Source organism: Phodopus roborovskii, unplaced genomic scaffold, assembly GCF_943737965.1.
Source record: "Phodopus roborovskii unplaced genomic scaffold, PHOROB, whole genome shotgun sequence".
NCBI lineage: Eukaryota > Metazoa > Chordata > Mammalia > Rodentia > Cricetidae > Phodopus > Phodopus roborovskii.
Genome location: NW_026126748.1, coordinates 138,540 through 282,718, shown reverse-complemented (window position 1 = coordinate 282,718; position 144,179 = coordinate 138,540). Strand labels below are relative to the sequence as shown.

The 144,179-nt window shown below is 39.0% G+C and overlaps 1 protein-coding gene and 2 non-coding genes across 3 annotated transcripts; 1 reads left to right on the top strand and 2 right to left on the bottom strand.

The window, feature by feature from the left end:
- Window positions 1–30,781: 30,781 nt before the first annotated feature.
- On the bottom strand, window positions 30,782–113,435 carry LOC127214547 (melanoma inhibitory activity protein 2-like; the record flags this gene model as incomplete). Its single annotated transcript, XM_051174930.1, is given in 22 exon segments — window positions 30,782–31,022; window positions 31,907–31,965; window positions 41,230–41,446; window positions 62,710–62,769; window positions 71,000–71,035; window positions 71,510–71,570; window positions 72,977–73,078; window positions 85,108–85,246; window positions 88,043–88,133; window positions 88,888–88,934; window positions 89,480–89,549; window positions 89,755–89,814; window positions 89,816–89,866; window positions 97,279–97,401; window positions 101,674–101,778; window positions 103,089–103,160; window positions 104,356–104,460; window positions 105,650–105,721; window positions 107,264–107,348; window positions 107,444–107,469; window positions 108,810–108,941; window positions 113,349–113,435. Coding segments are annotated over 22 exon segments (1,972 nt in total), but the record flags the coding sequence as incomplete, so codon positions are not given.
- LOC127214548 (small nucleolar RNA SNORA61) lies at window positions 86,670–86,798 on the top strand. The gene has a single exon (XR_007833858.1). It is a non-coding gene; the product is annotated as a small nucleolar RNA SNORA61 (small nucleolar RNA).
- On the bottom strand, window positions 110,203–110,324 carry LOC127214549 (small nucleolar RNA SNORA26). The gene has a single exon (XR_007833859.1). It is a non-coding gene; the product is annotated as a small nucleolar RNA SNORA26 (small nucleolar RNA).
- Window positions 113,436–144,179: the final 30,744 nt, after the last annotated feature.

Below are 144,179 nucleotides of genomic sequence, written 5' to 3'. Positions count from 1 at the left end.
TGAAACCTAGAAACTCCTTGTGGATCCACGGGTAGATTCAATTTCAACAACTTACCACGGGGTCGTGTTTGGTGGCACTCTTCCCGGACTCCAATGTTGAGTACACTGGCTCACCCAGAAGTTAAACCAGGAAAATTCATGAGTTCTCCCTTTATTTTCAGGAGGTTTCCCAATCCAAATACCACTGACATGTCCCATTCCCCTTGTCGGGATAGAATACAGGGGCGACAGGAATACAATAGCAATGCTCATCACGGTGACAAAAGCAGCCTCAGACTTGGGAGAATTTCCATAGAACACATATGGTTTTGAAGTGTGCTGGTGACATGTACAGCTGGCTCTTAGGCAATCTTGCTTACTTATTAGCCTTAAAGAACAACTAGAGATTCAGCATTCACATCCTGTCTGCATGGTATGCCAACCTTTCCTTCAGGACTGGACGGGCACTGTTATGGTCGAGAACCCTTACAAGTGACTCAACAAACATATAATGAAAAGTTCAATTTCTTAATATTATGTTTTGTTTATGTCCATTGCATTTATAACTACAACAGAAACACACCTTTCCTGATTCAGTGTATAATGAGTGACAGTAGCAGGCAACCTGACAGGTTAAATCTACTAAATATAAATGATGGAATGAGATAATTTATTAAGAACAAGAAAACAAATTATTTTACAGGTAGTCGTTTAAATATCCACTGGCGTCGGCCGGCTTCATATCGTTGTAGGAAACAGGATGGATGTAAATGGACTGTAATCTATGAGATGATACCCATGGAACTCAGGAGAGTTGGTATTATGGCCAGATAATGGAATGCATTACTATGGCATCAAAACTAACCTTACACATACACACACACATTAGCTGACACACCTATATCGTTCACAGCATGAATGGTGTGGTCAAATGGCTCCAGTGGTCAAGGGAACAGTCCACTCTTCCTTAGGACCCGAGCTTGGTTCACAGAAACTACACAGCAGCTGACAGCCATCTGTATCTGCAATTCCAGTTTCTCTGAAGGCTTCTTATGTCCTTCACATGTGTCACACATGAGCGTGATACACAGAAATAAGATGGAAGCATTGCCACAATCATGGGATAGCTGCCAAGGAGGGCTGTTAACAGGGCGTACTTACAGCCCAAAAGAGAAAAGTGCCTTGCACCGAAGCTCTATGTAGATGCTGGGACCAAAGCCCAAGTCCTCAGTTCTGCTGGAGGAGCCAGTATTAACCAGTCACCTACCATTTTTTTCCAGCCACAGACCCTGCCCTCTGGAAGCACAGAATAAAACGTACTCATTATGGAACCATGTTGATGGGACACTGCCAAATAAGACTTTACTTCAATTAAATTTTGATGGGCTATACCTGCAGGTACCTATACGTTTGTCTGGAACCACATGTTTCTACACATTCCTGCACTAATGAAATCGATAATAGTTGTTAAGATATCCCCAATACTGAGAATGCAGGCATAACAACAACGATTATGTTAGACATAATAATCCAATTAAAAGATACTATCCATATGGAGATCAAAGGGAAATACCTTACTCATAAAGTTAGTAATCATATCACACGTCCTTTCCAAAAACTAATCTGAAATTCTAATCGCATTAGGCTTCCAACTGAGCAACAGCAGCAGTACAGAAGGAACAGCAGTCGCCTAAACAGCCAATGAGAAGAACCGACTGCCTTGGAAAGTGACAAGTCTCCTTGTGTATCAGGAGGTGCCTGCAGGTGCATTTTGCACGTTCGGGAGCTGGTTGTTGGGAAGGGAGAAACGAGTCTGGTGGGAGCTCATATATACTTTCATGATTTGTGAATCTTTGGGGAAGTGAAGATGGAATGTGACACGGCACCCCCACGTTTCTCAGGATCCAAGAAGCTGAACCCGTTTACGTTTCACTTATGCAACCAAAGCTCCAGACCATATTTTTGATGTTCCCAACTCAACACCACAATACATGATCAAAGGAATAAATCTTGAGTGGAAATATGTACTTGTAAAGTACATAGCATTAATAAGAGATAACATAACTAACACTTTAAGGTGTATTTGTCCTATCTAAAGAGCTATATGAGATCTCAGTTCATTGGCGTCTTACTGTAATAGAGCTTTCAATGGAGTAAACTTTCAGAATTCACATTCCTATCATGAGACCAACCTGTCATCCTCAACGTGAAATTCCCTGTAATGTCAGAGAAAGGACTTGCACCCCAATAAAGGCATATCATTTACCTAGGAGTATAATAATAGAGGCCATGACAGAGAGGAGACACCTGGGAGCACTGATTGTTTCTTCTTCTTCATGTTATAGACACATGGACACATGATTCACAGCAACAAAATATTAAATGTATTTTAGATTTTAAATATGATTGGGCGGGATCAATGACTTTGGGGGAAAACTTTGAAGTAATTGACTCCGGAATTTCCAGCCAAAACATTGAGTCATTACAGGATATATTGGCCTCGGTACATTCTTATCAATGAAGACACAGAAATTTAATCTGAAAACGATTTGCAGCTGGGCATGTGTGGCCCAGGAATCTACTCCCCGCACCCAGGAATCAAAAATATGTGAATATCTATGGTGTTAGGGAGGCCTGATGAAAAGAAAATTGGGGGAAAGGCTCACCATATAGAGTGGGGAGATAAAAAAAAGAAAAACAGACAATAAAAACAGACACAACTTGGAAATTTACAATTCTTCTGGCCTGTCAGGACACAATTCATTTTCAAAATTCCATAATGTGTATTAAGGTGATGCCTAGACATCATAGACATTTGGACTGTAAACTGAGAGCCCTCATGACCCTTTCCTTATCAAGTTGGTTCTGGGAACTGTTTCTAACAGAATCAAGAAACAAACTTTAAGTTAAGCACAGATCAACATTCAAAAATACTCAGACTTTTAAAACAAAACCTACCTGGCATTGGAGGAAACGGTGGTCCCACAAAGTCCCCTGGTGGGACATACCATCCAGAACCTCCACAGACGTTTCCTTGAGGAGGAGGTGGTGGGATCTGGCCTCTTGGATCAACTATAAAGGCAGGGCCCTCAGGTCCTCTAAGCTCAGAACCAAGTGGAGGAGTCAATTCATGTCCAGCTGCATCATGTGCATCATGGCCAGAGGTGGGCAAACGTGTCTCCTGGAACAGAGTGACAATATGCTGTCAGTGAGGTAGTTTGCTTCACTATTCCTTTACCGGGATTGTCAGGCACAGAAGAAAGCATTCCATGACATTCCAGCAAGCCATGTAACAGCCCCAGTTTGCCACATGTGTACAGGTGCCGCCTACTCGCTATCCTAACTAGGGTTACTAGTTCAGCACAAATCGTTAAACATGGCAGTGACACTCTCCCTAGCTCACCCTCAAACAAACACACAGTTCATGCTGATCTAGATAGACAGACAGTTTACGAAACAGACATGCACCAGGAGGTAGTTAGAGACAATGGCCTTGAATACATGAACTCCCATTCACATATTGGTATAGTTCTGTCAGTATGTGGCCACATGGTCAATACAGTGGGATCGAAGACTGGAAGCATCTCTAATGGAAAAACCTATCTGGAATCGAAAAATAACGACGGTTTTTATCAGACACAGACAAATAGGAAAACTCTTGAGTTGAGCATATGTCCACAATGAACAAAATCAAGGCTGTGTGTTAAAAGTAAAATAGATACATATTAAGATTCCAGTAAGATTTGCAGGACAGAAGTATGAAAAAGAGCATTACAATTGAACAAATGTTGAATGTCTTCTAAAAGTGTTAAAAGTTGAGGTGGGAGATATCAGTGTTTTTTTTTTATCATTGTTTTTCTCTTGTTTTTGTTAGCATTTTTTTTTTTCATTTCACAGAAAGGGCATTTTTGACTCCATGTATGTCTGCATACTATTTTCACTCACTGTTCTTGAAGGGCAGAATAGGACATCAGATCCCTTGAAATGGAGTTAAGATGGGTGGTGAGCCACCACAGAGTTTCTGGGAATCAAAACCAGGTCCTTCAAAAGAGCAGCGAATGCTTTTAATAGTGTATGCCTTTTCAGTCCTACCAGGTTTTCAAGGCACATTCTGTCCATATAGCCCACGCAGGCTTTGAAAATGCCATGCTCCTGCCTGAATCTGCAAAATGCTGGGAACACGTGGGCCATCAATCCCTGGCCCGTGATCTGTATGATTTCACAGAAGGTTACAGGTCAACAATGAGTGGTGATGCTAGGTCTAAGTATACTTAATAAATATCACAACGCACAAGAGCTCAAGTCTTGTTCTAATGAAACCTAGAAACTCCTTGTGGATCCACGGGTAGATGTCAATTTCCACAACTTACCACGGGGTCGTGTTTGGTGGCACTCTTCCCGGACTCCAATGTTGAGTACACTGGCTCACCTAGAAGTTAAACCAGGAAAATTCATGAGTTCTCCCTTTATTTTCAGGAGGTTTCCCAATCCAAATACCACTGACATGTCCCATTCCCCTTGTCGGGATAGAATACAGGGCGACAGGAATACAATAGCAATGCTCATCACGGTGACAAAAGCAGCCTCAGACTTGGGAGAATTTCCATAGAACACATATGGTTTTGAAGTGTGCTGGTGACATGTACAGCTGGCTCTTAGGCAATCTTGCTTACTTATTAGCCTTAAAGAACAACTAGAGATTCAGCATTCACATCCTGTCTGCATGGTATGCCAACCTTTCCTTCAGGACTGGACGGGCACTGTTATGGTCGAGAACCCTTACAAGTGACTCAACAAACATATAATGAAAAGTTCAATTTCTTAATATTATGTTTTGTTTATGTCCATTGCATTTATAACTACAACAGAAACACACCTTTCCTGATTCAGTGTATAATGAGTGACAGTAGCAGGCAACCTGACAGGTTAAATCTACTAAATATAAATGATGGAATGAGATAATTTATTAAGAACAAGAAAACAAATTATTTTACAGGTAGTCGTTTAAATATCCACTGGCGTCGGCCGGCTTCATATCGTTGTAGGAAACAGGATGGATGTAAATGGACTGTAATCTATGAGATGATACCCATGGAACTCAGGAGAGTTGGTATTATGGCCAGATAATGGAATGCATTACTATGGCATCAAAACTAACCTTACACATACACACACACATTAGCTGACACACCTATATCGTTCACAGCATGAATGGTGTGGTCAAATGGCTCCAGTGGTCAAGGGAACAGTCCACTCTTCCTTAGGACCCGAGCTTGGTTCACAGAAACTACACAGCAGCTGACAGCCATCTGTATCTGCAATTCCAGTTTCTCTGAAGGCTTCTTATGTCCTTCACATGTGTCACACATGAGCGTGATACACAGAAATAAGATGGAAGCATTGCCACAATCATGGGATAGCTGCCAAGGAGGGCTGTTAACAGGGCGTACTTACAGCCCAAAAGAGAAAAGTGCCTTGCACCGAAGCTCTATGTAGATGCTGGGACCAAAGCCCAAGTCCTCAGTTCTGCTGGAGGAGCCAGTATTAACCAGTCACCTACCATTTTTTTCCAGCCACAGACCCTGCCCTCTGGAAGCACAGAATAAAACGTACTCATTATGGAACCATGTTGATGGGACACTGCCAAATAAGACTTTACTTCAATTAAATTTTGATGGGCTATACCTGCAGGTACCTATACGTTTGTCTGGAACCACATGTTTCTACACATTCCTGCACTAATGAAATCGATAATAGTTGTTAAGATATCCCCAATACTGAGAATGCAGGCATAACAACAACGATTATGTTAGACATAATAATCCAATTAAAAGATACTATCCATATGGAGATCAAAGGGAAATACCTTACTCATAAAGTTAGTAATCATATCACACGTCCTTTCCAAAAACTAATCTGAAATTCTAATCGCATTAGGCTTCCAACTGAGCAACAGCAGCAGTACAGAAGGAACAGCAGTCGCCTAAACAGCCAATGAGAAGAACCGACTGCCTTGGAAAGTGACAAGTCTCCTTGTGTATCAGGAGGTGCCTGCAGGTGCATTTTGCACGTTCGGGAGCTGGTTGTTGGGAAGGGAGAAACGAGTCTGGTGGGAGCTCATATATACTTTCATGATTTGTGAATCTTTGGGGGAAGTGAAGATGGAATGTGACACGGCACCCCCACGTTTCTCAGGATCCAAGAAGCTGAACCCGTTTACGTTTCACTTATGCAACCAAAGCTCCAGACCATATTTTTGATGTTCCCAACTCAACACCACAATACATGATCAAAGGAATAAATCTTGAGTGGAAATATGTACTTGTAAAGTACATAGCATTAATAAGAGATAACATAACTAACACTTTAAGGTGTATTTGTCCTATCTAAAGAGCTATATGAGATCTCAGTTCATTGGCGTCTTACTGTAATAGAGCTTTCAATGGAGTAAACTTTCAGAATTCACATTCCTATCATGAGACCAACCTGTCATCCTCAACGTGAAATTCCCTGTAATGTCAGAGAAAGGACTTGCACCCCAATAAAGGCATATCATTTACCTAGGAGTATAATAATAGAGGCCATGACAGAGAGGAGACACCTGGGAGCACTGATTGTTTCTTCTTCTTCATGTTATAGACACATGGACACATGATTCACAGCAACAAAATATTAAATGTATTTTAGATTTTAAATATGATTGGGCGGGATCAATGACTTTGGGGGAAAACTTTGAAGTAATTGACTCCGGAATTTCCAGCCAAAACATTGAGTCATTACAGGATATATTGGCCTCGGTACATTCTTATCAATGAAGACACAGAAATTTAATCTGAAAACGATTTGCAGCTGGGCATGTGTGGCCCAGGAATCTACTCCCCGCACCCAGGAATCAAAAATATGTGAATATCTATGGTGTTAGGGAGGCCTGATGAAAAGAAAATTGGGGGAAAGGCTCACCATATAGAGTGGGGAGATAAAAAAAGGAAAAACAGACAATAAAAACAGACACAACTTGGAAATTTACAATTCTTCTGGCCTGTCAGGACACAATTCATTTTCAAAATTCCATAATGTGTATTAAGGTGATGCCTAGACATCATAGACATTTGGACTGTAAACTGAGAGCCCTCATGACCCTTTCCTTATCAAGTTGGTTCTGGGAACTGTTTCTAACAGAATCAAGAAACAAACTTTAAGTTAAGCACAGATCAACATTCAAAAATACTCAGACTTTTAAAACAAAACCTACCTGGCATTGGAGGAAACGGTGGTCCCACAAAGTCCCCTGGTGGGACATACCATCCAGAACCTCCACAGACGTTTCCTTGAGGAGGAGGTGGTGGGATCTGGCCTCTTGGATCAACTATAAAGGCAGGGCCCTCAGGTCCTCTAAGCTCAGAACCAAGTGGAGGAGTCAATTCATGTCCAGCTGCATCATGTGCATCATGGCCAGAGGTGGGCAAACGTGTCTCCTGGAACAGAGTGACAATATGCTGTCAGTGAGGTAGTTTGCTTCACTATTCCTTTACCGGGATTGTCAGGCACAGAAGAAAGCATTCCATGACATTCCAGCAAGCCATGTAACAGCCCCAGTTTGCCACATGTGTACAGGTGCCGCCTACTCGCTATCCTAACTAGGGTTACTAGTTCAGCACAAATCGTTAAACATGGCAGTGACACTCTCCCTAGCTCACCCTCAAACAAACACACAGTTCATGCTGATCTAGATAGACAGACAGTTTACGAAACAGACATGCACCAGGAGGTAGTTAGAGACAATGGCCTTGAATACATGAACTCCCATTCACATATTGGTATAGTTCTGTCAGTATGTGGCCACATGGTCAATACAGTGGGATCGAAGACTGGAAGCATCTCTAATGGAAAAACCTATCTGGAATCGAAAAATAACGACGGTTTTTATCAGACACAGACAAATAGGAAAACTCTTGAGTTGAGCATATGTCCACAATGAACAAAATCAAGGCTGTGTGTTAAAAGTAAAATAGATACATATTAAGATTCCAGTAAGATTTGCAGGACAGAAGTATGAAAAAGAGCATTACAATTGAACAAATGTTGAATGTCTTCTAAAAGTGTTAAAAGTTGAGGTGGGAGATATCAGTGTTTTTTTTTTTATCATTGTTTTTCTCTTGTTTTTGTTAGCATTTTTTTTTTTCATTTCACAGAAAGGGCATTTTTGACTCCATGTATGTCTGCATACTATTTTCACTCACTGTTCTTGAAGGGCAGAATAGGACATCAGATCCCTTGAAATGGAGTTAAGATGGGTGGTGAGCCACCACAGAGTTTCTGGGAATCAAAACCAGGTCCTTCAAAAGAGCAGCGAATGCTTTTAATAGTGTATGCCTTTTCAGTCCTACCAGGTTTTCAAGGCACATTCTGTCCATATAGCCCACGCAGGCTTTGAAAATGCCATGCTCCTGCCTGAATCTGCAAAATGCTGGGAACACGTGGGCCATCAATCCCTGGCCCGTGATCTGTATGATTTCACAGAAGGTTACAGGTCAACAATGAGTGGTGATGCTAGGTCTAAGTATACTTAATAAATATCACAACGCACAAGAGCTCAAGTCTTGTTCTAATGAAACCTAGAAACTCCTTGTGGATCCACGGGTAGATGTCAATTTCCACAACTTACCACGGGGTCGTGTTTGGTGGCACTCTTCCCGGACTCCAATGTTGAGTACACTGGCTCACCTAGAAGTTAAACCAGGAAAATTCATGAGTTCTCCCTTTATTTTCAGGAGGTTTCCCAATCCAAATACCACTGACATGTCCCATTCCCCTTGTCGGGATAGAATACAGGGCGACAGGAATACAATAGCAATGCTCATCACGGTGACAAAAGCAGCCTCAGACTTGGGAGAATTTCCATAGAACACATATGGTTTTGAAGTGTGCTGGTGACATGTACAGCTGGCTCTTAGGCAATCTTGCTTACTTATTAGCCTTAAAGAACAACTAGAGATTCAGCATTCACATCCTGTCTGCATGGTATGCCAACCTTTCCTTCAGGACTGGACGGGCACTGTTATGGTCGAGAACCCTTACAAGTGACTCAACAAACATATAATGAAAAGTTCAATTTCTTAATATTATGTTTTGTTTATGTCCATTGCATTTATAACTACAACAGAAACACACCTTTCCTGATTCAGTGTATAATGAGTGACAGTAGCAGGCAACCTGACAGGTTAAATCTACTAAATATAAATGATGGAATGAGATAATTTATTAAGAACAAGAAAACAAATTATTTTACAGGTAGTCGTTTAAATATCCACTGGCGTCGGCCGGCTTCATATCGTTGTAGGAAACAGGATGGATGTAAATGGACTGTAATCTATGAGATGATACCCATGGAACTCAGGAGAGTTGGTATTATGGCCAGATAATGGAATGCATTACTATGGCATCAAAACTAACCTTACACATACACACACACATTAGCTGACACACCTATATCGTTCACAGCATGAATGGTGTGGTCAAATGGCTCCAGTGGTCAAGGGAACAGTCCACTCTTCCTTAGGACCCGAGCTTGGTTCACAGAAACTACACAGCAGCTGACAGCCATCTGTATCTGCAATTCCAGTTTCTCTGAAGGCTTCTTATGTCCTTCACATGTGTCACACATGAGCGTGATACACAGAAATAAGATGGAAGCATTGCCACAATCATGGGATAGCTGCCAAGGAGGGCTGTTAACAGGGCGTACTTACAGCCCAAAAGAGAAAAGTGCCTTGCACCGAAGCTCTATGTAGATGCTGGGACCAAAGCCCAAGTCCTCAGTTCTGCTGGAGGAGCCAGTATTAACCAGTCACCTACCATTTTTTTCCAGCCACAGACCCTGCCCTCTGGAAGCACAGAATAAAACGTACTCATTATGGAACCATGTTGATGGGACACTGCCAAATAAGACTTTACTTCAATTAAATTTTGATGGGCTATACCTGCAGGTACCTATACGTTTGTCTGGAACCACATGTTTCTACACATTCCTGGACTAATGAAATCGATAATAGTTGTTAAGATATCCCCAATACTGAGAATGCAGGCATAACAACAACGATTATGTTAGACATAATAATCCAATTAAAAGATACTATCCATATGGAGATCAAAGGGAAATACCTTACTCATAAAGTTAGTAATCATATCACACGTCCTTTCCAAAAACTAATCTGAAATTCTAATCGCATTAGGCTTCCAACTGAGCAACAGCAGCAGTACAGAAGGAACAGCAGTCGCCTAAACAGCCAATGAGAAGAACCGACTGCCTTGGAAAGTGACAAGTCTCCTTGTGTATCAGGAGGTGCCTGCAGGTGCATTTTGCACGTTCGGGAGCTGGTTGTTGGGAAGGGAGAAACGAGTCTGGTGGGAGCTCATATATACTTTCATGATTTGTGAATCTTTGGGGGAAGTGAAGATGGAATGTGACACGGCACCCCCACGTTTCTCAGGATCCAAGAAGCTGAACCCGTTTACGTTTCACTTATGCAACCAAAGCTCCAGACCATATTTTTGATGTTCCCAACTCAACACCACAATACATGATCAAAGGAATAAATCTTGAGTGGAAATATGTACTTGTAAAGTACATAGCATTAATAAGAGATAACATAACTAACACTTTAAGGTGTATTTGTCCTATCTAAAGAGCTATATGAGATCTCAGTTCATTGGCGTCTTACTGTAATAGAGCTTTCAATGGAGTAAACTTTCAGAATTCACATTCCTATCATGAGACCAACCTGTCATCCTCAACGTGAAATTCCCTGTAATGTCAGAGAAAGGACTTGCACCCCAATAAAGGCATATCATTTACCTAGGAGTATAATAATAGAGGCCATGACAGAGAGGAGACACCTGGGAGCACTGATTGTTTCTTCTTCTTCATGTTATAGACACATGGACACATGATTCACAGCAACAAAATATTAAATGTATTTTAGATTTTAAATATGATTGGGCGGGATCAATGACTTTGGGGGAAAACTTTGAAGTAATTGACTCCGGAATTTCCAGCCAAAACATTGAGTCATTACAGGATATATTGGCCTCGGTACATTCTTATCAATGAAGACACAGAAATTTAATCTGAAAACGATTTGCAGCTGGGCATGTGTGGCCCAGGAATCTACTCCCCGCACCCAGGAATCAAAAATATGTGAATATCTATGGTGTTAGGGAGGCCTGATGAAAAGAAAATTGGGGGAAAGGCTCACCATATAGAGTGGGGAGATAAAAAAAGGAAAACAGACAATAAAAACAGACACAACTTGGAAATTTACAATTCTTCTGGCCTGTCAGGACACAATTCATTTTCAAAATTCCATAATGTGTATTAAGGTGATGCCTAGACATCATAGACATTTGGACTGTAAACTGAGAGCCCTCATGACCCTTTCCTTATCAAGTTGGTTCTGGGAACTGTTTCTAACAGAATCAAGAAACAAACTTTAAGTTAAGCACAGATCAACATTCAAAAATACTCAGACTTTTAAAACAAAACCTACCTGGCATTGGAGGAAACGGTGGTCCCACAAAGTCCCCTGGTGGGACATACCATCCAGAACCTCCACAGACGTTTCCTTGAGGAGGAGGTGGTGGGATCTGGCCTCTTGGATCAACTATAAAGGCAGGGCCCTCAGGTCCTCTAAGCTCAGAACCAAGTGGAGGAGTCAATTCATGTCCAGCTGCATCATGTGCATCATGGCCAGAGGTGGGCAAACGTGTCTCCTGGAACAGAGTGACAATATGCTGTCAGTGAGGTAGTTTGCTTCACTATTCCTTTACCGGGATTGTCAGGCACAGAAGAAAGCATTCCATGACATTCCAGCAAGCCATGTAACAGCCCCAGTTTGCCACATGTGTACAGGTGCCGCCTACTCGCTATCCTAACTAGGGTTACTAGTTCAGCACAAATCGTTAAACATGGCAGTGACACTCTCCCTAGCTCACCCTCAAACAAACACACAGTTCATGCTGATCTAGATAGACAGACAGTTTACGAAACAGACATGCACCAGGAGGTAGTTAGAGACAATGGCCTTGAATACATGAACTCCCATTCACATATTGGTATAGTTCTGTCAGTATGTGGCCACATGGTCAATACAGTGGGATCGAAGACTGGAAGCATCTCTAATGGAAAAACCTATCTGGAATCGAAAAATAACGACGGTTTTTATCAGACACAGACAAATAGGAAAACTCTTGAGTTGAGCATATGTCCACAATGAACAAAATCAAGGCTGTGTGTTAAAAGTAAAATAGATACATATTAAGATTCCAGTAAGATTTGCAGGACAGAAGTATGAAAAAGAGCATTACAATTGAACAAATGTTGAATGTCTTCTAAAAGTGTTAAAAGTTGAGGTGGGAGATATCAGTGTTTTTTTTTTTATCATTGTTTTTCTCTTGTTTTTGTTAGCATTTTTTTTTTTCATTTCACAGAAAGGGCATTTTTGACTCCATGTATGTCTGCATACTATTTTCACTCACTGTTCTTGAAGGGCAGAATAGGACATCAGATCCCTTGAAATGGAGTTAAGATGGGTGGTGAGCCACCACAGAGTTTCTGGGAATCAAAACCAGGTCCTTCAAAAGAGCAGCGAATGCTTTTAATAGTGTATGCCTTTTCAGTCCTACCAGGTTTTCAAGGCACATTCTGTCCATATAGCCCACGCAGGCTTTGAAAATGCCATGCTCCTGCCTGAATCTGCAAAATGCTGGGAACACGTGGGCCATCAATCCCTGGCCCGTGATCTGTATGATTTCACAGAAGGTTACAGGTCAACAATGAGTGGTGATGCTAGGTCTAAGTATACTTAATAAATATCACAACGCACAAGAGCTCAAGTCTTGTTCTAATGAAACCTAGAAACTCCTTGTGGATCCACGGGTAGATGTCAATTTCCACAACTTACCACGGGGTCGTGTTTGGTGGCACTCTTCCCGGACTCCAATGTTGAGTACACTGGCTCACCTAGAAGTTAAACCAGGAAAATTCATGAGTTCTCCCTTTATTTTCAGGAGGTTTCCCAATCCAAATACCACTGACATGTCCCATTCCCCTTGTCGGGATAGAATACAGGGCGACAGGAATACAATAGCAATGCTCATCACGGTGACAAAAGCAGCCTCAGACTTGGGAGAATTTCGATAGAACACATATGGTTTTGAAGTGTGCTGGTGACATGTACAGCTGGCTCTTAGGCAATCTTGCTTACTATTAGCCTTAAAGAACAACTAGAGATTCAGCATTCACATCCTGTCTGCATGGTATGCCAACCTTTCCTTCAGGACTGGACGGGCACTGTTATGGTCGAGAACCCTTACAAGTGACTCAACAAACATATAATGAAAAGTTCAATTTCTTAATATTATGTTTTGTTTATGTCCATTGCATTTATAACTACAACAGAAACACACCTTTCCTGATTCAGTGTATAATGAGTGACAGTAGCAGGCAACCTGACAGGTTAAATCTACTAAATATAAATGATGGAATGAGATAATTTATTAAGAACAAGAAAACAAATTATTTTACAGGTAGTCGTTTAAATATCCACTGGCGTCGGCCGGCTTCATATCGTTGTAGGAAACAGGATGGATGTAAATGGACTGTAATCTATGAGATGATACCCATGGAACTCAGGAGAGTTGGTATTATGGCCAGATAATGGAATGCATTACTATGGCATCAAAACTAACCTTACACATACACACACACATTAGCTGACACACCTATATCGTTCACAGCATGAATGGTGTGGTCAAATGGCTCCAGTGGTCAAGGGAACAGTCCACTCTTCCTTAGGACCCGAGCTTGGTTCACAGAAACTACACAGCAGCTGACAGCCATCTGTATCTGCAATTCCAGTTTCTCTGAAGGCTTCTTATGTCCTTCACATGTGTCACACATGAGCGTGATACACAGAAATAAGATGGAAGCATTGCCACAATCATGGGATAGCTGCCAAGGAGGGCTGTTAACAGGGCGTACTTACAGCCCAAAAGAGAAAAGTGCCTTGCACCGAAGCTCTATGTAGATGCTGGGACCAAAGCCCAAGTCCTCAGTTCTGCTGGAGGAGCCAGTATTAACCAGTCACCTACCATTTTTTTCCAGCCACAGACCCTGCCCTCTGGAAGCACAGAATAAAACGTACTCATTATGGAACCATGTTGATGGGACACTGCCAAATAAGACTTTACTTCAATTAAATTTTGATGGGCTATACCTGCAGGTACCTATACGTTTGTCTGGAACCACATGTTTCTACACATTCCTGGACTAATGAAATCGATAATAGTTGTTAAGATATCCCCAATACTGAGAATGCAGGCATAACAACAACGATTATGTTAGACATAATAATCCAATTAAAAGATACTATCCATATGGAGATCAAAGGGAAATACCTTACTCATAAAGTTAGTAATCATATCACACGTCCTTTCCAAAAACTAATCTGAAATTCTAATCGCATTAGGCTTCCAACTGAGCAACAGCAGCAGTACAGAAGGAACAGCAGTCGCCTAAACAGCCAATGAGAAGAACCGACTGCCTTGGAAAGTGACAAGTCTCCTTGTGTATCAGGAGGTGCCTGCAGGTGCATTTTGCACGTTCGGGAGCTGGTTGTTGGGAAGGGAGAAACGAGTCTGGTGGGAGCTCATATATACTTTCATGATTTGTGAATCTTTGGGGAAGTGAAGATGGAATGTGACACGGCACCCCCACGTTTCTCAGGATCCAAGAAGCTGAACCCGTTTACGTTTCACTTATGCAACCAAAGCTCCAGACCATATTTTTGATGTTCCCAACTCAACACCACAATACATGATCAAAGGAATAAATCTTGAGTGGAAATATGTACTTGTAAAGTACATAGCATTAATAAGAGATAACATAACTAACACTTTAAGGTGTATTTGTCCTATCTAAAGAGCTATATGAGATCTCAGTTCATTGGCGTCTTACTGTAATAGAGCTTTCAATGGAGTAAACTTTCAGAATTCACATTCCTATCATGAGACCAACCTGTCATCCTCAACGTGAAATTCCCTGTAATGTCAGAGAAAGGACTTGCACCCCAATAAAGGCATATCATTTACCTAGGAGTATAATAATAGAGGCCATGACAGAGAGGAGACACCTGGGAGCACTGATTGTTTCTTCTTCTTCATGTTATAGACACATGGACACATGATTCACAGCAACAAAATATTAAATGTATTTTAGATTTTAAATATGATTGGGCGGGATCAATGACTTTGGGGGAAAACTTTGAAGTAATTGACTCCGGAATTTCCAGCCAAAACATTGAGTCATTACAGGATATATTGGCCTCGGTACATTCTTATCAATGAAGACACAGAAATTTAATCTGAAAACGATTTGCAGCTGGGCATGTGTGGCCCAGGAATCTACTCCCCGCACCCAGGAATCAAAAATATGTGAATATCTATGGTGTTAGGGAGGCCTGATGAAAAGAAAATTGGGGGAAAGGCTCACCATATAGAGTGGGGAGATAAAAAAAGGAAAACAGACAATAAAAACAGACACAACTTGGAAATTTACAATTCTTCTGGCCTGTCAGGACACAATTCATTTTCAAAATTCCATAATGTGTATTAAGGTGATGCCTAGACATCATAGACATTTGGACTGTAAACTGAGAGCCCTCATGACCCTTTCCTTATCAAGTTGGTTCTGGGAACTGTTTCTAACAGAATCAAGAAACAAACTTTAAGTTAAGCACAGATCAACATTCAAAAATACTCAGACTTTTAAAACAAAACCTACCTGGCATTGGAGGAAACGGTGGTCCCACAAAGTCCCCTGGTGGGACATACCATCCAGAACCTCCACAGACGTTTCCTTGAGGAGGAGGTGGTGGGATCTGGCCTCTTGGATCAACTATAAAGGCAGGGCCCTCAGGTCCTCTAAGCTCAGAACCAAGTGGAGGAGTCAATTCATGTCCAGCTGCATCATGTGCATCATGGCCAGAGGTGGGCAAACGTGTCTCCTGGAACAGAGTGACAATATGCTGTCAGTGAGGTAGTTTGCTTCACTATTCCTTTACCGGGATTGTCAGGCACAGAAGAAAGCATTCCATGACATTCCAGCAAGCCATGTAACAGCCCCAGTTTGCCACATGTGTACAGGTGCCGCCTACTCGCTATCCTAACTAGGGTTACTAGTTCAGCACAAATCGTTAAACATGGCAGTGACACTCTCCCTAGCTCACCCTCAAACAAACACACAGTTCATGCTGATCTAGATAGACAGACAGTTTACGAAACAGACATGCACCAGGAGGTAGTTAGAGACAATGGCCTTGAATACATGAACTCCCATTCACATATTGGTATAGTTCTGTCAGTATGTGGCCACATGGTCAATACAGTGGGATCGAAGACTGGAAGCATCTCTAATGGAAAAACCTATCTGGAATCGAAAAATAACGACGGTTTTTATCAGACACAGACAAATAGGAAAACTCTTGAGTTGAGCATATGTCCACAATGAACAAAATCAAGGCTGTGTGTTAAAAGTAAAATAGATACATATTAAGATTCCAGTAAGATTTGCAGGACAGAAGTATGAAAAAGAGCATTACAATTGAACAAATGTTGAATGTCTTCTAAAAGTGTTAAAAGTTGAGGTGGGAGATATCAGTGTTTTTTTTTTTATCATTGTTTTTCTCTTGTTTTTGTTAGCATTTTTTTTTTCATTTCACAGAAAGGGCATTTTTGACTCCATGTATGTCTGCATACTATTTTCACTCACTGTTCTTGAAGGGCAGAATAGGACATCAGATCCCTTGAAATGGAGTTAAGATGGGTGGTGAGCCACCACAGAGTTTCTGGGAATCAAAACCAGGTCCTTCAAAAGAGCAGCGAATGCTTTTAATAGTGTATGCCTTTTCAGTCCTACCAGGTTTTCAAGGCACATTCTGTCCATATAGCCCACGCAGGCTTTGAAAATGCCATGCTCCTGCCTGAATCTGCAAAATGCTGGGAACACGTGGGCCATCAATCCCTGGCCCGTGATCTGTATGATTTCACAGAAGGTTACAGGTCAACAATGAGTGGTGATGCTAGGTCTAAGTATACTTAATAAATATCACAACGCACAAGAGCTCAAGTCTTGTTCTAATGAAACCTAGAAACTCCTTGTGGATCCACGGGTAGATGTCAATTTCCACAACTTACCACGGGGTCGTGTTTGGTGGCACTCTTCCCGGACTCCAATGTTGAGTACACTGGCTCACCTAGAAGTTAAACCAGGAAAATTCATGAGTTCTCCCTTTATTTTCAGGAGGTTTCCCAATCCAAATACCACTGACATGTCCCATTCCCCTTGTCGGGATAGAATACAGGGCGACAGGAATACAATAGCAATGCTCATCACGGTGACAAAAGCAGCCTCAGACTTGGGAGAATTTCGATAGAACACATATGGTTTTGAAGTGTGCTGGTGACATGTACAGCTGGCTCTTAGGCAATCTTGCTTACTTATTAGCCTTAAAGAACAACTAGAGATTCAGCATTCACATCCTGTCTGCATGGTATGCCAACCTTTCCTTCAGGACTGGACGGGCACTGTTATGGTCGAGAACCCTTACAAGTGACTCAACAAACATATAATGAAAAGTTCAATTTCTTAATATTATGTTTTGTTTATGTCCATTGCATTTATAACTACAACAGAAACACACCTTTCCTGATTCAGTGTATAATGAGTGACAGTAGCAGGCAACCTGACAGGTTAAATCTACTAAATATAAATGATGGAATGAGATAATTTATTAAGAACAAGAAAACAAATTATTTTACAGGTAGTCGTTTAAATATCCACTGGCGTCGGCCGGCTTCATATCGTTGTAGGAAACAGGATGGATGTAAATGGACTGTAATCTATGAGATGATACCCATGGAACTCAGGAGAGTTGGTATTATGGCCAGATAATGGAATGCATTACTATGGCATCAAAACTAACCTTACACATACACACACACATTAGCTGACACACCTATATCGTTCACAGCATGAATGGTGTGGTCAAATGGCTCCAGTGGTCAAGGGAACAGTCCACTCTTCCTTAGGACCCGAGCTTGGTTCACAGAAACTACACAGCAGCTGACAGCCATCTGTATCTGCAATTCCAGTTTCTCTGAAGGCTTCTTATGTCCTTCACATGTGTCACACATGAGCGTGATACACAGAAATAAGATGGAAGCATTGCCACAATCATGGGATAGCTGCCAAGGAGGGCTGTTAACAGGGCGTACTTACAGCCCAAAAGAGAAAAGTGCCTTGCACCGAAGCTCTATGTAGATGCTGGGACCAAAGCCCAAGTCCTCAGTTCTGCTGGAGGAGCCAGTATTAACCAGTCACCTACCATTTTTTTCCAGCCACAGACCCTGCCCTCTGGAAGCACAGAATAAAACGTACTCATTATGGAACCATGTTGATGGGACACTGCCAAATAAGACTTTACTTCAATTAAATTTTGATGGGCTATACCTGCAGGTACCTATACGTTTGTCTGGAACCACATGTTTCTACACATTCCTGGACTAATGAAATCGATAATAGTTGTTAAGATATCCCCAATACTGAGAATGCAGGCATAACAACAACGATTATGTTAGACATAATAATCCAATTAAAAGATACTATCCATATGGAGATCAAAGGGAAATACCTTACTCATAAAGTTAGTAATCATATCACACGTCCTTTCCAAAAACTAATCTGAAATTCTAATCGCATTAGGCTTCCAACTGAGCAACAGCAGCAGTACAGAAGGAACAGCAGTCGCCTAAACAGCCAATGAGAAGAACCGACTGCCTTGGAAAGTGACAAGTCTCCTTGTGTATCAGGAGGTGCCTGCAGGTGCATTTTGCACGTTCGGGAGCTGGTTGTTGGGAAGGGAGAAACGAGTCTGGTGGGAGCTCATATATACTTTCATGATTTGTGAATCTTTGGGGAAGTGAAGATGGAATGTGACACGGCACCCCCACGTTTCTCAGGATCCAAGAAGCTGAACCCGTTTACGTTTCACTTATGCAACCAAAGCTCCAGACCATATTTTTGATGTTCCCAACTCAACACCACAATACATGATCAAAGGAATAAATCTTGAGTGGAAATATGTACTTGTAAAGTACATAGCATTAATAAGAGATAACATAACTAACACTTTAAGGTGTATTTGTCCTATCTAAAGAGCTATATGAGATCTCAGTTCATTGGCGTCTTACTGTAATAGAGCTTTCAATGGAGTAAACTTTCAGAATTCACATTCCTATCATGAGACCAACCTGTCATCCTCAACGTGAAATTCCCTGTAATGTCAGAGAAAGGACTTGCACCCCAATAAAGGCATATCATTTACCTAGGAGTATAATAATAGAGGCCATGACAGAGAGGAGACACCTGGGAGCACTGATTGTTTCTTCTTCTTCATGTTATAGACACATGGACACATGATTCACAGCAACAAAATATTAAATGTATTTTAGATTTTAAATATGATTGGGCGGGATCAATGACTTTGGGGGAAAACTTTGAAGTAATTGACTCCGGAATTTCCAGCCAAAACATTGAGTCATTACAGGATATATTGGCCTCGGTACATTCTTATCAATGAAGACACAGAAATTTAATCTGAAAACGATTTGCAGCTGGGCATGTGTGGCCCAGGAATCTACTCCCCGCACCCAGGAATCAAAAATATGTGAATATCTATGGTGTTAGGGAGGCCTGATGAAAAGAAAATTGGGGGAAAGGCTCACCATATAGAGTGGGGAGATAAAAAAAGGAAAAACAGACAATAAAAACAGACACAACTTGGAAATTTACAATTCTTCTGGCCTGTCAGGACACAATTCATTTTCAAAATTCCATAATGTGTATTAAGGTGATGCCTAGACATCATAGACATTTGGACTGTAAACTGAGAGCCCTCATGACCCTTTCCTTATCAAGTTGGTTCTGGGAACTGTTTCTAACAGAATCAAGAAACAAACTTTAAGTTAAGCACAGATCAACATTCAAAAATACTCAGACTTTTAAAACAAAACCTACCTGGCATTGGAGGAAACGGTGGTCCCACAAAGTCCCCTGGTGGGACATACCATCCAGAACCTCCACAGACGTTTCCTTGAGGAGGAGGTGGTGGGATCTGGCCTCTTGGATCAACTATAAAGGCAGGGCCCTCAGGTCCTCTAAGCTCAGAACCAAGTGGAGGAGTCAATTCATGTCCAGCTGCATCATGTGCATCATGGCCAGAGGTGGGCAAACGTGTCTCCTGGAACAGAGTGACAATATGCTGTCAGTGAGGTAGTTTGCTTCACTATTCCTTTACCGGGATTGTCAGGCACAGAAGAAAGCATTCCATGACATTCCAGCAAGCCATGTAACAGCCCCAGTTTGCCACATGTGTACAGGTGCCGCCTACTCGCTATCCTAACTAGGGTTACTAGTTCAGCACAAATCGTTAAACATGGCAGTGACACTCTCCCTAGCTCACCCTCAAACAAACACACAGTTCATGCTGATCTAGATAGACAGACAGTTTACGAAACAGACATGCACCAGGAGGTAGTTAGAGACAATGGCCTTGAATACATGAACTCCCATTCACATATTGGTATAGTTCTGTCAGTATGTGGCCACATGGTCAATACAGTGGGATCGAAGACTGGAAGCATCTCTAATGGAAAAACCTATCTGGAATCGAAAAATAACGACGGTTTTTATCAGACACAGACAAATAGGAAAACTCTTGAGTTGAGCATATGTCCACAATGAACAAAATCAAGGCTGTGTGTTAAAAGTAAAATAGATACATATTAAGATTCCAGTAAGATTTGCAGGACAGAAGTATGAAAAAGAGCATTACAATTGAACAAATGTTGAATGTCTTCTAAAAGTGTTAAAAGTTGAGGTGGGAGATATCAGTGTTTTTTTTTTTTATCATTGTTTTTCTCTTGTTTTTGTTAGCATTTTTTTTTTCATTTCACAGAAAGGGCATTTTTGACTCCATGTATGTCTGCATACTATTTTCACTCACTGTTCTTGAAGGGCAGAATAGGACATCAGATCCCTTGAAATGGAGTTAAGATGGGTGGTGAGCCACCACAGAGTTTCTGGGAATCAAAACCAGGTCCTTCAAAAGAGCAGCGAATGCTTTTAATAGTGTATGCCTTTTCAGTCCTACCAGGTTTTCAAGGCACATTCTGTCCATATAGCCCACGCAGGCTTTGAAAATGCCATGCTCCTGCCTGAATCTGCAAAATGCTGGGAACACGTGGGCCATCAATCCCTGGCCCGTGATCTGTATGATTTCACAGAAGGTTACAGGTCAACAATGAGTGGTGATGCTAGGTCTAAGTATACTTAATAAATATCACAACGCACAAGAGCTCAAGTCTTGTTCTAATGAAACCTAGAAACTCCTTGTGGATCCACGGGTAGATGTCAATTTCCACAACTTACCACGGGGTCGTGTTTGGTGGCACTCTTCCCGGACTCCAATGTTGAGTACACTGGCTCACCTAGAAGTTAAACCAGGAAAATTCATGAGTTCTCCCTTTATTTTCAGGAGGTTTCCCAATCCAAATACCACTGACATGTCCCATTCCCCTTGTCGGGATAGAATACAGGGCGACAGGAATACAATAGCAATGCTCATCACGGTGACAAAAGCAGCCTCAGACTTGGGAGAATTTCGATAGAACACATATGGTTTTGAAGTGTGCTGGTGACATGTACAGCTGGCTCTTAGGCAATCTTGCTTACTTATTAGCCTTAAAGAACAACTAGAGATTCAGCATTCACATCCTGTCTGCATGGTATGCCAACCTTTCCTTCAGGACTGGACGGGCACTGTTATGGTCGAGAACCCTTACAAGTGACTCAACAAACATATAATGAAAAGTTCAATTTCTTAATATTATGTTTTGTTTATGTCCATTGCATTTATAACTACAACAGAAACACACCTTTCCTGATTCAGTGTATAATGAGTGACAGTAGCAGGCAACCTGACAGGTTAAATCTACTAAATATAAATGATGGAATGAGATAATTTATTAAGAACAAGAAAACAAATTATTTTACAGGTAGTCGTTTAAATATCCACTGGCGTCGGCCGGCTTCATATCGTTGTAGGAAACAGGATGGATGTAAATGGACTGTAATCTATGAGATGATACCCATGGAACTCAGGAGAGTTGGTATTATGGCCAGATAATGGAATGCATTACTATGGCATCAAAACTAACCTTACACATACACACACACATTAGCTGACACACCTATATCGTTCACAGCATGAATGGTGTGGTCAAATGGCTCCAGTGGTCAAGGGAACAGTCCACTCTTCCTTAGGACCCGAGCTTGGTTCACAGAAACTACACAGCAGCTGACAGCCATCTGTATCTGCAATTCCAGTTTCTCTGAAGGCTTCTTATGTCCTTCACATGTGTCACACATGAGCGTGATACACAGAAATAAGATGGAAGCATTGCCACAATCATGGGATAGCTGCCAAGGAGGGCTGTTAACAGGGCGTACTTACAGCCCAAAAGAGAAAAGTGCCTTGCACCGAAGCTCTATGTAGATGCTGGGACCAAAGCCCAAGTCCTCAGTTCTGCTGGAGGAGCCAGTATTAACCAGTCACCTACCATTTTTTTCCAGCCACAGACCCTGCCCTCTGGAAGCACAGAATAAAACGTACTCATTATGGAACCATGTTGATGGGACACTGGAACCAAATAAGACTTTACTTCAATTAAATTTTGATGGGCTATACCTGCAGGTACCTATACGTTTGTCTGGAACCACATGTTTCTACACATTCCTGCACTAATGAAATCGATAATAGTTGTTAAGATATCCCCAATACTGAGAATGCAGGCATAACAACAACGATTATGTTAGACATAATAATCCAATTAAAAGATACTATCCATATGGAGATCAAAGGGAAATACCTTACTCATAAAGTTAGTAATCATATCACACGTCCTTTCCAAAAACTAATCTGAAATTCTAATCGCATTAGGCTTCCAACTGAGCAACAGCAGCAGTACAGAAGGAACAGCAGTCGCCTAAACAGCCAATGAGAAGAACCGACTGCCTTGGAAAGTGACAAGTCTCCTTGTGTATCAGGAGGTGCCTGCAGGTGCATTTTGCACGTTCGGGAGCTGGTTGTTGGGAAGGGAGAAACGAGTCTGGTGGGGGCTCATATATGCTTTCATGATTTGTGAGGGGATCTTTGGGGAAGTGAAGATGGAATGTGACACGGCACCCCCACGTTTCTCAGGATCCAAGGGGAGGAGTGAAGCTGAACCCGTTTACGTTTCACTTATGCAACCAAAAGCTCCAGACCATATTTTTGATGTTCCCAACTCAACACCACAATACATGATCAAAGGAATAAATCTTGAGTGGAAATATGTACTTGTAAAGTACATAGCATTAATAAGAGATAACATAACTAACACTTTAAGGTGTATTTGTCCTATCTAAAGAGCTATATGAGATCTCAGTTCATTGACGTCTTACTGTAATAGAGCTTTCAATGGAGTAAACTTTCAGAATTCACATTCCTATCATGAGACCAACCTGTCATCCTCAACGTGAAATTCCCTGTAATGTCAGAGAAAGGACTTGCACCCCAAAAAAGGCATATCATTTACCTAGGAGTATAATAATAGAGGCCATGACAGAGAGGAGACACCTGGGAGCACTGATTGTTTCTTCTTCTTCATGTTATAGACACATGGACACATGATTCACAGCAACAAAATATTAAATGTATTTTAGATTTTAAATATGATTGGATGGGAACAATGACTTTGGGGGAAAACTTTGAAGTAATTGACTCCGGAATTTCCAGCCAAAACATTGAGTCATTACAGGATATATTGGCCTCGGTACATTCTTATCAATGAAGACACAGAAATTTAATCTGAAAACGATTTGCAGCTGGGCATGTGTGGCCCAGGAATCTACTCCCCGCACCCAGGAATCAAAAATATGTGAATATCTATGGTGTTAGGGAGGCCTGATGAAAAGAAAATTGGGGGAAAGGCTCACCATATAGAGTGGGGAGATAAAAAAAAGGAAAACAGACAATAAAAACAGACACAACTTGGAAATTTACAATTCTTCTGGCCTGTCAGGACACAATTCATTTTCAAAATTCCATAATGTGTATTAAGGTGATGCCTAGACATCATAGACATTTGGACTGTAAACTGAGAGCCCTCATGACCCTTTCCTTATCAAGTTGGTTCTGGGAACTGTTTCTAACAGAATCAAGAAACAAACTTTAAGTTAAGCACAGATCAACATTCAAAAATACTCAGACTTTTAAAACAAAACCTACCTGGCATTGGAGGAAACGGTGGTCCCACAAAGTCCCCTGGTGGGACATACCATCCAGAACCTCCACAGACGTTTCCTTGAGGAGGAGGTGGTGGGATCTGGCCTCTTGGATCAACTATAAAGGCAGGGCCCTCAGGTCCTCTCAGCTCAGAACCAAGTGGAGGAGTCAATTCATGTCCAGCTGCATCATGTGCATCATGGCCAGAGGTGGGCAAACGTGTCTCCTGGAACAGAGTGACAATATGCTGTCAGTGAGGTAGTTTGCTTCACTATTCCTTTACCGGGATTGTCAGGCACAGAAGAAAGCATTCCATGACATTCCAGCAAGCCATGTAACAGCCCCAGTTTGCCACATGTGTACAGGTGCCGCCTACTCGCTATCCTAACTAGGGTTACTAGTTCAGCACAAATCGTTAAACATGGCAGTGACACTCTCCCTAGCTCACCCTCAAACAAACACACAGTTCATGCTGATCTAGATAGACAGACAGTTTATGAAACAGACATGCACCAGGAGGTAGTTAGAGACAATGGCCTTGAATACATGAACTCCCATTCACATATTGGTATAGTTCTGTCAGTATGTGGCCACATGGTCAATACAGTGGGATCGAAGACTGGAAGCATCTCTAATGGAAAAACCTATCTGGAATCGAAAAATAACGACGGTTTTTATCAGACACAGACAAATAGGAAAACTCTTGAGTTGAGCATATGTCCACAATGAACAAAATCAAGGCTGTGTGTTAAAAGTAAAATAGATACATATTAAGATTCCAGTAAGATTTGCAGGACAGAAGTCTGAAAAAGAGCATTACAATTGAACAAATGTTGAATGTCTTCTAAAAGTGTTAAAAGTTGAGGTGGGAGATATCAGTGTTTTTTTTTTTATCATTGTTTTTCTCTTGTTTTTGTTAGCATTTTTTTTTTTCATTTCACAGAAAGGGCATTTTTGACTCCATGTATGTCTGCATACTATTTTCACTCACTGTTCTTGAAGGGCAGAATAGGACATCAGATCCCTTGAAATGGAGTTAAGATGGGTGGTGAGCCACCACAGAGTTTCTGGGAATCAAAACCAGGTCCTTCAAAAGAGCAGCGAATGCTTTTAATAGTGTATGCCTTTTCAGTCCTACCAGGTTTTCAAGGCACATTCTGTCCATATAGCCCACGCAGGCTTTGAAAATGCCATGCTCCTGCCTGAATCTGCAAAATGCTGGGAACACGTGGGCCATCAATCCCTGGCCCGTGATCTGTATGATTTCACAGAAGGTTACAGGTCAACAATGAGTGGTGATGCTAGGTCTAAGTATACTTAATAAATATCACAACGCACAAGAGCTCAAGTCTTGTTCTAATGAAACCTAGAAACTCCTTGTGGATCCACGGGTAGATGTCAATTTCCACAACTTACCACGGGGTCGTGTTTGGTGGCACTCTTCCCGGACTCCAATGTTGAGTACACTGGCTCACCTAGAAGTTAAACCAGGAAAATTCATGAGTTCTCCCTTTATTTTCAGGAGGTTTCCCAATCCAAATACCACTGACATGTCCCATTCCCCTTGTCGGGATAGAATACAGGGCGACAGGAATACGATAGCAATGCTCATCACGGTGACAAAAGCAGCCTCAGACTTGGGAGAATTTCGATAGAACACATATGGTTTTGAAGTGTGCTGGTGACATGTACAGCTGGCTCTTAGGCAATCTTGCTTATTAGCCTTAAAGAACAACTAGAGATTCAGCATTCACATCCTGTCTGCATGGTATGCCAACCTTTCCTTCAGGACTGGACAGGCACTGTTATGGTCGAGAACCCTTACAAGTGACTCAACAAACATATAATGAAAAGTTCAATTTCTTAATATTATTTTTTGTTCATGTCCATTGCATTTATAACTACAACAGAAACACACCTTTCCTGATTCAGTGTATAATGAGTGACAGTAGCAGGCAACCTGACAGGTTAAATCTACTAAATATAAATGATGGAATAAGATAATTTATTAAGAACAAGAAAACAAATTATTTTACAGGTAGTCGTTTAAATATCCACTGGCATCGGCCGGCTTCATATCGTTGTGGGAAACAGGATGGATATAAATGGACTGTAATCTATGAGATGATACCCATGGAACTCAGGAGAGTTTGTATTATGGCCAGATAATGGAATGCATTACTATGGCATCAAAACTAACCTTACACATACACACACACATTAGCTGACACACCTATATCGTTCACAGCATGAATGGTGTGGTCAAATGGCTCCAGTGGTCAAGGGAACAGTCCACTCTTCCTTAGGACCCGTGCTTGGTTCACAGAAACTACACAGCAGCTGACAGCCATCTGTATCTGCAAATCCAGGTTCTCTGAAGGCTTCCTATGTCTTTCACATGCGTCACACATGAGCGTGATACACAGAAATAAGATGGAAGCATTGCCACAATCATGGGATAGCTGCCAAGGAGGGCTGCTAACAGGGCATACTTACAGCCCAAAAGAGAAAAGTGCCTTGCACCGAAGCTCTATGTAGATGCTGGGAACAAAGCCCAAGTCCTCAGTTCTGCTGGAGGAGCCAGTATTAACCAGTCACCTACCATTTTTTTCCAGCCACAGACCCTGCCCTCTGGAAGCACAGAATAAAACGTACTCATTATGGAACCATGTTGATGGGACACTGCCAAAAAAGACTTTACTTCAATTAAATTTTGAGGGACTATACCTGCAGGTTCCTATACGTTTGTCTGGAACCACATGTTTCTACACATTCCTGGAGTAATGAAATAGATAGTAGTGGTTAAGATATCCCCAATACTGAGAATGCAGGCATAACAACAACAGGAATCTCAATGTTGTTTTGATTTGCATTTCCCTGATAGCTAAGGATGTGGAGCACTTTCTTAAGTGTCTTTCAGCCTTTTTGATTTCCCCTATTGAGAATTCTTTCTTCAGTTATGTACCCCATTTTTTAATAGGCTCATTTTGTGTTTTGTTGACTAGTTTCTTGAGTTGTTTGCATATTTTGGAGATCAGCCCTTTGTGGGATATAGGATTTGTGAACATCTTTCCCATTCTGTGGGCTGCCATTTGGTCTTGTCCGCTGTGTCCTTTGCTTTACAGAAAGTTTGGAGAGTTCCCATTTATTAATTTTTCGTCTCAGTTTCAGTGCCCCATTCAGGAAGTGGTATCCTATACCAATTTGTTCAAGGATACCTCCTACTTTCTATTCTAAGAGGTTCAATGTGGTTGGATTGATGTTGAGGTCTTTGATCCATTTGGACTTGCATTTTGTGCATGGCAACAGACATGGTTCTATCCGTAGTCTTCTACACATCCTCATCCAATTGTGCCAGCACCATTTATTGGAGATGCTATCCTTTTCCCATTGTATAATTTTTGCTGTTTTGTCAAAAATCAGGTGTTCATAGGTATGTGGGATAATATGAGGATTTTCAATTAGATTCCATTGGTCTACCTGTCTATTTTTATGCCAATACCAGGCTGTTTTCAGAACTATAATTCTGTAGTAGAGCTTAAAGTCAGGAATGGTGATGCTTCCTGAAGTTCTTTTATTGTATAGGGTTTTTTTTTTTTTTTTGGCTATCCTGGGATTTTGTTTTTCCACATAAAGTTGATTATTATCCTTTCAAGGTCAGTGAAGAATTGTGGTGGGATTTTAATGGGAATCGCATTGAATCTGTAGGTGCCATATTTACTATGTTTATCCTACCTAAGAGCATGGGAGATCTTTTCATTTTCTGGTATCTTTAATTTCTTTGTTTTGAGCGACCAAGTTATTATATAGGTCTTTCACTTGATTGGTAAATATTACCCCAAGATACCTGATGTTGCTTGTGGCTATTGTAAAGGGTGATGTTTCTCTGATTTCTTTCTCTGTCTCTTTGTCGTCTGAAAATTGTAGGGCTACTGACTTTTTTGAGTTTATCTTGTATCCTGCTAGTTTGCTGAAGGTGTTCATCAGCTGTAGGAGTTCCGTGGTAGAGTTTATTGTGTCACTTATGTAAACTATCATATCGTCTGCAAATAGAGACCAATGAGATGATACCTAGGGAGCAAAGGACAGTTTGTACTATGGCCAAATATAGGAAACCATTACTATGTCACCACAATTACCCTTCCACACACACATTAGGTGGCACTCCTAAAATATTATCAACATGAATGGTGTGGATAAATGGGTTCAGTGTTTAAGGATACAGGCTGCTCTTCCTTAGGACCTGTGTTTAATTCCCAGCAACAATACAACAGCTCACAACCATCTGTAACAGCACTTCCAGGGGCTTTGATGCCCAGTTCTGGCCTTCTCATACATCACACATGAATGTGATACGCAGAAAGAAGATACTAGGGATGCCCCAGTCATGGTATATCTGCCAAGATATGCTGCTAACAGGGAGTACTACCATCCCAACAGAGAGTATTGCCTTGCACTATAGCTATATGTGGATGCTGGGAACAAAGGCCAAGACCTCAGTTCTTGTGGAGGAGCCAGTATTAACCAGTGATCCACCATTTATCCAGCTCAGACCCTTCCCTCTGGAACTACATAGTAAAAAGTACTCATTTATGGAACCATGTTTATGGGACACAAGCTGGTTTTAATATTAACACTGCCAAATAAGAATTTACTTCAATTAAAATTTGATTGATTGTAGCTACAGTTACTTTTACAATTGTCTACAACCAGATGTTCTACACATTCCTGGTGTAAAGAGACAGAGGTTAGAGTTTAAGGTATCCTCATCACTAAGACTGTATGCCTAACTCCCTTCATCATATAAGAGGTAATAATCAATGTAAATGTTACTATCCATAGTGAAATAAATGGAATAACTTACTCAAAGATAGTATTTAAATCATCCTTCTTTCCAAAATACTATTCTGAAATTTAATTGTATTAAGCTTCCTTCTGAACCACAACAGAGTCACAGAACGAACAGCAGTTGTCAGAGTGCAAATGACAATAAATTATTGTCATGGAAATTGCCAGGTCTCCTTGTGTTTCAGGAGGTCCTGGTGTAGGATGGAGTTTCATGTGCATGTTGGGAAAGTGGAATTGATTCTGGAGGGAGATCATTTCTACACTCAGGATGTGGGGGTTTGGGAAAATGCAGCACTTTTGTTGAGGAAATTTTGAAAGCCCATAGGTCCATGCACTTTTCTCAATTTCAGGAGATGGGTCTAGGTCATCGGAAAGTAAAACCCTATACCTTACACTTATTAAACCAATAGCTCCAGCCCTTGTGGTAATATGTCAACACTCATATAATACTTGATTTACAAACAAATCTTTACATTGAAAAATGGACTTCTTTGCTACATATGATTAATAAGTAAGAACATCGCCAATGATTTCAGTTGTATTTGTCCAATCTTGTAGCTATGCCAGATCTCAATATGCTGGAGGCCTATTTTAAAATAGATTTCAATACAGTAAAACTTTCATACTTAACAGTCCTATGATAATATCGACCTGACATTCGACAAGAGAAATTTCCTATAATGCCAGTGGAATAAATTCACTCAAAACACAAATATCGTTCTCCAAGGAGCTTAAGACTAGAGGCCATGGCAGAGATAAGTCACCAAGCACAACTGAGCTTGTTCTTTTCTAGTACTTGAAAACATGACTTACTGTGTACACACACATGATGTCAAAGGGGTAATTATGCTGTAAAAGCAACTAATTACATTTATTTTAAAATGTAAGTGTATAAAGGAATTTCATGAATTCACCAAATAATAAACTGATTTTGGATTTTAAACACGATCATGTGAAAACTATTGCTTAGAAGTCATACTGTGAAACACTTTAGTCTATAATCGTAAGTCCATATTTAATAATTATTTGAAATAATGGCCTCAATTCATTACTATCAAATGAAACACACATAGTTTTAATCCTAATACTATTTGCTTCTGGGTATATTTTAAACTTGAATTTAATCCCAGTACATGGGAAGCAGAGACAGGTGGATCTCCATTACTCACGGGAAGCCTCATCTACAGAGAATGTTCCAAGACAGGCTCCAAAGCTAGAGAAACCCTGCAATATGGAGGTAAAAACAACAACAAAAACAAGCAAATAAACAAAAAACAGCTTGTAATTTTACTGATCTTCTGGCTTATCATAACACAGTTCAAATTCAACATTCCATAAGATGGATCAAGTTGAAGCCTTGAAATCCTTTGCTGCTGAAATGTAACCCGTGATCCCATGCAATGTTTTCCTCCTTAAGTTGGTTCTGGTCTGTGTTTCTCACAGTAACAGGAATCAAACTTGAAGGAGAGAATAGATAAAAATGGACACATACAGAGACTTTTAGATAAGCCTACCTGACATTGGAGGAAACTGTGGGCCTGCAAATTTCTTTTGTGGGACATACTGTCCAGGACCTCTACAGATGTTTCCTGGAGGAGGAGGTGGTGGGATCCGGCCTCTTCGATCATATTGAGAGGCAGGGCCTCTAGGACCTCTAGAGCCTCTAGGGCCTCTAAGACTGGGAACAGGTGGAGGAGTCAAGCCATGACCAGCTGCATTGTTTTCAGGAGGTCTAGTGGTGGGCAACGTTTCCTTCTGTAACAGAATGATAATCCACATCAGTAGTCAGTGAAGTGGCTTGACACAGCTCCTTTACTGGGAGTGTCAGGCAAAGAAAAAGAAGTCCATGACATTCCAGCAAGTCTGTGAACAGTTTGAGTTTCCCACATGTGTGTAGGATCAGCTTATTTGATATCCTAATTAATTTTACTAATTAAACAGAAATCTTCAAGCATATTAGTAACAATCTACCTAGCTCACCCTAAAACAAAAACACAGTTCAGCTACATCAAAAAACGACACTTTTTAAGATATCTGAAATAGTGTATAGTACATAAAAAAAAGCTTGGAAGTTCATCTAAATGTTGTACTTCATAAAGTGGGAGATATCAGGTTTCTTTCTTTTGTTTGTTTATTTTAATACTTTTTCATCTTACTGGAATGTGTTTTTTTCTGCATGCATATCTGCATACTCTATACATTCAATATTCTGGAAGGATAGAATACAATTTCAGATGTCTTAAAATGGAGTTAAGAAGGGTGGTGAGCCCACACTCAGGTGCTAGGAATCAAATCCAGGTAATGTAGGAGAGCCACCAGTGTTCTTAAAGTGTATGCATTTCTAAAGCTTATATTTTTTTGAGGCAAATGCTAGTTCATATAGTCATATAGTCCACATTGGCTTTCAAATTACCATGCCTGGCCTCAGCCTGCCAAAATGATAGGATTACATGGGCCATCAAAACCTGCCTTGTGCTCCATACTATTTCACAGAAGGTTACAAATCAATAAAGAATGTGTTAATCTAAGTGCAAGTGCATTTTATTAATATAACAAAGTAGAAGAGCTCAAGCCTTGTTCTAATAAAACCAAGAAACTAGTTGTAGATCCACAGGTAGAATTCAATTTCCAATACTTACCCCAGTATCATGTTTGGTGGCATGCTTTCCGGATTCCAAAGTGGAAGGTACTGGCCCATCTAGACAAAAATTACACCCCCCCAAAAAAAAAGCTACATGAGTACTAATTTTATTCCCAGACCATTAACAGATGCAAATGGCCCTGATATATCCCACTCCCCTTGCAGGTACAGAGAACAATGCGACTTAAATACAATAATATACTTCATTAGGGTGCCAAAAGCAGCCTCAGACTAGGAGAAATTTAAACAGCACAGATATCCTTTTGCAGGGTGATGTTGACCTATTCAGCCCTGTCAGCCTAAGGAAACAACTCAGGATGCACCACCCAGTTCCATCCTTCTACCTGTGCCAACCTTGCCCTCAGCATATAGAATATACTATTACGTAAAAATTTCCCTAATAAATAACTCAACAAATACACAATGAAAATTTAAATTTCTGAATTTTATTCTTTCTTAATGTTAGCTAGTTTAGTACCTACTATAGACTGTAACATGTGAGCTATATAAACACTATTCTCCCGAAGATTGTTCTGGCCTATGTTTCTCACAGTAATAGTAACCAAACTTGAACAAAAGCTGATAAATATTGAGTCATACGTGGACTTTCATGTAGCCTACCTGGAAATGGATGAAAAGTTGGGTTAGCAAAATCCCATGGTGGAATGCAATGTCTTGGATCTCCATAGAGATTTTCTGGAGGATATGGTGGTGGGGGGAAGAACCCAGCTCTTATAGGAAGGTAAGGTATAAATCCCCATGGTTCGTATGCATTTCTTCCTGTTGGAAGAGATGGGTAAAGGACAATGCAAGTTGAAACCACATACTACACACTTGTTCAACCACTAAGTCAGGCCCATATCCTGATATCCACACACTAACACCAACATATTTCAACTCTCAAATAAATACTTCTCACCTAGTTAGGAAAAATAATAACTTCACCATCAGTTTCAGGTGTGTTTGTACTAATTTGGAAGGTAAGCAGACCAACACAGGCTCCAAAGTGATAGCAAATCCTTGAATTGAGGAAAACAAAACAAACAAACAAACAAAAAAACCAACCCTCTGGTAAAATTGCTGATTTTTCTGACCTATCAAAAAACAATCAAAATTCAAAATTCCCTAAGTCAAGGGAAGCCTTGACTTCCCTTGTGGCTGGGATATAACCTGTGAACCATATAAACCCTTACAACCTCAAGTTGGTTAAGGATAGTTTTAACACAGTAACTGGAAGCAAACTTGAAGAAAACACAGATAAACATTGACATACACAAGAACCATTAAAAAAGCTTACCTGCCATTGGGGGAAATGGTGGACCAGGGAAGATTCTTGTAGGAAAATAGCCACATTGATCACCATAGATGTTTTCTGGAGGATATGGGAGTGGGGGAAAGAACCCAACTCTTGGGTGAAGATAAGGTGGAAAGCACTTTGGTTCATACACATTTCTCCCTGCTCAAAGAGATGGGTAAAAGACAATGGTAGAAGAAATCCTGTACTGTACACTTATTGAAACACTAACTCCAGCCCCTACTCTGTTATCCAAACACTCACATCACAATATTCGTTCTCACATATAAAACTTGACCTTCAAAATTGGACTTCTTATCTACTTAGGAATAATAAGAACATCAACAACACTTTCGGGTTTGTTTGTCCTAACTTGGCAGATAAAAAGATCTCAATGCAATCCACACTTTCTGTAAAACAGCTTTTCCATGGAGTAAAACTTTCAAACTTAACATGCATATCAGTGATCCTGAACTGATATCCTAATAGAAACATTTCCTCTAATGCCAAGGACTAACTTAATACTTCCCAAACAAAACTCATGCCATTCCAATAGAAGTTTAAGAGCAGAGGTGAGGACAGAAAGAGAGAGAGAGAGAGAGAGAGAGAGAGAGAGAGAGAGAGAGAGAGAGAGAGAGAGAGAGAGATACCTAGGACAACTAAGCTGGTTCTTATCTATTACTTAAAAACATAATTAACTGTGTAGAAACTCATGATTCCAAAGGAGAAAGTATGATGTAAAAGCAGTACATTACATTTCTTTTAAAATGTAATGGTAGGAAAATATTTCAATGAATTCAACTAATAGCTATGGTCTCAGATTTTAAATATGATCCTGTAGGAACTACTACACAGGAGAAATGATTTAAAATATTTTAGTCAGATATCTTAAGAAAAACAACTATAATTAATTACTATAATGGCCTCAAAACATTTCTGTCAAATAAAATACAAATATTTTAAGGTGAAACTGCTTGTAGCAGGACATTTGTGCCTCAAGACTGTAAACCCAGCATTTGGGAAGCAGAGACAGGTGGATATTTGTGATTTCAAGGCTAGTCTAGTATGCACAATGATTTTCGGGAAAGTCTCCAAAGCTATAGAGAAACCCTGCCTAGAGGAATAAAACAAGGAAAATGTGCTTGTGAATTTATTGATTATCTGATCTAACACTGGACATATTAAATTCTAATTACCTAGGGTGGATTGACTTCCTTTCTTGCTGAATAGTGACCTGTGAGCCATATAAACCCTTTCCTCCTCAGGTTAGTTCCAGCCAGTGTTTCTTACACTAACAGGAAGCGAACTTGAAAGGAAGCACTGATAAACACTGATGCACATACATGGTCCTTTAAAAAAGCCTACCTGGCATAGGAGGGAATGGTGGGCCTGGGAAGTCCCTTGGTGGATCATACTGTGGAGCATCTCCATAGATGTTTCCTGGAGGCAGAACATGGCAACCTGGATCCCCTGGGAAGGCAGGGCCTCTGGGGGGTCTGACCTCAGGAACCAGTGGAACATTCAAGTCTTGTCCAGAAGCTTTGCATCCAGCATAGCCAGAATTGGGAAAAGTTGATTTCTGTAACAGAGTGGCAATCAACAGTCAGTGAAATTGTTTGATTCACAGATCCTTTACTGGATGTGAAAGGCGTAAAAGAAAGCAGTACATGGAACTCCAGAAAGCATGAGAACAGGCAGTTTTCCACAGAAGGGTAGGAGCCCCTTATTTGTTATCCTAAGTATTTTAAATAACTCAGGAGAAATCTTTAAGCATGATAGGTAGTAACACTCATCCTAAAATGCAAGTACAGTTCAAGCATATCAAAACAGACTCTCTAAAAATAGAAATGTATCATGGGGTGGTAGCACAGGTTTTAAATAACAGAACTCAGAAAGCAAAGGTAGGTGGATCTCTGCCAGTTCGAGGCCAATCTGGTGAAAAGTGTGAGTTCTGAGTTCGAGGACATGCTCCATAGATTCTGGAAAACGGTATCTCCAGGGGGGGGGGGGGGACATACAAATAAAAGATAAAAGGAAAATGGTAAAGATGTTGATTTTTAAAAATGGCCAAAATTAATGCTATATTTGAAAACAAAAATAAACTTTAAGATTCAAATAAGGTATCAAGGAAGAAATATCTGAAATAGTGTACAGCATGCAAATAAATCTTGAAATTCATCTAAACGTTGAACTTTTTAAAGTATTAGGTACCTTATTTTAGTGTTCTTTTAAATTACACATGAATTGGTATATTGCCATCATGTATGTCTGCATACTACACACATCTAGTGTTCTGGAAGGATAGACTTGGGCTTCAGATCTCTTGAAACAGGAGTTAAGTATTGGGAGCCATCACTCAGGTGCTTGGAAACAAACCCAGGTCCTCTACGAGAGTTGGCAAGCCTCTTAACCTCTAAGCCATTTCTCCAGCCTGTGTAATTTTTTGAGACAAGATCTGCTTATACAAAACAAACTAGCTTTCAAATTGCCATCCTTCTGCCTAAATGCTAGGATTACATGGACCATCAATACCTGGCCTGTGATCTGTACAATTTCCCAGGTTATAAGCCAACAATGAAAGGGTTAATGCTAAGTTCAGGTATATTTCATAAATATGGAGATATCATACAGTAGAAGAGCTCTGTCTTGTTCTAATCAAATCAAGAAACTCCTTGTGGATCCACGGGTAGATTTCAATGTCCAATACTTACCCCAGGGTTATGTTTGCTGGCACTCTTCCTGGATTCCAAAGTAGAGGATACTGGCCTATCTAGACAGGAAAATTAAACCAGGAAAACTTGATGAGTTTTATTTTATTCCTAGACCATTTTCAGATCCAAATGGCACTGACATGTTCCACTCCCCATGCCAGGGAAGAGAATAAATTGACACAAATACAATAGTGTTCCTCATTAGGATTCTCAAAGCAGAGGGAGACAGAACAGATATTCTTTTGTCATGTGCTGCTGACCTTTCCAGCTGGACCCTAAGCAATTTGAAGATTGTGTGTGGAAATGTCAGGGATGAACAAGAAATCTAGTGCAATAGAAACTCCCAGGAAACTACAAGTCTGACCACAGTTAAGGGATCCAGATCCTGTACCGGCCATTTGCTATAATCAGGTGAGGCTTCAAATTGAGGGACTGAGAGACCAACTCAGCAACAAAAGCTTAACCTTACAAGTAGTCCTGCCTACAAAAAGAGATGGAGGAAATGTGTCTCACAATCTGTGTGAGATGCCAACTGTGGTGGTTTGGGAAAAAATGGCTCCCAAAGGGAGTGGCACTATTAGGAGGTATGGCCTTATTGGTGGAAGTGCGTCATTGTGCAGAAGGAGAGTGAGAAGAATATGTTGTTTCTATGTGAAATGAAAAAAAAAATTTAAAAATATGTTCATGGATATATATAAATATATAATATGCTGTCAATATAAGAATCTATATTTAAAAAGGCAGTTGAAGGACAAAAGCCACATGGCAGCATCCTCTGAAGAGTTGTTAACATCGCTTCTGAACAGATGCTTTCCATTGTATCTACCATTGTCTAACTTTCTAAGGATTATATATTGCTTTTATGTTTTGTTTTTAAAGGCAGATAAAGCAGAGAATGTTACTCATGTAACCTATGATTATACATTTGTATTGGTCAAAAAAAATGCACAATTCAATTCCTTGAGCTTTCACCCTTCCCATTATTACTTCAATTACCCAAAGTGTAAGGGAAACTAAATGTGTTTTCAGGCTCTTGTCTTGATGCTAAGAGCAAATGATGACATAGCATAAAACTTGGTCTCTAGGATTCACAGAGAAAGGGACTGAAATTTAGTATGTGATTACTTCAGGCCAGAATTAGCCTTTAAATCATGAGTTCGATTTCTTGAATTGTAAATTTTAGGTCAGATATAGAACAAGTATGCATGCTTCTATGCATGGTAAAATTAATAGCATTTTGGGAATAGAAATAGCTAACAGACAGTAAAATAGTGGTCCAGGAAGAGAAAGAAGCAAAACGGGTTGAAACAGAGATTTAATGATGTCAAGATTACAAAAGTTTCAATATAAAACTTTATTGTAAATAATTACCAGTCATAAGTTCTTTTAAATCTGCTCAATCAAGAATAAAATGGGAATGATGAGGTAGAAATACATGTTGTAAAAATGTAGAAACAGAACAGGGGGAAACCGTGTGTTCAACACAAAGCTTAGCTTCCTGTCTGGAGCAGAAACACCTCCTGACCACTGACTTTTCCCAATGACACTAGGGAACCATTCTAGTCACTATCACAGCTCTGTGCAAGAGAATGAGTTCTTATGCTGTCCCTTGACACCTATGCAAAATCCAACTGAATAGAGAAAAATCACTGATTCAACCCCCTGATAGGAAATTCATTAGTTAGGTCTCAACCTCCATTCCTATCAGTACGCAAGACCAAGAACATGAACACCAGTCTGGAGAAACTTCAACTCCCTACCTCAGAAAGAGGTGCCTTAGGACAGTTACATGGTGTCAGCTCTCTCAACCCAACCCACAGAAAACAATCAACATTTCACACATTAAGAATAAAACAAAAGATGTAGAGATTCATGCCCTTAATTCCAGCACTCCATGGGCAGAAACAGGAATGGCTCCAAATTCAAGGCAAGCATGGTCAACACAGCAAGTGCCTGGACAATCAAAGCTACACACACAAAAACCCTGTCTCTAAGAAACAAACAAATCAATAACTAGAAAGTCAAAATAAGAGAACCAGAAATTATATAAGAAACCAGTCAGTAGAACTTCCAGGATATAGGGGAATTACTCACTGTGTCAGCCTGAGACCCTGAGCTCTCTAAATAACCTACTGTAGAAAAATTATCTTACAGCTGTTAACTAATCATCATACATTTAGCACAAAATTGGGTGTGCCTGTGTCTGCTTGTGCATGCTCTCTCTCTGTATATCTGTCTCTCTCTCTCCCTCTCTCTCTCTCTCTCTCTCTCTCTCTCTCTCTCTCTCTCTCACACACACACACACACACACCCATTGGTTTTGAACCTTAAAACTAGTCAGTGGACAAAAGAAAATCCTGAAATTCATCATTAGACAATAGCCTGTCTTTCTTTCAAGTATAAAACATATTTAAGGTTTTAAAATGTATTGCTTTATTTTGGGTCATTTATATCTAACTAAAAGTAGTAGGGTGCATACTTTGTAAGATACTCAAATCAGAAAATCCACAAACGTTGGCTAGGCAGCGGTGGTGCATGCTTGTAATCCCTGCACTTGGGAGGCAGAGGCAGGCAGATTAAATGAGCTTGAGACCAACGTCATGAACAAGAGCTAGTTCCAGGACAGCCTCCAAAGCCAAAGAAAAACCCTGTCCCATTTCTCAAAATAAATAATTAAATAAATAAATAGAAAGAAATTAAAAGAAAAAAGAAAAATGTGCTCTCCGGGCTTGGGCTTAGGTTCCAGCTACATGGCTAAACGCGCCAAGATGGTCGGGATCATCGGGAAATACGGGACCCACTATGGTGCCTCCCTCCGGAAAATGGTGAAGAAAATTGAAATCAGCCAGCACGCCAAGTACACTTGCTCCTTCTGTGGCAAGACCACGATGAAGAGATGAGCAGTTGGCATCTGGCACTGTGGTTCCTGCATGAATATAGTGGCAGGTGGGGCCTAGACTCACAACACTATTTCTGCAGTCACAGTGAAGTCTGCCATCAGAGGACTGAAGGAACTGAAAGACCAGTAGAAATGCTATTGCTTGGAAACCCCTGCCTCTAATAAATGAGTTAATTTACGTTAAAACAAAAAAGAAAAAAAATATTTTATGTTAATTTATGTTGTTTTGTTATTTTTAGTTTTTTTCTGTAATTTACATATGCAAGTATTTTGTGTACTTGCATGCCTCTGGACTATATACTCACAACCATGAACTACATACCTGTATAGAGCATTAACATACATGCTGGTACATATCATGCATGATGTATAACATGGGCAAGCATATTGTACATAGCATTGCATGCATGCCTGTGCTCTACTTGCATGCTTAGTGCACTACGTGTATGCCTTTTGCAACAATGAATACCTGGTACATTACAGGCATGCCTAGTGTACTTCATGAATATCTGTATACTATATGTATGGGTAAGCACCACATACATTGTGAAATTGTAGGTAAAAGTGGCCATTGGTTTTCCTGGGATTGGAATTGCCATGTGGATGTTAGGAACCAAGACCATGTCCTCTTATCTGCACTAGATTCCAGTCTTAACTAATGATTCACCATCAGTCCAGCCCCCCACAAACTTCTCTTTTGAAGGACTAATTTTTTGCACAGCTGAAAAGACTAATTTAGTGGAAAACGTTTATGGGAAACTGGCTGGGTTCAGTAATACCAAAGACAAACAATGCTTTAAATAAATTAAAATTCATTTGATTAAACACACAGTTACCTTTACTTTTGCCTAAAATCATGGTGAACACATTTCTGGTATAAAGAAACAGCTTTTTGAGTTTAAGATACATCAATTATGAGATTGCCTGTATAAAACTTCCACAATTATGGATGACATAATCAAAGTAAAATACATTATGCAGGATAAAATGAAGTGGAAATAATTCACTCATAAGATTCATATTTAAATCATCTTTTCTACAAACTACTATCCTGACAATATGTTTCCATTAAGCTGCAATTTGAGCAACAATATAATCACATAAGTAACAAAAGTGATCTTGAACTGAAAATGAGAAGAAATGACCGCCATAGAAATGGTCAGGTCTCCTGTGTTTGTGGAGGTTCTGGGGAAGATTGTTTGGAAGGCAGAATCAAGTCTGGAGAGAGTTCATTTCTACTTCTCAAAAGAGAGAGTGGGGAGAAGAACCCAGAAGTTGGGAGAAGGGAAAATGGAAAGCCCCTCAGTTTGTACACATTCTACCCTGTTGCAAGAGATGAGTAAACGACAGTGGAGGTTGAAATCCGGTATGGCACACATGGTAAACCACAAACTACAGCCCATACTGGTACAAAACTCACACCACAATATTTGATCTTACAAATAATCTTGATATTTAAAGTGGACTTCTTACCTACATGGGATTCATAAGAACACCACCACCAATTTCAGATGTCTTTGTGCTGTCTTAGCAGCTACTCTTGATCTCAATACACTCAAGACATATTGTAGAACAGATTTCAATGAGGTAAAACTTTCAAGAGTAACATTGAAATCAGTGATCCTGGCATGATATCCTAAATAAATTTTTCTGTAATGACAAGAACAACTACAAAACTTCCGAAAGAAAATACATGTCATACTCTTGGAAGGTTAAGAATAGATATGAGGGAAGAGAACAGGCAGGGATAACTAAGCTGGTTCTTCTCTATTACTTTAAAACATGATTTATTGTGTAGAAACTTCTGATTCCAAAGGGGAAAGTATGCTATAAAAGAAAAAAAAAACTTTTATTTTAAAATGTAAGTGTAAGAAGAAATTTCAATGATTTCAGCAAATAATTAATGTGATCTTAGCACTTTAGCCAGTAATCTAAAGACAAAATATAAATAATTAATGTAAATATCAGCCTCAGTACACATTTCTATAAAATGGTATACGCATAATTTGGGCCTGAAACCTGCTTGTAGCTAGGTATTGGTGGCACAGGCATTTAATCCCAAAATTGGAAAGCAGAGTCAGGTGGATCTCTGTGAGTTCAAGCTTAGCCTGGTCTACAGAGTGAATTCCAGGACAGGCTCAAAAGTTATAGAAAAACCCTGCCTTGAGGAGAAAAAAAAGTGCTTGTAAATTTGCTGATCTTCTGAACTATCACAGTACATTTAAAATTCAAAATTCCCTAAGGTAGTTCAAGGTGAAACATTGACTTCTTTGCTGCTGGACTGTTACCTGTGAGCCATGACAACCCTTTCTCCCTCAAGTTGCTTCTGGCCAGTGTTTCTCATCGTAACAGGAACCAAACATGAAGGAACACACAGATACATATTTATTCATATAAGGGCCTTTTAAAAAGCCTACCTGACTTTGGAGGAAACCTTGGGCCAGCACATCCCTTTGATGGGACATACTGTCGAGCATCTGCAGGAAGTGGTGGTGGTTTCTGGCCTCTTGGATTCTGTGGAATGGCAGGGTGTCCATGATCTCTAGGGCCTGAAACCTTGGCCACCAGTGGAGGAGTCAAGCCATGGACAGCCACTTTGCATTTAGCAGGGCCAGAGTTGGGAAAAGTTGCTTTCTGTAACAGAGTCACAATCATTAGTCTGTGTAGTGGCTTGATTCACAGCTCCTTTCCTGGGAGTGGCAGGCAAAGAAGAAAGAATTCCATAATGTTGAAGCAAGAATGGTAACAGGCTCAGTTTTCCACATGGGTTGAGGAGGTCCTTGTTTTCTCTCCTAAGTAATTTTACGAACTCAACAGAAATCTTTAAGCATGGTAGTAACACTCTACCTAGCTCACTCTCAAACACAATTATAGATCATGAAGATCGAAATGGATACTTTTTAAACTAGATATACACCAGGAAGATGAGGTAGTGAGATTGAATCCCAGAACAAGGGTTGTAGAGGAAGGTGGATCTCTGTCTATTCAAGGCTAGCCTTGTCAATAGAGTGACTTCCATGACTGGAACCATTGCTACTTTGAAACCCTATCATTAAGAAAAAGAAAAAAAAATAACCATACACATTTATCAAACACACAGGAAATGAAAATGGTTAAGATGCTGTTAGGTCTCCCGGAGCACAGGGGAAGTGGCAGGAATGGGGGCAGTGAAAGGAGAGAAAAGTAGGAGAAAACGAGGGGCAGGAAAGGAAAACACGTGCAACCAGGAAGATATAGCCTGGTTAAGAATAGAAGACAGGGAGAGAGAGAGAGAGAGAGAGAGAGAGAGAGAGAGAGAGAGAGAGAGAGAACATAAAAGAGGGAGCCAATATTGGTTTGAAAAGAAAACTGAACACAAAGAAAGGACTAGAGACCTACAAGACTGCCACCAACTAACAATATGAGCATCCATGGAAAGGCTACCATAAATGCCCTTCCCGGAGAGTGAGATCAACAATTATCCATGGAGCCCTCATGGAATACCTTTTGGAAACAGGAGCAAACACACATACATAAACACTGAGTCGAGCTAGAACCCAGAAGCAGATGGAGAGGACAAGACCAGGCAGCAGAAACACATAGAGACAGCTTACGTGAACAAGGAAGAGATAATGGGCCACCAGACTGATAGCTGGGAAGCCAGCATGGGACTGACTCAGGCCCCGCTGAATATGGGTCTCAGCCAGAAAGACTGAACAGTCTAAGGGACCTCAGACAGTGGAGCCAAGATGTATCCCTGGTGCACCAAAGGACCTTGTGAACATATCCCCCATGGAGGGATAACTGCCTTAACCTAGAGACAGGAGAGAAGCCCCAGTCCCTACTTCACATGACCTGTCAGATTTACATGACCCCAACTGGATGGCATTCCCCTTCATATGGAATTGGGGTGGGGGTGGGAGGGAAGGGTGGTTAGGGTGCAAGTGAGAGGGCAGAGAGGGTAAAAGGAAGGGAGGTTGGAAAGTGAGGGGGGAGAAAGGGAATAAAGGAGGGAGAGAGGGAGGGAGAGGGAACTGCGATCGACATGTAAAATAATAAATTAAATTAAAAAATGCTTTGACTCCAAAATTTAAGTTCAAGGACAAGTTACTGGGGAGTAGGATTTCTATTTTTGTTTCCACAGAAAATGCAAAGCTGTGGATTCCTTCCAGACTAATGTGGTTTGATAAAGCCAGACTGCCTGAAAAAGAGTACCAGGTGATCATACATTCAAAACAGCTGGACAGAGCAGCCTTACAGACTACAGCCAGGATTTCTACATCTTCTTAGAATCCCCCATGTCTGTGCCCCTTTCCAGCAGGAAGTAGTTTGGAAAGAACGACGCCCAAATTCGCAAATATTGTCTATAAATATTTGTTTTCATTTAAATGGACTTGGTTATATAAAATAAAGAAAGAAAGAAAGAAAATTGTTAAGGTGTTTATAATTTCTAATTGACCCAAATTAATGCTATATTTAAAAATCTAGAGTTTCCAGTGAGATCCAACTATCCTGCAAAACCTTCTCAAGTTCTAGCTCAGCCCTTGTCCTCTTCTGCTGGCTATTGTCCAGAGGTGAGTCTGGGCCCAATCAGGGCTGTCTTTCCCCTACAATCTCTTTTCCCCCCTCCCCCACCCGAATTCCCTGGGTTGGCCCCTGATCCTGCTGCTCCTGTCTCAGGTCCCCATCTAGAGCACCCTTGGAGCTCTGATACACCCCCACCCATCCCCAAGGCCAGACTACCCCCCCTACCCTGTGCCCTACCCCACACATGGTCCTGCCAAACTGGATGAGCACTGGGACACAGGGTGGAGCCAACAGTCAACCCTACTTCGGAGACTTCTCTGAGCAACTCTGAACAAAGGAGACCTGACTATCCACGTGGGACCACCCATAATTTCCACCAGCTTGGATTCTGACCCTGCCTCCAGTCCTCTGCTGGAGTCCCGGGCCCCTCCCAGAGATCCGCCTATCTCTGCGGGTTTACTCTGAGTTCCTGCAGGCAACATCCTTGATCACCAAATCCTGGCCTCTGCCAAAGAAAGAGGTCTCAGCTGGAGAGCGCCAGTTTCCAGGGAGATCCAACTATCCTGCAAAACCTTCTCAAGTTCCAGCTCAGTCCTTGTCCTCTTCCACCAGCTACTGGGCAGAGCTATTGGACAGAGCTATTGAACAGAGCTATTGGCCAGAGGACCACTGTGAGTACCTGCTGGCATCTTCTTCTGGATCCTCATCCTTGACACCATCCTTGGATTCCTGTCTGCGGAGAAACCTCGAAGAGAGTTTGGACCACACAGAGCTACAGATATTGAATCACAGACCCACATAAGCCCATTGGGGAAGTATCATAGAGAGAGGGGGAAACCCAACCAACACCTACTGGAAGAATCTATGGGAAGAAGGCAATACAACAGAACACCTAACAACAGAAAGACAAGCATGACACCACCAGAATCTAGGGAAACTACACCAACTAGAATGGAACACAACAACAAAGCAGAGGAAGCAGAAGGGTATGACTTAAAAATCACCATCATAAAAATGATAGAGACCCTCAAAGAAGATGTGAGAAAATCCCTTAAAGAAATGGATGAAAAAAACAAACAAAAAAATGGAAGAAATGAACAAATTTCTTAAGGAAAGTACAGAAAGCCAAGAAAAAACAATTAAGCAGGTAAAGGAAATAGTTCAAGACTTGAAAACTGAAATAGAGAAAATAAAGACAACACAAACGGAAGGAATGCTGGAAATTGAAAAGCTGGGCAAAAAATCAGCAACTACGGACACAACCATAACCAATAGAATTCAAGAGATGGAACAGAGAATCTCAGGCGCAGAAGATAAACTAGAAGAAATAGGTTCATCGACCAAAGAAAATCATACATCCAACAAATCCTTAACAAAAAACATACAGGAAATGTGGGACACCATGAAAATGCCAAACCTAAGAATAATAGGCATAGAGTAAGGTGAGGAAGCCCAGCTGAAAGGTGCCGAAAACATATTCAACAAAATCATCGAGGACAACTTTCCAAATTTGAAGAAGGACATGCCCATGAAAGGAAAAGAAGCATACCGAACCCCAAATAGGCTGGACCAAAGGAAAAAGACCCCTTGACATATAATAATCAAAACACCTAGCATACAGAATAAAGAAAAAATATTAAGAGCAGCGAAGGAAAAAGGACAGGTAACATATAAAGGCAGACCTATCAAAAATACACCTGACTTCTCCATGGAAACCCACAAGGCCAGAAGGTCCTGGAGAGATGTTCTACAAGTATTAAGAGAACATGGATGCCAGCCTAGGCTACTATATCCAGCAAAACTCCCAATCACTGTAGATGGAGAGAACAAGATATTTAACGTCAAAACCAGATTTTCCCAATACGTATCTACAAATCCAGCCCTACAGAAAGTATTGGAAGGAAAATTCCAACCCAAGGAAGGTAACTATGCCCGCAAAAATGTAGACAACAGATAATCCAACTACACTAGAAACCAAGGGTGAAGCATAACTAATATTTTCACAATATCACTGCCAACAACAAACCTAGATCAAACAAGCATCAACAATCAATGGTCCTTACTCACCCTCAACATTAATAGTCTTAACTCACCTATAAAAAGACACAGGCTAACAGAATGGATACGAAGACAGAATCCATCCTTCTGCTGCATACAAGAAACACATCTAAGATTCAAAGGTAGACATTACCTCAGGGTAAAGGGTTGGGAAAAGATTTTCCAATCAAAAGGAAATAAGAAGCAAGCAGGCTTAGCTATCCTAATATCTAACAAGTTAGACTTCAAACCAAAATTATTCAAAAGAGATGAAGACAGTCATTTCATATTCATCGCAGGAGAAATCCATCAACACAAAGTCTCAGTTCTGTACATCTATACCCCTAATACAAAGTCACCCACATTCGTAAAAGAAACACTACTAAAACTCAAAGCTCATATAAAACCTCACATACTTATAGTGGGGGACTTCAATGCACCACTCTCAACACTAGACAGAACCACAAATCAGAAACTCAACAAAGAAACAAAAGAATTAACAGAAGTTATGTCTCAACTGGGATTAACAGACATCTATAGAACATTCCATCCAAAGACAAAAGAATATATCTTCTTCTCTGCTCCACATGGAACCTTCTCTAAAATCGACCACATACTAGGTGACATAACAAACTTCAACAGATACAAGAGAATAGGAATAGTCCCCTGTATCTTATCAGACCACCATGCTTTAAAATTGGAATTCAACAACACCACAAATAGCAGAAAACCTGCAAACTCATGGAAACTGAACAATGTGCAATTGAACCACTCCTGGGTCAAAGAAGAAATAAAGAAAGAAATTAAAGACTTTCTAATATTCAACGAGAATGAGGATACAACATACCCAAACTTATGGGACACCTTGAAAGCAGTGCTGAGAGTGAAGTTCATTGCATTAAGTGCGCATATGAAGAAAACAGAGGATAGTCACATAAATGAATTAACAGCCCAATTGAAAACCTTAGAAAAGAGAGAAGTGAATTCACCCCGAAGGAGTAGATGCCAGAAAATAATCAACTTGAAGGATGAAATCAACAAAATAGAAACCAGGAAAACAATACAAAAAAAAAAAAAAAAAAAAAAAAAAAACTCAATGCAACAAAGAGTTGGTTTTCTGAGAAAATCAACAAGATAGACAAACCTTTATCCAAATTAATGAAAAAGCAGAGACAGAACATGCAAATTAATAAAATCAGAAATGAAATGGGGAACATAACAACAGACACAGAGGAAATCCAGACAATTTTCAGGTCATACTTTGAAAATCTGTATTCCTCAAAAATTGAAAATTCAAAGGAAATGGACAAGTTTCTGGATAACTTTTACTTAATTAAATCAAGAACAAACAACTTAAATAGACCTATAACACACAATGAAATAGAAGCAGTCATCGAAAGCCTTCCAACCAAAAAAAGTCTAGGGCCAGATGGATTCAGGGCAGAATTCTACCAGACATTCAAAGAAGAACTAATACCACTACTCCTCAAACTGATCCACAAGATATAGAAACAGAAGGTTCAATGCCAAACTCTTTTTATAAGGCCAAAATAACTTTGGTACCCAAACCTCACAAAGACACAACTAAGAAAGAAAACTGCAGACCAATATCGCTGATGAACATCGATGCAAAAATACTCAATAAAATACTGGCAAACTGAATTCAAGAATACATCAGAGAAATCATACTCCGTGACCAAGTAGGCTTCATCCCTGGAATGCAGGATGGTTTATCATACGAAAATCTATCAAGGTGATCCACCATATAAACAAACAGAAAAAGAAAAACCATGTGATTATCTCCCTAGATGCTGAAAAATCTTTCTACAAAATTCAACACCCTTTCATGATAAAGGTCTTGGAGAGGTCAGGGATAACAGGAACATACCTAAACATAATAAGAGCAATATACAGCAAACCAATTGCCAACTTCAAACTGAATGAAGAGAAACTTAAGCCAATTCCTCTAAAATCAGGAACAAGACAAGGCTGTCCTCTCTCTCCATATCTCTTCAATATCGTATTAGAAGTACTGGCTTGTGCTATAAGACAACAAAAGGAGATCAACGGGATCCAAATTGGAAAGGAAGAAGTCAAACTGTCTCTATTTGCAGCTGATATGATAGTTTACATAAGCGACACAATAAACTCTACCAGGGAACTCCTACAGCTGATAAACACCTTCAGCAAACTAGCAGGATACAAGATAAACTCAAAAAAATCAGTAGCCCTACTTTTTTCACACGACAAAGAGACAAAGAAAGAAATCAGAGAAACATCACCCTTTACAATAGCCACAAGCAACATAAAGTATCTTTGGGTAACGCTTACCAAACACTTAAAAGATCTATATAATAAGAACTTTGTGACTCTAAAGAAAGAAAGTAAAGAAGATACCAGAAAATGGAAATACCTCCCATGCTCTTGGATAGGTAGGATAAACAGTAAAAATGGTAATCTTACCAAAAGCAATCTACCGATTCAATGCAATCCCCATTAAATCCCACCACAATTCTTCACCGACCTTGAAAGGATAATAATCAACTTTATATGGCAAAACAAAAGACCCAGGATAGCCAAAACAACCCTATTCAATAAAAGAACTGCAGGAGGCATCACCATTCCTGACTTTAAGCACTACTACAGAGCTATAGTTCTGAAAACAGCCTGGTATTGGCATAAAAATAGACAGGTAGACCAATGGAATCTAATTGAAAATCCTGATATTAATCCACGCACCTATGAACACCTGATTTTCGACAAAACAGCTAAACTTATACAATGGGGTGAGGACAGCATCTTCAACAAATGGTGCTGGCACAATTGAATGAGGGTGTCTAGAAGACTGCACAGACCATGTCTGTCGCCATGCACAAAACTCAAGTCCAAATAGAGCAAAGACCTCAACATCAATCCAGCCATATTGTTCCTCTTAGAAGAGAAAGTAGGAGGTACCCTTTAACAAATTGGTATAGGAGAACACTTCCTGAATATAACTCCAGGGGCACAGACACTGAGAGCAACAGTTAATAAATGGGACCTCTTCAAACTTAGAAGCTTCTGTAAGGCAAAGGACACAGTGGACAAGACCAAACGGCAGCCTACAGACTGGGAAAAGATTTTCACCAATCCTATATCTGACAAAGGGCTGATCTCCAAAATATACAAAGAACTCAAGGAACTAGTCAACAAAACACCAAATAACCCTATTTAAAAATGAGGTACATAACTGAAGAAAGAATTCTCAATAGAGGAAATCAAAAATGCTGAAAGACACTTAAGAAAATGCTCCACATCCTTAGCTATCAGGGAAACGCAAATCAAAACAACTTTGAGATACCATCTTACCCCTGCCAGAAAGGCTAAAATTAGAAACACCAGTGATGACTTATGTTGGAGAAGATGTGGATGGCACTTGAAGAAACCATACTGAATGAGGTAAACCAGTCACAAAAAGAGGAACACAGTATGTACTCACTCATATATGGACTTTAGACCTAGGGCAAAGGATCACATATAATTCACACCAGCCTATAATTCACATCACCAGAGGAACTAGGATAGAAGGTGTATCCTAAGAGATTCACATAAAGTTCCTCACAGAACTGGGAAGGGACAAGTCCCCCAGAGCTCAGTTGAAGTGGGGGGGGGCAGCAAATGGAAAGAGAAGTAGCAGAAAATGAGGGGGAGGAAAGAAAACATGTGCGACCAGGAAGATTGAGCCTGTTTAGGAATAGAAGACAGGAAAGTGAGAGACAGAGACAGAGAGAGAGAGAGATCATAAAAGAGGGAGCCAATATTGGTTTGAAGATAAAATTGAACACAAAGAAAGGTCTAGAAAACTACAAGTCTGCTCCCAACTAACCATTTGAGCTTCCTGGAAAGGCTATCATAAATGCCCTTCCCGAAGAGTGAGATCAACAACAAACTTATCCATGGAGTCCTAAACTTGTGCTTGATGGAAACAGGAGCAAACACCCATACATAAACACTGAGTCAAAGTAGAACCCGGATGCAGATGGAGAGGACAAGACCAGGCTGCAGAAACACATAGAGACAGCTTACCTGAACAAGAAGGAGCTAATGGGCCAGCAGACTGATAGCTGGGAAGCCAGCATGGGACTGACTCAGGCCCTCCTGAATATGCCTCTCAGCCAGAAGGACTGAGCAGTCTAAGGGACCTCAGACAGTGGAGCCAGGATGTATCCCTGTTGCACAAAAGGACCTTGTGAACCCATCCCCCATGGAGGGATAACTGCCTTAACCTAGAGACAGGAGAGAAGCCCTAGTCCCTACTTCACATGACCTGTCAGATCTACATGACCCCAACTGGATGGCATTCCCCTACATATTGAATTGGGGTGGGGGGATGCGAGGGGAGGGTGGTTAGAGTGCATTGAGAGGGCAGAGAGGGTAAAAGGGAGGGAAGGAGAGAGGGCGGGATAGAGGGAGGGAGGGAAGGAGAGGAGAGAGGGAACTGGGATCGACATGTAAAATAATAAATTAAATTAAAAAATAATGCTTTGACTCCAATATTTAAGTTGAAGGACAAGTTACTGGGGGAAAGGATTTCTATTTTTGTTTCCACAGAAAATAAAAAGATGTGGATTTCTTCCAGACTAATGTGGTTTGATCACGCCAGACCACCTGAAACAGAGTACAAGGTGATCCTACATTCAAAACAGTTGGACAAAGCAGCCCTACAGACTACAGCCAGGATTTCTGAATCTTCTTCGAATCCCCATGACAGCGCCCCTTACCAGCAGAATGTAGTTTGGAAAGAACGATGCCCACGTTCCCAAATATTGTGTATAAATGTTTGTTTTCATTTAATTGGACTTTGTTATATAAAATAAAATAAAATAATAAAGTAAAAAAAAATCTAAAATACTTTTTAAGGTTTAAATAAGAATAGAAGTTAGAAAATATGAAATAGTGCACAGAATGTACTGAAACTTTGATGTCCATTTAAAAGTTGTACTTATTTAAATAAGACATATATGGTCTGTTTCTTTAAGTCCCCCCCAAGAATGGGTGTTTTGCATGCACATATGTCTGCATGAATACTACAATCACTCAGTGTTCTGGAAGGATTGAATTGGGATACAGATCACTTGAAACTGGAGTGAAGAAGGGTTGTGATCCATCACTAAGTACTAGGAATGAAAGGGAGGTTCTCTAGGAGAGCAGCCAGTACTCTTAACTTATAAGCCATTTCCTCAACCTATGTAGTTTATTGAGACAAGTTCTTCTTAGATAGAGCACAGTGGCCTTGAAATCACCTTCCTCAATGCAAATCAAAACAACTTTGAGATACCATCTTACCCCTGCCAGAATGGCTAAAATTAGAAACACCAGTCATGACTTATGTTGGAGAGGATGTGGAGAAAGTGGAACAATCCTCCACTGCTGGTGGGACTGCAAACTCATACAGCCATTTTGGAGATCAGTATGGCGGTTCCTCAGGAAAATGGGAATTAGTTTACCACAAGACCTGGCAATCCCCCTCTTAGGCATATACCCAAAGGATTCACATCTATGCAACAAAGACATCTGTTCAACTATGTTCATAGCAGCACTATTTGTAATAGCAAGAACCTGGAAGAAACCTAGATGCCCTTCAATTGAAGAATGGTTAATGAAGATGTGGCACATCTACACAATGGAATACTACTCTGCAGAAAAAAATAATGGTATCTTGAAATTCGCAGGCAAGTGGATGGCACTTGAAAAAACCATCCTGAATGAGGTAACCCAGTCACAAAAAGAGAAACACAGTATGTACTCACTCATATATGGATTTTAGAACTAGATCAAATGATCACCAGCCTATAATTCACATCACCACAGGAACTAGGATACAAGTTGTATTCTAAGAGATTCATATAAAGTCCCTCACAGAACTGGGAAGGGACAAGTCCACCAGACCTCAGGTAAAGTGGGGGAGGACAGCTAATGGAGAGAGAAGTAGGAGAAAATGAGAGGGAGGAGAGCTAGGCATGTGCGACCAGAAGGATTGAGCCTGGTTAGGAATGGAAAATAGGAAAGAGAGAGAGAGAGAGAGAGAGAGAGAGAGAGAGACAGAGACAGAGACAGAGACAGAGACAGAGACGAGAAGAGAGAACATAAAAGAGGGAGCCAATATTGGTTTGAAGATAAAGTTGAACACAAAGAAAGGTCGAGGGAACTACAAGACTGCTCCCAACTAACAATCTCAGCTTCCGTGGAAAGGCTATCATAAATGCCCTTCCCGGAGAGTGAGATCAACAACTAACTTCTCCATGGAGTCCTCAACTAATGCCTGTTGAAAACAGGAGCAAACACCCATACATAAACACTGAGTCGAACTAGAACCCAGAAGCAGATGGAGAGGACAAGACCATGTGGTTGAAGTACATAGAGACAGCTTACCTGAACAAGGAGGAGCTAAGGGCCACTAGACTGATAGCTGGGAAGCCAACAGGGGACTGACTCCCCTGAATATGGGTCTCAGCCAGAAGGTCTGAGCAGTCTAAGAGACCTCAGACAATGGAGCCAGGATGTATCCCTGGTGCACAAAAGGACTTTGCAAACATATCCCCCATGGAGGGATAACTGCCTTAACCTAGAGATAGGAGAGAAGCCCTAGTCCCTACTTCACAGGACCTGTCAGATCTATATGACCCCAACTGGATGGCATTACCCTACATATGGTATTGTGGTGGGGGGTTGGGAGGGGAGGGTGTTTAGAGTGCATGGGAGAGGGCAGAGAGGGCAAAAGGGAGGGAAGGACGGAGGAAGGGCTGGAGGGGAGGGAGGGAGGGAGGGAGAGGGAACTGGGATCGACATGTTAAATAATAAATTAAAAAAAAAAAAAAAAAAAAACGCTTTCACTCCAAAATTTAAGTTGAAGAACAAGTTACTGGGGAAAAGGATTTCTATTTTTGTTTCCACAGAAAATGAAAAGATGTGGATTCCTTCCAGACTGATGTGGTTTGATCACACCAGACCGCCTGAAACAGAGTACAAGCTGATCCTACATTCCAAACAGCTGGACAAAACAGCCCTACAGACTACAGCTAGGATATCTGAATCTTCTTCGAATCCCCCAAGACAGCGCCCCTTACCAGCAGGAAATAGTTTGGAAAGAACGACACCCAAATTCCCAAATAATGTGTATAACTGTTTGTTTTCATTTAATTGGACTTTGTTATATAAAATTAAATAAAAAAAAAAAAAAATAAAAAAAAGAAATCACCTTCCTCATGCCTCACCATACGCAAATGCTGGTATTGCAGTTAAAAAAAAAAATCAAAACTTGGCTAGTGATTTATACTATTTCCAGAACATTACAACACAAGGATGAAAATGTTAACACAATTTAAAAGTATATTGTATTAATATTTTGATATTACCAAGTTGCTCTGGCATTATTCTAATAAAACCAAGAAACTAGTTACAGATCCATGGGTAGAATTCAATTTCCCATTCTCACCACAGAGTCTTGTTTGGTGGCACTCTTCCTGGATTCCAACTTGGAGGATACTGGCCCATCTAGACAGAAAAATTAAAACAGGAAAACTTCATTAGTTCTCACTAATTTCCAGTTTTCACGCATTTCCAGGTCCAAATGTCATTCACATTTTCCACTCTTCTGGCAGGGACAGGGAAGAACTCGACAGGAATACAATAGTACTCCACCTTAGGATCCCCCAAATAGCCTGACACCTATGGAAATTCCACCAGAACTGATATCTTTTTGCAGTGTGCTGCTAACCTTTCCAGCTAGCTCTCAGGCAAACTTGCCCTTTCAGGCAACTCAGGATGCAGCATCCACTACCTGTTTTCTACATGTATCATACTTTCCCTAAGTTCACATCATATACTTTTTGAGAAAAATACACTTATAGATAACTCAAGAAATACACATGAATATTTAAATTTCTTAATTATATTCTTTCTTAATGTTATTTCATTTAATACCTACATGAGATACACATCTTTCCCAGCTTCTGTGTGTAGTGAGTGATAATTGAAGAGGTCCTGACAAATACAATCTACTAAATAAGCAATGATTAAATAACATAACTAATTAAGAAGTACCCAAATTATTTTACTGGTAGGCTTTAACAAATCCATTGACATTTGCCTGCATAATAGCCATTACAGCGAAACAGGTTATATGTAAATGGATTTAGAACAATGAGATAATAGCTATGGAAGAGAGTAAAGTTTTTATTATGGCTAGATATAGGAAACCCTTACTAAGGCACCAAAGCTAACCTTCAATACATACATTAGTTGGCATGCTTAAAATTTTTCCCAAGAAAGGGCTAGAGAGATGGGTTCAATGTTAAGGGTCCAGTTGGCTCTTCCTTAGGACCTGTGCTTAATTCCCCGCAGCTACACAGCAGCTCACAGCCATCTGTAATTGCACTTCTAGGGGATCTGATGTCTTGTTCTGACCTTTTCCGGCATCAGTCATGCATGTGATACAAAGAAACGTGATGGTAGAGATGACAGAGTCATGGAATATCTGCCAAGGAGAGTTGCTAACAGGGAGTGCATCCAGCCCAATAGAAAGAAGTGGCTTGCAGTCAACAAAGCTGAATAGAGTTGGAGATCTAAGAGGATTTTGACATCACATGGAGATGGAAAGATTGGAGTTTGCCCATTCATTTCTCAGTCTTCCTTGGCCCAGTATTTCCTCACTCTTCTCTTTATTTGGAATGTTGATGTATATCCTGTGCCATTATATGTTAGAAGTATATGATCTGCTTTTTGATTTTGATTTTAATGGGTGATTACAATTAAGAGATTGCAGGATTCTCAGAAGCAACATTGAACTTTCTAACATTGTTGAGATACTGTGATAGACTTTGGGGGCTTCTAGAGTTGAAAAAAATGTATTTTGCAATGATATTATTATAAACTTCTAGTGCTAGTGAGTGACAGTTTAAAAGTAGCTGGCCCACATACTTTCACAGGGAGTGCCACTGATAGGAGGGTTGTCTTTCTTGGATTTGGGGTGGGTATGTTCATTTGGAGGGAGGGTGACACTGTGTGGGCAGGCTTAGAGGTTTCCTATGCTCATACTACCTTCCAGAATTTCAATAGACTTCCTATTGCCTACAGAATGTAGGATTCTCAGCTCGTTCTCCAGACGCGCAACTACCTGTACACCAGCATTTTATATGCCATGATGAAAATGGACTGAATCTCTGAAAATATAAGTGAGCCACTTCAAATAAATGTTTCATTTATGCTCTTATCTCTTTCTCTCTCTCTATCTCTCTCTCTCATGCTCTCTCACACTCTATCTTTCTTTTGTCTTTCCCTCCCCAGGCTAAATCTTCCTAGTCCCACCTGATTTTTCTCTCCTCCCCTACTCTTTATTCTGGCATCCTCTCCACTCACACCCCCCACACTCCCAATATGCTAAGAAGATCTAGTTCTATTCCCCTTCTATGAGGGAACTTGGATGAATCTCTTAGAATCATCCTTGTATTCTAGTTTCTGGCATTATGAAATATAGGCTGGTGATCCTTTGCTCTATGTCGAAAATATATATATAAGCGAATACATACCATGTTCTTATTTTGCTGACTGGGTTACCTCATTCAGGAGGTTTCCTTCAAGTTCCATCCATTTGCCTGTGATTTTCAAGATTCCATTGTTATTTTTATATGGGCTCTTATGAAATGAACTTCCATCCTTCGTAGAAATCTTTTCTTTTATTTATTTATTTTTTTTTTTAATTTTATATAACAAAGTCCAATTAAATGAAAACAAACATTTATACACAATATTTGGGAATTTGGGCGTCGTTCTTTCCAAACTACTTCCTGCTGATAAGGGGCGCTGTCTTGGGGGATTTGAAGAAGATTCAGATATCCTAGCTGTAGTCTGTAGGGCTGTTTTGTCCAGCTGTTTTGAATGTAGGATCAGCTTGTACTCTGTTTCAGGCGGTCTGGCGTGATCAAACCACATTAGTCTGGAAGGAATCCACGTCTTTTCATTTTCTGTGGAAACAAAATTAGAAATCCTTTTCCCCAGTAACTTGTTCTTCAACTTAAATTTTGGAGTCAAAGCGTTTTTTTTTTTTTTTTTTTTTTTTTTTTTAATTTGTTATTTTACATGTCGAGGAGATTGACTCATAGAAATCTTTTCAATGTTTAACATGAGTTTGTGTATGTTGTGTCCTCATTGTCATTGAATTCTAAGAAGTCATCCATTTCTTTCTTTATATCTTCTTGACCAGGAATGGTCCAATTGGACATTGTTCAGTTTCCATGAGTTTGTAGGGTTTCTTCGAGATTTGTGTTGTGGTTGAATTCTAGCTTTAAAGCATGGTGGTCTGATAAGATACATAGGAATATTCCAATTTCTTTTTTTAATTTGGTGAGGGTTTTTTATGTGGCCTAGTATGTGGTTGATTGTAGAGATGGTTCAATATGGATTTGAGAGGAAGGTATATTATTTGTGTTTGGTTGTAATGTTCTGTAGATGTATCTTAAACCCAATGTAGACATAGCTTCTGTTAGTACTTGATTCTTTATCAAGTTTTTGTATGGTGGTCCTGTCTAGTGGTATGAGTGGAGTGCTGAAGTGTCCCACTAGGAGTGGATGAGGTTTTACATGAGCTTCAAGATTTAGTAGAGTTTCTTTTACGAATGTGGGTGCCTTTGTATTTGGGGCATAGATGTTCAGAATTGAGAATTTGCCCTGATGGATTTCTCCTATGATGAAAATGAAATGACTGTTTTCATCTCATTTGATTGATTTTGGTGTGATGTCTAACATGTTAGGTATTAGGATAGCTATACCTGCTGGCTTCTTGGGTCCACTTCATTGGAAGATCTTCTCCCAACCCTTTACCCTGAGGGAATGTCTGTCTTTGAAACTTAGATGTGTTTTTTGTATGCAGCAAAACCATCAATTCTGTCTTTGTATCCATTCTTTTATCCTGTGAATTTCCATAGGTGAGTTAAGACCATTAATGTTAAGGGATAATAAGGACCACTGATTGTTAATGCTTATTTGTTTTAGATTTTTTGTAGGTGCTGGTATTGTGAATATATTATCCATGCTTTAACTTTGGTTTTGGTGAATTGGGATTATCTATTACTTATGTCTTTGTGAGCATAGTTTACTTCCTTGGGTTGGAGTTTTCGTTCCAGAAATTTCTATAGGGCTGGATTTGGAGATATTCATTGTGAAAATCCAGCTCTGTCATCAAATATGTTGTTACCTCTATCTATAATGATTGAGAGTTTTGCTGGGTATAGTAGCCTTGTCAGGCATCTGTGGACTCTCATACTTGTAGAACATCTACCCAGGACATTCTGATCTTGAGAATTTCCATGGAGAATTTAAGTGTAATTTTGATCATTCTACCTTTATATGTTATCTGAAATTTTTCTCCTGCTGCTCTTAACATTCTTTCTTTTTTCTGTATGTTAGGTGCATTGATTACTATGTGTTGTGAGGTCTTTATTCTTTGGTCCAGTCTATTTGGTGTTGGGTTTTCTTCTTGTGCTTTTATGGGCAAGTCCTTATTCAGATTGGGAAATTTTTCTTCAACGATTTTGTTGAACATGTTTTCCACACCTTTGAACTGGGCTTCTTCACCTTCTTCTACACCCATTAGTCTTATCTTTTGCTTTAACCAGTGTCCCACATTTCCTGGATGTTTTGTGTTAAGGATTTATTGGACTTATGATTTTCTTTGGTCGATGTATCTATTTTCTCTAGTTTATCTTCAGCCCCTGAGATTCTCTCTTCACTCTCTTGTATTCTGTTGGTTTTTCTTGAGTCTGTAGTTCCTGATCATTTGCCCACTTTTTTCTATTTCCAGCATTCCTTCAGTTTGTGTTTTCTTTATTGTCTCTATTTCTGTTTTCATGTCTTGAACTGTTCCTTCAACTCTTTGATATTTTTTCTTGGATTACCTTGCTTTCTTTAAGCACTCACAAAAATGCCCCACACAAATTATATTTCTACATTCTGATCTTGCTTCTTCAAGCAATAATGCTGGTTACACTGCTCTATCTTATATATTCTTTAAAGGTTTTATGTAGTATAACTCCTCGTTATCCAGTGTAGGTTGAGTATTCCTTATTGGAAGTGCCTGGCACTGTGTTTGCAATTTTATATGATCTGGGAATTCCTTCTGTATATATTTTGTCTTATTGGTTGATGAATAAAATAATGATTGATTGATTGGCCAGCCAGAAAATATAGGCAGGACTACAAGATGAGAATGCTGCAAAACACAGGTGGAGGGATAGTGATTTAGTGCACCAAAGAAGTAACAGGATGAAGAATTCTCCCATAAGCCAAAACCAGGTGGAAATACATGATTACAGAAATGGGTTAATAATTAAGACAGAGATAGCCAATAAGAAGCCCAACCACCAGCCAACTGTTGTATACCCAATATACCATCTGTGTATTCATTTAGGACTAAAGGGTGCCAGAGTCAAACAGGATGAAGAATATATAAATATAAATATATATATATATATATATATATATATATAGAGAGAGAGAGAGAGAGAGAGAGAGACAGAGAGAGAGAGAGAGATGTGTGTTTATAGACCTTAAGTGTTGAACATCAAAAATTTAAAATCTGCTCTATGAAATGCTTCAAAATTCACAAAGTTTTGAGTGCTACATACACCCACAGTGTCATTGAGAGCACTCTGGATTCCTGAATTTCCATAGTTCGGGTGGACACTTGCCTTAAACTGTGTGGAAGAAGAATACAGATCAGAACAAGGAGCTACAAAGGATTTTGCTGTTTGGTTGTTTTTGAGGTAGAGTCTTACTAAGCAATTCTCAGAATGGCCTGGAACTCACTCTGTAGATGAGGCTGCCCTCACGCTCACAGAAATCCTCCTGCTTCTGCACCTCAACTGCTAGAATTAAAGGGATGTGCTACCATATCTGGTCTAACATTATTTACCCGGTTTAAAAAAATAAGTAAGTCTATAATTACAAGCAGTTGTGTTATTTACCCAAAAAATTTTCTCTAGAAATATAAGTAAAAGCAGTGCCTATACTTCACAAATGTCTACTCACAGATTATTTTAAAGGTAAAGTGAGATGAAATGATAACATAAGGGAGATTTTAGAGTAATGAAAATGTTTAAATACTATGCTTCCTCCTCCTCCCTCTTGAAGGAAAGGTGAGGTTCTGAATAGACCCTCCAACACAGTTGGAGGAGAGAGAATAGCTCCTTTCAGTGAAGGTCAGCACAGTATATAGGGACCATATGGGAAGTGCTCTGGAATAATTAAAACAGCAGTTGTATATACAAGGTTCTTTTGTGCACCAGGAATACATCCTGGTTCCACTGCCTGAGGTCCCTTAGACTGCGAAGTCCTTCTAGCTGAGACCCATGTTCCCATGGAGGGCACTCCCTTAACCTAGAGACAGGAAAGAAGTCCTAGTCCCTACTTCAAATGACTTGACAGATTTATATGTCCCCACCTGGATGGCATTGCCCTACATGTGGAATTGGGTGGGGGGATGGGAGTGGAGGGTGGTCAGGGTACATGTGAAGGGGGAGAGAGGGTAAGAGGTAGGGAGGGAGGGAGAGGGAGAGAACTGGGATCGACATCTAAAAGAAAATAATAATAATAATAATAATAATAATAATAATAATAATGACAATGATAATAACAGCAGTCTTAAATGCAGATCCAATTAGCTGAGCCATAAGTCAGAATCACATTCAACAGCTCTCATTGTGTTATCCTACTGTCTGTCAGCTTATGTCTAATATGTGCCCTGAACACTGCACATATTTGAACAGAGCATGGTGTTTTTGAAGCTTTTCAACAAATTAGAAGTTTATTAAAATAACAGCATAAGGTGCATATATAAATACTCACACCTTGAATTCCCTCAGCTTTACACCTATGTAAAGAATTCTGATATTTTCAAGGTTTTCTTTTTAAATTGGCGTGTGTGTGTGTGTGTGTGTGTGTGTGTGTGTGTGTGTGTTTCTTTCTTTCTTTCTTCCTCTTATTCTTTCTTTCTACCTTTCTATCAACATGGGGGTCATGTCCATGAAAGGTACAGTGGCCAATGAGGCCAGAGGCATTGGATCCTCTAAAGATGAAGTTTACATGGACCATGAGCTATTCAATATGTGTGCTAGGAACTGAACTCAGGTCCTCTGCAACAGCAATATGTGCTTTTAAAAGCTGAGTCACCTGTTCATCTCAAAAACAATTCTGATTTTTAAAATAGGAAGGTCATAAGTTTGAGTGGAATGGTGCTTATTTTTATATTTATATGTTCAATGTGGAAGGCAGGATACAAGCTCTAGAGAAATTTTACCTGGGTAAATAACACAACTCTCAAGATGTATTTTACATAAAACCAAACAAAAAACAACAGAACCACACACAATGCCAAACTACTATCTACTGTATATAGCCACACAAGTTAAACAAAGGTTGCTGTTGGTATTTAGGAGTCACTATAGGATTGAGGGAGGATGATGTGCATATGCTTTTTGTGTTTCTTTGTTATCTTGTCATTTTTTGTGTTGCATTTTATTTTGTTTTCTGAAATGGTTTCATTATGTACCCCTAGCTGGCCTGGAATTGGGTATGCATACCCAATTACCTGAAAATGAAAATGATTTCCCTTTTTGACTCAGAGTACGATTCAAACGTGTCTGACAACATACACAGATATTTTTGGAAATTTGTGACCATATACTTCCCAATAATCCAACTTAACCAGTATGATAAACGTATTTACAGAGTGACATCTCCCATCACCTTATCATACTGGTTAATGAATAAAGTATTGTTGGTCAATAGGAAAGCAAGACAGGTAGTACTAGGAGACAAGAAGGATTCCAGGAAGTAGTAAGGAGGAGTCAGCATGGAGAGACTGGGGAGACCAGATGCCGACCCCATTCCCCGTAAGATGAAACCACTTGGAAATTCTTAGATTAACAGAAATGGGTTAATACTTAAGACAGAACTAGCCAATAAGAAACTAGTACCTGGCCAACAGCATTATATCAAATATAGAGTCTCTGTGTGTTATTTGGGGCTAGGGTGGTGGTGGGCCCAGGCGCCGGGGGAAAAAAACCTACTACATACATGAAGGTTTGCAATGTGAAAGTGCTTGATTTAAGTCAGAGCCACATAGGTCATGGCCAACCATGAAATGTTCTAGTCACACAGTTTGGGAGACACAGTTTGGGAGGTTTTATTTTGTTTTGATTTTTAGTTTTTTGAAAGAGCATCTCTCTGTGTGTAGCTCTGGCTATCCTGGAAATCACTCTGTAGACCAGGCTAGACACAAAATCAGAGATCTACATGTCTTTGCCTCCCAAGTGCTAGGACTAAAGCCATACACCAACACTGCCCAAGTAAAAGTCAGATTATAAAAGTAAACAAATTCATAAAATACTGTGGAGAATCAGAAATTACTTTTGAATTCTTCAAGTTAAAGACTCAAATATCACCATGTATTCAATATATAATCCAGATGACTGAGACCCCTATCATTTTACAAATTCATCATTCCCAATTGTGATTATGCTTCCAAAGGTAAAAAAAAAAAATCAACAAAATCAGCAACAAAAGGAAATTAAACACCAGGGAATTCCTGTTTCAAGTACAGTAAATCTTACAGAGTGTGTACCATCCCAACAAATGGTCTACAGAGACGATCAAAGCATGGTTGACCCATCATAGTGGCATCGTCTATATATTTGTCCCACTCCAAGCATTGTTACTACTTGAAGTCTTCAATATTTGCAGTGTAATATATATTTACATTTTAGTGAAATATGACTCTCAAAATGATTGCTGACGTCCATAGGTAGTTGAAGGTATATTCTACCCATGAAGATTTCTCTTTAATTCCACTTCAACTGGAAAGCACAATGCAAATGATTAGCTCTTTGGAAGTCATTAAAATGCTAACTTAGTAAATCACCAGCAGAGGTACTAAATACATCTTTGAAGGGCTAAGCTCCCTGGGATTATTACAGTCATCAAACTCTAGACCTTGTCTTAACTTTTAAATCAATACTCTGAAATTTGCTTGATAATTAAAATAACCATTCAAAAATTCTTAAAGTATTGTTAATATGTAGTCACAATGCTATTCCACTTAAATACTTCTCATTCATTCTCCCCAAAAATAACTAATGGTACCTTATTAATAGCACTGTGCCTTTAAAGGACCTGTCAGGACATTTCCCTGAGAAAATGAGGTATCAGTCATTTTCATTAATGCTAATAAGCCAAAACCCAGAGTTAATGAAACAATTTCAAATAAAATCACCACTACAAAATCCTAAATACTGTTGGGTGAAAATGTTAATTTAAACTAAACTAAACTATTATATACAATATATATGGATACATGATATGTATTTAAAATATGGGTTATAAAAAACACTACCTCTGCCAAATGCTGTCTTTATAAAATCAGGTGAATATCCTGCTTTAGTTAGTCTGCAAACAAAAAACAAATATATCTATGTTACTCATCAGAAAGAAACACCACATTTTAGGCAAAGGCCAATTCCAAAGCAGTTCCAAGCTCAAAATCTGCTGAAAAAAAAAAAAGAAAAGAAAAAGAACAACCACTGATCTGCCCAGATCCATTTCTACAGTTCCACACTTCTTATGGAGGTCTGGCTTCTTCTTAGAGGTGCTCATGTTTACAACTGGATGTTTTTATAAATTGTACTTGGTTGAGTGCTATCTTACAGAGTATACATACATTCATGAAGTAGAACATACTAGATAAACTAGTAGAAATGTGTCATTTTATGACTAAGGAAACTGAGGCAGGGGCTTTAACTGACTCTGAAAGGAAAAGGTCAGGGCAACAGTGCAGAACTGCTCTGAGTTACCCACACTTCCCCTTGTAAAATTTAAAATTCCACTAAATGAGGAGACTATTGCATTTCTAAAGTTTGTATCTTTAAGTGTTACATTTCTAAAAAAGTGCTACTTAATTCCTGTTTCTTAGACTTGAAATAGAACAGCTTTATTTACTAGGAATGAAGTACTCTGAGAAAGCATCACAGTGTCAGAAAGGCATCCTTTCTTTTGCCCACTCTTGTTTTTTCTACACTCATCATTCTGTAATGTTTTTACCTGACACTTTTAATAGTGTGATTTGTAAAAGCATCTTGAAGTGTCCCTGAACTAACCAAACAAAAGTATTTCACACAAATTAAACTTCATAGTACTAAAACTGACCAGATATTTTATAACATTATGAAATTTACTACATTTATTTTAAAAAAATATATTTATACAAGCATTACACAATGAAGAAACTATTTCAAATAAAGTATTCTTATGAATACTTACTTTTGTCTCATCAGAGCATTTTTTCTCTTTAATTCATTGACGTTTCTTTCCAAAGCACGAGCTTCCAGCTTGAAGAAAATAATAGATTTTGAAACTATATCTATAAAATCTCAAATGTCTAGAGCATGATGGCATATAACTTCACGACTAAAAACAGGTTAAGAATCTGCACTTATCTTTTTTCACCCCCATCACCATGCTTCTTTCAGTGACCCCCATCTCCTGACTTCTGCTGGAGTGCCAGACCTCTCCCAGAATGCCTATCCATGCAGGACCACCCTGAGTCCCCGCCTACCTGATCTTTGGCCCTCATGACCGGGACCCTGCTGGAGGTGAATCTGGGACCAGTTCAGGTCCAATCCCTGCCATACCCTTCCCTGGAAACTTCCGGGTTAGCCATGAATGTAGCTCCCACCTACATCCAGTAGCCATCGAGAACACTCCTAGAACTTTGATCCACAAACCACCCACCCAGAATCTGCCCTCACCCCAACCTGTGCCCTAACTAGGCCACTGTCCCACTGCTTTCATTGAGCACTGGACCACAGAGCAGGTCCAATAATCCCGCCAACTTCAGGGAACTTCCTGGATCTATTCTGAGCACACTAAACCACATCAAGTCCCCTCCTGCATAATCTTTGAATCCCATCGCCTGGCCTCTGCCTGATACCTAAATAGCCAGGCCTCTGCCAGAGACCAGACTATCCATGCTGGACAACTGAGTCCCTGCCTACCTGATCATTGACCCCAATTGCCAGGCCCCTGCCTGAGAGGTAAGCTCCTAGAGAGTTTGGACCACACAGAGATACAGACATCGAACTCCTGACACACTTAAGCCCACTGGGGGAGTAGCATAAACAGGAGAGAAACCCCACATGTACCCATTGGAAGAAGTGAAGGTAAGGTGACAATACAAGAAAACACCTAACAATAGAAAGACAAGAAGGAAGTCATCAGAATCTAGGGAATCTACACCAACTACTAGACCTGAAGACTTGAAAGCAGATGAAGCAGAAGAGGAGGACTTAGAAAATATCGTCATAAAAATGACAGAGGCACTCAGAGACTATACGAGAAAATCCCTTAGAGAAATGAAAGGAAAAATATGCAAAAAAAATGGAAAAAAATGAACAAATTTCTTAAAGAAAGTAAGAAAAGTCAAGAAAAAAACAGATGAAGGAAATAATTCCAACAGTTCAAAACCTGAAAACTGAAATAGAGACAATCAAGAAAACACAAACTGAGGGAATGCTGGAAATAGAAAAATTGCACAAATAATAAGAACTATAGATGTAAGCATAACCAACAAAAACCAAGAGATGTAAGAGAGAATCTCGGGCACTGAAGATAAACAGGAGGAAATGATTCATTGACCAAAGAAAATCTTAACTCCAACAACTCCTTAACAGAAAACACCCAAGAAATGTTGGACACTGTGAAAAGGCCAACTCTATCAATAATATGTATAGAAGAACTTGAAAAAGCCCAGCTCAAAGGAGCAGAAATCATGTTCAACAAAATCAATGAAGAAAACTTATCCAAGTTGGAAAGGATACGTCCATGAAAATACAAGAAGTATATCGAACAACAAATAAACTGGACCAAGGAAAAAGAACCCCTCGACACATATAATCAAACATATGAATGAAGAAAGAATTTTAAGAGCAGCAAAGAAAAAAGACCAGGTAACATATAAAGGCAGACCAGTCAAAATTACACCAGACTTTTCCATGGAAACTCTCAAGGACCATAGGTCCTGGATATGTGGTTCTAAAAGTGCTAAAAGTCCATGGATGCCACCCCAGGATACTATGCCAGCAAAACTCCCAATCACTATAGACAGAAAAAAGAATCAGCCAGATTTTCACAATACATATCTACATATCCAGGCCTACAGAAACTTCTGTAATGAAAACTCCAACACAAGGAAGTTATCTAGGCTCATGAAGACATAGGCAATAGATGACCCCAATTCATCAGAACCCAACTTAAAAACAGGGCAAATATATTCAGAATACCATGGCCAACAAAATATCTAAAGCAAATAAGCATTAACAATCAGTGGTACTTACTTTCCCTCAACATTAATGGTATTAAATCACATATAAAATGACACAGGCTAAATGGATAGCAGGACAGAATCCATCTTTCTGCTGAATACAAGAAACACAGATAAGCTTCAAAAGCAAACATTAACCCATAGCAAAGGGTAGTGAAAAGAACTTCCAATCAAATGGACCCAAGAAACAAGCAGGTGTGGCTCTCCTAATATGTAATAAGTTAGATGTTTAACCAAAATCAATCAAAACAGATGAATAAAGTCATTTCGTATTCACCGTAGAGAAACCCATCAGCACAAAATCTCAATTCTGGACATATATGTCCCAAATACAAAGGCACCCACATTTGTAAGAGAAGCACTACTAAAACTCAAAGTTTACATAAAACCTCACATACTCACAGTGTGATAATTCAACACCCCAATCTCACCACTAGACATTTCCACCAGATACAAACTTAACAAATAATCAAAAGAACTAACAGAAGTTATGTCTCAATTGGGTTTAGCAGTCATCTATAGAACATTCCAACCAAACGCAAAAGAATGTACCTTCCTCTCTGCTCCACATGGAACCTTCCCTAAAATCGACCACATAACAAACCTCAACAGATACAAAAAATTGGAATAGTCCCCTGTATTTTATCAGACCGCCATGCTTTCAAGCTGGAATTCAACAACAACACACCTCGCAGAAATCCTACAAACTCACAGAAACTGAACAGTGCACAATTGCCCCTGGATCACAGAAGAAATAATGAAAGAAATGGAGGACTTCCTAGAATTCAACAAGAATGAGGACACAACATATGCGAACTTATCGGACACCTTGAAAGAGTGCTATGAGGGAAGTTCATTGAGCTAAGTGCCCATATGAAGAAAACTGAGAATAGTCACATTAGAGAATTAACAGCAAAACTGAAAGCCCTAGAACAAAAAGAAGCAAACTCACCCCAGAGGTATAGAAGCAAGGAAATAATTTGAGGGCTGAAATCAATAAAGTAGAATCTTGGAAAACAATACAAAACTCAATGCAATAAAGAGTTCACTTTTTGAGGAAATGAACAAGATAGACAAATCTTTATCCAAACTAACACAAAAGCAGAGAGAGAATACACAAAATAACAAAATCAGAAACAAGAAAGGAGACATAACAACCGACACTGGGGAAATCCAGACAAGTTTCAGGTCATACTTTGAAACCCTATGCTCCAGAAAATTTAAAAACTCAAAGTAAATGGACAAATTTCTCAATAACTATCACTAACTAAAATTAAATCAAGAACAGATGAGCACCTTAAAAATACCTATAATCCCCACTGAAATAGAGGCAGTCATTGGAAGCCTCCCAACCAAAAAAAGTCCAGGGCCAGATGGCTTCAGTGCTGAATTCTACCATAAATTCCAGCTAAAGCTAATAACGTAACTCCACAAATTGTTTCACAGAATAGAAGTAGAATGTTAATTACCAGACTCCTTTTGCAAGGCCACAATTACCTTGGTAACTAAGCCAAAAGAAGACACAACAAAAAAGAGAACTAAAGACCAATATTCCTCATGAATATTGATGCAAAAATACTCAATAAAGTACTGGAAAATCGAATCCAAGAACACATCTGAGAAATCATCCAACATGACTAAATAGGCTTCATCCCTGGGTGACAGGGACAGGTCAACATATGAAAATCTATCAATGTGATCTACAATATAAACAAACTGAAAAAGGAAAACAACGTAATCATGTCACTGGATGCTGAAAAACCTTTGAGATAGAGGTCTTGGAGAGATCAGGGATAACAGGAACATATCTAAATGAATAAAAGCAATATACAGTAAACCAACAGCCAACATCAAACAGAGTGGAGAGATTAAGGCAATTCCTCTAAAATCAGGAACAAGACAATGCTGCTCTCTTACTCTCAATATCTCTTCAATAATGTACTTGAAGTCCTAGTTAAAGCAATAAGACAACAAAAGGAGATCAAGAGGATACAAATTGGAAAGGAAGAAGTCAATCTGTCACTATTTGCAGGTAACATGATAGTTTACATAAGTGACCCAAAATAACTCTACCAAGAAACTCCTACCACTGACAAACACCTTCAGCAAAGTAGCAGGATACAAGATAAACTTAAAAAAATCAGTAACCCTAATTTATTCAGACGACAAAGAGGTAGAGAAAGAAATCAGAGAAACATCACCCTTTACAATAGCCACAAGCAACATAAAGTATCTTGTTGTAAAGCTTACCAAACAAGTAAAAGACCTATATAATAAGAACTTTGTGACTCTAAAGAAAGAAATTAAAGACGATACCAGAAAATGGAAAGATCTCCCATGCTCTTGGATAGGTAGGATAAACATAGTAAAAATGGAAATCTTACCACAAACATTCTCAGTTTCAATGAAATCCCTGTCAAAATCCCCACACAATTTATCACTGATCTTAAAACAATAATAATCAAGTTCATATGGAGAAAAAAATGACTGAGTATAAAAAAACAACCCTGTACAATAAATGAACTTCAGGAGGCATGACCATCTCTGATTTCAAGCTTTACTATAGAGATGTACTCTTGAAAACAGCCTGGTATTGGCAGAAAAATATACAAGTAGATCTATATAATCAAATAAATAATTCTGACATTAACCCACACACCTACAAACAACTGATTTTTGATAAAACACCTAAAAGCATACAATGAGCAGAGGAAATCATCTTCAAAAAATAGTGCTGGCACAACTGGATGATAGTTTGTAGATGACTGCAAATTGACCCATGTCTATAGCCATACATAAAACACAAGTCAAAATGGATCAAGGACCTCAACATAAATCCATCCACACTGAACCTCTTAGATGAGAAAGTAGGAGGTGCCCTTGAAAAATTGGTACAGGAGACTGCTTTCTTAACATACCTCCGTTAGCACAGACAATTAATAAATGGTAGCACCTGAAACTGAGAAGGTTCTGTAAGGCAAAGGACACTTGACAAGACCCAACAACAGCCCACAGACTGGGAAAAGATCTTCACCAATCATACATCGGAGAGAGGGCCGAACTCCAAAATATACAAAGAACTCAAGAAACTAGTAACCAAACACCAAATAACCTATTAAAAATGGAGCACAGATCTGAAGAGAGAAATCTCAATTGTGGAAATCAAAAAGGCTTCAAGACTCTTAAGAAAGTACTCAACATCCTTAGCTACCAAGGAAATGCAAATCAAAACAATTTTGAGATAACATCTTACCAGAAATACTAAAATTAGGAACACCATGAGAACTTATGCTGGAGAGGATATGAAGAAACAGGATAACCCCTACACTGCTGTCAGGAGTGCAAACATGTACAGCCATTTTGTAGATCATTATGGTGATTCTAAGGAAAAATGGGAATCAGTCTATCACAGGACCCAGCAATCCCACACTTAGGCATATACCCAAATGATCCACATCCATGCAAAAAAGGTATCTGTTTACTATATTCATAGCAGCATTATTTGTAATTGCAAGAATCTAGAAGCAAACCTAGATGCCCCTCAACAGAAGAATAGATAATGAATATGTGGCACATTTACACAATGGATTACTACTCTGCCAGAAAGAAAGAATGTAATATTGAACTTTGCAGTCAAGTGGATGGAACTTGAAGAAACCATCCTGAATGAGGTAACCCAGTAACAAAAAGAGGGACATGGTACTTATTCACTTATATGGATTTTAGACATAGAGCAAAGGATCACTGGCTTATAATTTACAGTGCCAGTGATGAGACTAGGATACAAGACATTTCTAAGAGATTCATACATGATCTCTCATGGGGGGGAGGAAAAGATCTCCTGAGAATATTCAGAGTGGTGGGGCAGTAAGTGCATAGGGGACTAGGAGAAAGAGAAGGGCAGGAGAGGAAAACACATGACATGAGACTAGAAAGATTGAGTCAGGGAAGGAATAGACGAGAAAAAGAGAGAGAGAGAAATACCATAAAATAGGGAGCCATTATAGGATTCTATAAAAAATGATTACAGAGAAATGTACAGAGACCTACAAGTCTCATCCCAATTTACAATTTGAGCAACATTTGCTAGGCTACTATAAATGCCCTTCCCTGATAAAGAGATTGATTACTTACTTATGTACAATAATTGAGCCCTCATCTAGAAGCTGATAGAAATAGAAGCAGATACACACAGGTAAACACTGAGCCAAACTGGAATCCAGATGCAGAGAGGGAGGACAAAACCAGGCTATAGAAACACATAGAGACAACTGACCTAAACAAGGAGGAGCTAATGGGTCCCAGAGTGATAGCTAGGAATCCAGCATTGGAACAACTCAGACCCCCTAAACATGGGTCTCAGAAGGCCTGGCCAGTCTAAAGGACCTCTGACAGTGTAACCAGGATGTATCCCTGATCCATAATAGGATTTTGGAGCATGTACCCCATGGAGTGATACTCCTTTCTCCTAGAGGCAAGAGGGAGGGCCTAGTTCCTACTCCAAATGATTTGACAGATTTAGATGACCCACCCAAGAACTCATCACCCTACATGTGGAGTGGGGAGATGTTATTTGAGGGTGGTGGTTGGGCATGGGAGGGTAGAAGAAAGGGAGCAGGAAGGGATGGAGCAGAAACTGGGATTCATATATAAAATAAGAAAAATAAATAAATATTATAAATAAATAAAAGAGAATTGGCACTTATTGTAGTCAATATAAAACATTTTTAATTTTGGGAATTATTCAAAAAGGGAATGAGTTTTAAGCCATACAAATGCATAAATGTAAAGCTGGAGTTTTATTGGTACTTGACAATTAATGTTGCTGTTTAAATGCAGTATCAGAGCCTAAAATCATTTGATGATGAAAATATCCAATCATAAGTGGCTAGCAGACTAACATAGAGCAAAGTCAATGGAAATGGATGGTCCTTAGGTCCATAATACTGGAAATTACAAATGTCTAAAACAGTTTCACAGAATGACAATACAGGTCAATTTTAATAACTAAATACAATCTGTACATATCACACTACTATTAAGTATAAGACCATTCACAAACACAATTGCAGCAGTTATTATTTGTATGTGTGTATTTGTTGGTAGTGTGCAGCACCATGCCCAACTTAGTTATAATAAATACCAAGAACCTGCAATACTCTCAAATAATCATTAATAAAAGCCAAACATATGGTATTCTACATGCTTCCCATTCTGTTGACTCTACAGATCAGATATAGAATATAGAGTACATTAGATAGATCAATGCAAAATGTAAGCTTACCATTTATAAGTAGCAAATACTAACACTCTTCAAATAAAAGGGACACTACTGTCAATAACTTTGCAATATACATGAGAATTGACTTTAGCCAACTAATGCACTTAACATCCACCGTAAATATAGCTTAAATATATTTTACTACTATAATTTTTTTAGCTAGGCAATGGTGGTGCACAACTTTAATCCCAGTACAAAGGAGGTAGAGGCAGGTGCATCACTAAGGCCACCTTGGTCTACAGACCTAATTCCAGGATTGCCATCAATACACAAAGAAACCTTGCCTCAAACCCCTGCTCCAAAAAGGATGTTTCTCTGTGTGTAATTATTTTCCAATTGTAATCATAAAAATCAATTTTAAACAAAAAGGAATTCAGTACAATACCCTGAGCTAGTAAAATGTTACAATTCACTTAACTGTTTTAAAATTTTATTTAGTTTTATGTGCATAAGTGTTTCTCCTGACTCTGATATACCTGGACTTATAAGGTGCTCACTGTATGACACATAAATATGAAGATGTACACATGTTAGGTGTGTGTGCATGCACACATGAGTGTGATTGGAGGTGTCTTAAGAGGACAGAAGAGGGTCTAAATTCACCTGGAAGTAGAAGACAGGCAAATGTGAATCATCTGACTTGCTCAGAACCAAACACAGCTCTGGTCCTCTGGAAGAGCAGCAAGTGCTGAGCTGAAATACTGAGCTCTCTCTCCAACCCCCAAAACTCCTTCTCAAGACTTTGTGATTTTAAAACTAATTATATTCAGAGGGAAATGTACAAGTAAAGCACAGAAATAAAAGATTAATTCTCAGTGCTTCCTATGGTCTGGCCTAAATATGATTTAAATACTGGTAAAATTAATAAAATTCATAGAAAGTGATTATTTTTAAATACCGTCTATACCTTTAACTAATATAACATGAATAGTATATGTTAGGGGACTTAAAAACTTACCCAATAGTCATGTTCCCTTTGTTCATGAGCCATAACCTAAAAAACAGTTATTAAAATTATTCATAAATAAAAAACTTTCATTGCCACCACTAAAATTCATGGCCCAAACCATAATTCCCACTGCCGAGGCATCTCTGAAGCATTATAACCATTTTGAAAGCATAATTTCACATATACAGATGATTTTCTCTCCTGAAATTTTAAACAAACCTGAACATAAGGTTTTTAATGCCAACAAACTGCAGAAGATGATCAACTACTAGAGTTTCCAAGGAACAGATAACAAGCACAACATGGGACTGTGATGGTGCCAGACAGTGCTGTGCTGTATAATACTCATTCCAAAAGAAAGGAAAGCTGCAGAAGTTTTTTATTTCAGCATCTTTGGCTCCCTGTGTATATTTCAGTTTCACAAAACACCTCAGGAGTGATGAAAGCTACAGTCCTGCATCAATTCTATCCAGTCAGAGTGCTCTAACTGCATATACAGCTGTCACTTGACACACATACCTGCACTTGATAGGAGCAAATTGTTCTCTCCAATTCTTCTTCGATATCCTTGGCACGCCGTCTACATGGAACAAATAGTTACTCCACTGTGCTGACATATAATAAAGAATAACAGCATGTGGCTACAAGAATATTACTGAGTGTTCTTCCTTATTTAATTATAACCACAAGACTCCTCTTTTGAGAGATGCTGACAGGTATTAAAGACCATCTTCTCCTCCCCTAAGTCTAATGTCAATTAAACTATGTGAGCACTATTACTTGGATGTGCCTAACACGATGTCACAAAAATTTACACAGTACAGAAGGTCTCAAGCAGCCTGTTCAGGGGCTCAGTTACAATCTTACCATGCCTCCATCCTAAGTGCAAAAGTCTCAGGCACATGCAAGCATGCCTGATCATCTGGTTTTCATTTTCAGGACTCAAAATCATGAAAGATAAACTCAGATCCTATAAAATTAACAGAGTCCCAGAAAAGGAAATCGTTTTTGTTTGTTTTGTTTTGTTTGTTTGTTTGTTTGTTTACTTCAAGACAGGGTTTCTCTGAAGCCCCAACAGTCCTAGAACTGGCTCTGTAGACCAGGCTGGACTTGAACTCACAGAGATCCACCTGCCTCTGACACCAATGCTCAGCTCAGGAGAGGAACTCTTAAGAGGTAAAAGTATAACTAACTTACTGTCTTTATGAAACAAAAAAGTAATTTGTCCTTTTAGACAAAGCCCAAACTTACCCTTCCTAAGGTTGATAGAAGTGTCTTATGACTCAAGTTGCTGTGGTGATCCTCTAACAGACATTCTAGTGTTTCCTCAGGTCCACTGAGGACTGAACCAAAGACTAGCTAAGCATTTACTAAAATTCTAAGAGTGGCTTGTTCATTTCATGGCAAACTTGCTGAATGCTAATACTGTGTATATTCTTTCCCAGCTGAAAAAATATTCATGAATGAGCTTGAATTAACTGCTCATCATGTCCTTCTTGACGACAGGGTCTCATGCAGGTCAAGCTAGTTTCAAGCTCACGATTTAGCCAATATTGGTCTTGATCTTGTGACCATTCTTTTCCACCTCCCAGTGCCAACACACACAACATCCATACCTATTTATAAACTTCTTCATGTTAACATAAAATATGCTTATACTTATATGTCAAAATCCCCAAAAAGAAAATTTTCCTTTTTATATTCTCTGAATATCAACAAAATTCCACGAAATTCAAATACAAAGTAATGAAACAAAAATATGCCAATTCACTTAGTAGTTGTGTTAGGACACACAAGCCTTTAGTCCTAGCACTTGGTAGGCATAGGCAGGCAGATCTTTGAGTTCAAGGCAAGTCTGCCTCCAGAAAGAGTTCCGGATGGGTCAGGGATACAGAGACCTTGTCTGAGATCAAACAAAACAACAAAGCCATTTTATTTTACTGCTTCCTGATGCCAAGCATCAAAATAAGAAAGAGGATGTCTTACCTATAGGTGTCTAGTTCTTTGTTCACATGGTTGGTTCTCTTGTTGACTTTGAAAAGTTCTTCCTCTTTCTCCAATCGACAATTTTCCTCCACTGTTATTTTCCTTAAAAAAAAAAAAAGTTTTTCATTCCTTTTAATGTATGTAATCAATATAATCAACTACAATCACAAACAGTGTATCACACAAAGCAATTGCCATACACCACAGCAAAGGCCATGTGCAAAAAAACAAGAAAAAAAAAATTGTGTGTCTCTGATATGAAATTTGGCACTGGGAAAAAGTGTGGTTGCAACAAACCCTCCACTTCTGTGGAACTTCCTGGCTCTGCTCTGAACCCACTGGACCCACCTATCCACTCAGGTACACCTTGATGCTACACTTTGAACCCCACCAACTGGCCTCTGCCAGGGGAGCAATCTCCAAGAGAACTTGGATTATCCATGGTTGCAGACATCGAACTCCTGACCCAACTACATTCACCAGGACAGCAGCGTAAAGAGAGACAGAAACTCCACCTTCACACACTGGAATAAGTGATGGGAAGACAGAAATAGAAGAAAATGCCCAACAATAGAAATAAGAGTATGATAAACCAGAATCTAGGGACTCGACACCAAAAAGAACTAAACATATCAAAACAGATGAAGAAGAGTATGACTTAAAAAAAAAAAAAGTTCTTAAAAATAACACAGGCCCTCAAAGATGCTATGAAAAAAAAATCCCTTAAAGAAATGGAAGAAATCCAGACTAATGTGGTTTGATCAAGCCAGACTGCCTGAAACAGAGTACAAGGTGATCCTACATTCAAAACAGCTGGACAAAGCAGCCTTACAGACTTCTGCCAGGATTTCTGAATCTTCTTCGAATCCCCCGTAACTGCGCCCCTTACCAGCAGGAAGTAGTTTGGAAAGAACGCCCAAATTCCCAAATATTGTGTATATATGTTTGTTTTCATTTGAATGGACTTTGTTATATAAAATAAATTAAGAAAAGAAATGCAAAAAAAAAACAAACAATAAATTGGAAGAAATAGAGAAAAAGGACACAGAATATATGAATGAAATAAAAAAAAAATCTCTTAAAGAAAGTATAGAAAGCAAAGAAAAACAATAAAACAGATGAAGGAAGCAATTCAAACTGTTCAAGACCTGAAAACTGATATAGAGACAATAAAGAAATCCCTAATTGAGGGAACGCTTAAAACAGAAAACCTGGGTAAATGATCAGGAACTACAGACACAAGCGTAACCAACAGAATATAAGAGATTGAAGAGAGAATCTCAGGAGTTGAAGATAAACTACAGGAAATAGATTCATTGACCAAAGAAAATCTTAAATCCAACAAAACGTAGTAGAAATGTGGGATAACATGAAAAGGCCAAACCAAAGAATAATAGGCAGAGAAGAAGGTGAAGAACCCCAGCTCAAAGATGCAGAAAATATATTCAAAAAAATCATTGAAGAAAACTTTCCCAATCTGAAGAGAACTTTTCCAATTTGAAGAAATTATGCTAATGAAAATACAAGAAGCATACCCAAAACCAAATACACAGGACATAAAACAAAACAAAACAAAACAAAAAAACTCCCCTTGACTCATCATAATCAAAACATCTAACATACAGAATAAATAAAAAATATAAAGGACAAGAAGAACAAAGGCCAGGTAATTTATAATGGCAGACCTATCAATCAAAATATCAAAATTACACCTGACTTCTACATGGTAACTCTCAAGGCCAGAATGTCCTGGATAGATGTTCTACAAGTACTAAGAGTTCACAGATTCCAGCCAAGGCTACCATACCCAACAAAACTCTCAATCACTGTAGATGGAGAAAACAAGTTATTTAATGACAAAGCCAGATTTTCACAATACATATCCACAAATCCAGCCATGGAGAATGTTCTGGAAGGAAAACTCCAACACAAGGACGTTAACTACAATAACAAACAACTAGCCAATCGATAACACCCCTTCACCAGAACCCAAATGTAAAAGCATAGGAAATATACACAACAATACCACTGCCAACAACAACAAAATGAAATCTAAAACAAATAAGAATTAACAATTAATGAATGAATGGTCCTTACTTTCCACCAACATTAATGGTCTTAACTTGCATATAAAAAGACACAGTCTAATAGAATTGACCTGAAGACAGAATCTACCCTTTCGGTGTAAAAAAGAAACACATCTAAGCTTCAAAGACAGATACTAACCTAGAGAAAAAGGGTTGGGGAAAGAACTTCCAATCATTTGGGCCCAGGCAGCAAGAAGGTGCAGTTATCCCAATATCTACCAAGTTAGACTTCAAACCAAAATCAACCAAGAAAGATAAAGAAGGCCATTTCATACCCATCATAGGAGAAGTCCATCAGTACAAAGTCTCAATTCTGAACATCTATGCTCCATATACAAAGGCACCCACATATATAAAATAAACACTAATAAAACTGAAAGCTCACATAAACCTCACACATTACCAAACTTTTTATGGGGCTTGTTACACAAGTCACACAAATGCACAAATAAGAAAGAGAACTACAGACCAACATCACTCATGAACATTGATCCAAATATACTATATTAAATACAGGTATATTGAATCCAAATTCACATCAGAGGACTCATCCAACATGATCAAATAGGCTTCATCCCAGGGATGCAGGGATGGCTCAACTTACAAAAATCTATCAATGAGACCCACAATAAAAACAAATGGAGAAGGAATAACAACATTATAATCCCACTAAGATGCTGAAAAGGCCTTTGAAAAAATTGAACATCCTTGGAAAGATCAGGGAAAACAGAAACATACCTAAATATAATAAAAGCAATATATAGTAAACCAACAGCCAACATCATACTGAAAGGAGAGAAGCTTAAGGCAATTCCTCTAAAATGAAGAACATGACAAGACTGCCCTCTCTCTACATATCTCTTCAATAATGTACTTGAAGTTCTAGTTAAAGCAATAAGAAAACAAAGGGAGAACAAAGGGATACAAATTTGAAAGGAAGAAGTCAAAATGTCACTATTTGCAGATGATATGATAGTTTCCATAAGTGGTCCGATAAACTCTACCAGGGAACTCCTATGGCTGGAAAACACATTCAGCAAATTACCAGGATACAAGATTAAGTTAAAAAAAAAAAACCTTATGTCTACTATATACAGACGATGATGTGGCAAAGGAAGAATTCACAGAAACATCTAATGGATCAAAGACCTCAACATAAAACCAGCCACACTTAGAAGAGAAAGTGGGAGGCACTCTTGAACAAATTGGTACAGGAGACAGCTTCCTGAACATAACACCAGTAGCCCAGTCACTGAGATTGGTAATCCATAAATGGGACCTCCTCAAATTGAGAAGCTTCTGTAAGGCAAAGTACACAGTCAGCAAGACCAAATGGCAGTGCACAGACTGGGAAAATTCTTCACCAACCCAACATCTGACAGAGGGATGATCTCTACAATAGACAAATAACTCAAGAAACTAGTTACCAAAACAACAAATGAAGAGAGAATTCTCAATAGAGGAATCAAAAATGGCTGAAAGAGACTTAAGAAAGTGCTTAACAGTCTTTTAGCCAACAGGGAAATGCAAATCAAAACAACTTTGAGTTACCATATTATTCTTGCCAGAATGACTTAACTTAGAAACACCAATGGCAGCTTATGGTGGAAAGAATGTGGGGAAAGGGTAACACTCCTTCACTGCTGGCAGGAGTGCAAATTTGTACAGCCATTTTGGAGATCAGTATTGTGGTTCCTCAGGAAAATCGAAATCAGTTTACCACAAGCCCTGGCAATTCCACCCTTGGGCATATACACATCCATGTTAACAGAGACATCTGATCATCTGTGTTCATAGCAGCATTATTTGAAATAGCAAGAATCTGGAAGCAACCTAGAAGCCCCTCATCTGAAAATTGATAAAGATGTTGTCCATTTACACAATGGAATACTACTACTCTGCTGAAAAAAAAAAAAAAAAAAAAGAACAATGGAATCTTGAAATTTGTAGGTACATGGATGGAACTTGAAGAAATCATCCTGATTGAGGTAACCCACTCATAAAAAGAGGAACATGGTATTTACTCACTTATATATGGATTTGAGACATAGAGCAAAGGATTGCCAGCATATAAGTCTCACCGCGAGAGAAACTAGTATACAAGGAGGAACCAAAGACAATAATACAAGGTCCCTCACAGAAGGGGAAAGGACAGGATCCCCTGAGCATATTGGGAGTGGGTGGGGTCAGTGAGTGGAGTGTCAGGAGAAAGAGAAGGGGAGGAGCGGAGCACATGTGGGACCAGGAAGATTAAATTGGGAGACTAATACATGAGAGAGAAAAAGAAAGAGAATATAATAGAGGGAGCCATTATAAGTTTGAAGAGAAAATTGACTCAGAGACCTACAAGGATAACCCCAATTATCAATCTGAGCAATCGTAGAAAGTCTACCTTAAATTCCCTTCCCTGATAATGAGATAGATAACTAATTTATATGCCATCATTAAGCCCCCACCTAGTAGCTGATGGCAATACAAGCAGAAACTCACAGCTAAACACTGAGCTGAACTCTTGGAATCCAGTTGTAAAGAGGGATGAGTGATAAGAAAAGTGGTCAAGACCAGGCTACTGAAACCAACAGATACAGCTAACCTGAACAAGGGTCAGCTCATGGCCCCCAGACTGATAGCTGGGAAACCAGCATTGTACTGAATCAGATCCCTGAACGTGGACCTCAGTTAGAAGGCCTGGGCAGTCTAAGGGACCTCTGACAGTTATACCAGGATGTGTCTGTGGTGCATAAAAGGACTTTGGGAGCACATTCCCCGTGGAGGAATACTCCTTTAGCCTAGAAGCAGGAGGGAAGTTCTAGATACTACTCCAAATGATTAGACAGATTTTGATGTCCCCTCTTGGATGGCATCACCCTCCCTGTAGAGTTGGGGGGGGATGGGATGTGAGGGTGTGAGCGGGCCATTATGGAAGGAGGGAGTGGGAACTAGGATCAAGTTTTATTATAGTAAGTCACTATGTTTGTTAGTAAGAGGGCCAATAACTACAACTATGGCTTGTGTTGTTTTGTTTGGTTTTTATGACAGTGTCTCATAATGTAGACCTGAAAATCACATTTTAAACCAGATTGGCCTCTAATTCACATAGATCCACCTGTGTTTGCTTCTTGAGTGCTTGAAGTAAAGTTTGTAGACCCAATATTTTTAATTGGTAGTCAAAAATAATAAGAGAGTGAGCCCAATCCCCACAGAGGGATAGTCTCTTAGCCTAGACACAAAGGGGAGGACCTAGGCTTTGCCCCAAATGATGTGACAGACTTTGATGATCCACCATTGAAGGCCTCACCCTTTCTATGCAGCAAAAGAAGGATGTGATGGGGTCTTGGGAAGATGGGACGGAGAGAGAACTGGGATTGATATCTAAAATAATATTGTTTCTAATTTAAACTTTTAAAAAGGAAAAAAAGAACAAGAGAATAAATAATCCCAGCACTAGCAGTAACCCTGCACTACTTTTTTTCTTTTACTAACGAGTAACAGGTAAATTATTGAACAGTTACTGTGTGCCAGAACTGTTACGAGACATTTCTGTGGGCAATTAAACTAGTCAACAGCCATACAAAACTATTATTTCCATTGCATAAAAATGAAAACAAGGTACAGAGAAAGCAGTCAGATACCATGTAACAATAAGTCTCTGAGAAATGAAGCAACAAGGCATTTCATCACTGTGTGGACATCAGAGTATACTTAAAGAAACAAAGATGGCAAAGAATCAATGGGTGGCATTGTCCTATTTGTGGTCCATTTTGTACCACCATGTTATTATATGACACATGATTGTCACCGGGAGCAGGCTTTGGGAGCATATGGCCTCTTCCTACTTCTAGTTTTATCCGTCTTCTTCAACTTTAAGGGGGTTATGATCTCTCCTCTTCCTGCTCTAAGAACATGCTCCCATGCTCCCCTCACTATCATGGGCTCTCCCTTTGGAACTGTACACCAAAACAAGTTCTCCCATCTACTAGTTGCCTTGACCTGAATAGTTTGGTATTTAGGTGCTTTTGTTTGTTTGTTTGTTTTCTTTTCTGCCATTGTATTTTATCACAGCAACAGAAAAGTAACTAATACAACCTAAATGTTGAAATTTAAACTCTACTGATAGAACTTCGAAGAGAAATCACATATATAAAGCAGTATACTAAACTTCTAGATTCAAATATTTCACTTCTTCCCAATATTAAACTTAAAGAGCTGAACATAATGTATCAGTCATGAAAACAAAAAAAAAAAGAAAATAACGTGAATGAAAAAAAGCAATATAGAAAATAAGTTAACCAAAAGTATAGCCTATAGAGGCAAGAACTTATTCTGATATTTATACAGTTTTACAAAGTTTCTATGTCCTACCCTGAAGAACAGCTTGTGGCATAATTCAGCTTGATCTGTGAGTTGATTCAGAGCAGAATATATAATACTATTCAAAATAGACATACTCATTGGGCTTTTTGTCAACTTCTCACAAACTACAGAAACTTGGCAAAAGAGAATCTCTACTGAGAAAAATAACTCCCCAGGACGTGCTTGAGGCAAGCCTGTGGGCATGTTCTCCATGACTAATTGATGTAAGAGAGACCCCAGCCAATGCAAGTGGTGCCACCCCTGGGTTATATAAGGAAGCTGATCAATCCATGGAAAGCAACGCAATAAACAGTCCTCCTCCATGGCCTCAATTTCAGTTGTGCCTAGACTTTTCATTATGACCAGTGTGATCAGGACAGCAACAGAAAATAAAGTAATACATTAAATCACAGTGTGAACACATACAAACAGAACACAATGCATATTTTCACCACTACTTTGAAAATGGACAAAAAAAATGTGTTGCACCTTTGAATTTTTAAGCATTATTCATTAACTTCATTAACTCATTAACCATTAACTGGTAAATTAGCAAATACTGGGGCCACTGGTTCCTGGGGTAATACAGGATTACTTCTCTGTTGATCACTTTTCATGAAACATATGATGTAAAGAATACACAACTTTGAATCCTGTGTATTTTATTTAAAACTCGCCATGGGACTGGAGAGATGGCTCACACCTAAGAGTGCACAAACTGCTCTGGCAGAGGACACAAGTTCAGTAATCAGTAACCACATGGCAGCTCACAAGCATTTGTAACTCAGTTTCAAGAGATCCAATGCCTTCTTCGGGCCTTAGAGAGCACCAGGCACAGGCATTGTGCATAGACATACATACAGGAACTCTCACATACACATAAAATGAAAATAAATATCCATGGGCAGGAGCAATAGTTCAGCCATTAAGAAGAGTACATCCTGCTCTTGCAGAGGACCTGAGCTCAGTTCCCAAGACCCATATCCAGTGACTCATAACAGCATGTTATCTACAATTCCAGGGAGGGCCAACATTTCTGACTTCTACATGCACCAGCACTTATTTTTACAGGTTCACACACATCATACATAATTTAAAAGAGCAAATCACAGTTTTGTTTCTTTATTTTGCTTTGGTTGATAAGATGGGGTTTCTCTATGTAGCTTTGTAGACCAGACTCACAAAGATTCAGCAGCCTCTGCCTCCTGAGTGCTGGGATTAAACGTGTACACCATCCATGCCCAGCATAATAAATCATTTTTTAAAACTAGATAAAATCTACAATGGTGGAAAACATCTGTTCCAAGCACTTGGGAAGTGACAGCAGAAAGATCAGGAGTTAAAAGTCACAGCTGACTGTAATCAGGGTCAAGCCAGCATGGACTACATGAAACAGTCTCAAACAAAATAAAACACATCTTGGTTAACATAAGTTGTGTATTTCCTAAAGTAAATTCCCAACCAACAGCACTGTAAATTAAGACAAAACAAAGTTAATCTTATACATGGCATTTTTTTCACAAAGTATATTATGGCCTTCTCACCATCAAGAACACGTGACAGCACTCAAGCACATGCTTGGGTTCTATGTGAACAGGTACCTCACCAAATAAACAATTCTAAAAAGAAGAGGTAGTCAGAGAAGACAATTGTTTACAGAATGAGAACTGAAAGAAATTGCTGTGTTAGCCCTCAACCAGGAGTTCTCACACTGGGCCTCTCAGAATCTTCATCATTCTCAGTTTACAAATCAAAGGCCAGCAAATCTCTGGGGAAAAAAAAAACAGGCTTTAAGGTTACAAACAAATTTAACAATGGACTTTACATCGCACACACACATACATAAATACATGCACACTTAATGTATGAAGGAATAGGACAGACAAGGGACTTCCAAAGGGCAATAAAAGTCAAAGTGTGCTTGGTTTTATAATGAAAACTCTAAACTATAATTCTTATTAGGAAATCTGCAATTGCAAGATTGGTATCACAAGGGTCTTTTCTCTGCCTTATCTGGACATGTCAGGGCAATGTCTCATATTGCCATCAATATTTAAATACACTGAGTACAATTTTATTTACTTATTTTCATTTTACATATTAATCCCAGTTCCCCCTTCCTCCCTCCCTGTTTCCCTCTGTTCATACCCCCATGCCCCCCGACCACACTCCTCTCCCACCCCCCACTCCACATGTAGGGTGATGTCTTCCAGGAGGGGTCATCTAAATCTGACACATTATTTGGAGTAGGGACTAGGCCTTCTCTCCTGTCTCTAGGTTAAGGGAGTATCCCTCCATGGGGGATGTGCACCCAAAGTCCTTTTGTGCACCAGGTACATATCCTGTTTCCACTGTCAAGGTCCCTTAGACTTCCCAGGCCTTCCGGCAGAGACCCATGTTTAGGGAGTCTGAGTCAGTCCAATGCTGGAATCCCAGCTATCAGTCTGGGGGCCTAGTAGCTCCTCCTTTTTTCAGGTTGGCTGTCTCAATGTATATTTGTAGCCTGGTCTTGTCCTCTCTCTCTGCTTCTGAATTCCTGTTTTGCTCAGTGGTTACTTGTGGGTGTCTGCTTCTGTTTCCATCTGCTGCTAGATGATAGCTCTATGATGGTGGATAAGACAGTCCTCAATCTCATTATCAGGGAAGGGCATTTATGGTAGCCCTTCCACTGTTGCTCAAATTGTTACTTGCAGTGAGACTTGAAGGTCTCTGGATATTTCTCTAGGTTCATTTTTCTCTTCAAACATATAATTGCTCCCTCTATTATGTTCCCTCTCTCTTCTCATCTATTCCTCCCCTGACTCAATCTTCCTAGGCCCACATGCTTTCCTCTCCTCCCCTTCTCTTCCTCCTAGCTCCCTCTCCACTCACTGCCCCACCACTCCCCATATGCTCAGGAGATCTTGTCCCTTTCCCCTTCTGTGAGGGAACATATATGAATCTCTTAGAATCCTCTTTGCATCTTAATTTCTTTGGCAGTGTTAATTATAGGCTGGTGATCCTTTGCTCAGTCTAAAATACATATATGATTGAGTACATACAATTTTATTCTTTTTGTGACTGGGTTACCTCATTCAGGATAGTTTCTTGAAGGTCCATTCACTTTACTGCAAATTTCAAGATTCTATTCTTTTCTTTTCCGGCAGAGTAGTATTCCATTGTGTAAATGTGCTATATCTTCTTTATCCATTCTTCAGTTGAAGGGCATGTTGGTTGCTTCCAGATTCTTGTGATTACAAACCATGCTTCCATGAACATAGTAGAACAGAAATCTGTGTTGCATGGATGTGGATCAGTTGGGTATATGCCTAAGATGGCGATTGCCGGGGCCTGTGGTAGACTGATTCCCATTTTCCTGAGGAACCGCCTTAATGATCTCCAAAATAACTGTACAACTTTGCACTCTCACCAACAGTGGAGGAGTGTTCCCCTTTCTCCACATCCTGTCCAGCATAAGTTGTTCTTGGTGTTTCTAATTTTAGCCAATCTGGCAGCAGTAAGATGGTATCTCGAAGTTCCTTTATTTGCATTTCCCTGATAGCTAAGGACTGTGAGTACATTCTTTAGTGCCCTTCAGCCTTTTAAATTTCCTCTATTGAGAGTTCTCTATTAAGGTCTGGACCCCATTTTTAATAGGGTTATTTGGTATTTTGTTGACTAGTTTCTTGAGTTCTTTGTATATTTTGGAGATCAGCCCTCTGTCAGATGTAGGATCGGTGAAGATATTTTCCCATTCTGTGGGCTGCCGTTTGGTCTTGTCAACTGTGTCCTTTGCCTTATAGAAGCTTCTCAGTTGGGGAGGTCCCATTTATTAATTGTACATCTCAGTGTCTGTGCTACTAGAGTTATGTTCAGGAAGCAGTCTTCTGTACCAGTTTGTTCAAGGGTACTTCCCACTTTCTCTTCTATGAGGTTCTACGAGTTTCAGTGTGGAAGGACATATGATGAGGTCTTTGATCCACTTGGACTTGAGTTTTGTGGATGGCGATAGACATGGGTCTATCTGCAGTCTTTTACCCACCATCATCCAGTTGTGCCAGCACCATTTGTTGAAGATGTTTTCCTCCTCACGGTATATACTTTCAGCTGTTTTGTCCTAAATCAGGTGTCCGTAGCTGTGTGGGTTAATGGCAGAATATTTGATTTAATTTCATTGGTGACCTTGTCTGTTTTTGTGCCAATACCAGGCTGTTTTCAGGACTATAGGTCTGTTGTAGAGCTTAAAGTTGAGGATGGTGATGCCTCCTGGAGTTTCTTTATTGTACAGGATTGTTTTAGCTATCCTGATTTTATTTCTTTTTCTGTATAAAGTTGATTATTATCCTTTCAAGGATATTGAAGAATTGATTGAGCACAAATATTGATTGGAAACCCACTATTTTCCTTTCAGTTTAGGCACTGGGAATATAAATAAAAGTACCATACTTCTTACAGAGTTTAAATTAATGTGAAGCGGAGGACGTGATATTAGAGAACAAAACAAGATGTGACGAGAAATAACGGAACAAAATAAGAGATATTGGTTTAGTTAGGGTACCGAGAAAGCCTTCTTTAAGATGACAGCGGGACCCCACATCTGAATGAAACAAAGATTCAAAAATGCAAGCACATAGAACACCACATAGTGAAAAAAATAAAAAGAAGGAAAGAAAAAGCTTGAAAGATGAAAGACCTTACCATACAGATGTGCTGGGCACACCAAAAATGAAGAAAGCCAATGGCAATAGATAGCAACAAAGAAAAGAGACATAGAATAGTCTATAGCTTCTCACAAGGTGGGTATGGTAAACTTGGTTCTGAGAATCTTGTTTTAAGTCTGTTTAAAACATTTGAGGGGGGGTGCAGGAAAGACTGTGACAGTATGCACAATTTATGTTTTAGGAGTTATTCTGAGTTTACAGAGAAAAGACAGTGTAGGAAGATATAAAGACATTCATAGGGCTACTGTAATGAACCAACTACTGCTAATGATGGCTTTAACCAGAGTATTGGTAGATGATAAAAAGCCATCAGATTAAAGGTTAAGAAATTTGACAGAATTTGATGATAAGACAAACAAATATGGGACACAAAAGGGGCACTGAAGGATGACTAGCAGCTGCCCTGTTCACAAATACAATGATACTGCCATTTAGTAACTACATCAAAGAATATTAAGCAAGACTAACTTGCGCAGAAGAAAGGAGTCAGTTTTATATACAATAGGAAGTTCCATCCAAAGACACCGCTCAGATTCCTGGACCCTGTATGTCAGCATGAGTTTAAGGCAATAATCTGATAAATGTTACCAGATACTGAGAAAGGTAGCTTGGGAATTCCAACATATTTACATTTTGTTCATGAAGAAAATCGTCCAAGACAAAATAACATTCTTAAAAATGAATGATGTAGCCAGGTGATGTAGGGCACTCCTTTAAAACTAGCAGTCAGGAAGCAAAGGCAGGTGGATCTCTCTTAGTTCAAGGCCAGCCTGGTCTACAGAGTGAGTTCCAGGATAGGCTGCAAAGCTACACAGACAAATCCTGTCTTGAAAACACAAACAAACACCAAATTAAAAAAAAAAAAGAAACAACATGAATGATTCTATGTAATTGATAACATCCAATAATCAATGTGTAAAGCCTCTAATACATAACATGCATTTAAAGACATTTCACTTGCCATTCACTGGAGTTACCAAACACCTCTCACCTGTGAAGCATCCTTTCATTGTCTTGGTACAGCTCCCTCATCACTGTGATTTTCCTTTGAAGCTTCTGTTTCTCGATTTCAAGTTGTGTATTACCTGACTGCAAAGACACTTGTTCAGACTTGAGACTTCGCATATGCTCTAGACAAAGGTACAAAATCATAAAGAAACTAAAGGAATTAAAGAAATTCTTCAGTTCTTAATAAAGAAATTAAAGGAATTTCATACAATTAAAAACATATTAAAAATATTAACGATACACAAAGTTGGTCAGATCACTGTGACTTCAAAACCCACCTACTTTATAAAGATACTAATGCAAAGAAGCCTTAAAAAACAACACAAATTATTTTACCATTATACACTCAAGCTCTTTTTTTCTAGTGTCTTACTTTATCTCATTTTAAAACTTTTAAAACTAAGTGTTTGGGAGACGTGGAGGGCAGGGGCTCAGAGGGAAGGGGACTGGGAAAAAGTATAGCTCAATTAAAAAAACGTGTGTGTGTGTGTGTCTGTGTGTGTGTGTGTGTGTGTGTGTGTGTGTGTGTGTGTGTGTGTGTGTGTGTGTGTGTGTGTTCACCTCAGCCTGCATGCCCAGGTGGGCAAAGGTCAGAGGACAACTAGCAGGGGTCTGTTCTCTCCTTCCACTGGAGACTGAATTCAGACCATCAGGCTCAGAAGAAGGGGCTTTTATGCACTGAACCCAGACACTATAATAGGGCACTGTACAGGCCAGGTGCAGTAATTTTAAGCCTATATAAAGCAGACATGTGAGAAGCTGAGGTAGAAATGTGAGGACTTCAAGAAGCCTGGGGTTACATAGAAACATGCATTTAAAGGAAGGACACTATAAATTACCAAAAAGGCCAGAATCTATGGGAGATGAGAGATGGTTAGAGAAAAATGCTCCCATATGTTAAAAATTAATTATTGAAAAATTTTATGATGCATTAAGGAAAGAATGTTGGAGCTGGAGACATGGCTCAGCAGTTAAGAGCAATGAATGCTCTTCCAGAGAACCTTGGCTCAATTCCGATCACCCACAGGGCAGCTCAAAACTGTCTGTAACTCCAGTTCCAGAGGATCTGACACTCTCACACAGACATATATGTGAGCAAACTCCCAATAAAGTAAATAAATAAAAAACATTAAATAATTTTTTAAAACACCATGGAAAAAGAAAAGGTGGATTTGGAGGAACGCTCTACACACACAAGAGTTTCCCATATTATTTGGTGGGGGGGGATTAAGACTGGCCAAGAGAAGGAGTAAACAATGGAATAACTGGTGAACTAATTGCTTGCTACACTGGTACTTCCTACTAAGATACATGTACGTTAATGTATGCCTCGATAAAGCTGCCTTGAAAACAGAGTGCCTATTCCTCTCTGTATCTTCCACACTGTTACTACTATTCTCAGATAGCAGCATTTTTTTAATTAGACTAATGTTTTTTCAGGTCTAATAACAATACAATTAGTATAATCAGTGAGTAGGGCAATTTAATCCAATGGTTCAATCTTTTTAAGCATTTTGCTCATTAAAAGTCTTAAAGGCCTTTGAGACCCTTTTGGTCTTTTTCTCATCAGATCTCAACCCTGGTCTTGAAGGTTATAAAGAAGATAAAGTACACTGAAGCTGGCCTCACAACGATGAAGTCTGGTATAGAGCATAGGTCAAGATTCAAATGGTTCTGGCTATCGTTTGGAAGACAGAATAAGTTAAGAATGAAAAGGAAGAAATGTGAAGTTCTGGGCAGCCGTTGCAATGGTTGACTACATATTGACGTTTCTTGTATTCATTGAGAGGATTATTTTGTTGATGTTGATTTCTGGTATGTTTATATTCAGCTGTGTAATCAGTGAAGGGGCTTTGCCTGTGATCATAGGTGTAGAGTTAGAAACAGGCAGGAAAAGCATCAGGCAGGTAAAAATGAAGCTCTACAAGCAGAAGTTTTTGTCTTATGTTGCATCATTTAAGCAAGTGTAACAGGATCAATAAAGCCTGTTTTGAAAAGAAAATATAGATGAGGAGAAATAAAAAAAAAAAAAAGATGCCTGTGGTTCCATTCTGAGTTAACCAGCACAGACATTTGAATATGTCCATCCATTCTTTTCAGATATAAAAATATGAATTTATTTCATTAACACAGTGAGATGTGATATACCTTTTACAGCACAAACACAACTGGCAAAATCTATTTTTCAATGTGAACAAAATCAGCAAACTTTTTTAATGCTTTCCATAAAAAAATATATTTTTACAGGTGTAAAGCCACTCTTGTGTATGCTAATAAATTATATGAATATATTAAAATAGTAGACATTACAAGCTCAAGTCCTGAAGATCACTTTCTCAATTTTAAAAAATGTAAGGAAAAAATTAAATTTAAAAGTTTTTAACATCTAAAACTATATCCAACATTGTACTCCTTGTGGTGGCTTGAGTGAAAATGTCACCCTAGGCTCAGAGGATGTGACACTATTAGGAAGTATTGCTTTGTTGGAGGAAGTTGTCACTGAGGGTGAGCTTTGAGGTTTCAGATGCTCAAGACTGACCCAGTGGCATTCTTCCTGCTGCCTGCAGATCTAGATATAGAACTCCTGGATCTTTCCCCAGCACCATGTCTGCCTGTGTGATCTTCTGCAGTGCAATTACTATGGAATACTACTTTATGGTATACTTATAATTTGCAGGCCCTAGAACTCTGAACTATAAGCCAGATCCAATGAATGTCTTCCTTATAAGAGTTGCCATGGTCAAGGTGTCTCTACATAGCAATAGAAACCCTAACAAAGATGCACCATACTCCACATTCTTACATACTTTTAATAATTTACATAAATATAAGAGATAATGGAATACATTTACCACTGACAGTAAAACTCAGAAGTAATTCATTCTCTTTAAGGAGACGTGCTCGTCAAGAACCCTTACCTGTAAGATCATCATTTGTTGCATCTATTTCAGATAACTGAGTATAAATTTGGTTTCTGTCTCCTTCTAGGGTTTTTAACGAAGCACTTAACTTCAAAGAAGGAAAAGAAGAAGAAAAGCAATTATCAATTACACAAAAGAAACACACATCCCCAATATACCCCATACTACTGTTCTGCAGTTATTTTCCCTGTGATGATGTTATCATGGACAACATAAAGACATCAGTGCAGCTGCCAAAGCAGCCTTCACCCTATACAATCAGGACTTTTTACACAGATTAACTAAGAACTGACAGAGGGAATAAACCAGAGGAAAACACAGCTATTATTTATTTCTCAAAAGAGTATATAGAACCATTGGAACCAGAAGAAAAGAATGCACATGGGGAATGATTAAATAAAACAATAATATTCTGAAGATATCTTTAATGGAAGAAATGAGTGTACAATTTGAACATTTCTAAATACTATAATTATAAAAATTTCTAAAGTTGATATAAAAAAAGAAATTGATAAGGAAATCCTAGGGGCTGGAGAGATAGTACACTGGCTGCTCTTCCAGTGGACCTGAATTTAAGTCTCTACACGCACATGGCAGCTCACGACTGTCTGTAGCTCCAGTTCCAGGGAATCTCAAACCCTCATAAAAACAAGCATGCTGGCAAACCACCAATGCACAGAAAATTAATACATCAAAAGAAAAAGAAAATTCTCATCATTTATTATATAACCTTATACAAAAAATTAAAGCAATCTTTAAATTAGTTACTAAGGACACACAGATTTCATGTCTGCTGTAGGTCCTGCTCCTTCTCATCTAGATTTTTACATACTAATACAAACCTCAGTAGCATATATTAGCTTCCTCAAAGCTCCCTTAGGCTGATTACCTACAGTGAAAAATAAAACCATACTTAGTGAACACATCCAAATGAATACATTAGTTCTTTATCTAGTCTTGCAACCCCTCTTCTGGCCAAAATTAAATAATTTGAGGCTGAGCTTACTTGCTCTTGACTCTAATTCCAACATTTCACAGCTAAGACAAGGGGATTCCCATGAGTATAAGGCCAGCCTGGACTCCAAAGTGAATTCCAGGCCAGCTTGACCTACAGCAAGATGTTGTCTCAGTAAAAAGAGTAATTAAAATAAAAATAATAATTTATATAAGGTAGAGTGATCTACACTCAGGAAGATAGACAGTGTACTACAGAGACCCAACAAGAACTGAATATTTACCTAAACAGTGTCCATGGACTTAACTATGCTTAGATTCTTATGGCATTACAGCATCCAGGTTAATTAGTCAACCGTGGCTTCAACACTAAAATTATTAATGAACCATGGCTCCAAGTTAAGTACTATTAAACATAAATAGAATTTATGTTTCTTCTATTATAAAATAAAAATGAAAAATACAAATATTTTATATTACTATACCTTACTATAGTTCCCCTTTTGTTATGGAACTTAAGAGCTGTGTTGTTATAATGGAGAAATATAGGCTATAGAGAAGAACAAAAGAGAATAAGTCTACAACTCTGAAGAGGTAAAGAAAGATTTACACGAAAGACTAGCTAAATAAGGTGGAAAGGGAGTGTGGTATTTCATGAAGATAGACAAAATGTGCCAAGTCTAAGTATATGAGGAGCTCGATACACATGTGGAATGAAGAGGAAACAAGGAATCAGTCGCCACAAGTCAGTGCACGTTATTCTCTAAGTCATTGTTCACTTCTACATCCAGATTACCATCATCAGTTACATCTTCCCCCAAGCACAGAATTCCAGTCTTTCATCCTTAGCAGGCTCTCCATCAGAGACTGGATATTGAGTAAAAAGAGAAAACAAAAAGAGAAGGTAATGACTCATGATAATAGCTTTACAATTTAGAACTTAACTCATCTGAAATTCAATCCTGAGCCAATGAGATGGCTCGGCAGGTAAAAGCATCTGCCACTTAGACTGATAATCTGAGTTTAATCCCCAGAACCCACATGGTAGGAAAATTGCCTCCCAAAATTTGTCTTCTGAACTCCATACCCACATCATGGAATGCACATACCTGACACATACATACACAAGTAAATTTTTAAATATTATAATTTTTTAAATCAATCCCCATAAATAAATCCTTTTGTACCCTAAGTATCTGTCTGCAATTGAGATATGTAAACAGTTGCTTTTATCTTCTAACTCCACATTTAGGGACTATTAATCCTGAAAAACTAACTTGCTGAACATGGTACATCTTTTACCCCACCACTCAGAAGGAATAGGCAGGCAGATCTATGTGAGATGGGAGCCAGCCTGATATAATAAAGTGAGTTCTGGTAAGAAAAAACTACCTCTTGAAACACTGTATGCAAAAATAAATATTATGGATATTATGGTAGGGAGGGATGGAGGAAGGGGAGGTAGTGAGGGAAGGAAGGAATGAAGGAAGGATGAAGAGAAAAAGGAAAAGAAAGAAGAGAAAACAAAATCAAATACAGTGTTTTATAATGGTTCATTCTTGTTAACTACAAAGCAATAAAATATTTTCTTTTGTGTGTATCATACACACATGGGTATGCAGGTGCACATACAGCTGCAAGAGCATGAGGCAAGAAGATGCAAGTGTCTTCTTCCATCATACTCTACCTTACTGCCTGGAGACAGGACCTCTCATGGAATAAGAACTCCACTATCTCAAAAGCATGGCTGCTCAACAGGCTCTAATCTCCACTGTCTCTGTCCCCTGTGCGGGGCTCTCAGGCATGGGCAGCCATGCTCTTCTTATGTGGGTGCTTAGAATTCAAACTCAAGACCTTATGTTTGCAGACCAAGTGCACTAACCCACTAAACCATCTCCCCACTCCCTAAAATACTTTCTTTTGACATTCTTTATATTTTTTACTAATTTACAGTTGGACTGGAGAGATAGCTGAGCAATTTGGGACTTGTTACTCTACTAAACCATCTAAACTCTTTTCCCAGCACCCACATCAGATGGGACTTGTAACTCCAGCTCCAGGACATCCAGTGGTCTCTTCTGGCCTCTGTGGGAAGCATGCAGTGGCCAATAACATATGGAATGGGATAAATGTTGTGTGGTGTTTCATCTATCTCCGAGACATACAAAAGCTATAAAAAAGATTCATACAAATCTATGAGAAGATCATAGACATCTTTGGCACTGCACTCAAATGCACATTCCTATACATGGGCACATACAAATACACACCAATTAAAAAATTAACATCTCTGGCTGGAGAGATGGCTCAGCTGTTAAGAGCAGATATTATCTTGACAAAGGCCCAAATTCAATCTCACTACCCATAGCTAGCATTTCTCAACTCCCTGTAACCTCAGCTGCAGGGACTACAAACTTTCTGGTTTCTGAGGGCCAAAAAACTCACATGATTATACCCACAAAAAATTAAACTACAGATTCTTGATTTATACAAGGAAGTAACTAGCTGGAGAGTCCAACTGAGACAAACAAAGACACGTTGTAAAATATTTTGAAGGAGTACTGGAAGACCATCAACTGATTTTTTTGCTGCTGTTGATATTTCTTTTTTTTTTTCTTTTTCATTTTTTTTTTTTTTTTTTTTTTTTTTTTTTTTTTTGTGAAATCCGCCTATATCTGAGAGTCCACTCTGAGTTCCTGCCGCCGGCAAGATCCTTGACCCCTAAAGCAGGGCCTCTGCTAAAGAAAGAGGCCTCAGCTGGAGAGTCCCAGTTTCCAGTGAGATCAGACTATCATGCAGAAACTTCCCAAGTTTCAGCTCAGCCTCTGTCCTCCTCCCCCAGCCATTGACTAGAGCCATTGGCTAGTGGCATCTTCTACATTATCCTCAGCCCTGACCCCATCCCTGGGTCCCTGTCTGTGGAGAGACTTCCTATAGAGCTTGGACTACCCAGAGATATAGATATTGACTCACTGACCACAAAATCCCACTGGGGAAGTATCATAGAGAGAGGGGGAGACCCCACCAACACCTACTGGAAGAAGCTATGAGAAGACGGCAATACAAGAAAACACCTAACAACAGAAAGACAAGCATGAAACCACCAGAATCTAAGGAATCTACACCAACTAGAATGGAACACAACAACAAAGCAGAGGAAGCAGAAGGGAACAACTTAAAAATTTCTGTCATAAAAATGATAGAGGCCCTCAAAGAAGATGTGAGAAAAATCCCTTAAGGAAATGGAGAAAAAAAAACAAACAAACAAAAAGTGGAAGAAATGAACAAATTCCTTAAGGAAAGCAAAGAAAGTACTGAAAGCCGCCAAAAAAAAAAAAAAAAAATAAGCAGGTGAATGAAATGGTTCAAGACCGAAAACTAAAATAGAGAAAATAAAGGCAACACAAACTGAGGGAATGCTGGAAATAGAAAAACTGGGCAAAAAATCAGGAACTACAGGCACAAGCATAACCAATAGAATTCGAGAGATGGAACAGAGAATCTCAGGTACAGAAGATAAACTAGAAGAAATAGATTCATCGACCAATGAAAATCATAAATCCAACAAATCCTTAACAAAAAACATACAGGAAATGTTGGACACCGTGAAAAGACCAAACCTAAGAATAATAGGCATAGAGTAAGGTGAAGAAGCCCAGCTCAAGATGGTGAAAGCATATTCAACAAAATCATCGAGGAAAACTTTCCAAATTTGAAGAAGGACATGCCCATGAAAGTACAAGAAGCATACCGAACCCCAAATAGGCTGGACCAAAGAAAAAAGACCCCTCCACATATAATAATCAAAACACCTAGCATAAAGAATAAAGAATATTAAGCGCAGTGAAGGAAAAAGGACAGGTAACATATAAAGGCAGACCTATCAAAAATACACCTGACTTCTCCATGGAAACCCTCAAGGCCAGAAGATCCTGGATAGATGTTCTTTAATATTAAGATAACACGAATGCCAGTCTTGGCTACTCTATCCAGCAAAACTCTCAATCACTATAGATGGAGAAAACAAGATATTTAATGACAAAACGAGATTTTCCCAAAACTTGTCTACAAATCCAGCCATACAGAAATTATTGGAAGGTAAACTCCAACCCAAGGAAGGTAACTACGCCCACAAAAATGTAGACAACAGATAATCCAACTACACCAGAAACAAAGGGTAAAGAAGAACTAATATATTCAAAATACCACTGCCAACAACAAACCTAAATCAAGCAAGCATCAACAATCAATGGTCCTTACTCACGCTCAACATTAATGTCCTTAACGCACCAATAAAAAGACACAGGCTAACAGAATTGATATGAAGACAGAATCCATCCTTCTGCTGCATACAAGAAACACATCTAAGATTCAAAGGTAGACATTACCTCAGGGTAAAGGGTTGGGAAAAGATATTCCAATCAAATGGAACCAAGAAGCAAGCAAGCATAGCTATCCTAATATCTAACAAGTTAGGCTTCAAACCAAAATTAATCAAAAAAGATGAAGACGGTCATTTCGTATTCATCGTAGGGGAAATCCATCAACACAAAGTCTCAGTTCTGAACATCTATGCCCATAATACAAAGGCACCAACATTTGAAAAAGAAACGCTACTAAAACTCAAACTTCATATAACACCTCACACACTTACAGTGGGAGACTTCAATATACCACTCTCAACACTAGACAGGACCACCAATCAGAAACTCAACACAGAAACAAAAGAACTAACAGAAGTTATGTCTCAACTGGGATTAACAGACATCTATAGAACATTCCATCCAAAGAAAAAAGAATATACTTTCTTCTCTGCTCCACATAGAACCTTCTCTAAAATCGACCACATACTAGGTGACATAACAAACCTCAACAGATACAAGAGAATAGGAATAGTCCCCTGTATCTTATCAGACCACCATGCTTTAAAATTGGAATTCAACAACAACACAAATAGCAGAAAACCTGCAAACTCAAGGAAACTGAACAATGTGCAATTGTACCACTCCTAGGTCAAAGAGGAAATAAACAAAAAAATTAAGGACTTTATGATATTCAACGAGAATGAGGACACAACATACCCGAACTTATGGGACACCTTGAAAGCATTGCTACGAGGGATGTTCATTGCACTAAGTGCCCATATGAAGAAAACAAAGGATAGTCACATAACAGAATTAACAGCGCAACTGTAAGCCTTAGAACAGAGAGAAGTGAACTCACCCGTAGAAGTAGATGCCAGGAAATAATCAACTTGATGGCTGAAATCAACAAAATAGAAACCAGGAAAACAATACAAAAAAAAAAAAAATCAATGCAACGAAGAGTTGGTTTTCTGAGAAAATCAACAAGATAGACAAACCTTTATCCAAATTAACGAAAAAGCAAACCTTTATCCAAATTAACGAAAAAGCAGAGAGAGAATATGCAAATTAACAAAATCAGAAACGAAAAGGGGAATATAACAACAGAGGAAATGCAGATAATTTTCAGGTCATACTTTGAAAATCTGCATTCCACAAAAATTGAAATTCAAAGGAAATGGACAAATTTCTGGATAATTATAACTTACCAAAATTAAATTAAGAACAGAAAAACAACTTAAATAGACCTAAAACCTGCAAAGAAATAGAAGCAGTCATCGAAAGCCTTCCAACCAAAAAAAGTCCAGAGCCAGATGGATTCAGTGCAGAATTCTACCAAACACTAAAGGAAGAACTAATACCACTACTCCTCAAACTATTCCACAAAATAGAAACAGAAGGTTCATTGCCAAACTCTGTTTATGAGGCTACAATAACCTTGGTACCCAAGCCTCACAAAGTCACAACTAAGAAAGAAAACTACAGACCAATATCCCTGATGAACATCAATGCAAAAATACTCAATAAAATACTGGCAAACTGAATTCAAGAATACATCAGAGAAATCATACTCCGTGACCAAGTAGGCTTCATCCCTGGAATGCAGGATGGTTTATCATACAAAAATCTATCAAGGTGATCCACCATATAAACAAACAGAAAAAGAAAAACCATGTGATCATCTCCCTAGATGCTGAAAACTCTTTCTACAAAATTCAACACCTTTTCATGATAAAGGTCTTGGAGAGGTCAGGGATAATAGGGACATACCTAAACATAGTATGAACCATATACAGCAAACCAACTGCCAAAATCAAACTGAATGGAGAGAAACTTAAGCCAATTCCTATAAAATCAAGAACAAGACAAAGCTGCCCTCTCTCTCCATATCTCTTCAATATCATACTAGATGTTCTAGCTAATGCTATAAGACAACAAAAGCAGATCAACGGGATCCAATTTGAAAAGGAAGAACTCAAACTGTCTCAATTTGGAGATGATATGATAGTTTATATAAGCAACCCAATACACTCTACCAGGGAACTCCTACAGCTGATAAACACCTTCAGAAAATTAGCAGTATACAAGATAAACTCAAAAAAATAACAATAGCCCTACTTTTTTTCAGACGACAAAGAGACAGAGAAAGAAATTGAGAAGCATCACCCTTTACAATAGCCACAAGCAACATAAAGAATCTTGGTGTAATGCTTACCAAACAAATAAAAGACCTATATAACAAGAACATTGTGGCTCTAAAGAAAGAAATTAAGAAAGACACCAGAAAATTGAAAGATCTCCCATGCTCTTGAACAGGTGGGATAAACATAGTAAAAATGGCAATCTTACCAAAAGCAATCTACAGATTCAATGTAATCCCCATTAATATCCCCCCACAATTCTTCACTGACCTTGAAATGATAATAATCAACTTTATATGGAAAAACAAAAGACACAGGATAGCCAAAACAACCATATACAATATAAGAACTTCAGGAGGCATCATCATTCCTGATTTTTAACTCTACTACAGAGCTATAGTTCTGACAACAGCCTGTTATTGGCATAAAAATGACAGGCAGATCAATGGAATGGAATTGAAAATCCTGATATTAACCCACACACCTAATGAACACCTGATTTTCGACAAAACAGCTAAAATTATACAATGGGGTGCAGACAGCATTTTCAACAAATGGTGCTGGCACAATTGGATGAGGGTGTGTAGAAGACTGCAGACAGACCCATGTCTGTCACAAAACTAAAGCCCAAATTGATCTAAGACCTCAATCCAGCCACACTGAACCTCTTAGAAGAGAAAGTAGGAGGTATCCTTGAACATAACTCCATTGGCACAGACCCTGAGAAAAACAATTAATAAGGGACCTCTTCAAACTTAGAAGCTTATGTAAGGCAAAGGACACAGTGGACAAGACCAAATGGCTGCCCACAGAATGGGAAAAGATTTTTCACCAATCCTGTATCCGACAAAGGGCAAATTTTAGAACTCAAGAAACTAGTCAACATAACACCAAATAACCCTATTAAAAAATGGGTTACAGAATGAAGAAAGAATTCTCAACAGAGGAAATCAAAAAGGCTGAAAGACACTTAAGAAAATGCTCCACATCCTTAGCTATCAGGGAAATGCAAATCAAAACATCTTTGACATACCATCTTACTCCTGCCACAATGGATAAATTAGAAACACCAATGATGACTCATGTTGGAGAGGATGTGGAGAAATGGGAACACTCCTCCACTGCTGGTGGATAGAGTGCATGTGAGAGGGCAGAGAGGGAGAGGGAACTGGGATGGACATGTAAAATAATAAATTAAATTAAAAAAATGCTTTGACTCCAAAATTTAAGCTCAAGGACAAGTTACTGGGGAAAAGGATTTCTATTTTTGTTTCCACAGAAAATGAAAAGATGTGGATTCCTTCCAGACTAATGTGGTTTCATAAAGCCAGACTGCCTGAAACAGAGTACCAGGTGATCCTACATTCAAAACAGCTGGACAAAGCATACTTACAGACTACAGCCAGGATTTCTGCATCTTCTTGGAATTACCTTGTCAGAGCCCCTTACTAGCAGGAAGTAGTTTGGAAAGAATGATGCCCAAATTCCCAAATATTGTCTAATGTTTGTTTTCATTTAAATGGAATTGGTTATATAAAATAACAAAAAGGTAAAAATCATTATTTTATTTCTTTATTCATGAACACTAGGCTAAAATACTGGCGAACAAAGACATGGAGTGTTAACATATATATTACAAATCTATGTATGTTCTAGAAGCATTTGAAATGTAACAAAAAGACACAATAGCAAATAAAAGCTGTTAAAATTATTTGAATTTACAATTAAGCATAAAATTGTGACCAACTAGTGACTAAACCCAACAAGCCATTACCTTGATCTGATTTTCCTTAACCTTTAGGAGTTGCTCTGCCTGTACGTTGGATACTTCGATTGCTATTTTCTGTTTATTGAGTTGATTCATTTGTTCTTTCATGACTTTAGCTTCTTCTAAATACTGACAGGAAAACAATAACAACGATGTGAAAGATAGCACAATGTTTAGAAGAATTTTTTCAATATCATTAAAAGATACTAAATGTGTTATTAAATGATATTTAAAAAAGATAGGGTTGCTACTTAAATAGGGACTCAGATGTGGTTCCTTTTTATAAAGAACTTTCAAAGCAGAAGACTATAAAATAAGAAATATTCTTCAATTGATTTACAAGGAAAATTTTAATCAAGTACACGATTTTGACACATACTTGTATGAAAAATCTAGTCAATTCTTTCTATCTTTGTACCCTAAATACTCTGGTACATCTCATTACTTTTGTTTGATTGTTTTGTTTTCCCAATAGAGTTTCTCTGTATTGCTTTGGATCCTGTCCTAGAACCTACTCTGTAGACCAGGCTGGCCTGGAACTCACAGCAGAGATACACCTGCCTCTGCCTCCCAGGTGTTGGAAAAAAGGTATGTGCCACCAATGCCCAGATATATATATATATATATATATATATATATATATATATATATAATCTGATATATATATATATTCTGATATATATATATATATATAATCTGATATATATATATTCTGCAGATAATCTGAGCCTGAACTGCACTGTGAGTTCCAGTTTAGCCTGGTATACATGGTAGGACTTTGAAGTGAGGATGACTCAGTTTTTATTATAGTAAGGACAATCAACACAGGAGTCCTCACCACAATGTTTTCTAAAACCTGAGATGATAGAACAAAGATGTGAAAGGAGAAGGCATCAACCCCAAAAGAAAATGGACAAACAGAAGGAACACATGTGAGACCAAACAATCCACAGACAATAGAAGAAACATAAGCCAGTTAGAAAATCCTAAAATAAGATGACTTGACACAATCCAGAGAGGCTCATGATTGAAAGCAGTAGTAGTAGAGGGAGGAATGGAAACCAAAAGGGAAGAATTAGGGAACTGGAGAGACAGTAGAGTAGTTAAAAGCACATACTGCTCTTGCAGAGGACCCACACTCAATTCCCTGCACCTGCACTGAGTAGCTCACAGGTGCCTGTAATTCTATATGATCTAATGTCCTCCTCTAGTCCCTACACATGCCTGAACATATACACACATACCAACACACAGAAGTATACACATGCTCCTGATATCTCTCCTATTACCTCCCTGTACCTGTCTTCTCTCAAACATGCATATACACATCACATTTTCTGCCACTCATCTCGTTTTTTTTTCATTTATGCATACATATAGCTGAATGTTTCATCCCTACTGGCAAGCTTCAAAGTGCTGTAAGGTGTTATGCATACAGCAGTCCAAACATATTCATCAATGTCACCTACCTGTGAAGCACACAAGCTGAAATAACAACCCAGCAGCAAGATGTGGCTTATGGTACCACAGTAGCATAAGTGTTATTAAAGTAAGCAACCACTTTCTAATTGGATTTAAGGCCAACCAGCTCAATGAGATGACATGTTGTCCAGCACAGCAATGCACACCTTTCACCTCAGTGCTCAGGAGGCAGATGCAGGGGGAATTCTGTGAGATCAAAGTCATCCTGATCTACATAGGGAGCTCGAGGATAGACAGAATTACTTAGAGAGATTCTTTCTAAAAAAATAAACTGGACCATCCCTGACACTATTAAGGCCTCTAGTCACTACACACAATTACACATATGTATCCACGTGAACAAATGAATACACACACACACACACACACACACACACACACACACACTCAACGAATCAGGTAGTCGTCAATATCATTATATGGAAGGGCTTTAAAGTTAGTCTCTCCAATATTTCTTGGATTGCTATTTGGTCACAGAAGGCCTTACCCTCCCTGAGAAGCAGAAAGGGGATAGGGTGGGTTTTGGTGGGGGTTATAGGGGTGAATGGGAACATGAGGGAACTGGGATTGACATGTAAAACATTTTTTCAAATTTAAATAAAAAGGAAAAAAAACAAAATTTAAATTGTCACAATAAATAGTTCTAGTAACCCACAGTTTCAAGAGTTTCCAGAATGTAAGAATCCAACATATTAATGAAACCCTATGTGACACATCATCACACAATCTCAGAGAGCCAGAGACAACAGAAAGATAATGTTCGAGAAGAAAAAAAAGGGCAGCAAGCAAAGAAGGTCCCATAATCAACACATCATTCAAGTTTCAAAACCAAACATGGAAAGGGAAGACAATGCAGCAATATCAAAATTTTATTTAAAAAAAAAAATGCAGCACAGCAGAAAGATCTCCTGGTTTGAGACCTGCATGAGATTATAGTGAGTTCCAGAACAGCCAAGACTATTACACAGAGAAACCCTGTCACACTAACAACAACAAAAGCAGAATCAAAACACCAAGAAGTGCAAATAAGTATTGAAATATCAGAAACATGAAAGAGAACAAGGAGTTAGAGCAATTTCTCAGTGGTTAATACCATGCACTGTTCTCCAAGAGGTCCTGAGTTCAGTTCCCAGCACCTATATCGGGCTCATCACAGCCACTTATAACTCCAAGTACAGGAGATTCAACATCCTTCCCTGGCCTTTCAGAGCACCTTAATCATGAACACAAATGCACACAAATATAACATGCACAAAATTAAAAAAAATAATAATTAATTTTAAAATAAAATCTTTTTAAAAATGGAAAAATAAGACCTTTACAGCTATGCAATTGCCTTTTAAAATTACCTACTGTACCTTATTATCTGAAAGATAAACAAGTTAATTAATCACAAATGTTCTCTTTTGAAACAGGAAACAGAACATTTAAGATAAGGAAACAAGAATCCTTGGCTGCTGAGTGAACTGTAGTATCAGGACAAAAATGCCCAGTAGATCTATAGAACACATTTTTCTTTTTCTTTGTTTTCTCTTTCTCTTTCCTTCCTTTCTTCCTTCCTTCCTTCCTTCCTTCCTTCTCCTTTCTTTCCTTCTTGGAGACATGGTTCCTCTGGCTATCCAGCATCTCATTCTGTAGACCCGGCTGGGCTCAAAGTCACAGAAATCCACCTGCTTCTGTTCACAGTGCTGGGATAAATAGGTATGTGACACCACTGCCACTCATTACACATTCTTATTGGACTAGGAGAATCTAAGATTCCAAGAAAAATGGCCCCCAGAAGAAAATGAAGGAGTCCAAGAGTATCTATGGTTATTTCACGAGACCTGAATTTGGTTCCCCTTACAGACCATGTTGGGGATCTGATGCTTGTGGCCTCCAAAGGTACCTGCACTTGTGTGCACATATCTACAATCAAGTTACACACATGCATATAATTAAAATAAAAAATAGAAGAGGAAAAATCTGGCAGTAGGCACACACATAACTTTGAACCCAGCAATTAGGAGACTGAGTACCTCAGTAAGTTCCAGGTCACCCTGAATTTCAATACAAGACACTCTCAAAAAAAAATAACAATAATGACAATAATAGAATTGTAAATGAACAAATTAGCCAACGTAGTTGAGTGATTGGCATTTCCATTGAGATAGAGTACAAATATCCATTACAGGAAGCCAAGTAGTAAAATAAAACGTCGGGCAACTCAGGATATATAGTCAAGTCAGACAGACTACTATTCAGAGATCCATAATACTGTAAGAAGAAAATGTAATTTGGGAAGATAGTAAAAGCGTTTCCACAAGAGGAAAAGGACAGTATGTCTGTAACAAAGTAAAGGTAAGGACAAACAACATGTCATACCTGTGCACAGTCAAAGTCTCACACCACACCCCCACAAACACCCCCATCTCAATATGCACACTATAGAAAGGAAGGAAAAGAGAGACAGCAAGGGAGGGAAAGGAAGGAAGAAAAGAGACAGAGGGGAAGGGGCCTGGGACCTGGGAAGACAAACAGATTTATGACAACAGCAGCGAGAGCATGTGTGGGTTAGTGTCTAGGAGAGAGGAGGGTGAGGATAAAAGGTAAGATTTCACTTTACATTACCCAAGAACTCCTCCCTCCTCTAGCACCCCAATTGGTAATCTGTTAACTCTTACTGCAGTCTTTATTGTGAGGAATCCTGTTAGCCGATGTCTCCTGTGAGAGTAAAAATTCTGACTGCCTTCTATCAGGGGAGAAGACAGATGGAAGAACACACTTTTAAATCCTTTATGGGAGTCTGCAGGGGAGACTTCCTGCTCTCATAAGCTTACTCATTCACTACACAACTCCACACATGGTTCATTTGTGAGTACCCACAACATCAAAGGCTATATTCATATCTAAAAAAAAAAATATCTGTAGTCTACAAACCTGACGCACGCTTTCCTGACGTTGAGAATTTTCATTCAAGGTATCTGTTATTACTCCTTTAAGTCGTTCTTTATTTATTTCAAATATTCTTAGTGTGGTTTTGGCCTAAGTAAGAGAAATACACCGTTTATAACAATTAAGCAGAAAGCCCCCTGATTATGTCTTTTCTGAAGAACATAAAATGTAAGCAAAAGCCAAAACATTCCACTATTTACAGCAGAGGCAGTATCAACACTACTTTGATAGACAAAGTCATTTGCCACATGACTTTGAACAAATTATTGAACCTTCCATGTACAATGCAGACCATTTTGTTAACTACTGAAATAGAAAAGAACAATTATTAGTTACAGAATTATTGGTTTATTTAGCGGCTTACTTAAAACACTGCTTTACTGCCTATTTGCCAAACATGGCTTCACTTGCTACCAGGAAGGGAATAACCTGGAGAAATAGCTGAAAGAATGGATTGTCACCCGTAGCAACCTGCTACTGCCATGTACACTTCAGAAAAATTTGCTTGCTTGCCTGCCCACTTTGTGATTTTAGAAAAGAAACTCTAACTAGAATTGAAGGCTTTCTGGAGGTCTCAGGAGGACAGTCCACTGGTGACCTCTCTCTTCCATGCTCACTAGTGTAGGAGTAGATATTAGAGAAAGACCCCACACCCCTTACACTTTGTCTCCTGACCTAAACTTTATACAGCAGGAAGCAAATCTATTTATTATTGATACATGTTACACAACTTCAAGAGTGCTCAGATACATTCCTAGGTTAAATATATCTAGAGGAAAATGAATTTCAATCAAAGTAACACATTAAAACAAATGCATATTTAAGATTGGCTACATTTCAAATACTAACAATATTTTATTACCTAATGTGATGGCTGTTTGGTTATCAATGATAACTGGAATTAACTAAAACCCAAGGAAGCTGTGAGTACTGTTTCTAAATTAAATAATTTCAAGTGGCAAGACCCACATTTAATCTGGATCTTTTGAGGTGGGAAGATCCACCTATATTCCGGGCTATACCTTCTGGCAGCAGCCTATCTAAAGGACATGGAAGAGGAAGCTTGCTGGTCCTCACCCTCACTGGCATTACAGCCTACTTCTTTGGTATTCCAGTGTATACTGAGTATCAGGTGAGATATCCAGCCTCATGGACTGAGAAAGTGCTGGATTCTTGGACTCTCTGTTGGTAGACTGACATTGCTGGTCTGAGTGGAACACAGCCTGGAAATCGCTTTAATAAATACCCAATATATAGATAGATATCTATTTAGATAGATAGATAGATGACATCTCATAAGTTCTGTTCCTCTAAAAAACTCTGACAAATATACCTAATAATAATATGAAACATAAATGGTCTTCAGAAGTGACAGACTAATTTATTTCAACTTAACTTACTTCAGCTAGCTGTGATTTGACAGACTGTGATTCATCTGCTAGAGACTGGATCATTTTTGAAAGGTCACTCATCTGAAAAGACAGTATCAGTCAGTAAGTATTTAATAAGTCCATTTTGCTCCAAGACAACATGCATTAGTGAGGTACATTGTTAATTTACTGTTAATAAAAGGGAGAGGCCAGATAAGGAGGCCTTGTCAGCTTGCATTCCAAGTGCTCACAAGGATTTTAAAAATTATGTAATCACATGATGTCCTTACAAAAGCAATACATCATAGAACTTTTCAGGTTTAAGGTGAACCCACTAATTCGTATGTTAAATAATCTCACACACATCAAGATTTTGCTTAATCCAGAATTTAAAGTAAAATAAATGAGATATATATATATATATATATATTATATATGTCATATATTTTTCACTATGAATATTCAAGTTATATTCTTTATGGTTACTTCCAACGTAAATATTGAAATTTTCCATTTAAAATAACAAGCGAGCCAAGTGTGGGGGTGCACACTTGTAACCCCAGCTCTTAAGAGGCACAGGCAGGAAGGTCATGAGTTTTAGGCCAGCCTCACTTATACATACAGGACTATATTCTAATACTATGTCAATGAATATAAACAATAAGAATACAGGAATATGCACAAGCCACTCATCATAACATCTAAAAAGTAAAAGTTTGATGGGAGGTGTTGGCACATGCCTTTAATCCCAGAAAACAGGAGGCAGAGGGAGGTGGATCTTTGTGAGTTCCAGGCCAGCCTGGTCTGCATAGTGAGTTTCACAACAGCCAGAACTATTACATGGAGAAATCCTGTCTTGAAAAAACAAAACATAACAACAAATAAATAAAAGAGGTGAAAAGATCAGATCAGATGTGAAAATTTTTGTTCTCATATTATTCTACATCATTTTTTTCTTTTGATTTTTCAAGACAGGGTTTTTCTGTGTCACTTTGGAACCTTCCTGGAACTCATTCAGTAGAGCAGGCTGGCCTCAAACTCACAGAGATCTGCCTGCCTCTGCCTCCAGAGTGCTAAGATTAAAGGCATTTGTCAAGAATGCCCAGCCTGCATTCCATTTTTTATATACATGAGTTTCTTTACATTTCAGGGCAGGATAGCTTGGAACTGTTGTTTCTTCCTCCCAAGTGCTCGTATTATAAGTTTGTGCCACTATGGTTGGCTCACATATAATATTTTAATCAATATTTAATTTATAGGTAAGATTCATAATTCTCTTGGAATATATAAGACTCACCAATTCCTCTTCTTCATGATGTTTAGATCTCTCTTCTTCTAGTTTCTTCTCTATAAGTAATATTTCTTCTTCAAGTTTAGATTTATCTCTTTCTAGATTTTTATAAGTTGCCTAAAATAGAAAGCTAACTTAAACAAGCCAAACATAAGAATTTTTAGTTAGGGTAAAAATCAGATGAGTGTAGGGTAAAAATCAGATGAGTATACTCAAATTTATAAACACTTTATACGTTTTTTCATTTCTCAAATATTAAAATAACAACAGGTTTAACAGTTGCCAGCAACTTCTATAAAAAAAGTGTAAGTATTTTAGGTGCACACCAGTTAACCACGGAAAACAATGAATACCCACTGAAGGAATTAAAACAGTTGCATTCCAAAAAAACTTTTATGTAAAAATAAAGAAAAATTAATGAGTTTATTTGGAGTCTAAACTCCCTGCAGATTCTACAAGGACATTCTAAATCATAAGACACAGACTTGCTACTCAGGACAGAGGATGACAGAACTGACATACTGGACTGAACACATAATCTAAGGGAAAAGTTTTTTTTCTGTTTTATATTGGTAGGAGCAGGCTACTTCTATTTACTCTACAGGCTCACAACTCAGTTTTAATAACCGTTCCACTTGCAAAGAGTATTGAGGCACTTCATCACATCATACTCTGTCTGTTAAGACAAGTCATTGTGTCCTCTGAATCAGGAGAGTTAACTGTCCATCTCTCCTAAACTCTCCATTCTGTGAAATCATGGTTATGGACTGAAAACTGGCTGTGATGGAGTGTGTAGACAAGGGTTGATGCACAGAAAGGGATTAAATATTTATCACCATGCCACTCTTTACAATGTAAACCTCAATTCTAATTTTAGTAAATATCTACTACCATGGTAAGAAAAAACAATATGGTCACAACTTACTTGTCTGCTACTATGCTTAAATTTGTGAGATTTCTATGTCTCTTTCCTGGAGCAAACTATGTCAAAAGTAGGAATTGTCTTTCCAATCCATTCACCAGAGTACAGAATGCAGAATTTCTTTCTTTCTATAAATCTATAGCTTCTGATAAACTGATTTTGTATTCCTCAAAACAAGTTAATGACAAGAGATAAAACTGTTATGTTTTAAAATATTTTATGCCACCTACAACTATTCTGTTTCCACTAACTTTTTCTGTACATTGTAAGATCCAGATACACAATTTCATATTTCTCTGACATAATTATTTTTGGGGAGACAAGATATTTCTAATAAGAACCTTTTCCCTAGCTTTTACATCATACTTTTTTTTTTACCTTCAAACTCTGTACTTCTGTTGATGCCTTGTCAAAGTTGGCCTCCTTTAAGGATGACTCTAAGCCTTCATACTGAATAAAACAAGGGAACACATGAGGAAAAAAATACAAATTTTATCTCAACTTGTATCTAAATAGACACCAAAGAAGGAAACAGAATTTATATCCACCATGTAAAGTACCCTTGGATTTTATGAGCTTAGTTTTGCAATCTAAACACTGTGCTGAGGAAAGCCAGGTCTACAAACAAGCCACAACCACCAGCCAAGGCAACATATGGCAGAACGTTTCCTTTGTGACTACCAAAGTTGCCCCACATCTGCTGGGGCTGAAAACCCTAACAGCAAGTGTGACTAAAGTGGATCTAAAGAAGTGAGTCATCTACTATCCCCTGAACAGATTAATGGCTTCTCCAGTCTGTCAGTAGAACAATATGTGGTAACTGGCTATCAGACATTTATATCATGTGATAAGTAAGGCAAGTAAGGAAGATAAAATCTGTGAGTTTCAGACCACCCTGGTCTACAGAGTGAGTTTCAGGACAGCCAGTGATGCACAGAGAAACCCTGTCTCAGCACCTCAGAATTTGTGTTATTTAGAGACAAAGCCTTTAAATACAGCTAGGTTAAAATGAGGGATTTAAGATGACTGCAATGTAATATGGCTGGTATCCTATGTGGAGAGCACTAGGACAGAGAGAGACATAACAAGCAGACAGCAATATCTAAAGTCAAGGGACATGTCACAGAGGAAGCAAAGCCTGGCTATATCTTCATGGACTCATTTCAAGAACTGTAAGGAAATTCACTTCTGCTGCTAAAGGTATTTTGTCACAGTAGCCCTAGCATGCCCAAATGAAAACAGTAAATAAAGTCTCTACATGATAACAAGTAAAAGTACCTTTACATCCTTGATAAGCAAAAAAAAAAAAATCTCATGAAACATTACACTACATTAAATTGTAATTCAAATCCTCTACCTTCTAAGACACTGAACAAAACAGAAATGTAAGCCACAGAGTAGAAGAGATTTACAATCCATATATCTGACAAAACTCTTTCTTATATACGACATAAAATAGTAAAAGCAAAGGCCCTAATCTATATGGCATAAACTGAGAAAGATTATGAGTGCATTTAAATGGATGGAAATGGGCAAGTGTGATGGCTCAGTAAGTAGTTAAGGAGCTTGCTGCCAAGACTGATAACCTGAGTTCAATCCTAGGGACCCACGTAATAAAAAGAGGAAAGTGACTCCTCCATGTCCTATGATCCTATGATCACCACACAAATGCCTTCTTGGTACACGCCTACACACATAGACACAAATAGACACACACAATAAAAATAAAGTCATCTTTTAACGTGTAAAAGACTTAAAAGGCAATTTTACAATATCTAAATGAGCAATAAGCAAATCAAGGTGATTTGACAAATTAGTCAGGGAAGGTAAACACTACACATCACCAGGGTGGCTGCAAAGAGAATGGCTAAGTGATGAAGTTGAGCAGCAACAGAGCTCTGGTCTGAAACAAAGCTCTGATGGCAGGCAATAACCCATGGAGAACAATTAAGCTCCACACTGTGATGGATTGTATTTTCAAACACATCTTACCTCCTCTTGAGCAAGGCACACTTTGTCAATCAGATCACATTTCTTTTTGATTTCCATTGCAAGTTCCACAGCCAGTCTATTCTCTCTTACTGAGCAAGCAAAGAAAAGATTATTATGACTAAAGTGTGAAAACGCTTTAAATTATATACAATCACAAGATCTAAAATCAAAAAAGACTACTTACTCAAATAAAGTCGGCTTTGAATCTGAAACAAAAATTTAACAAAATTACATTAAAACAAATATATCTTCAAGCAAATCTATCTGACTTCTACTTCCAGCTTTAAGATGCCAACTTTCTTATGGCCTTATGGTAAATAAATTACCGGAAAGCCTTCTATTTCAAATGAAAACAATGCTATATAGTAAGGTCTCCCATTGTGTGGTATCATGTGTGTTATCATATTAAAGGCTCTGAAACAGTCTTATTCTAAAGACTTAAGTCCATGTTTCCCATGCATATATTGGCTCTAAAACAAAGTATTTTAAGGAGCCACCATTATTAAATCTCCTACGGTTAATAATCAAAATAAAAATATATGAAATATCATTGGACTCTAGACCTTGACTGACTAAAAAAACTCATTAGTATTTTTCTTCTTCATACTTCAGCTTTCGATAAGGAAGGGATAAATCCACCCTTGAGAACAGTGGGGATAGGGTAAAGTGATCAAGGGACGCAAACAAGAACACTCATGCCACCTAGAAAACAGAGACAGAAAACTGGAAGAAAAAAAAAATGACAAAAAAAAAAAAAACCAGTAGGATATATGTAAGCAGAAGGTAAGGAAGAAAAAACCATGAAGATATTAGAAATGAAGTCAGTCAGAAGCACAAAGGCCAACATCTAAAAGGAAGTCTCAGAAAGAAAAGGCTATGTTATGACTCCCTCCTTAAAAACAGTTAGCATAGGAAAAAGCAATATAGGATCCATAGGAAAAAGCAATATAGGATCCAGGAGAGCCATGAAAGTGGCGATTTTTACTCTTAGTTGGGAAGTAGATACACCTGCAAACTTTTTAATATTGTTAAAAACAATCACAGACACCCCAAATTTAAAGAAGAAAAGGGAAAGAAAGAAAGTTGGGGCTTTAGTACTAGTGTGTAGTATCCCTACAATAAAATCCTTTAAAATACACTTACATAAAAATATTTCTGTTAATCTCTGTTCAGTTTTTAAAAACCACCTGTTAGCATAACTCAGAACACTAAGACCTAACTCATTTCCCTGAAATAACAAGTTTCTCCAATTAGATGTTCAATCTAAACACAAAATGAAGGTTAGAGAGAAATGGCTCAGAACATTTGTTAGTCTTGTAGAGGACCAAAATTCAAATGCCATCATCGACATTATAGCTCACAGTCATCAGTAATTCCAGCTCCAGGCATCCAACAATGGCCCACTAATCACTTCTGTAGACCAGGAACACGTACCACACACACATGCATACAAGCAAAACAGTCATGCACATAAAAGGAAATAAACTTAAAAAACAAAAACAAAAAACTTAGAATGACCATTCACATACTATAAGTAGTTACTTACTGATCGGTATCCTCTCCAAAGAAATAAGAAAATGGTAAGCAGTCCAATGGCAACCACACATATCAGCGATTCTAATGATGGCTCACTAGGATCAAAGCTTGTTGTCATATCTTCAGGCACTGCTGCCACAACCTTCAAGACAAAGAAAATAAACTTATAAGCATGCTTCTTCAACAGTACTGGTACAAAGACAGGCACAGGTGGCTGTGGCCAACTCTATTCATATTGAATGGGCTACCATAAAATACAAAGCAGAATGCCTCCAAACATGTTTCTAGTAAATTACAATTGTTCTTATTGAGGGGCTAAGTATGGTGAAACAGTAGTTTTCAAACAGAAGTTATGGGGAGATTCCACAGAGCATAACTCCAGGAGAGTTAAAGGATAAGGATATAGTATCAAGAAAAGAACATTATGGAATATTTTATATGTGTTTCATTCTTTTATGTTGCATTTGTTTAACTCTGTAAAGCTGCATTACTTTGCCAGTCTAAAACACCTGATTGGCCTAATGAATAGCTGAACAGACCAATAGCTAGGCAGGAAAAATAGGCAGGGCTGGCTGGCATGCAGAGAGAATAAATAGGAGGAGAGACCTAGAGAAGATCCAGGGACAAGAGGAGGAGGACACCAAGGGCACCAGTCACAGAGTAAGAAGGAAAGCAAGGCACATAGAATAAATAAAGGGAAAAGAGCTCAGAGGCAACACATAAAGAGAAATGGGATAATTTAATTTAGAAAAGCTGGCTAGAAACAGCTGAGATAAGGCCAGCCATTCCTAAGTAAGAATAAATCTCAATGTATTTATTTAGGAGATGGGTGAGGGACACCGTCCCTACCAAAGATTTTTAAAATCCAGTAAAAAAAAAAAAAAAAAAAGTATCAATGATCTGGGTTGGGTTCTTTTCCCTGAGTTCAAGTTCATGATTTATCCATATGCACTGGGTTTGAAAAAACATTTCCTGCAGAGGAAAAACACTGATCTGCAGCTTGTCCTCTGAGGAAGGGAGAGTGATAAGAAACTACTGACAGAGCTTCAGAGTTGGGATATAAACCCTTCCTTCCTGTCTCTTGAGTTAAATTAATGCAGTTTGAGCCCAAAAAAGAAAATGGTTCTTTCAAAAACAACCCTAGAAATGATGGGCTTGACTCTTTCCAGGCATCAACATATACCATCTAGAAACTCCACAGCTGTCTTCTCCTTGGGGTCTGACAAAATGAACAACAAATCCTTAGATAATTACTATCTATAAAACCTGTTTTATGCTAGTACATGACAAGGACCTTTTACAAGCTGCTATCTACAGCTTATTAACTTCTACCAAAAAAAAAAAAAAATACATGCAATAGTATCCTCTTTTTTTATTCCCTGTATCGTTATTTTCCTTTTTACATCTGTGACTCCAGAAAGGATCCAAAGTGTAGGTGCACAGCCTCTGCTCTGGGTTTCATGGAGAGTTCCTTTAACCTTGTGTTTTGGATCCTTAAGGTACAGGACTGACCTTACAAGGGCTCAGAAAAGGGTTGAAAATATTTTATCCTGGTCCTCTCTCTCTTTCTCACCTGAGCCACATACAAAAAAGTGTGATATCATGTTGCAAGGCAATGATACCAACGATTTGCCTCTAGGATCACAAGAATAGATAGATATTCAGGCACGGCAAATATTTCCATTATCTCACTCCAGAGACTATGAATGTATATCCAAGCCCTCCACATACCCTCTAAAATATTCTTCCACACCTCACAGAGTAAGGCCTGCAGTTAATTGCATATTTTACCTCTTCCTGAATCCATCTTCCCTCAGTGGGTTATTCTAGTCTTTATTACCAGACCCCAATACTAACTGATCATAAACAAGTAGACTCCTCTGATAGCAGATAAAAAAGACTAAGACTAAAACTGTTACTAGAAACAAAGATGTGATGGAAAAGGCTAGCTCAGTCTTTAAGATGTAGGATTTTATGCAAGAGAACAATAAAATGAAGTAAATCTGTTGAAGTAAGGATAAAACAAACCGTTCATCAACAGTAGTTAGTTATTTTTAGATCTCACTTTCAGTGAGTCAGCATGAAAAGACAACACGGTAAAAAACACTACAAATAAGTTAGACTATCATACTACCAAAATACTATGCAATAATAGCAGAAAATACATTCACTCTCAAATGTACATGGAAGATTCTTCAGAAAAAATCCAGGCATTAAGCTAAAACACACCTCAATGTTTTCTTTGTTTTTTGTTTTGTTTCTTTAAATAATCAAACCACATGGCCAAGCCCAGAGAAATGGCTCAGCAGCTGAAAACATTTGCTGCTCTTGCAGAGGAGCAGACTTCAGTTCCCAGAATCCATGTCAAGAAGTCCCTAAGTGCCTGCCCATGACTCCACCTCTGTGAGATCTGATGCCCTCTTGCTGCTTCCTTGGGCAGCTGAAGCTACAAGCACATACACACACATACACATAGTTTAAAATAGTAAAAATTCAATTAAAAAATTCCCATGTCGAGAAGCATCTTCTCTGATTACAACGGGTTAAAATTAGTTATCAAAAAACAGGACGGGCTGGAGAGAGAGCTCAGCAGTTAAGAGCATTTGTCATTCTTGTAGATAAATGACCCATGTTTGTTTCCCAGGATCCACTTGGTGGCTCACCACTATCTATGACTCCATTTCCAGGGAAATATGTCACCCGTTAAGGCATCTTTAAGCACAGCAAACATGTGACGCATGGACATACATGCAAGAGCAAAACATCCATGAACATAAAAGGTTTTTAAAAAAAATAATAAAATGCAACATAAAACTTACACAAAACAACTAATTCAGTGTGTAACAGGAAAATTTATAGTCATAAAAGACCTTGTAAAAAAATATGAGGGGGCAGGGGCTGGAGAGATCTCACAATGATTAAAAACATTAGCTAGTTGTCAAGAGGTTCTGAGTTCAGTTCCTAGCATCCACATGGTAGCTCACAACCATCTGCAATGAGGTGCCCTCTTCTGGCCTGCAGGGATATAAGGAGACAGAACATACTATATATAATAAATAAATCTAAATAAAAATTTTAAATATTATTGGGCCAGGAAGATAGCTCAGCAGGTAAAAACTTTGCCACCAATCCTCAGGACCTGTGTTTGACCCCCCATCACCAATGTGGTAGAAGGAAAAAACCGACTCTTGGGGCTTTGGATTTACACACACACACACACACACACACACACACACACACACACACACATATATACACAGAAAGGAATGTAATGCTCAGTTAAAAAAATCAATGTCATAATCCACAGTAAAAGAATTGAAGAAAAAGAAGATCTCAACAGATAGTAATAAAACATGTAAGAAAATCGACCGTCTAATCATCAGGAGACTGCAAACTAGGACTACTTTTCTCAATCTGACAAACAGCACCAATAGAAGACTCATAGCTAACACCATCCTGAAGGGGAGAGAATTGTTCCCTTACAAAATGCAACACACATCCACACAGCCCACTGAACCACAGAAAATCCAGCCAAGTCTGCAAAATCCCTCCGTGGTCCTCACCCCCAACCTTATCAGAAATAAGTGTTGGTAACTGCTAGGTGCCTGTGTATTTTATGTGAAAAGCCAGAGGCTGCTGTTGTAATGTCTTCCTTCTCTACCTCAATTTTTCTAAGGCAGAGTCTCTCACTGAATCTAGAGCTCACACATTCTCTGATAAACTGATGACCAGTGAACCTGGGATTCCTCTATTCATACCTCCACCCAGCGTTTACATTGCCTTAAGGGCTCCTACTCCAGATCATGGCAAGCACTTTCCTTTCCGCACTGAGTCATCTCCCTAGGCCCTGATTGTGGATTCTGAGGGAGATGTGTGTGATCTGAAATCATCTCTCATCTACAATATGCTTCTCTTCCCATAAGGCACATCTCAGTAACTTAGCTGACAGAGCCAGGAACTTGGGACTATTCCAGATTCTTCACACATCCCACCCCTCTCTGCAGCTAATCAAGAAAGTCACACTCATTTTAGCTCTTATTTCTTCTTGCCCCATTTAGGACCAACTTCTCTATCCTTATCCCTATCAATTCTCCTTCCTGTGTTTTTTCCCCCTGACATTTGATTCTCATACTATCAGGAATATCTATACATTTTTCTATGGGTCTCACCACTGATGAGCCTGTGCTGGATCTCACACCCCACAGCAATCCTTGAGACCCACTGGTCTACAGTAAGCATCATGTCACATCAGGCCCTTGGCTCACTTATGCTGTGAGCTCCTGTGTATGCTGTTTTCACACCTCATCTACTGAAACTTATTTGCTCAGTCTAAAGACTTTGCCAGCAACCCAAGGAAAAACAATCACTCCCTTCCCTTATTTTGCATGTGTACTTCTATAGGCAATAGACTTCAACTGTGGATTAATTTTGTGTATTTTCTCCCCAAACAGCCAACATGATGAAAATGACCAAAATCCTTATTTCATTTAGAACCTCCATAGAGCATTTTATTCATGGGCAAATGAACCATGAGCATGGCACTACTTACTTTAAATTCACAGAACATGAAGATAATTAGAACTGGCAGCAGCTCAAAAATCCTCCATGGGCACACCACGGTGGCAGTACGAGGCACCGCCATCCCTGTGCCCACCATGGGGGGCCTTGCAGCTGGACAGATGGACAGCAGCAGAGCAGAGCACAGTCAGTGGGACACTGGGAAAGGGAAGGCTTCTGGGGCCGGCTGGCACCACTGCCCTCTCCACCTCCTTATCTCAGTTGACGCGTCAACGCTGGCACTCTGACCTCCAGCACCAGAGTCCTGGAGAGCTGGAGCAAGAAAACCTAAAGCACCCAGTGTGGGGCTGCAGGCCTACACTCCGAGGCCTGGGGCACAGCCCCGGAGTGAAAGCTCAGCCCCCTATCCCCAGCTACTATCGCACTCTGTCCTATCAAGTCAAAAAAAAAAAAAAAAAAAAAAAAAAAAAAAAAAAAAAAAACACTCCCCTATGGAACACTAAAAGCTGAAGCACCAACTTTGGGGCTACAGCCCTACACTCCGAGGGCTGGCACAGCCCCAGAGTGAAAGCTCAGCCCCCAAGTTACAGCTACTATCACGCTCTGTCCTATCCTCTCCAGTCCAAAAGCCACACTGTAGTAGCTAGGGGGAAACGCTCCTACGCAGAGATGTCGTCCTCCGTCATAATCAGTGTCAGAAAACGGCCTCTGACGTAAGAGACGATGACGCATTCACACTTCGAACTCACTGTGATCAGCCCAGTTATACCACTTGACTCCTAAGAAATATCCTTTCTTGACTCGGAATTAATAGCAGGTAGGTAGGTGGGTGGGTGGGTGTGTGTGTGTGTGTGTGTGTGTGTGTGTGTGTGTGTGTGGGGGGTGTGTGTGTGTGTGTGTGTGTGTGTGTGTGTGTGTGTGTGTGTGTGTGTGTGTGTGTGTACTAATTCCTGGAGATGGAGACATTCTGCTCAGCACTGCCCTATTTAGCATCCTATTTGTAGGCCTCATGAAATAAGCTGATGCTTTTGTGTATCTCAAATGTAGGACCTGAGAGTCACTGCTCTGAAATGTCTTTTTATTTTTCAGTGTCAGGTCTCATTTCATTGCTCCATGTGCTTCCATATAACGACTGCTTTGAATTTCCTCCAAGAAAACTATGTAGGAACTTGGCAAAGTATGTGGGAAAAGAAAACAAAAACAAACAAACAAATAAAATAGACCATCTAAAGTTTTTAAGCAACAGAAATTTGGTTTGTTTTTCCCTAAATTGGAAGTTAGAGCTGATGTGTCAGTTCATTTCCCCAGTTGTTACCATCAGGGTGATTGAACAGAAGAATCAACTGATAAGTATTAATTGTCCTCAAGGAAGTTCTGGGAGCTACCTGTGTTTGCTGTGCTCACTGAACCACACCAAGTTGCAAAACTAGGTACCACCTATACTTGCCCAAATTCAGTTTATCACTTTGGGCCATGTGGTTTTAGGACAGGGCTGACTGGTGTTGGGTTTTGGCCCCAACTAAGCTTTCTTACATGCAGAAGAAGCCTGAAACTCCAGTGCATGTGTGCTGTAGGCCAGTAGTGACACTGTTCAAATACACTAAGCAGAAAATGTCAACATGGCATATTGGCAAGGTAGTGAAGAACAGACTGAGATCCTTTATAATTTGGATCTGGTTTCATTCTTGATGACTCATTTTCATAGTTTTCTTAGTAGAATTTTTTTTTGTTTCTTGGAACAGGTTTTTCAGAGGCTGCCTGGGAACCGGCTCTTATACACCAGGCAGGTCTTGGACTCATAGAGATCCGCATACCCCAGCCTCAAAGGCTGGGATAAAAGCCTGTGACACTCCTGATTGGTTCTTAATAGATTTTCAATAGCTGTTATAATCCTTTAGTTTGGAGATGGAGACATGATGATATATACCACAAAAAGTTATTCTTTATTAGTAGTTTTTGGTATTACCCCGAGGGAGTATTCATTTATGTTAAAATACAAGCTCTGTTGACCTCCATATTTTCTGCTTTGAATTCCCATCTCCAATCTGTTACTCCATCCCAAGAATTGCACTACTAACTTATTTATTGTTTTCACTTCTCAGTGTTCACTTGAACATCTTATTTGAATCAGTTTCCACAAACATCAAGAGCTACACATTGAAGCACATATGACTTTTCAAATCCAGCTCCAATAATTCTTCAAAACTCTTCATAATTCTGTTATTTCCTTGGTGTGTGCTTCAGGATTATTGTGTAGAGGGGGCATAATATTTGCAAATTGCTTCACAATAGTGTCTCTTATATAACAAACACTTCTCAAATGTGACCTCAATGTTCACATAAACACAAGAAGATCCTCTTCTTTTTAGATGGTCTCCTGAGTCCTAGGAACACTCCACCTTTGGAATTCTTTCACTGATATACAAAACTTGCGAGCACAGCAAATGTTTACATATTGTCTTGAAGAATTAAGTGAACTCTTTCTACACTTTTAATTATTTATTTGTCAGTATCTGTGTGGGCAGGTGAACCCTTGCCATTGTAAACATATGGTCAGAGGCCAAATTAGGATTAGAATTGTTCCCTCCTAATTTTGAATTGTGTAAGTCTAGAAGACTTAACTTAGGCCTTTAGCTTTGACAGCAAGCATCTTTACCCACAAGGCTATCTCAAGGCCTAATGAATCAGATCATAAGAATTTGATTTATTATTTTTATTTGATCAGTCAAATGAACAAATTTAAGTGAAATGAAGGAACAATAGAATTATTTTTCCTATTTTACTTGTCTGTTTGGCCGTGTGTGTGTGTGTGTGTGTGTGTGTGTGTGTGTGTGTGTGTGCTACAGAAAGGATCAAGAACCATGTGTGTTTTAACATGAGCTACACTCACAGCTATGTTTTATTACTTTACTATCTAGGGATGATATTCTTTTCCTTTTTGCACTCTCTGGGATGGTAAATTCCCTACATAGACAATTAGCTATACTCAATATCTGGATTTCTTACCAACCATAATATAAATAGTAAGGGCCTGTAATGGAGGGTGGATGTCAACTAGTTTGGAAAAAAGCCTCAATGTCGGGATCAAAATATTTGAAGTTTTTTGGTTAATGTTAGTTGCATGTCTTGCATGAATAGAATAAAGTTATACTCTTTTCGTGAGTGACCACTGAGGAGAGTCATTTTGTCAGTGAGATGAAGAAATTCAGACTGCCTCATGAGAGAGATTTGCTTTCCATGTGTTGTGAAAGAAAACAAATTTAAAACAACCAGAAATTAACCAAGTGGCACCTAGGGTTTTTCCCTTAACCACTCATGTGTCTGGTGTTCACATACATGGCTGCCCTTTAATTTGTGGTCCTTCCAAGTGAGTTGAGGGACAACTAAAAAGGAGAAGTTGGATGAGAATAACATTCAGCAGATGACCCCAGGACAGAGAAGTTGCTTTCTTGTGATTAAATCCATAATGACAAACACATCTTTGTAGTTCTGTGCTGTGTCTTTGCTGTGTTTACTTCCCCCACCTCCCTGTCAGGGCTAAGTCAGTGTGCTGTAATCTAACAGAGATCAGTTCTCAGCTTTTTTTTGAAATGATCTGTCCAGTCATAAGGAGTTAGTTTTCCTACTAATTCAATAACTACATTCTTCAATAAGATTTTAATTTCAAACCATTGGAATAACTTATTTTTTTCTACCTCCATGTGAATGTGGGTTATTAATGAGTTCATTAGACCAAAGATAAATGATAAACAGGTGTTTAGTGAACAACTTATACAGCTAATAGTAAAGAACCCTTGAAACGGTCCTGCTTCAGAAGATGCAGTCTCTGCCCTTCTGATGCTCTCCAAGAACCTGAGAAAGTACCCACCCCTACCCCCACTTCTCTCCCTTCAGGTAAAGGTAATTATCTTTATTCATAGTAAGAGGTAAGTATAATTTTAAAAGTGAGTTATATATCAGAAGTAGACATAATCACAGGCATACGGATACACAATCTGTTTGTTCCGTTGGCACTGTAATTTAGAAAATTAAACATGGGTACAAGATAAAGTTCACATTGCTGAAGGCAATTTAACTAGAGCATTTTCTCTGTTGGCTACACTCTTGTCCATAGATCACGTGCCATGTCAGGCCTCTCCACTCTTGTGATTAAAGAAAGCTCTGATGTAGACTTACCAAAGACTATGTGCCTGAATTAGAACTAGAACTATATCTTAGAAGTACCATACCACTCCAGGTGAGCCATCATCTCCTGAAATACTCTTAGGTGTCAAGAAACTGTCATTCCTCCCTTAGAGCAGAATCCCAAAGACCCAACTGAGTGTTGGTTGAAAGCATGCTGAATCTAGTTCAACAGTCGATTACCCATTGGTAGGTAAGGTACACAGTAATCAGTGGATTTCTTTCTTTGGGTATTTGTGTGACAGGGGCTCTTGTAGCCTAGGCTGGCCACAAACTTATTGTATAACTCAAGACTTCCTGGAACTTTGGGCCTTCCTGCCTCTACTTCGCCAATTCTGGTATTGCAGGAATGAGCAACTATTTATATCTGGTAGGCGTGGTGGTGGGTGTGCATTATTCCTAGAGATTCCTGCATTAAGTACTCTACTAACTGAGCTGAGTACATGTCCTTTTAGACAGCATTGTTTGTGTTGCTGTATTGTTTAACTTTTAAACTCTTCCCAGACTGTTCTCTCTGTTTACAGCTCAGTTTTAAGTATACATATATAAGTATATATTGAAACTATATCAATTACTAAAATTTCAAACATTATTAATTTCACACGATGTGGGATCTAATGTAATTTTTCCCTCAGTGCACTGAAAAATATAATAGTTGTTAAGGCAGTAATATTTCAGGAAACTAAATTGCTACAACAGCCCAGTTCACAAATAAGAACGCTTGATGCTGAGACGAGTTTCATTTCAGAGTGTGACATTCTAAAGAGTGTGCAAGTAGTCAGGGAATGCTCCAGTGGACAGTCTCCTTAAGTTCCATGCATCTAAACAGAATCTGCTTCTGAGATGTGATATGATGAAAGGAAGGTACTGCAAAGATGGGATGGGGTTCTTCTCCTGTAGGTAGATCTGGCTGGGATCATGTTCCTCTGCCTCACTGAGCTTCTATCCTTCCACAGTAACTTGTATTCACAGAGGTGATTTGTAAGTAGGTTTCTGTGGCTTTTTCAGTGGAATAAGGCAAGTATGTTAGTTAGGTTATGATCACACACTAAACAAGTTTCCCTTGATGTGTTACTACCTATACAGACCAGCTTTCAGTTTCTGCAAAGTTTCTTTCAGGGATGCTGATGTTGGGAGATGGGAGTCCTAGAATTCAGCACTGCAGCTGATGTTGGTTAAGTACATCACTACAACTTTGGCTATGTATATGGGAACAGAATTTCTAAGTTTCCAATGTCACAAGAGATGTGGAAGCAACTCCCATGTTTGGCTCTCTCAAAATAGTCAGGTCTTTACTTATATCGAGAAAGATCTTCTATCCTTGTACTCTCAGGAAACTGTCAGCTGTCAGTGATCACTGTTGCTCAGAGATGTCTATGAATGTTTCTTGGAAATGAGCTAATTGGGAGCTACATGAGAAAACTAGCCAAGGAGACATGGAGAAGTGTTGATGTTGGGATGTCGTTTGTTTTTAATGTTACTTCAGTTATAATCTGTGGAGTTTAGAATGACCTGCAAATGCTGACAGAAAACTCCAGACTCTTGAACCCTCCTCCAGACCTAATGAATCTAGAATGAGCACCAGAACATGAATTTTTGGTATATTACCCGCGGATAATAAACCCTTATGATCCTTCTATTGCTCTGAAGTTGCCTTCTCCTACTCCAACCTCCATATATCATGCATTCCTAAAACACGTCTGAGATTGGATCAATCTGGTATTAAAAACTCTTTTATTTTTCCACTCTAAGGGATTTCCCCATTCTCTTTAGTAGGCTATACATACTTTGCAACCTTCTGCTCTTTCGATATGAACCTCCTTCAATTCCAACCTTTGAACCTATAGCTGACTTCACAAGAATAGGCACATCTAAACAGGGAATGAAAACTGACTTCACAAGTTCACCTTTAGCATTCATATGCACATGGTGGTACACATGAGTGCATAGAGTAATCATAAATATTAGAAAGATTTCAGGCTATATTTATTTCACAAAAACACATACAGTCAGGTGTGCATAGTGTGTGCACATGCTTGGCAGTCTGTTTATATATATGGACACCTCTTCTATCTTTTTCCCTTTAGGTATTTGAGAAATTCTGCTTCCTACTTGTTTTGCAGACCAAATTGAAAGTTAATCTCCTCTGGACATTTCCATCTGATTGTGTCCATATTCTCCCCCCTCCTTTTAATTGTCATTCTATCAGATGGATGCTGTGCACCCACTTATCATTTATACCAGCAGAGTTCATTGTATTCTGTAATTACAGATGTGGGAGGTTATTACCAAATGGCTACCATTAAACCGTCTAGTATGTACTGTCCATACCCTTTCCACACAGCACCCGTGTGGCTGTAGAGAAAGAGTGAAGAAATGGCACCGTGCTCTTCTGAGGCCTGCTCTGCTACATGTAAACATAATGACTTCCACATCTCTCGTGGACTCTGGAAAGGGCAGCTGCCATTTTGATACTTGTACAGCCTCTGGAGTCACCCAGGTTTGAGGAACAGAGTCTTTCTATTAGCATGCAGATTTTTAAGCCCAATCCCAGACTCTGGTGACTAGAGATTCCAGTAGTACATAATTTTACAAAGAGTCCATCTGGCAGATGTATTCCCAAATTCTGTTATACAAACACCAGGTGAAATGATAAATAGCTATTCCTGTATGTGGAGGGTGTGTCTCATACAGTAACACTATGCAATGATGGTGTCGATACCTCAGATCACTGATATTGGCCTCTGGCTTCTCCTTAGCCCCAGGAACTCATAAGCGGTATATTTACGTGTGTGTACAGGAGTATGTACATGTGTCAGCAGAGGGCTGAAATTCACTTTAAAGATCTTCCTCAGCCACTTTATATGTTATTTTTAAGAACATTTCACATTGATCTTGGATGTGACTGATTTCAGTTAGAACAAGGAGATATTGAGCCTCAGGAAATGTTCAGTCTGTGCCTCATGATGTATAGTGTCTCATCAGATTTTTATCAAATTCTTAAAAATTAAACTCGGGTTCTCATATGTATTATATGTATAGCTCTTAGACTAAGCCATTTCCCAAGGAGAAATAAATATGGGTCTTGCCACTTCTGTTGCTCTCATTGTAGGTAGAAAGAGCATACCTACTCATGCTACCATGAAGCACCAGGATGTTCACACACTGGAGAGGGTGTACTATAAGTGTGTCATCATCTAACTGATATACCCAAAATTCTAGCCACTCTGCCAAAGAGACCACCTAGTTAGCCATGGCTAGACTCAAGGCCAGCTGCTCTTCAGAATGTATTGATTGATATTTAAAAGCTCATCTTTGTCCCATATCTTGTGGCACACATTCTGCTGGCCACTTTTGTTCTCCTTCCTCGTTGAATGCTTCTCTCAATTGTGTGTCATGTCTATCACTTAGTTCCCCCTGTTTTGTGAGTCAGGAGATTGAGTCAAAGAAGGTAAATTTTCCAGAGTGGTTGTGAGGAACACAGGTTTTGGAATTCATCTCAGAGGACTCCCTAGCTGGTTCTCACAAGCCTCTTCAGGTGCCCCCACCCGATGACTGAATGATGGAGTTCCTGCTCAGGTGGTTTTACACAGAACCAGAACACTGCCAGAACAACCACCCAGAACTTAAATGACTTTTCTATGTGTCAAAACATTTTTCTTTTTCTTTATTCTTCTGTCATACATTATATCCCAACCACAGACTCTACCTCTCCCCTTCCCCCAGTCCCCTTTTGCTTATCTCTCCCATAGATCTACTGCCTCTGTTTCCCTCAGAAAAGAGCAGATCTCCCAGTAATATCAACTGAACACATCATAACAAGATGCAATTATACTAACCATAAACACTCACATCAAGAAATAACAAGGTAACCCTGTAGCAACAAGTCAGTTTCACGAGCAGGTAAAAGAGTAATAGACACCTTACTCCAAATTTTAGTAGTTCAACAAAAACCCCAGGGTAAACAAATACAGCATATATTGCTAGGGCCTAGCACAGACCCTTGTAGGCTCTGTGGTTACTTTAGTCTCTGTTCTGAGCCCCCGTGATTCCTAATAGTTCATTCTGTATGCTGTGTTTTCTTGGTGTCCTTCATCCCTCTGGCTCCTACAATCCTTTCTCCACTCTTCTCCTTGAGGGGACGGGGGTCCTGAGCTCTGCCTCATATTTAGCTGTAGGTGTCATTTCTGCTCCCATCAGGTGGAGGAAGCCTGTCTGATGGTGATTAGGCTAGGCCTCAATCTATGTGTATAGCAGAATATCACTAGGAGTAATTTCACTCTTATTCCTCCTGCCCTCCCTCCCACCCACCTTCCCACCAACCACCTCCTTTAGTCCATATTTCCTTCTTCACCTTCCAGCATCTGGATCTGGCCATTCAGGCAGGATTGGGGAAGAGCTCCCTCTAGTGGCTCGGGTCTGAAGTGAGAACAGTCATCCATACTCCTACAAGCTCTGGACCACCCACCACTACCCCAGTGCATGTTACAGGCAAGACAGGTTATGGATATTCAGGGTTTTTCTTTTTTGTTGTTCTTGTTATTGTTAGTGTTTTGTTTTGTTTTGACTAGGTTGGTGTCTCAGACCTGCTACTGGGAGCCTAGTCTGACTACAGAACATAGCCAGTACAGGCTCCATATAATCCATTACAAGGAGTGTGCACAAGGCTCATGCTCATGAAAGTTTCAACATTGTCTCCTAATCCCCAAACACTCACCTATTCCAGTTCTGCCCCTTGTACTGTTTCCATCAGTCTCTCTCTCAACCTGCTCCCAATCCACCCACAAAATCTATTCTAGTTCACCTTCCCAGGGATATCCTTGTGCCATCCCTGCCCTTTATCTAACTGCACTTGGTCTGTGGATTGTACATGGTTATCCTTTATTTAAAAAATAATATCCAGTATGAGTGGGTACATAACATGTTAGTCTTCTGGGTCTGGGCTGCCTTATTTAGGCTTTTTTTTTTTCTTTTTTTTTTTTTTTAAGTTTCATCCCATTGCAAGAAAATTTCCTGGTGTCATTTTTTTTTCTTTTTAATAGTCGAATAATACTCCATTGTAAAACTGACCACATATTTTTATCCACACTTGCAGTGTCAGTGTGATTTTTCATTTAGAGAAATAGGTTCAAATTGGTAAGGAAACTATTTTTCACGAGTAAATATTTCCTTAGTAGTGAGAGAAAGCTTACAGACTATAAATACAGTTACTTTGTTGTTATAATGGAGTAATTTTATTTTACAGGTGAGAAAATTAAGGCCCAGGGTTATTTAAACATTTAAAAGCTAGTGATGCCTAAATGTAATTAACTTACAAAGCAGAAAAGGAAGAAGGCAGAGGAGAAGGAAGAAAAATGGATTCCTGGGACGATCAAATAGCTGTAGCATTTAAAGTCTTTGCTGCTTAGTCCTAAAAACCTTAGTTTGATCCCTGAGATTTACATTGTAATATGAGATGAGAAATTTGCATAAGTTACCCTCCCACTACCACATGTACACTATAATGTATACAAATATACACACACTTAAATTAATTAATATATTTAGAAATCAGTGTCTTCCTTGCTGGGGAGAACTGTTCTGCCTATGAATTATTTGGCTTTTAAGCAGGAGGATGTGATTTGATCTCTGGAACCATGCTAGAGATGGTTGTGTAGGGATACTTGTGTATTCTTGTAATAAAGGCAGAGGTTTGGGGTTCACTGGTCAGTTAGCCTAGCCCAATTGATGAGCTTCAAGCCAAAGAGACATTGACTCAAAAGGCATGGAAGACATTCTTAAAGATGATACCTGACATTGTACTGTACTCTCCACAGTCAAACACTCACATGCACAATAGTGCACACATTCTTGGCTTGCTGGTTCATTAAGCTGTTTATATGGATAGAGAGTTCTCCTCTGACCTTACAGGAACCCAGAAATATAGAAGTTCTGCAGGGAAAAGGAACATGGAAGGTATTAGTTCAGGCTTTGGGTACTATGGCTAACTACAACTGATGGAATGCTTCTAAGGAGTTTAATATGGTAGCAAACTCTCCCCCAATCTCTGACGCTCAGTGAAGGATAATACATTTGTCCCTGCTATCATTACTGCAGTAGCCTAGAGACTACTGAAAATCAGCATTTCCAAATGAGAAGTGGACTGCCTTTCCTGCACAAACCAGCCTCCTCAACTGCCTGTGTATTACCTGTCAAAGTCCAAAAACTTGACATTAGACTGACACACCACTGTCTTCATTTCCTGGCTTGGGATTTTTGACTTTTGAAGATAAATCAGGAGTGTCCTCAAACTCATATCACTACACTAACTCAGGTTTTCTAGGTTATTTTTACAGGGCTACCGAATATTCAGTATGCTCAAGTCAGCTAGAGAGCTTTGAGGAAATGCCATTTAGTTCCCATGAATACCCAGAGTGTAATAGCTTCAGCAAGGTGAGTTTCTAACTCATAGTGACCTCCATCAACCACTTGAGAAGGAACTTGTAAGTTGCGATTATTTCTGCTCCCTTATATATGTGCCATATATAGAAATCTTGGATTCAATTGGATTATTGCTAATTAAAGCTCCTGCCACATGTGCTTAGAATTACTAACAGTCACTATAGGAATACTGTTCTGTCCATTACAATGAGGGTAATGTGTTCATTATTATGTAGACCCTTTGTCATTTATCCACTGTGGCAAGTGCCTCTGCCAGGTACTCTGCTTCTGTTGGATGTTGTGGGATGAGTGTTTGCATAGGGTCTATTTCCTTCCTTTTGTGTTGTTTATTATTGTCCAAACTCTGGTCCTCCTGATGGTATAAGAAATACTTTATTCTGAGCTATCTTGCCAGCTCCTCCTCTAGCAATCCCAACCACAGATTTACATAATACCTGCTGTAAAGTGGGGTTGATGTTTGGATGGTTACTGTTCTCCTTTAATGCCCTCCATTCACCTGACCCAACTTTCAATTTTGTCCCTATGACCTGTGAGGTATTATGCTTTACTCTGACCAGGGTTTAATTCTATGTGGCTATGCCTTGCTATTTCCCTCCCTTGCTTTCCACACTGTTGTCCATTTTTTCTGGGTTCTGCAGTTTCTCCAGGTTATATAGTCACCAAAACATGTAGTGATGTTTAATGGCACCTAAATGTAGTGAATAAAAAAAATGATTCTACTTATAAAAAAATGAGGTGCTAGCTTGTTGTTGTTTTGTTTTGTTTTTTGGGGGGTTGTTTTGTTTTCATATACTTATTTTCTTCCCTGGACCTATATAATTTCCCTAATAATAATAAAGTCTTTTCAAAAGTCATCATAGAATTTACATTTAATAATTACATCACAACTAGGATTTTATGCCTGCATTGATTCAAATACATTTTTATTCCCAGAAAAAAACTTAATGTGGCAAAGTTATATGAATAAATATTTAAAGAAAATTCATTTATTTATTTAAAAAGTTTGTAAAATTGGATAATGTTTCTTTCTCAGCATGGTTTTTAATGTTTAAGCAATGAATCCACATGGGTGTTTTCCCCTTTTTCTTATTTTACCATGTCTCTCCTCTCTTTCCCCTATCCCTCCCCCTCTCTTTACCCATATTCTTCCCCCTGTATTTCCTTCTCCTCCCTCCCTCCTTCTCTACTGTAGAGAGCTGCAAAGTGCCAGGCCTTAAAGATGGCACTGGCTTCTGCCTTCCACCTTCCCAAAGGTGAGCTCTCTCTGTGGTAACAAAGTCATTATTTGGCTAAGCCTGTTCAGCTTGCTTGCTTCCATATAAGAGCAGCTTATCTGCAGGATGCACATGGCATTTCCCTGGTGTTAGAAGAAGAAGCTTGTTCAAGGATCCTGATTAAACTGCTAGAAGAAGATCTCCCCTGAGTTGCGTATTCCTTGATGGTCGAGGGTGGGCACAACACTCTACTTTTTTCTTTATATTTTGTCCTGTCTAGTCTGAAGTGTCCTGAATACCCAACAAACTCTACTCTGGGCTTTATGGACTGATGAAGTGGGTTCTGACCAGACTCTTCCTGCCAATCTAGAGAGAGTAATTGTCCTAGACACTGACATCACATTTGCAACCGACATAGCAGAGCTCCTGACCATGATCTGTGTGTGTGTGTGTGTGTGTGTGTGTGTGTGTGTGTGTGTTTGTATACATGTATATACCATAGTATGCATGCGAGCATCAGAAAAATTTTGAGGTCAATTCTCTCCTTCCACTTTCAATAGCAGGGGTTGAACTCAGATGACTAGGTTTGCAAGTCAAGCAGTTTAACTCATTGAGCCATTTTCTCAGCCAGTGTTAGTTTGCTTTTAATGTTGATGTTGGGATTGACTTTAGACCCTTCTATGTGGCAGGCAAGCACATGCCATTGAGTGATAGTCTGGATATGAGCTTAATGATAGTGTCAATAAGAAATCACAAAAATGAAAGTCAGCTCTAATTTCAAAGTAGTTAAGCAAAACTAAATATTGCTTTACTTTAGTTCATGTCATAGAAAAACCAAGTTTAGGAGACTTCATAGTTAGCAAATAATTATGTATAATTTTTAAATGTAGATCACAGTTCCATCTCCTTCCCTCCCTCCCTTCCTCCTTCCTTTCCTCCCTCTTACACTCTCTGCCCCCTCATGTGCACCTTGACCAACCAACCTCCCATCCCATTCCCCCACCCCAATTCCACAGGTAGTGCAATGCCATCCAGGTGCGGTCCTGTAGATCTGTCAAGTCGTTTGAAGTAGGGACTAGGAGTTCTCTCCTGTCTCTAGATTCAGTCAGTATCCATCCATGGGGGATGTGTCCACAAGGTCTATTTGTGCACTAGGAATACACCCTCGTTCCACTGACTGAGGTCCCTTAGACTGCTCAATCCTTCTAGCTGAGACCCATATTCAGCGGGGCCTGAGTCAGTCCCATGCTAGATTCCCAGCTATCAGTCTGGGAGCCCATTAGATCCTCCTTGTTCAGGTCAGCAGTTCTATGTGTTTCTGAAACCTGTTCTTGTCCTCTCCCTCTGCATCTGGATTCTAGTACAACTCAGTGTTTAGTTATGGGTGTTTGCTTCTGTTTCTGACAGGTACTAGATGATGGGTCCATGAAGGTGGATAAGTTAGTTGTTGATCTCACTATCTGGGAAGAGCATTTATGGTTGCCTTTCCACGGTTGCTCAAATTGTTAGTTGGGGGTCAGTCTTATAGATCCCTAGACCTTTGTTTAGTTTCAGTTTTCTCTTCAACCAATAATGGCTCCCTCTTTTATGTTTTTTTTCTCTATCTCTCTCTGTGTGGGTCTCTCTCTCTCTCTCTCTCTCTCTCTCTCTCTCTCTCTCTCTCTCTCTCTCTTTCTTCTGTCTTCAATTCCTACCTTTACTCAATCTCCCTAGTCGCACATGTTTCCTCTCATCCCCTTCTCTTTCTCCTACATCTCTCTCCATTCACTGCCCCCCCCCCACTTCCCATGTGCTCTGGGGGACTAGTCCCTTCCCCTTTATGTGAAGGACTTTATATGAATCTCTGAGAATACTCCTTGTATCCTAGTTACTTTGCTGGTGTGAATTATAGGCTGCTGATCCTTTGCTCTAGGTCTAAAATCCATATATGAGCAAGTACATACCATGTTCTTATTTTTGTGACTGGGTTAACTCATTCAGGATGGTTTCTTTCAGTACCATCCACTAGCCTGCAAGTTTCAAGATTCCATTTTTTTTTTTTTTTTTTTTTTTGCAGAGTAGTATTCCATTGTGTAGATGTGCCACAACTTCTTTATCCATTCTTCAGTTGAGGGGCATCTAGGTTGCTTCCAGGTTCTTGCTATTACAAATAATGCTGCTATGATTTAGTTGAGCACATGTCTTTGTTGCATGGATGCAGATCATTTGGCTATATGCCTAAGAGAGGGATTTCTGGGTCATGTGGTTAACTAATACCCATTTTTTGAGGAACTGCCATACTGATCTGCAAAATGGCTGTACGAGTGCAGATGATCAAATGTTGATATGCTTTTTCTATGTATATTTTTAAATTTTAATTTTTCCTTGTATTGATAAATTATTATGATTTTTTTATTTTTTCACATATACTATATTCTGGTTGTGGTTTCCCGTCCTTGTGCTCTTACCAATTCCTTGCCATCTACACTTTCATCGAGATCTACCACCTTATCATCTCTCTTAGAAAGAAAACAGTCTTCTGAGGGATAATAATTAAATTAAAAATAGCACAACAAGATAGAACAGAAACTGTCATATTTGAATAGGACAATAAAATCAAACGTAAGGAAGAGAGCACAAGAAAATGCTCAGGTGACAAAGGTGCATAGACTCAATTGGTCACACACTCAGGGATTTCATACAAAAGGGAAACCACAGCAAATAGAAAAAGTATAAAAATAGAAAACAAACAAGTAACAGGGAAGTATCATCCATTGAGTTTGTTTCCTCTTGGTCAACTAGTGCTTGGCATTAAGCGTGGTTTCTCTAGTGGGAATCCCTTGGAGAACACCAAACCTTCAGTTACAAGTGTTCATCAATTGTTGGTAGTGGCTGGATTAGTGATGGGATGGGATAGGGAAGGTGTCTATTTCACTTTTCAGCTCGACTCTATCAATCAGACATTGTGCAGGCTGTGTGCATGCTGCCATAGTCTCTGTGGTTCACATATGAGTCCATTGTCTTGATTTAGAGGCCTTGTATCATTGGTGTTCTCCCTCCCTCTGCTCTGGCTTTGACATTATGTGCCCCTCTTTTTCTGCAGGGTTCCCTGAGCCCTGGGATTTGATATTATATTCAGCGCTAAGTGTTACAAGATCTCACACTCTCTGCACATTTGGGTTTGTTCCCATATGCTTCAGGAAAAAATTTCTCTGATAATAGCTGAGAAAGGCACTGATCAATTAGTAGAACGAATTGTCCCCAGGAGTCATTTTGTCATGTTCTTTCAGGAGAACAGTATTGTTTGCTTTTACCATCAGTCTCTGGGCTGTCTAGTCTCAGATTCCTGGTTACTCAGGCAGTACCACATATGGGTTCCACCTTGTGAGAAGGACCTTAAGTCAAATCAGATATAGTTTAGATTAGTTACCCCCACAAATTTTGTACCACCATTGTACTTACATTGTTTGAAGGCAGGACACCATTATTGATCAAATGGTTTGTAGCTGGGTTGATGTCTATATTTCTCATTGGGTAGTTTGCAGAATATTTTCAGTACTTTCATGCACCAAAGTCATTAGCTCATTGGGGTGAAGGCTCTATGGTGGCAGTAGCTCTATGTGTAAATGTTCAGTAGGCTCCAGCTGTCATGATGGGAAGAGCAAACTATAGTCTTGACAACAGTCTGGGTTGTGTGTGGCTTCCCGTGAGGCCAACAGCACAGTTAGATATAACACATTCATGGTAATGGAGGCTTCCTTTGTTGAGAATATATAGCCATTCTTTGGCTTCATGTATTTTAGGATGTTTCTTCTGTTTTGTGCTTCTATACTGCCCTTCATATGGTCTTTGATTTTACTGTACCCTTTTGTATCTCTCCATTGTCACTTTTTTTCATCCCCACTTGATCCCTTCCATTCCAGTTCCCAAATGTTGATATAGATATGTAGAGATATGCTGCTGCTTCCTCTTCGTCCTTCAACTCCTCCTCTTCCTCCTCTCCCTCCTTGTCTTCTTCTTTTTTGTAACAAATGATGCCTTTATTGCTGAGAACATCTGGGAGGTAGTAAAAAAGACTATGGGTTTTGGAAAGTTTGAACTATTTTCTTGGTTTTGCTGTCAGTAGTACTATGAATTAATATTTTAAGCATGTATGTAAAGCTGGATTTGTAGCTTTCTCTTCTAGTCTGGTTAGGTTTTTATTATATTTGTAAATATGTGAAGTACATGAACACAAGTGTACAGCTAGACACAACTGTTCATGCACACATGGAGTTCACAACAGGACATCAATTGATTTCTGCAATATTCTACTTTATTGTCTTGAAAAAGGGATCTTTTTTGAATATGAAAACTACCTTTTTTTAGGATATGTGGCCAGAGCTCACCGCATCTGTCTCTCTGCTTCTCAATGCTGAAGTATATGCATTTATGCCTGGCTTTTTAAGTGGGTGCTGAGGATTATTAATCATCTTCGTTTTGGACCAAATACTCTTACCCATTGAGCCATTTCACAAGACCCTCTTCTTAAATGTTATTTGAGCCAGTGGTCATTACTTCACAGTATATGAAACTATCTAAGGTCAAGTCATGAGCCTGATATGTGCATTTGAGGGTGTATACATGAGAGAAATATCACATTAACACAGACTGTAGACTATTTTAATATCACTTTCCTAGAGGTCTTCTTGATCTCTGCTTTTTCAATTTCTTCCACATTCTGTCCAAATACATTGGGAGAGAAATTTGGTAGTAAGGCTCCTACTTTTAATTTAATTTTTAGTTCTATTCTTATTTGAGTAATACTTGGTCTTTCCTGTTGAAAATCTCTCTGCCTCTACTCTTTGTTGTTTGGAGGGAGAAATCGCATTCCAGGAGCTTAGACCACAGTATACTCATTAATCTTGGGATATATCTATTGGTTTCTCTTTCCTCTCATAACAGAGAGTAAACTCCTTCTCTACCCTATTCATTCCTTGGTCATTGTGGGGGCTTGATAGTTCTCTACTAATTGAACAAAATACTTAGAAAGCATGAGGATCAAATAGTAATCTCTGGGATGCTCCTTTATCAAGATGAAATCATATTTATGTGAGTCAGTAATGACAATAAGGAAGAGATCATTTGACAGAACTAAGAAAACAGAAAACGTGTGTGTCTCTCCTTCTTTTATTTCTTAGCTTGTCAGAATCCATCTTTGTACTTCTTGAATAAGCTTTCATGGGTACAGATTTTTGCTCAAAACCAAACTCTGAACAGGTATGTTCCTTGGCTCCTGTCTGCTGCTCTTCTCAAATGATACTGTAACTTTTGTTTTCTCCTCCTTTCAAAGCCACTTTGAACTCATCTGGGGACAGTTTGTCTTTAAGTAAGTTTGATTTCATCTCTGCTTTTATGCTCATGTTCAGTGTTTAATTATGCATTTATTCTGCAATCATTACTGCATCCATACTGGGTGCCAGGCTCAGGAAATAAATCAGTGAGTATTAAAGAGACAATGAGAGTTGTCATCTGTTGTGGTGGGAAGAAGAGAAGTCAAGTAAAGAGTCTTAAAGAAATGTCTGTGTGCCTCGTTAGCCTACATCTTCTCTTTTGGAAGAGAAAACTTAGGGCTTCCATGTCTTTTTCTCTGTCTATGTAGAAAGCCAGTCATCAGTTGTCCATGAGGAAGTTGAAGAGATTCCTGTTTCCTCTTGCCAGATGCCATCCCTGGGTTATGCTTCTACTGAATTAAGTGAATAAAGAGGACATTGGAGTATTCCATGAATATTGCCTCAGACATGATCTTCAGTCTTACCCTCGCCCCCCCCCCCTTTTACTCATTTCACTGACAAACCTATGCCGTGGTAATTCCCATATTACCCTGCAAAGAATATATCCCATCCCCACATCAGGAGTTTGGAATTTCCTTCAGAGAAGTGAATTTCGGCAAATACACTGGAACATGAGTCCTCCAACAACAGAGCAGTAAGTAGAGTTCTGATTCTCCTATGCAGAAGACCTTAACCCTGTAGATACAGCAGGCTGCTCCTCACCAAGGCCTTTGCTGGAGGGTTTTAAAAAGCATTAATGCTTAGCAACAGAATCAGACACTACATTTGCATATGTGTACATAGTCTTCCACAGGCTTGTGTCTTGAAATCCACCCCAGCTGATAATACTTTTTGAGGAGATGCTGGAAATTAGAGAAGGTGAGGTTTTGCTGGGGAATTCAGTTACTGGGAACATGGCTTGGAAATATTCACGCTACCCCAGGACCTACTTGGCTCTCTCTACTTGGCCACCAGGAAGTAAGTTCTACCTTGCCCTTTCCTCTATGCCATGATTTTCTGTCTCATTGTAAACTCATAGAAAGGGCATTAAGTGACTACAAACTGAAACTTTTGAAAATGAAACAAAGTAAATCTTTCCTTCTTTAAATTTATATATGTCAAACATTTGCAATGTAAAACTAAGTAGCAAACAGATGATGGATAAAACATTGAACATCCCATTCAAAAATATTCTAATTACCAAAGAGCTTTTTGACAGCTTCAAACTTTGTGGGAATATAAAGAGGGAATTTATATGTTGGTACAGACTCAAGTAATAATTTAATAAGTCAAACATGTAATGTTTTAGATGGTGATTAGTACTGTAGAGAAAATGACAGAAAGGAAGAAGAGATTCCCATGTGAATGGGTAATAAACATGCAGACAATTGGGTAATAAGGGTTCATACAGAATAGCTGGTGCATAACAAAAAGTTGAAGAACTAGGCAGAACTAGTGAGCAAGTAGGTGTGCCTAGAGAAGACTAGGCTTCAGTCCTTCTGAGCATCAGAAACATCAGATACAACCTGCTATGTGTAGATAGGAAGAGGACAGATCTCAGAATGGATTTGAATGAGCCCAGGAGAGAACTAGAGGCTTTGCAAATTCATGTCATGGTACCTTGATAGGACAATATAATGTTTCCTTTGCTTTCAGTAGTTTGGGGCTCTGTGAGTAGACTGGCAGAGGTATGACATAATCCATTTTCTGTTTGTAGTGGATCATCCTTCATGTGCATAGGTTAATAGAATGAAACAAGAAAAACATCGAAGTCATCTTAGTGAGTAATATGTGAGTTTTAACCAGTTATAGTATGTGGAAAGTTAGAAGCTTTCATTTATGGCACGTCCAGGAGGTCAAGTCTTCTGGAAATTCTAGGGAGTCAGAAAATAAGGTGGAAGATGGTCCAAGGTGGTTATGTCAGTATGGTGACATTGTTTTACTGGGTTGTGAGAAAGAGGCCAAAGAGAAGGGCAGAACTTGGTTCTGAACCCTGATCATTTTGAATGGCTAACTCAACATCGGCATGGAGAGGTAAGGAGGTGGACAGAGAGCTGATTATCTATAAAGCAAGGGGAATTTACTATTCTCTATTAAGTACTTTTCTTTGAGAAACAAAACTAGAAGCTTTATAGGTATTAAAGCTGAATCAACTGGGCCTGAAAGAGATTAAATTGCTGTTCTTGTCCAGACAGTAATTACTTTGCAAAGCTGACTGAAATATCTTTAGCTTTAGAGCCTAGGTTATACCATTTTGTGTTACATCTATATGATTCCCATTTGGACAGAGAAAGTAGCACCTACCAATTTGAGGGTGAGGTCTATATAGTGTACTTGGGGTCCTGAAGCCTGAGGTAACTGCATATATAAGTTCTGAATGCAAAAGTTACAGGAAGATGTTTTGAGGATATAGTTGTTTATCCATGACTTGAGGTTTTTAGAAGAAAGTCTTTGTGAATAATGAAGATGGCATTCTGATCAACAAGAAAAATGCCTCTTCTTGAAAAGGAGCTTATTTTCCTTGGGTACAAGGTGACCTTCAAACAAATGTGGCCAACCTCAAGCATATATTGTCACTGCTCAGTTTATCCTCATGTGATACTTGTTTTTCAGGTCACTTGGTGTCTTTATGGGGGCCTGACTGACTTACTGGAGTGGACCAGAGATTACTTTGGACTAAGTACTTAACTAAACACATTCCATCGGAAAACTCATTCCTCACAGCCTAGCATCAAGTGGTTACTGCTACATCCACTATTCAATTCAACCATTTTGGAGGTGATACTCACTGAGGTACAATATAAAACACAAAGTCTAGTTTCTCAATGAGAATTCCAACTCACATAGCTTACCTTAAATTGCATACCTAATATGAAGAGTAGTAAAGAATACTGCATGAAGGGAGCTACATCTGGAGATGCCAAAGGAAAGAACTCCAAGGGACATGTTAGCTGGTTTGTACTGGTCAGAGTCGTGGTGATACATTTGTCCTGATCCTGCATGTATAGGTGCAGAAAAGATACAAAGACATCTGACAGAGGGCTGATCTCCAAAATATACAAAGAACTCAAGAAACTAGTCAACAAAACACCAAATAACCCTATTAAAAATGTGATACAGAAATGAATGGAGAACTCTCAAAACAGGCAGTTCCTCAGGAAAATAGGAATCAGTCTACCACAGGATCCGACAATCCAACTCTTAGGCATATATACAAATGATACACATCCATACAACAAAGACATCTGTTCCACTATGTTCATAGCAGCCTTATTTGTAATTGCAAAAATCTGGAAGCAACCTAGATGCCCCTCAACTGAAGAATGGATAAAATCGATGTGGCACATTTACACAATGAAATCCTACTCTGAGGAAAAAAACATGGAATCTTGAAATTCCCAGGCAAGTAGATGGAACTTGAAGAAAGCATCATGAATGAGGTAACCCATTCACAAATAGGGGAACATGGTATGTACTTGCTCATATACGGATTTTAGACATAGAGCAAAGGATCACCAGCCTATAATTCACACTGCCAGAGAAACTAGTATACAAGGAGGATTCTAAGAGATTCATATGAGGATCCTCACAGATGGGAAAGGGACTAGAAGTATTGATTCAGGCAAGTGGCAAGTGGATGGAACTTGAGTCACAGACAAGTGGATGGAACTTGAAAAAATCATCCTGAATGAGGTAACCTATTAATCAAAAGAGGAACATGGTATGTACTCGCTCGTACATGGATTTTAGACATAGAGCAAATGATCATCAGCCTATAATTCACACTGCCAAAGGAACTAGTATACAAGGAGGATTCTAAGAGATTCATATGAGGATCCTCACAGATGGGAAAGGGACTAGAAAGACTGAGTCAAAGGTCAATAGATAAGAGAAACGAGAGAGACAGGGAGAGAGAGAGAGAGAGAAGCAGGAGCCATTATAGTTTCAAAGAGAAAACTGAACCTGGAGAAATGTCCAGACGTCCTACAGTGACCCCAACTAACAATTTGAGCACCAGTGGAAAGGCTACCATAAATGCCTTTCCCTGATAATGAGATCGAAGTCTAACTTATCCAACATCATGGATTGTTCATATAATAGCTGATGGAAACAGAGTCAAACACCCACAACTAAACACTGAGTCAAACACGAATCCAGATGCAGAGAGGGAGGACAGGACCAGGCTACAGAAACACATAGAGAAAGTTGACCCTAAGAAGGAGGAGCTAATGGGCCCAACACTGATACTTAGAAATCCAGCATTGGACTGACTCAGACCCCCTGAACATGAGTCTCAGTTAGAAGGCCTGGGCAGTCAAAGGGAACTCGGACATTGGAACCAGGATATATCCCTTGTAAACAGAAGGACTTTGGGAGCACAATCCTCATGGAGGGATATTCCCTTAACGTAGAGATAGGAAAGAAGGCCTAGTCTCTATGCCAAATGATTTGACAAATTTAGATGACCCCTCCTGGAAGGCATCACCCTACATGTAGATTGGGGAGGGGATGGGAGGGAAGAATGGTCATGGGGCATGGGACGGCAGGAGAGAGGGAAAGAGGGTGGGAGGGAGAGGGAACTGGGATGGATATGTAATATAAAAATAATTAAAAAATGGAAAAACATCTATGAATGAAAAAAATAAATTTAAATGTTTGAAACTTATACGTTCTTAATATGATTTACTCTAATACCTATAGTAGATACACATCTTTCCCAGTTCAATGGATAGTGAGTGATTGTTGAAGAAGTCCTGATGGGAGATGCCATTATGTATATACGTTTCTCATACTGGTTAATAATAAAGCACTGTTGGCCAATAGGAAAGGAAGATAGGAGGGACTAGGAGACAAGGAGGAAATAGGAAGTAGTAAGGAGGAGCCAAGATGGAGAGTCTGAAGAAAGCAGTATGCCGCCGGCTCCCCGGTAAGAGAAAAACATAGATCAGCAGAAATGGGTTAATAATTAAAGGCAGGGCTAGCCGATAAGAAACAAGTAACTGGGCCAACAGTATTGTATCAAATACAGAGTCTCTGTGTATTATTTGGGGCTGGCGGCATGGTGGCGGGACAAGACCAGCGGCGGCAGGCGGATAAACCGTACTCATTACAAATGGCGGGCTGGCGGCGCAGCAGCAGGACTAGACCTGGCGGCGGGAGGAAAAACCTCTTCTCGTTACAAATGGCGCCCACGTGGTTAATAAGAACTTTCACTTAAAATTTAACAAAAGCTTAAAAAAGGGTTTTAGAAACAAAAGAACAGAGATAAGCAAGGTTTCTTGGTAACAGCATTTTTCTCGGTTGGACTCTGTTTTGCGAGAGACAAGCAGATATTCGCAGGACTCCTTTAAGGGAAGGTTCCTGACTCATCATAAGGAACAAAAAACCACACATCTTTTAAGAAACTCTGCTAACAATTTATTGGTGTGTATGAGAGATGGCAATGGCAGTGACCACATCTTCAAGCCGGCAGCATGCAGACCAAGGCAGTGAGCGCAGCTTTCAGTGCTGGCGGTAAAATAGCAGCCGCCAACTTTTATAAACCTCTGCAGAAACAACAAAGACTTTCATTTTAACAATGTTGTTGTTTAACAGATAAAGACTTGTGGCCAGATAAAGATAAAAATTTACAGTAAAGACAGATTCATATTAAGAAAAACCTCTAAAGGTTTACAGTGTGTTTTAAAATATACGTAGACATGAAAAAAAAAATGGTTTTAAATAGACAAAGAGGAACTGGGTGTGGTGGCACACACCTTTAATCCCAGCAATTGGGAGACAGAGGCAAGCAGATCTCTTGTGATTTGCAAAGTAAACCTGGAATGCAGAGTAAATTCCAGGACAGATAAGAGTTACACAGTGAAACCCTATGTCAAAAAATAAAAAGAATAAAAAGTAAAAGAAATGGAGTAATAATAAAGCCACGTAAAGATGAAAAGCTCAGAGAGAATCTGGTTACTGTATGCTATTGTGTTGTCTCTACATTGTTTGACTGCTGAGAAAATAACAACAACTGATAAAGGAAATGCTGCTGGATTAATTAAATTTATATATTTTAAAAATGCTTTGACTCCAACATTTAAGTTTAAGGACAAGTTACTGGGGAAAAGGATTTCTATTTTTGTTTCCACAGAAAATAAAATGCTGTGGATTCCTTCCAGACTTGTGTGGTTTGATCAAGCCAGACCCCCTGAAACAGAGGACCAGGTGATCCTACATTCAAAATAGCTGAACAAAGCAGCCTTGCAGACTACAGCCAAGATTTCTGTGTCTTCTCATGATCCCCCATGACAGTGCCCCCTGTCAGCAGGAAGTAGTTTGGAAAGAACGACGTCCAAATTCCCAAATATTGTTTATAAATGTTTGGTTTCATTTAAATGGACTTGGGTATAAATGGTTAATGATCACAGCCAGTTCTTTTTAAAGGTAAAAAGGGAATTATGGTATAGATATGAATACTTTGTTTTGGAATGGATTTTCATTTATTGATACAATTTAAGGTCAATAAGGTGATATGTATATTTCTCCTCTTGTTTGTATAGCTCATTTAGAAACGTAATGTATAATGTAGTACAGATTATAGATAATTACCTATGATAGTCAAAGCTTAGAGTTTAGTTAGGGTTTTCAAGATACACAGAGATGTATTTGAGATAGATAGGCATTCTTCAAACCTTTCAAAGACCTACAGAATATGGCATTTAAAATGGTTTAGGGTTTTCGTGACAGTGAGACATAATTGCTCTTGGCAATACCACCTGCACCAGAAAAGAAGATGGACATTGAAGAAACTCGTTTTGGAGTTTGCTTTCAATATGGCAAGACTAGCCATGTGGACAAGATACTGCTCTTGTCTGGACTGTTTGACTTTGTGCTGTATAAACTGGACATGCAGGACCCACAGAAAATTGACTGCTGTCTCAAGATGGACATTGCTACAGAGTTCCTGCTTCATGGAAGAATCTGCCAGACAGTCTGCAGGATATAGAGAAAAATGACTGATAAACTGCCAATACAAGAAGACAGTTTAAAGTTTCCTGCATTGCTGAAGAGTCTGCCAGACACACTATGGCCTATGGGCTGAAGATGGAAGATTACAAAAGAACTTTGGGTGACCAGGCAGTGAGTTGTCTCTGTCATTTCTAGAGTTTAAATATTATCCTTCTGTGGTCTTTGAGGGAGTTGAAGACAGATAGTTGAGGTTATAGTTTTATTAAAGATAAGTTAGACTTTAGACACAAAGATGGGATAGATGATGGAATGTTTTCTTAAATCTTGCTAAATGTTAATGGACTAAATAATGTTAACTGTGATTCTTATTTGATAACTGTTATGTGATATATTTTGCTATGTTAAGGTTAAAACCCTTCTTTTTATTTAAACAGAAAAGAGGAGATGATGGGAGATGCCATTATGTATATACGTTTCTCATACTGGTTAATAATAAAGCACTGTTGGCCAATAGGAAAGGAAGATAGGAGGGACTAGGAGACAAGGAGGAAATAGGAAGTAGTAAGGAGGAGCCAAGATGGAGAGTCTGAAGAAAGCAGTATGCCGCCGGCTCCCCGGTAAGAGAAAAACATAGATCAGCAGAAATGGGTTAATAATTAAAGGCAGGGCTAGCCGATAAGAAACAAGTAACTGGGCCAACAGTATTGTATCAAATACAGAGTCTCTGTGTATTATTTGGGGCTGGCGGCGTGGTGGCGGGACAAGACCAGCGGCGGCAGGCGGATAAACCGTACTCATTACAAATGGCGGGCTGGCGCAGCAGCAGGACTAGACCTGGCGGCGGGAGGAAAAACCTCTTCTCGTTACAAATGGCGCCCACGTGGTTAATAAGAACTTTCACTTAAAATTTAACAAAAGCTTAAAAAAGGGTTTTAGAAACAAAAGAACAGAGATAAGCAAGGTTTCTTGGTAACAGCATTTTTCTCGGTTGGACTCTGTTTTGCGAGAGACAAGCAGATATTCGCAGGACTCCTTTAAGGGAAGGTTCCTGACTCATCATAAGGAACAAAAAACCACACATCTTTTAAGAAACTCTGCTAACAATTTATTGGTGTGTATGAGAGATGGCAATGGCAGTGACCACATCTTCAAGCCGGCAGCATGCAGACCAAGGCAGTGAGCGCAGCTTTCAGTGCTGGCGGTAAAATAGCAGCCGCCAACTTTTATAAACCTCTGCAGAAACAACAAAGACTTTCATTTTAACAATGTTGTTGTTTAACAGATAAAGACTTGTGGCCAGATAAAGATAAAAATTTACAGTAAAGACAGATTCATATTAAGAAAAACCTCTAAAGGTTTACAGTGTGTTTTAAAATATACGTAGACATGAAAAAAAAATGGTTTTAAATAGACAAAGAGGAACTGGGTGTGGTGGCACACACCTTTAATCCCAGCAATTGGGAGACAGAGGCAAGCAGATCTCTTGTGATTTGCAAAGTAAACCTGGAATGCAGAGTAAATTCCAGGACAGATAAGAGTTACACAGTGAAACCCTATGTCAAAAAATAAAAGAATAAAAAGTAAAAGAAATGGAGTAATAATAAAGCCACGTAAAGATGAAAAGCTCAGAGAGAATCTGGTTACAGTATGCTATTGTGTTGTCTCTACATTGTTTGACTGCTGAGAAAATAACAACAACTGATAAAGGAAATGCTGCTGGATTAATTAAATTTATATATTTTAAAAATGCTTTGACTCCAACATTTAAGTTTAAGGACAAGTTACTGGGGAAAAGGATTTCTATTTTTGTTTCCACAGAAAATAAAAAGCTGTGGATTCCTTCCAGACTTGTGTGGTTTGATCAAGCCAGACCCCCTGAAACAGAGGACCAGGTGATCCTACATTCAAAATAGCTGAACAAAGCAGCCTTGCAGACTACAGCCAAGATTTCTGTGTCTTCTCATGATCCCCCATGACAGTGCCCCCTGTCAGCAGGAAGTAGTTTGGAAAGAACGACGTCCAAATTCCCAAATATTGTTTATAAATGTTTGGTTTCATTTAAATGGACTTGGGTATAAATGGTTAATGATCACAGCCAGTTCTTTTTAAAGGTAAAAAGGGAATTATGGTATAGATATGAATACTTTGTTTTGGAATGGATTTTCATTTATTGATACAATTTAAGGTCAATAAGGTGATATGTATATTTCTCCTCTTGTTTGTATAGCTCATTTAGAAACGTAATGTATAATGTAGTACAGATTATAGATAATTACCTATGATAGTCAAAGCTTAGAGTTTAGTTAGGGTTTTCAAGATACACAGAGATGTATTTGAGATAGATAGGCATTCTTCAAACCTTTCAAAGACCTACAGAATATGGCATTTAAAATGGTTTAGGGTTTTCGTGACAGTGAGACATAATTGCTCTTGGCAATACCACCTGCACCAGAAAAGAAGATGGACATTGAAGAAACTCGTTTTGGAGTTTGCTTTCAATATGGCAAGACTAGCCATGTGGACAAGATACTGCTCTTGTCTGGACTGTTTGACTTTGTGCTGTATAAACTGGACATGCAGGACCCACAGAAAATTGACTGCTGTCTCAAGATGGACATTGCTACAGAGTTCCTGCTTCATGGAAGAATCTGCCAGACAGTCTGCAGGATATAGAGAAAAATGACTGATAAACTGCCAATACAAGAAGACAGTTTAAAGTTTCCTGCATTGCTGAAGAGTCTGCCAGACACACTATGGCCTATGGGCTGAAGATGGAAGATTACAAAAGAACTTTGGGTGACCAGGCAGTGAGTTGTCTCTGTCATTTCTAGAGTTTAAATATTATCCTTCTGTGGTCTTTGAGGGAGTTGAAGACAGATAGTTGAGGTTATAGTTTTATTAAAGATAAGTTAGACTTTAGACACAAAGATGGGATAGATGATGGAATGTTTTCTTAAATCTTGCTAAATGTTAATGGACTAAATAATGTTAACTGTGATTCTTATTTGATAACTGTTATGTGATATATTTTGCTATGTTAAGGTTAAAACCCTTCTTTTTATTTAAACAGAAAAGAGGAGATGATGGGAGATGCCATTATGTATATACGTTTCTCATACTGGTTAATAATAAAGCACTGTTGGCCAATAGGAAAGGAAGATAGGAGGGACTAGGAGACAAGGAGGAAATAGGAAGTAGTAAGGAGGAGCCAAGATGGAGAGTCTGAAGAAAGCAGTATGCCGCCGGCTCCCGGTAAGAGAAAAACATAGATCAGCAGAAATGGGTTAATAATTAAAGGCAGGGCTAGCCGATAAGAAACAAGTAACTGGGCCAACAGTATTGTATCAAATACAGAGTCTCTGTGTATTATTTGGGGCTGGCGGCGTGGTGGCGGGACAAGACCAGCGGCGGCAGGCGGATAAACCGTACTCATTACAAAGTCCCGAGAGATTCAATCAACAAATGTGAAAGGCATAAATTTTTAAGAACAAGACCCAAATTATTTTATTGCTAGTAATTACATATCTATTGCCATTTTCCTGCCTAATAGCCTTCACTGCTAAACCAGATTATGTAAATGACATAACAACAATGAGAAGTTGTATATGGAGAAGAGTAAAGATTGTAATACAGCCAGATACAAGAAAACCTTACTATGGCAGCAAAGCTAACCTTCAACACATACATCAGGTCAGATGGGATACCTGGAAATATAACACAAGATACGGCTGGAGCAATGGGTTCAGTGGTTAATTGCCACACCAACTCTTGTGGAGTCTCTGTGACACGGTGAAAATCATGATTTCAGTTTAATGGCTTATATATATATATATATATATATATATATATATATATATATATATATCTTTAACAGCTTCGGTGGGTAGTGATAGTTGAAGAGGTCCTGACAGATTGAATCTACTGAGTGAAAACTGATCACATGAGGCAACAATTATGAACAAGAACACAAATTATTTTACTGGTAGACTTTTACATATCCATTAACATTTGCCTGCCTAATATCCTTGACTGCTAAAGAGGATATATATAAATGTCTTAAAAACAATGAGAAGTTAGACATGGAACAGAGTACAGTTTGTATTCTAGCCAGATATCAGAAACCCTTACTAAGGCACAAAAAATTAGCATGAGCACATACAATAGATGACATCCCTGATATATGAGAGATGGTTCCCATGGTTAAGCACAACTCCTATGGCTTTATTTCCATAGGACCTGTGCTTAATTCCCAACAACTACACAGCAGCTCACAGCCATCTGTAAAACCAATTCCAGGGGGTCTGATGCCATGCATTGTCCTTCTCAGTCATCATGCATGCATGTGATACACAGAAATAACATGTTAGAATTGACAAAGTCATAGGATACAAGCCAAAGAGAGTAGTTAACAGGAAGGCACACCTCCCAGGAGAGAAAAATGCCTTGCAGTGAACTGCAATGTGGATGCTGGGAACCAAGCCCAAGTCATCTGGTCTAGAGTAGCAGCCAGTCTTAACCACTGAGCCACCATCTCTCCAGCCACAGACACTTCCCTCTGGAACAGCTGAATTATCTGTATTGGTAAAATATCCTAATTTATGGAACCATGATAATGGGACACTGCCTAATTTTATTACTGTCAATGTGAAACAAAACATTTATTCAATTAAAATTCATATGATTAAATTTACAGTTAACTTTACATTTGTCTACAACTAGAAGTTTCTACACAACACAGGTATATAGACATAGCCTTTTGAGATTAAGATATCCACAACTATAAGGTTACACATATAATAGCATAATAATTATGTATGAGGTAATAATGAAAAGCAAAGATACCATACAGAATGAAATAACATGGAAATAATTTACTCATAAGATATTTAAATCATCCTTACTTACAAAATATTATCCAGAATTTACAATTGCATTAAGATTCCATTTGAGCAACAAAAGAATCAAATAAGCAACAGCAGTTGCTAAAACTGAAAATGAGAAGAAATGACTGCCAAGGAAACAGCCAGGTCTCCTTGTGTTTCAGGAGGTTCCAGTGCAGAATGGAGGTTCAGGTGCAGTTTGTTTGGCATGGGGACTCAAGTCTACATCAAACTCATTTCTATTTTCAGGATGTGAGAGGAGTTGAAAACTCTGCTTTTGGTGAAGGGTAAAATGGAATGTCCCTTGGTTCCTACATATTTCCCCATGTTCCTAGATATGTGTAAAGGAAAATGGAAGTTGAACATGGTAGCTACACAGAAATATGAGTACATCACCAATACTTTCAGGTGTGTTTGTCCTATCTTGGCAGCTACCCAGATAACAATACACTGGAGACTGAATGTAAAACAGTGCTCCCATGTAGTAAAATACTTAAAGTTAATGTTCAGATCAGTGACCCCGACCTGATATCCTACAAGAAACATTTCCTGTAATTCCACCTAGGACAACCGAGCTGCTTCTTGTCCAGTATTGCAAACATGATATACTGTGTAAAACTTATGATTGCAAAGGGGAAAGTATGCCGTAAAATCAATAAAATACTTTTATTTTAAAATATAAGCATAGGAAGGAATTTCAAGGAATTCAACAAATAACAATATATATGATCTTAGATTTTAAATATGTTCATGTGGGAACTACTATATAGGAGACATACTTAAACACTTGTCAGTAATCTTAAGACAAAAATATAAGTAATTACTTTAAATAATGACCTCTATATAATTCAACAAAATGAAATACACAAAATGTTAACCTAAAAACTGATTAAAGCTGGGCATTGGTGGCACAAGCCATTAGTCCCAGCACTTGGAACAGAGCCATGTGGATCTTATGCATTCCAGACAAACCTTGTCTACAAAGTGAGTTCTAGGACAAGCTCCAAAGATATGGAAAAACTCAGCATTGGGGAAAAAATAAAAATAAACCTGGTAGAAAATATACTGATTTTCAGACCTATCATACTACATTTATAATTCAAATTTCCCTAAGTTGGGTCAAGATGAATGCTTGACTTCTTTTGTTGCTATGTTGTAATTTGTGAGCCATATAAACCCTTTCCTCCTCACATTGGTTCTGGCCAGTGAGTCTCACAGTAACAGTAACCAAACTTGAAAAGCACAGATAAATGTTGACACATACATAGACTTTAAAACATCCTACCTGGAAATGGTTGAAATGGTGGGTTAGCTAAATTGCATGGTGGAAAACAATGTCTTGGATCTCTGTAGAGGTTTTCTGGAGGATATGGGGGTGGGAGGAAGAACCCAGCTCTTGGAGTAAGGTAAGGTAGAAAGCCCCATGGTTCATATTCATTTCTCCCTGTTTGAAGACATGGGTAAAGGATAGTGCATGCTGAAACCAAATACTGGTACACTTTTTCATCCTCTAGGTCAAGACCCTATTCTGATATCCAAACACTCACACCACAGAATTTTGACTCCAAAACAAATCTTGACATTGAAAAGTACACTTCTTAACTACATAGGATCAATGAGAACTTCACCATCAGATTCACCTGTGCTTGTCCTAACTTGACAGGTAAGCATACTGACCTCGTCTACAGATTGAATTCAAGGATAGGCTCAAAATCCATAGAGAAAACCTAACGTGGGAAAAGCAAAACCAAAAACAAAATGCTCTGGTAAATTCACTGATTTTCTGACCTATTAAATGCAGTAAAAATTCAAAATTCCTTAAGAAGAAACAAGGTTAATCCTTGACTTCCTTTGTTGCTGAACTGTAACTTGAGCAATACAAACACCCCCCTCAAGTTGGTTG